Source organism: Sarcophilus harrisii, chromosome 2 (assembly GCF_902635505.1).
Source record: "Sarcophilus harrisii chromosome 2, mSarHar1.11, whole genome shotgun sequence".
NCBI lineage: Eukaryota > Metazoa > Chordata > Mammalia > Dasyuromorphia > Dasyuridae > Sarcophilus > Sarcophilus harrisii.
In genome coordinates this window covers 603,571,367-603,715,545 of record NC_045427.1, presented here as the reverse complement: position 1 = coordinate 603,715,545, position 144,179 = coordinate 603,571,367, and the positions used below count along the sequence as shown (strand labels likewise).

Sequence of the window (144,179 nt, the reverse complement as noted above, 5' to 3'; positions counted from 1 at the left end):
TGTTAAAAGTGAAAACATACCATTATACCATCACAACTTTCTTGATTCAAGAATAGGCTCTTGATAGGTGATAGAGAAGTGGGGGGGGGGCATATACAAAAATACCACACATAAAGCAAAAACTTAAGAATAAAATTCATTTTTTCAAATATTCTAAAATACTGAATACAAAGATAAGCTTCTTTATTGCTCAATAATATGCCAAGGGCTCAGAGGTATCCAGGGCCCTCCAGGCAAAATGGGACCTCCAGGACAACCAGGGCCACAAGGAACTCCAGGACTACAGGGATTGAAAGGAGATAGAGGAGACAGCTCAGGTAAGGTTCTATCTACTTTGTCCTTATCCTGGATGGGAGGAAACTATTCGGGGATTCTGGGATCGGATGCAGAAACAGATGATCATTCTTCCAAATATCCTATTACCAGAGCAGTTAAATGTCCCTTTCCACTTGTATCTTTATTGCCAGAACCTTCTCTATGACTCAATAGCTCTCCCCTCCCCTAATCTTGCTTCATTGCAGAAGAAATTATTACTAGAGAACACTATAGATATTAGACTTTTTAATGCAATGGTTAATTTGGCTCAATCTTTTTTTCTTTTTTTACTTTTCATTATTCTTCATTACAAAGTATATTTCTTTGCAAAGGACAGGAAGGTAGGAAATATAAGAAATTTTAAAATTTTAAGAAAAAAGTTTTCTATGAAAAATGTATTTTTTTAAAAGACCACAGTACATAGGGGAATCATAGTCCCATCACTTTTCAGCAATTATTTTAGAAACATTCTCCAAATACATACAAGCATATATATCCATATACACACTTTTCCTAATACAACATTTTTCATTGTGCTTTAGCTGGAGATCCAATGTCGGCCTTCAGCTTGGTATAGAATTGACTAATTGTGTCTGAAAATAATTATATATGAAATAGTTGGAGTAGTTTGACCCTATTCAAGTAATATTTCTGTAGCTATTGGAATATCAAAGGGCCAAACAGTGAACTGAACCTTAAGACAATTCAGCTAGTGATAAACCTTTAGGAATCATTGATTCAATTCAAAAAAATTAAACCTGAAAAAAAAAGAAACTGAAGGAGGGAAGAGAGAATCCTCAACCTTTCTTAGGAAAATTTTATCCCAAATCATAGAATCTTAGAAATGGAAGGAACTCAGAGATCATCTAATACATCCTTCTTCAGTGTTTTGGACATAGTAATGTATATTAAACACTAGCTCATGTTTTTAGGACACGTCACCTGGATTATTGAGATAACTTCTTAGTAGGTTACCCTGTCTCAAATCTCTTCCCATTCCAATATGTTCTCCATACAACTGGCAAAGTCATTTTCTTAAACTGAAGGTCTGATCATAAAGTTTCCTCTTCAATAAACACCATCAACTCCCTATTACCTGTAGAATCAAATTTAAAATTCTGTTTGACTTTCAAAGATTTTCACAAAGTCTTTGATTTAGCCTCAATCAACTTTTCTAATCTTATTAGATACTATTTCCTTTCCATGCACAGTCAAACTTATGTTTTTGCTGCTTCTCATATATGACTTCTTTTTCTCTCTGTGCCTTTGAATATGTCTGGAATATATTGTCACTTTATTCCTACCTCTTAAAATCCATTTCTTCAAAATTCTGCTCAAATGATCCCTTCTATATGAAATTTTTCCTGATCCCCATTAGCTGCTAGTTTCCTCCTATATGTCATATGTACACATACACATACATAAATATATGTGTGTGTATAAAGAGAGAGAGAGAGAGAGAGAGAGAGATTTACCTTGTGTTATATATGCATGTGTATGTGTTGTTAAAGAAAACTCCTTGGAGGCAGAAAGTGTTTTATTTTTGTCTTGTATTGCTAATGTCCAACATGATGCTTAAAATATATTTGATTCAGTGAGTCTATGAAAGAAGCATTTATTAAGCTCTGCTATGTGCCAGACATGTGCTAAGTTCTGGATTCATAGACAAAATCCACATGCACATCTTTGCTTTCAAAAAATTTCCATGCTAGTGCTGAAGAACCTGCAAACAACTATGAGCATGGCTTTTACAATAGTTTGGGTGAGAGGCAATGAGGAGCTAAATCAAAGTTTTGGGTATATAAAAAGGGTATTTATGTGAGAGGTGTTGTAAAGATAAAAACATCAAGATTTGTCGGTGAATTGATTGGATATGGAGGTGAGTCATGGTGATGACACTGGAATTGAAGGTTTAAGTACATGGGGGAGGAGGATGCTCTTTACAGGGATAGGAAAATTCAGAAGAAGGGAGGACCTAGCAGTGAGATAATAAGTTCTGCTGAGTTTGAAATTTCTATGTGACATTTAATTTGAGATTTATGACTATTAGTTAAGAAGAGTGACTAGATCTAGAGATATAGGTCTGGGAATCATCTGTACAGACATGGTAATTAAATTTGGGAAACAGATGGGATCACAAATAAATTAGTATCATATAAAGCAAGATGAAAAGAGGGAACAGGACAGACCCTGGGGGACTCCAGGTGAAAGAACTGATACATTTTAATATCCAGCAAAAGGAAAAGAAAAAATAATCAAACAGATAGAAGGAAAACCAGAAAAGAGTAACATCACACCAAAAAATATAGAAGCTATTAATTGGCCCTGAGAAATCAGTAGTAACTTTGGAGAGGAAAGTCACCTTTGAGTGATGATGGTGGAAGCAAGCTTGCAAGGGTTTAGAAGAAAATCAAGGAAGAAGTAAATATCTGTGTAATAACATTCTCTTAATTGTTTTCTTTCTAGTTTCTTTGAATAAGCTGTCAGCCTTGGAAAGAAAAATCCAGAATCTTGAAACGCAGCTGGAAAATATCAATGAGTGTAAGCCAACCATTCATGAAAATGGTATTCCTTCTCTCTAGCTTGCTCTTCAGATGACTCTAAGTCAGAGGCAGAGATGTTTAGTGTAAAGAATACTGGGTTTAGATGAATAAGAACTGAGACCTAATATCTATTAGCCAAGTAACCTTAACAGAAGACTCAAATTCTCTGGCATTCTGTTTCCTCATACATATAATGAGAATTATGATGATAATATCATGTTCCTCTTGAGGTTATTGAGACAAAACAACTTTATAATGAGAAAATTATAGAAAATTCATACTATTTTACATGTATTTAAAAAAAGCAGTAGACTTTCAAAAAAAGGTTGAATTTTGGTTTTGCTTCTCACTAGGTATGGAACTAGCTCTCCCTAAGCTTCAGTTTTATAATACGTAAAATAGGGAAAGCAAAATTTATACTTACAAAGTTGAAATAATAGTATATGTGAGAGAGAGCCTCAGAAGCAGAGTGACCTGATCTAACATACTGGCTGTATTATCAAGGCAAATCAATGTAATTTTTCCTTATCTCTCAGTGATTCCAAACTACTCTCTAACTTTATAAATTGCCAAGTGGATGCCAATAACCATTGATAGAGTACATTTAATGAAATCACAGGTAAATTTTTTTAAATCAAAAATGTGTTCCAATTACCAAAATCTGCATTGTAGAATGGGAGGATGCCTAATCTGCTGGAGAAACTTGACATTATTTGAGGAATTCTTCAGCAACTATTGAAGTATTTAGCACCCAGCTTTTGAACTTAATCTCAAGGCATTGATTGGGTCCATGCCAGTTCTGCCCTCTATTGCTTTATAGAAATTTCTATGTTTCATGATAACCATCTTTTATTTCTTTTCTTTCTAGCTTTTCTTAATCTGGTCAAAATCTTAAAAAAATAAATCCAGACCCTTCAAGCTCAAGTGGACAGGAACAAAAAAAGTAAGCTCTTCATAATGGTGGTGTCCTTTCTCACCTATTTATTCTTCAAAGGCTTTGAAATCTGAGGCAGGAATTTTCAAGGAAGGAAAAAACTGGGCTTAGTGAAAAAAGCAAGAGTTGAGCCACAATCTGATATCCAATGGTCAAGTGGCTTTAGGAAAGCCACTTAACTAACCTCTCTTAAGACTCTATGTTCACTGGCAAAAATGGGAACAATAATACCACCTAACTCCTTCAGTTGTTAAGAGAAAATCACTTTGTAAACTGCAAAATTCCCTAGAAATATGTTATTAATAGTGTTTGACAAAAAATAGACAGAGCCCTGAACTCAAAGTGAGACCTGAATAATCAGGAAAGCAAATTTCAAATTTTCAAATCCTAACTCTGATACTTTCTAACAATTTAACTTTAAGGTTGTCATTTAAAGAGACTGAGATTAATTGCAGCCTATGAATGAGGTGACCGCTGAGGTCTTTCAAGGTCTAAATTTATGGTCTGGGTTGTGGTTCTACCATTTTCTAGCCATGTGATTATAGGTAATTCTTCAAACTCCAGGTATATAATCTTTAAAGTACAGACAATAATTAATCTTAGAGCATAAATCGAGCTTCCTAAGAGGCACTCCAGTCCCAAGAAATCAGGGGGTTCTTTCCCCACCTGAATTCCATGAAAAGTAGGTAAAATTTAATACTTTAAAGTTCACAAAAAGCTTCATACATTTTGAGCCTTTCAGTCAATCCTATGAAGTAACTAGCTAAAGGTAATATTATCCTTATTTTATAAATGAGGAAACTGAGGCTCAGAGTGGTTAAGTGATTTGCCCAGAGTCGCAGAACTAATATATGGGATTTAAACCCAGGTCTTGCCTGACTCCCATCCTAACATTCTCCTCACTATACCAACTGCACTGTGATAAGTATTTTATTAACCTGAAAACCTATCTGTGAGCTGTTTTTGCCAGGATCAGGTTATAGGAGAATGAGGGTGGGCTGGCCCGTAAAGGGGGTGAGTCCACATCTGTGATATCATCATTGTGGGGAAATACTGGTGAGAAAGTCCTTTCACTGACAGAGATTAGCAATGGCCACTCCAATTTCCTTATAATGGAGAATTTTAGAGATTCATCTATAATGTTGAGAGCTTAAGTGATTTGTCCAGGCTCACATGACCAGAATGTGTTCAAGATTAAACTGGAATCAAAGTCTTCTTTATTTCCAAGCCATTCTTCTCTCCACTATACTACACTACACTGCCTCTCAATATTTTTATTAAAAGGAAGGAGGGGGATACCAAAAAGCTAAGCATTCTAATTGACTTTGAATCACAATTCCTTCTATGTCCCATTCCAAGACTAGGCAGTCTTCAATTAACTGTAGGAAATCTGCTCACTTCTCTTTAACCTGTCTGTCCAAGGATAGATGTTCCTTGTTGTTGTTATTATTGGTTTATTATATGGTTTATTGTGGTTGTTTATCATGGTTTCATTTCTATGGATAAAGACTCCTTGGACTTGGCCAAAAGTTTACTTTGGTTCACAAACCAAACCCTTCCAACATTTAAATTATGGTTTTCATCCAAATCACACTGTCCCCAAGAAGGTAGGCTCTGGACCTTACTCCATATGTACATATGGAGAACACATATTTTAAGGTAGAAAGAAAAAAATTAAGAATTACCTACTGAATAGGTCCTTTACTGTGGATTGAATGTTAAGCTCCTTCATCTGTGACTTCATATTAATGAAACCAAGAACAAATGCTAGAACTTTGTAAGCTTCAAGTTCAGTTGCCATTTTCTGTGTTGAAGCACCTAATTAAAATACCTAATTTTATGGCTACACCAGGGGTTCTTAACTCACCAATGCCATAGAGAGCCAAAGGGTCTGTGGATAAATTTCAAAGGCTCTGTAATATAGGATGAGAAACAAATTTTCATCTATATTTTTATCTGCCTGAAATTTTGTGTTTTCTTTAATTATTTAAAAATATTGATCGAAGAAGGGATCCATAGGTTTCTTCAGATTGCTAAAGGATCCACAAAACACAAAAAGGGTAAGAGCTTCTGGGCCGAACAAATGTGAATATGTATCTCCTAAGGCAGCCATTTCTAGGAAAGTTTTTTTGTTCTTAGGATGAACTTGTCAACCATATTAATCTCACCTACAGTTCTGACATTCTCTTTGAGCAAAAAGACTGGGAAAAAACTCTTCCTAACAAATGGAGAAAAAGCTACTTTTGACAGAGTGAAAATTCTTTGTGAGCAATTAGGGGCCACCATTGCAACTCCAAAGAATAGAGAAGAGAATCAAGCTATTCAGGATTTGGCCAAAGGTACCCCTGCTTTCCTGGGCATCACAGACAAAGTGTAAGAAGGACAGTTTGCATGCCTGACTGGAGAAAAAGTGATCTACACCAACTGGAAGGAGAATGAACCCAATAATTATAAATCTGAGGAAGACATTGCAGAATGATGGACAATGGAATGATATATCTTGCACAACTTCCCTGCTTACTGTATGTGAATTACCTATTGAATAGGTCCCTTACTGTGGACTGAATGGTAAACTCCTTCATCTGTGACTTCATATTAATAAAACTAAGAACAAATGCTGGAACTTTGTAAGCTTCAAGTTCAGTTGCCATTTTCTGTGTTGAAGCACATAATTAAAATACCTAACTATTGATTTTGTCGTGCAGATTTATCCTAGCAATGATGGATCATTAATATGTACATGTACATATGGAGAACACATATTTTAAGATAGAAAGAAAAAATCAAGAAAATATAATTCCATGATGAAGAGTTTTGTTAATTAAACTAGATTTGTGAGCAATCTGAGTTTATGGTATATTTCAATAAAAGTTGCCTTGAGTCTTACCATCCATTCCCAAAGGCTAATCTCAAACTAGACCTTTAAGTAAGAGTATAAAATACAACCTTAGAATGATAGAGCACTGTCAGGAATCTTAAATTTCCTTTCTTCTATATCATTCGTGTGGTAAATGGGAAAACTGAGAACCCTCATGTCAGCAGGTCAGATCATGTCACCCAACTACTCAATAAACTTCAGTGGCTCCCTATTGCATCTAGGATCAAATACAAAATCCTTTGACTGGCAAACAAAATCGTTCATAATCCAGACCCCTCCTATTTTTCTTTATTGCTTGTCATATAATCTTTGATTGAGTAACATTATTTGCTCATATAACATTTCCTTGATGTTATATGAACAAGACACTCCACCACCCAGCTTCAGGAAATTTCTCTGGCTGTCTCCCATTCTTGGAATGTTCTGTCTTCTCACTTCTGTCCCCTAGATCCAAACAAGTCTCAGTTAAAATCCCACTTGTTATGAAAAGCTTTCTTTTCCTTTTTTCCCCCTTGATTCCAGAGTAGGATTCCTCTGTTGTTCCTCTGAGCAAATTATTTAACCCATCCATAAAATGTGGGGTTGAACTAGGTGATCTCAGATGTCTCTTCCAACCCCAAAATTATGGTCCTATGATTCAAGGATCCATGATCCAATGATCCTGTGAATTGGAAGTCCTAGGCACACGAGCCTGGAAAAATGCAACATGGATATCAAACCAGAAAGGCAGGGACAGTTGTTCCAAATGAAGTTGATGAGAAAAATGTTCTAATCTGGTGCAATGTTCTGCTTTGTGGGATAGCCTTAATATCCTTAATTGATGGAAGAGACTTTACTTAGAGTTCACTCTGTGAGAATCATGTGCTTTTGGGGGCACATTTTATCTGGAAACCCATGTAACTACCTATGTGCTATGATATGAGATACACTAGAAAAGCTTCTATATCCCAAAATACCCCCTGTACCAACCCATCACAGTGCTTGAACTTCTACCATTGGAAAACAGTCTTAAACACAACATTGCCCTCTTTTACCTATATATTCCTTTACTGTCAGTTCCTTTGTGGAATACTTTTGCTGAAATGTTTCCCTCATTTTTTATTCTCTATTATAAAGGATGATTCATTAAATGTGGGACTTGAAAATATTTGAAAAGGAAGGTGATGTAAAAACAAAGGATGCCAAGAAAAATGAAAAGAAAAGAAAATGTACATTTCCCCTTGGAGGTATTAATTGTGAACACTTCAGTGTGACTCAGATCATTAAATCCCTTTCATAGATCTCATAGGGGAAAGCCAAATGAACTTACCATCTTTGGAAAGTGAGAAAGTAAAAGAAAGTAATATGTGATTTGTGAAAGTAATTGTGTGAGGAAAGTGAGAGAAAAAAGAAGCAGGGCAATAGAAGACCAATTCTGTCACCTATAGTAGAGGAGTTCATTTACTAGGTTAGGTTCCACACTTTCTATCATACAACCTATGACCAGAATGAGCAGCTTTGAACTTTTTCCTAAACATAGATTGAGCAATGTGATCAAGGTTTGGAAAGTGTAAGAGAAAAACCAGCCCAGAACAGAAGAGTTCTCACTAACTCATTTATATAGTGCTTTAAAGTTTAAACAGAGCTCCCCTTATTGTTTTTGATGGATCAAATGAGTCAGTTGGTCATCCCGTATCCTACTTGAAGCAACTAGCAAGATATTCTAGCCCTGATACCTTTATCAGATAAAAACATCTCTATTCAATCTTTTAATCAATCAAAGGCATCAAACTAATGTATGCACAATCATAACTTATATGAGTTTTTTTGTATTTTATAGCAAGTTATACCAAGTTTTTAAGCATCTGCTAGCATAGAAGAGAGAAGAATTAAATTCCTGAAAAGGAATCACTTAAGAAGGAAGGGGAAAGAATCTATTGATCCTCCTCACCATATATAGTGAAAGAAGGACCTTTTGGGCTTTACTAGGTCATCTTTGTTTTCACTAACCCTGTCTGAGATTTAACAATTCTTTCAATTATTTAAAAATATTATGAGAAGGGCTTCATCAGCTTCCCCCAACTGCCAAAGGAGTCCATCATACACTCATACATAAAAGATTAAGGACCCTGGATTGGGGACAGATTCCACTTGCTGTCTTTTTCTTTTTGTTTAGAAGTTGTAGAAATGGAAAACCCAAAGAAGGGGAATGATTTTTGCAAAATATACTACAAATTTAATCAAATCAGAACTAGATTTCAGTCTCCCAGGTCCCTTTCCCATTATCATCATGTTGCATCTTTACAACATATTTTCTCTGAAGGATTTTCCATGCCAGTTCTCAATATTTCCAGAAAATGTGTTGATTTGTTGTTCAATCGTTTTCAGTCAAGTCTAACTCTTAATGACCCCATTTGTTTTTGTTTTTTTTTTGAAAGATACTGCAATGGTTTGCCATTTTCTTTTTCAGCTCATTTTATAGATGAAGAAATTGAAGTAAACAGGATTTGCTCAGGGTCAAACTGCTAGTAAATATCTGAGGGCAGATTTGAACTCAGGAAGATGAATATGTTCCTGACTCCAGCCTCCATACTTTCTCCACTGGGTCACCTGGCTGCCCTGTGGACTAGTAAGAGTTAATGATTCTGGTGACAAATGTTGCCAATAGGAGATGGCTCAGGGGTCGAGTTTCAATTATCTTTTTCCAATATCTCTTCAAATATTTCTCTTTCAAAGAAACTTTATGAAACAGACTATTGTATTTTAAGATTAATAGGCCACAGGGACTCCACTTTATGAAATCACTGGATTTCAATACCCTTATAAGGATCTTATGCAGCAAGTTCAAGATGAAGAAAGATCAAATTATACAGATTTTTTCCCAAACTCATTAAAGGAAAAATAAAATTTAAAAATTTGTATTTAATTTTTATAGACAAAGGCCTATTGTGTATAGATTATATATATAATTTATATTAACTAGGTGAAGGACCCAGAGACCTCAATGGAAATTCAGAACCACAAGGACTTCCAGGAAAGTCAGGTCTATCGGGATCTCTAGAAATCAAGGGAGAATCAGGTGGTAAGGAGTTCTATGCCTTCCTTCTATCTTAATGAGATATGAGGGAAGGGATGAAAGATGCTATATGCAGAACAAAGAAGCTTGGAGAGGAAATGGGTAGTAGTTCTCAAGCTTTTTGAGTTTTCAGATCATTCTAATGGGGTTACCTCATAAACTAGGTGAAGGAAAGCCAGAATTATCCCAGAATGAATATGTAATGCCCAAAGAAGGTGCAGGGGTATCCTTTGAGAGAAGGATGCATGGGGTGGAGTGAGGAAGCCCCTGAGTGTCAAGTGTCTTTTAATGTTGGTCCAGCCAAGGTAGCCAGCAGCTCTCATGTGTGCAATTGTTCTACACCCCAGGAGCAGCCAGTTGCTGCCCAGAAGTGCCTTTAAGTCTAACTCCACCCATCCCCCTCCACATTCCCACCTTGGGTCTTGAAACCTTGATTGGTCTTTCTCCCACCCAGTTCAAAACAAAGGGAGATAAATCTATAGTATGAGTGATCTTAAATATATTAACTCGAGCAAGAAGTCTCTAATTGATGTACCCTCACCCAGCATGTACTGTTGGGGGTAGGGAGAGGGATGTTAATGAAAATTTCTTTTTCACATGAGCTTTCCCTTCTGTCAATCCTTTTCCTTTTATCAGTCTCTTTCCAAGCCTTCATAGACAGATGATCTAATAGTAAGTAACTATTTTAATAGCATCTTAATATTACATAGAAAATAAAAAAGGAAAGAGACTAATAAATATGACCTTAAAAATGCTAAGTGCTTCAAGTGGCAACTTAGAAGGAACAAAAATTATTTCTTATCCATAAACTCTCTGTCTTCCTTCCATCCCTCCCCCACAATGGGTCTGAGGAAAAAGCAGAGAAGTGAATGATAAGTAAATAGTCAACTATAAGTAAAAATAGAAAATATGTCTCCACTCTAGAGACAAGGGATAGAAAGTTTCTGTCAGGGTATATTTGCAGGAAAAGAGAGAAAAATCCAGACAGGCTAAGTAACTGTAGTCTGAGCCCTGCTATAATCAGTCAATAAGACTTATTTGGAAACATAACTAACCCATCATACCATGGACAAGTGTGTCACTCACCAATTGTACAAGGCTCTTTTGACCTCGAGGACAGTGTGTCCACGGTAGATAAACTATAACCAGTACACACACAGAGCAAGATTTCTTCCTTAAAGCAAAGGGATCTGTTTACTGAACACAGAGGATTCCTCTAAATATTGATTACTTAAGGAAAACATTAGCTCAAAGGCAAATTTGCAGTTTGATTAAGAGCAGCATTGCCTGGAAATCATACAGAAAAAAAAAACATATACGGGAAAAATGATTCATTCCTTTTTCAGTAATAATAGCTATAATAAGTTTTGTACTGAGTTTTCTATGTGCCAAGCACTGTGTGAGTCTCAGCTTTATAATTATTATTTCATGTAATCCTTAAAACAACTCTGGGAGGAAGGTACTATTTTTATCCTCATTATATAGAGGAGGAAATTAAGGCAAATAGTGATGACTTGTCCAGGATCACAGTAAGTGTCTGAGACAGGATTTGAACTTAGTTCTTTCTGACCCTAGTGTACATCTCCATCAATTGGACCAGTCAGCTGCCCTATTTCTGATGTTTCTTTGAAATTATTAGGGGGAGGATAGAGAGGACAGCTGCTTTCTTAATCCATGTTAATAAGAAAGAAATACACATTCTCATGTCCTTAAGCAATAAAGTTTAATACAGAAACTGAGTGAATCCATAATACATAACAATATGTTTTTGATAACTTTGTTTCAAATATCATCTTAAATGAATGCTTCTTTTCTAAGCCAAAATCCTAGAAAAATCTATTTATTATTACTCCTCCATTTCTTTTCCTTTAACTTCTCAGTTCTTTGAAATATGATTTCCAACTTCTTCATTTAACTGAAAAAGCTGTCTCCAAAGTTAGCAACAATTTTTATTTTTTAATTGTCCAATCAAAAGTCCTTTCTCAGTTCTCCCCTTCTTGATCTTTCTATAGCATAAGACACTACTACTCATTCTTGCCTCCTGGGAACTATCTCTTTTCTGGGATTTCATAACACTGCTCTCTCCTAGCTATCCCTCTACCTGTCTGATGGCAGCCTCTTGACTTTTTTGCTAGATCAGCATTCATATTTTTCCCTTAACCACACACAGAGACCCATAGAAGTAGAAGGCACTGAAAAAGTAGTAAAAACCTAACCAAACCCTGGGTCATATTTTCACTTTACAATTAAATTTCAAGCTTCTGAGAACTCAGAGATATTCTGAAGGGGATATTGGGTGTTCAAAGGACCTACAAGGCACAAAAGGCTTTTGAAACAAGACACTGGGTAGCACTAGGTCAATGTGCAGCTGTGAATTACCACTGTTGCATTTGAAATTCTGGTGCTGGTAATTCAAGAGCCAATTGACAAATGGCAGCCATGTCTCGGAGCTAGTCTTACCCTTAAGTAGAACAACAATAATGATAATGATAATAATAATAATAATGTAGCAGCTAACATTTTATAGTGTTTATTATGTGAGAAGCACTGTACTAAACACTTTAGAGGTTTTTTTTTATCTCATTTGATCTTCACAACAACCCTGAGAGATAAGGGATATTATTATCCCCATTTTACAGATGAGAAAACTGAGACCAACAAAAGTTAAGGCATTTTCACAGGCTCGTAAAGCTAGTAAGTATCTGACATGGGATTTGAACTCAGGTCTTCCTGAATCCAGGCCTGATGCTCTATCCACAACATGAATTTAGAATGACCAGTCATCTGCAAAGTATATACTAGATTAGCGCCCTTTGCTCAAAATGTCTTCCCTCTGAGAGCTAAAATGTTTGCTTTTAAAATATGTCTTTCACTAAAAGCTAAGATTTGACCAGTAGTTATTCATTTCTTTGGATTAGAACTGCCTTCTCCAGACTTCTCTTCACCAGGGAAAGGTGACAAGTAAAGTCTTGATTTTTCTTTGTGGATGAATGTTTCAGTTCTCCTTTCTCCCTGACAGAAGAAATGAGTGAGCTGAAATCACTGACTTCCTGGGAGTGATAAAAATAAGATAGCAAGAGATCATCACTTTGCTTATGTATAAAATGAGGAGGCTAAACTAGATTATTTCTAATGCAGCTTCCAGTTCCAAGTTCTAAGATGCAAAACTATTAATGCAGAAAGTATTAGTAATGGGAATTGTAGGAAAATGATGCTATGTCGGGTCCTAGAAGAGTCCAAATTACTCACAAAATGCCAGTAAAGCTCTAAGGATGTTCTACTTCCCTCAAAAAATAAAGTGAGAAGGGGAAATTAAAAGGGAAAAAAGAAGCAGAAACAATAATAATGAAGAAAATCAAAGAGAAACAATGATAAATTGTGACATTTGCGAGACTTTACTGTAAGGCTGCCAGAATCAGAAAGTAACGATACTATGAGGTAACAAGAAATAGTAAAACAAAATCAAAAAGATGAAAAGTGAGAAGCACGTAAGAAGATTGGACTGATAGAAAAGGTAAGATTATGAAAAGCTTAAAATACCAAACCGAGGACTTTACATTTGATTCTGAGGTTAATTAGCAGCCAATGGAGTTTATTAAATATTCATCAAACTGTACCTTGGGAAAATCACTTTGACAACCAAGTTGAAGATGTCTTGGAAAAGGGACTTGCTCAGGGATTGAGTAGCTTGCTTCATCACTGATAATCTAGAATCTTATTTGGTCATTGCATTGATCAGAATTCATAAATAGTTCAAAGTTATTTATTTTTAGATTGTTGTTGTTATTATATAAATTATTGGCCTCTGGTGTCCTTTCCAGCTGGAGAGCTGTGGTCTTATGATCTAAGTATCAACTTTTCTCTTTGTTATTGACAGTTTCACAAATATTCCCATCCCTCAAACACTATTTCCCCAATTTCCAGGCTGCCACCCTTACCTCTTTTTGCATTTTCTTCTTCTCTAGAAATTTTCCTTTGTCTCTCTATGCTCATTGAACAGAAGGATCATCCATAAAATTATTAATTTAAAAGTTAACTAATATTACAGGATAATAGATTCATGATAGAGATAGAAATTGATATGAAAGTTTAAAGAAAGGAATCCAGAGGGACTGGAGTAATCCAGAATGATTTCACAGAGAATATGGATCTTGATTTGCACTTTGTAGGATGGAATGGGGATTCAAAAAATGGAGAGAAATATGAACTTGGAGGAGGAAGAAGGATAGAATTAATAAATCAAGCCAGCCTAATTCCACATAAGTTATGGGGGAGAGGGTAACTTGTTCAATTACTTTTTCATCTGAAGTTCTTTAGGCTTTAAACTCTGCACAGGCTTTTACCATATTCTACAGAGATTCCTCTCCTTCCATCACATCAATGGAAAAGAAACTAGTTTTGCCAAAATGGCAGACCTAGAAAGAAACTTAATGATCACTGAGTCTGATTTCCTCTGTTTCACAGATAGGGAAATTGAGGTTCAATAAGATAAGAATAATCTTCTTAATCTGTGGTCACTGTCTTTTCTATTGTCCTACACAGTCCTTAATCAATATTAGCTGTTTGATGGGTTAATCTGGGAGTGTGTCTTTGGTGGAATGATGTAAATATTCAGAAGCAAAGTTGAGAAATTTTATGTAAGCTGGAATGAATCTTTGGACAAATACTAGAAATTTGTTTTATCCAAACTCATCCTATTATCCTAGAATCCCAGCTGTGGCTGTACTTTAAATCATTCATAAGTTAAAAAGAAATAAACTGCCAAGCTTCTTGCCTGTTTTTAAAGATATTTCCAGACAGTAAAGTAGGGTAGCAACATTGTAATTATGAGTTCCTTATAAATTTTAATTATGAGTTCTACATACATTTTATGAAAATAATTGACTATAGAACAATTTTTAGAATCAGCCTCAAAACTTCAAAATTTGCCACCAGTGTAAAATACATAGAAATTACTTACAGTGTTCTTTTTTTTCAATGAACTTAAGCCAGAAAAATAATTCTTTGCCTCTTTTAAACTGGGCTACATCAAAATGGTTTGGGAAATGATGAATGCCTTAATTGCTTTTGAAACAGGCACAAGTCTTTGGAGGCCTATATTATGTTCCTTTGCAGATTAATTTTAGTGACAGATCAGGATGAATATTCACAGTCAAAGAACAGACCCATTAGGATTCTGTCAGAAAGACTGATCATTGTAGAAACCTTGCAACCATGGAATATGTTTCTGTGCCAGGCTCACTGATTACAAATTCTGCAAGACCTGTGAGCTTCTAAAAGATTGAATGACACACAGAAAACCTATGGAAAGACTCAGATGCAAGAAATATGATCCCCCTCTCCTACTCAGTAAACTCCAGTGTCTTCCTATTGCCTCCAGTAGCAAAGACAAAAAGCTCTGTTTAGCACTGAAAGCCCTCATAACCTAAGTCCCTCCTACCTTTTCAGCTTCTTATACCTTACTCAGCAAATGTATTCTTCATATTCTGACTGTTCCATGAAAAAGATATTCCATCTTTCAGCTCTGGGGATTCTCTCTGGCTGTCCCTCTTGCCTACAATGATCTCTATTCTCCACTGAGACCACGAGACCTTCCTGATTTCCGTTAAGTCCCAACTAAAATTCCACCTCCAGTAAGCTTTCCCCAACTCCACTTGATTTCAGCACCTTCTACTTTTCCTCTATATATTTTGCTTTGTAAATATCTGTTTTCATGTCCTCTCCCCTATTCGATGGGAAGTTCTGTGAGAGGAAGGAATGTATTTTGCCTCTTTCTTCATTCCCAGGACTTATCACAGTGCCTAGCACAGAGTAGACGCTTAATAAATGTTGATTGATTAATTGCCACTTGAAATACAGAAAATCAGGGTATTTACACAAACTGGCTCCCATAAAAAAAAGATATGTGCCCATTGGTACTAGGCAGGGAGAAAACTTGTCCAAAGAGACATGTAGCCAGTCGGTGGCCAAGACTGGAAAGTCCTTCTAAATTTCAGCCTGCTATGCCATGTTAACACTCCTCTCATCCTTACTAAATAAAACACGAATGGATCCAAGTAACCAAAGCTTGCATATGGCAGCCATTCAGAAATATTTGTTTTTGTTAACGATGATAAACCAATCAATCATCTAAATAGATCAGAAAGCCTGCTAGAGTACAATGTGTGCCAGAACTTCTGGCATAGTGCCTGTGGTCCAGGAGCTTTTGGTCATTTGCTTAGCCCATTCACAAGAAACAGTTAATGCTTACTGTGAGGGAGTTATTCATTATGCTGAGATAAATCAGTATTAGGACTTCTAAGAGCTAAAAAGCTCCAAAGAAGACTTCATGTGGCCAGACATTGGAGGACAAGGACTCCATTCTGGATCCTAAGGGCACTTATCAAGGAATTAAGAGATGATTTCTGCTGGAGGCTGTACTACTAACTCAATGTGTGACCTTTCCTTTATGGGACTCAGTGCACTCATCTGTCACAAAAGTCAGTTAATCAGATGTTGTGAAGTTTCTTCCAGTCCTAACAATCAATGAATCCATGATTTATATAGGGAGAGAGGAAGAGGTTGGAATTGGTGTGGTTGAGATCAGACCACTCACTGGAATGTTTCAGTTTCCATTTGTCTCATGCAGAAGAAAGACAGACAGACAGACAGATAGCAGAGATAGTGACACACAGAGACAGAAAGAAACAGAGAAAGATAGAGACAAAGAGATAGAGACAGAGAAACAGAGAAATAGAAAGACAGAGAGACAGAGACAGAGAGATAGACAGATAGACAAAGACAGACACAGAGAGACAGAGACAAAGAGAGACACAGACACAGACAGAGATCAGACAGAGAAGAGACAGAAACAGACAGAGACAAAGAGAGAGACAGAGACAGAAAAACAGAATAAAGATGAGCTCCAAGGAGAATTTTTTTAAAAATAGATTTCACAACTAGAGTATATATTTTGCCAGAACAGTTGGGGGTTCAAACCATAGAAAGAGAATTGTTATTTATATTAAAACTTTCCAGAACAGAGTAGGTGATTTACTTTAAGCAGTGAGTAAGAAGTTGTTTAGGGGGGCAGGCTGTAATTAGCTTTGGAAACAGGAAGCCGAATGATGCCCCTACTCTGTCATATTATTTCTTTTGCCCTGGTTTGAAAGGAATATTTCCCAAATGGAAAAAAAAAACAAAGAAATAAAAAGGGAGATCATAAAACCCATATAAAGTCAGGGAAGGGGTGTTGGAGGAAGTAAAAACTCTATTCACCGAAGCAACAGGGAATCACCCCACCCACCACTATGGAAACTGGATGATATTTAATACCCATTTATCTCTCTGAGATCCTTTTGTATGCCTAGTTTTGGTATCTGCCTTCCAGACTCCCTTCAAATGCCCATTTCATTCCCATCAATCTTGTCTGTCTTCCACAGACTGTCTGTGTAAGCTACATTCATAATCTGATGGTGTTTGACATATAGGCAAGTTTCAGAGGGTTCTAATCAGCCACCCAGGTATTTACTGAAAATAAGTATTGTGCTGGTTGCTATGGGAATGTAAATCATAATAAGATGAGGTCTCCACACAGGAGGGAAGGTTGGAAGTCTAATGAATATGAAACGATAGCAAACAACAGGAGACAGTATTAGTAATCGTTAAACTGTGCGTGTGACAGAGGCCATGGGCTGATGGGGCTCAGTCCCCCTGCAAGGACTCTGTGACAGCCTGGGCACTCTAATGTGGGCAACACTGAGCATCACCATTTGGAGCTTTGTACTGCTCCAACAAGATAAAGGATGTGCTTAGAGAATGGGCAGCTTTAAAGCATGCTGCTGTGATTAACAAAATACAAACTTATTTACAAACATTCCTGAATTTATAAGAACTTTCTGTTATCATTTCTTGTTCTATCAATAGATACTAATTTTACAATTGCATTCATTCTGGGGTATACACAATTTTTTGATGTTGGAAGAGGGTTCAAAATCTCAGAAAGTTAGGAACCACTGGTGTGTTTGTATATGTGTGTGTGTGTGAGAGAGAGAGAAAGACAGATAGACAAGGAGAGAGAGAGAGAGAGAAAGAGAGAGAGAGAGAGAGAGAGAGAGAGAGAGAGAGAGAGAGAGAGAAGAGGAAAAGGAGGGAGAGAGAAATGAAAGAAGAGAGGGAGAGAGAAAAAGAAAGAGTGAGAGTGAAAGAGAGAGTGTAAGAGAGAATAGACGCAGCAGATACATAGCTAGATAGGTGTGCTCTGTATAGATAAAAAAATTTCAAATTCCCAATAATTCTACAGGTTCCCATACCAGCTCTCTAAAAATCCAAGATCTGAACTCAGATCTTTCTGATGAGAGTCCCTTCCAACTTTAATGTCTGCTCTCATAATCCTGTTGTTTTTTTTTTTTTCTTAAATATTTATTTATTTATTTTAACACATATTGCTTTTATGAATCATGTTGGGAGAGAAAAATCAGAGCAAAAGGGAAAAACCATGGGAGAGGCAAAAAATTTAAAAAAATAAAATAAAAAATAAACAGAAAAAAAGAAGTGAACAGAGCTTGTGTTGATTTGCATTCAATCTCCATAGTTCTTTTTCTGGATGAAGATGGTATTTTCTGCCCAAGGTCTATTGGGATTGCTTTGGATCCCGAACCACTGAGAAGAACTACATCTTTCATAGTTGATCATTGCACTTATTGGAATTTCTCTTTCTATCTCTTGCTGGTGGGCTTTGTCAGTAATATTTAGAAATGCCGATGATATATGTGGGTTTATTTTATATCCTGCCACTTTGCTAAAGCTGTTAATTATTTCCAGTAGGGTTTTGGATGATTTTCTAGAATTCTCTAAGTATATCAACATATCACCAGCAAAGAGTGATAGTTTTTTTTTCTCATTGCCTATTCCAATTCCTTTAATTTCTTGTTCTTTTCTTATTGCTAAAGCTAGCAGTTCTAGTACAATGTTGAATAGTAGTAGTGACAATGGGCATCCTTGTTTCACTCCTGAAATGAGGTGAATGAAAATGCATCAAGCTTCTCTCCATTACAAATATGTAGGTTTACTGTAGGTTTTAGATAGATATTGCTTATTATTTTAAGGAAAGCTCCCTTTATCCCTGTGCTCCCTACTGTTTTTAATAGGAAAAGATGCCATATTTTGTGGAAAGCTTATTCTGCATCTATCGAGATTATCATATGATTTCTATTGGTTTTGTTATTGATATGGTAAATTATAGTAATAATTTTCCTGATATTGAACTAGCCTTGCATTCCTGGTATAAATCTCACTTGATCATAACTGTATTATCCTGCTGATAATTTTCTGTAATCTCTTTGCTAGCATCAATATTCATTAGGGAAACTGATCTGTAATTTTCTTTCTCTGTTTTGATTCTTCCTGGTCTAGGTATTAGTACCATATTTATGTCATAGAAGGTATTTGGCAGGCTCCTTCTTTACCTATTTTTCCAAATAGTTTCCATAATATTGAAATTAATTGTTCTGTAAATTTTTGGTAGAATTAACTTATAAATCCATCTGGCCCTGGAGATTTTTTCTTAGGGAATTCATTAATGATTTGTTCAATTTCTTTTTCTAAAAAGGGGCTATTTAAGTAATTTATTTCCTCTACTGTTAACCTGGGCAATTTATATTTTTTGTAAATATTCATCCATTTCAGTCAGATTGTCAGACTTGCTGCCATATAGTTGGGCAAAATAGTTCTTAATTGTTGCTTTAATTTCTTTTTCATTGGTAATAAGTTTACCTTTTCATTTTTGATGCTGGTGATTTGATTTTTTCCTTTCCTTTTACTGATCAAGTTATCCCTTTTGTTCTGATTTTTCCCTCCCAACATGATTCATAAAGCAATGTGTATTAAATAAATTAATTATTTTTTTAAAGGAAGTAAGTTTTTTGAGAGCAGAAATCACATTTTTGTCTTTATTTGTATCCCTAGAAGTAACTTATGAGTATTGGACTCTTATAAATCAGTTTCAAAAACACACCAGAACCTCCTACCCCTTTGGTGCTTTTATCCAGTACACAGGGCAGTCATTTCCTTGTGGTTATTCAGTCTCTTTTAATCCCTACAATAACCTCATGTGGTAGGTGCTGTCATTATCCTCATTTTACGGATAAGGAAAATGAGTCAGAGACAGGCTGTGACCTGTCCAGGCTCACACAGCCAAGAAGGGTCTAAGGCAGGTTTGAATTTAAACCCTCCTCCTTCAAGTCCAATTTTCTGTCCAATATGTTCCTTAACTGCCTGTAAGCACTTAATAAATACTTGAAAGCTGACTGCATGACTACTTCCCAATAACTCCAAGTTCCCTGCTCCTTCCTTAACTCTCTCTCTGGAGGTAGAAACAACCCTTTATTTGTCAAGGTGCCCTCACTTTCCCGGATTAGTTTTATGGAACTTTCTCATCCCCTTCATAGAATTTCCCCAGTAGGTTTTTGTTCTTTTCTCCCAGCCTCCTTTCTGAAGCTTCATGCTCCAGTGCAATTAAATCAATATCTCCCTGACATAGGGCTTCAGAACTCTTCCTGACCAGTTCTGGCTCCTGCTCAGCACAGGTGGGTGACCAGACCTCAGACCTTGGAGGAGGGGCCCTTGAAGGTATGAACCAGTTGAAACCACCAGAGGTGTAGGAGGGGGCAGTTCTGGAGAGTTTTTGGAAATGATTTATAAGAGTCCAATATTCATCAGCCATCATGACAGATGATAAGATCATGACAAATGGATTTATTTTAAGGGAAAAGAGATCTTTACCCATCAGGATCTTAATTTCATGTAGCTTCCTCCTCAGCCTAGGAAGACAAAATTATTTTTTGGACTGACCGGTGTTGGGTTGCGTGATTTGGAGAGAGCTTACTAAAGACTAGCCTCACCTGGCTTATCCCATTTCAAGCCATCCTGCCTATTTCTGTCAGCCCCAGGGATCGAGAACACTGTACCTGAAGTCAGGAGGACCTGAATTCAAATCTGACCCGGACACTGAGTAGCTGTGTGATCCTGGGCAACTACTTAACTACTCAATTTCTTCATCTGTAAAATGGGGATTATAACAGCTCCTGCTTCACAATGCTGTTGTAAAGATCAAATTCAATGATAATCACAAAGTGTTTAGCACAACTCTGGAACTTAGTAAATTGCTATATGTTAGCCATTATTATTATTATGCAAGTTTTTTTAATCATTTATTTAATCAATCAACAAAAATTGAACACTCTGACCAAAGAATACTTACTATAGAATCACATGACTTAATATCAAATTTCATCTCTGATACTGATTACCTTTGTGACTTATCCTCTCTGAACCTCCACTTCCTCATCTATAAAATGAGGGGATTAGACTACGTACTTTCTCAGGTTATTCGTCTTTGCTCACTGCTGAGCAGAGGACGTGTTTCTTTGGCCTTTCTCTCCTAGAACAGTATTGCAGCTATGAAAGGTCTTACAGCTGCTTTTGGCTCAGCAAATCGACTCTGAGAAAGTACAAAACTAACTTAAACCCTCTGCTCTCCATTAGTTAACTACATTATGAATGAACTACTCCTATATGTGCCTCCTTTTTTGCAAGGAAATATAAGCACCAATGTGTAAGACACTTGTTCAAAGTGGGATTAAGCCTCGTCCATTGACCAAATAAGTGAATATCCACACTTATTCCTCTGCAGTCCACCAGAAAAGACATCAGTGATAAGAAAATATCTCCCACCAACCACACTTCAGGAAATTCTGTCACTAAAGATTCATTTTTTTAGAATTTAGGTGAAGATATTTTCCCAGTGAAATGCTCCCTGAGAAGGGTCACCTTCTCACCATAGCCTGGTATTCTTCGTTACAATGCTATTCCAATGTTTAATTTTGGCATGAAATTAGTTCCAGGTTCTCATTGTCTATGCTAGTGGAAGCCAAGCCCTTGTGTGTCCCCAAGAAGTACAGGCTTCAGATATAGACTCAGCAAATACTGTGTACATGATCTAGATCAATCTAGCTAAGAATGGTGAGACTTAACAAAAAGTTAACCACTAGGTGAATAATTTGGGCCATAGTAATTCTAGTAATTAGGGAAAGATTACAGTGTACACTATGTAGATAACCCATAGCATAGATCTTACGAAGTATGGAAATTTTTTTTAATTCATTTGCCACATCTTTTCAGACATACAACTTATTAGGAAATGTTTTTTAAATGACCTACAGATTTGCTGATAAAGAAATAATATAGGCAAAAAGAGGTCTGAAATTCCCAACCTTATTAGATGGCCTCTTTGTACTCTGTCTTCATCAAAATATATCTGTAATATAGTTAGTTCTGTGAATCACATCTTGGGAAGGATAATGATAACCTGAAGAACACTGGGAGGAGAATAACCAAGATGGTAAAGGAACTAAAGTTCAGGACACAAGAGGAGAAGCTAAAGGACTGAGATTTTTCACCCAAAAGGAAAGACATAAAAAGAATTTGAGGGCTAATGTCAAGCATTTAAAAAGTGGTCATATGGAAAATTGACTAAATTTGTTCTATTTTATCTTAGACATCAGAATTAAGGGAACTAGGTGGAAATTAGAAGGCAAAAGTGGAATAAGTTGTCTTAAGAGATAGAAGATACCAATATACTACCAATATCACTCTCTGCTTCCAACAAAGAGTAGATGACAACTGTGTTAACTAAGTGTAATTGGGGTATCCTTTTCAAGGTATGGAATAGACTCAAGGACTGCTGAGTCCCCCTAAAACTTCAATATTTTATGATTCTGTGATGCAGGTATGAAAGAAAAAAAAAGATTGTAGTACTGCCCAAGAGAAGGCAGATATAGTCTGGGCTATCTAAAGGAAAGAGAGAAGGCACTAGATACAAGAAATAAACAAGAGGGTTAGGACTTGAGAAGAATAACACTATGAAAAGGGAGGAGGGAGCATGTAAAATTAAACTTTGTTAACTTTACAGTTTTTCTGGCCCTGATTTCATTTACTTTCCTGTGGAATTTCATAATAGAATCTAAAGTTAAGGTACTGTCAAGTGCCCTTTAGTGTTTTTCCAGCTACTACTTGTCCTATAAGTGACCTTCTGTTCTCATCTGGAACTTAGAACCTAAATAAGTCTCTTTGTTCTGCAATGTATGCTCCACACAATTGCCAAAGTGATTCTTCTTAGTCATATGAAAATGACATAACCATGTCATTTCCTTATTCAATATATTCTATTGGTTCCCTGTTATCTCCATCATCAAATATAATCTCTTCTGATAAGCCTTCCATAACCTTGTCCCAACTTAACTTTTCACCTTCATAATGTTATTCTCTTCTCCACCTTCTATAGTCCAATCAAATTGGCTTTCTTGCTCTTCTCCATATGTGACACTCCATTACCCATCTTTCTGGCATTCACATCTACTTTGTTCCCCTTTAAGACTCACCCTAAATATCACATTCTACAAAAAAACTTTCCTGGTTCACTCATCTGCTGGTGTGCTCCCTCCCAAAGTTTATCAATAGATAGATACATATATAGTAAACAGATATAGATACATTATATGTTCATAAGTTTATATGTAATATATGTATTATCTATGTATATATCTTACTCCAAAACTCTTTAATGTGTTGTCTTCTCCCTCTAGAATGTATGCTTCCTAAAATCAGGGGCTATCTTACTTGCTGGTTTTTGTATCTCAAACATTAAGCAGTTTCTGGCACATAGTAAGAGCTTAATAAATGTTTTTGTATCTAGCCATTTATATATCTTTCTATCTACCCATTTTTATATCCATTTATCTATTTATATGTATTCATCCATATATCTATTATGTATCCATCTATCCAGCCATCCATCTACCATCCATTCATCCATCTCTCAATATGATTGATCCATCTCTCCTGGACAAAAATGATTCTTCTCTACTTTAGGCTCACATAGCACTTTGTTCTCTCTTATAGCATCCACCATATTTAGCATACAGCCAAAGCAGTATATGCCATATATAAGGCATAGTGGAAGGAATACCATATTATTGGGATTCAGAAAACCTAGGTTTGCATATCTTTCAATCATTACTTTACGTTTATGATTAATCTCTCTGTGTCTCCACATCATCATCTATATTATCAGTATAAAAATAATTATTCTAGCCACTTCACAAAGTGGTACCAAGGAAAGCCCTTATCTTCTCTGAAGGACTTATATGAAAAATTCCATCCATAGCCAGGAAAAGAATTATTTGTGTCTGAATACAGATTGAATCATATTTTTTTTTACTTTATTTTTCTTGTGAGTTTTTTTTGGGAGGGGAATCTATGTTTTCTTTTGCAACTTAACTTTTATGGAAATCTTTTGTATAACTTTAGTTACCAAATGAAATGGGGCATCCTTTTTAAGGTACGTAATAGTCTCAATGGCTTCTAAGTCCCCTTAAAACATCAATATTTTATGAGTGATGCAGATATGAAAGAAAAAAAGATTGTAGCACTGCCCAAGAGAAGGCAAATATGGTCTGGGCTAACCAAAGGATGTGGATGAGGAGGAAAGCAGAAAATCTTCAAGGTTTTAAAAATGAATGAAAAAATTGTTTTACATGTAACTGAGGAAAATTAAATTATTAAATATTAAAAAAGCAAAATCCTTTATAAACCTTAAAAACTTAGAAAAATATAAATTATTTTGATTATTTGTACAAATTATTTTCTCTCTTTAAAAGTCATGGTCAATTATATACTTCAACAATGGTACTGTATGAGGATGTATTCTGATGGAAGAGAATTTCTTCAAAAAAGAGAAGATCTAACTCAGTTTCAATTGATCAAGGATGGACAGAAGCAGCTACACCCAAAGAAAGAACACTGGGAAATGAATGTAAACTGTTTGCATTTTTGTTTTTCTTCCCGGGTTATTTCTACCTTCTGAATCCAATTCTTCCTGTGCAACAAGAGAACTGTTCGCTTCTGCACACATATATTGTATCTAAGATGTACTGTGGCATATTTAACATGTATAGGACTGCTTGCCATCTGGGAGAGGGGGTGGAGGGAGGAAGGGAAAAAGTTGGAACAGAAGTGAGTACAAAGGATAATGCTGTAAAAAAATTACCCAGGCATGGGTTCTGTCAATAAAAAGTTATAATTATTTTTTTTAAAAAAGCTATAATAAAAAGATAAAAAAATAAAAAATAAATAAAAGTCATGGTCAAATTGTTCTATTTGCATTCATCTTCTGCCCCCATTCCTTTAGAAAAGCTGTATATAAAATTGCCTTCCTCATTTCCATCTCAAGCTTCTTTCAAGACTGAGCTCAAGTACACTGCTATAAGAGGTTTTTCCTGCTCCCTGCTCCTAATCTTAGTGTTCTCCTTATTTGTCATTTCTGAAAATACTTTAACTTTAAATATATATATATATATATATATATACACATATACACACGCATATACATATATGTGTGTGTGTGTGTATATACACACATACATTTTCTCTTTCCAAAAGAATATAAGCCCCTTGAGGGAAAGGACTATTAGGGATTTTCCTTTATATCTATAGCATATCACATTGTATCTGGTACATCATTATTTATGCTCACTGAATTGAATTAATATAATAATAACTCACAACACTCAACCACCAAGTTGTTTAAATTAACAAGAATTTAATAAGGGCCTACTGTGTGCCAAGATTTGCACTAAATACTATGAGTCGGGGGAGAGAAGAGAATGAAAGAGAGGATATCACTGCACACACATACATACACATGAACAAAATAACCTAGAAAATACCTCCTCCTCCCCCCCTAAAAAAACCCCACAATATTGTTGTCTTACTGGTGTGTGTTTATTTATGGCTTCAGACAAGATGTGACTGCTCTGTTTTTGCCCATCCAGGATTATGGTACAGTCACTTCCTCATAGTTACCAAGGGACCCGGCCCTTCTCAGTGTCAGATTATCAGGATTGTGAGAACTTTTATAGTTCATTCCAAACTGCACAGTGTTGTCTGAAGCAGATAGGCTCCAATCTTTAAAAAAAAAATCAAAAATGATCCTGACAGAGCAAAATCCAAATAGACAGAAGAGCCTCCCCTGACACATTTAAAATTGAATTCAATTTATTGAAAGTGGAAAAATTATTCATACATAACTTTTTCTAGACCACAGCTGTTTTTGTGTTCAGATATTTCTTGAATGGTTGCTATACAGAAAAGGAAGGCTCTCAAATGAATAAAACCTTTCATAAAATTATAAATGAGTATCGAGACAACGTGGGCAAATGGAGAGAAAATGAGGTAAGAATCAGATCTACAAATTGTCTTATAATAGGCATGAGTAATATCCTCTTTTCCAGGAGGAGGAAATCCTTCCCTCTCATTCATGGGGAACTCCTGGGGCCTCTGTAAAAAAAGGATCTACTTCTATACATAAATGAGAACATGTAGACCTTAAAAGCATACCTACCTCCAGAAACTGGAGAAAAACCTATATATCCACATGAACCCTAAAGGGAACCTCATATAACCCACAGCATCAAGCAATACCAGATAGCCATGATGGAATGGCAAGGAGAGAGTAATACAACTGATAGACTTTACCCTTGCTAGTACTAGAGAAGCTGGCACCTCAAATAGTCACATGTACCAAAAATGATGAAGCAGAGAAGCCCAATTAGGAGAGGCAATGCAGACTTGTCCCTTTTCTGGTACCATGAGTGATGTGACCTGAGGAATAGGGTCCACTAAAGAGAGAAGTTGCCCAATACCCTCTAGAATGGTGAAGAGAATTTTGCTGAGGGTAGGAAGGTTTAGTTATAACCCCTTTCTACATTTTCATGTTGGGCTAAATTAATCCTGTACTATAGTAACTGTCTGATTAACTTGAGTGCTTGTGGAGAACTAAGGGTCCTTTCAGAAAGAGAAAAATGAGTCAAATAATAATGGACTCAGCTTTTGCTTGAGTAGCAGCAGGAGCCAGAGAAATTTTGTGAACAATCTTCCTCCCTGCCAAAATTCTTTTACCTGGATCTTTCATGTCAGAGACCCAGGTGTAATTAACAGACTTTTCAAATGTGAGGTACTAAGATCAAAAGAAACAATTTAATTTTAATTATGAAAAGGAGATTGGGAGGAACAGGGCAATGCAATTCAAAGGAAGTGATAGATTTAATTAAATAGTGCTGGGAAACCACCTATTTGTCCTTCAGTCTTTCTGACATTTTCTGCAAAAATTTCTAACTCATTCACCTTTAGGACTTTCCCATATTAACCAAGATCCTATTGCCTTTTGCCCAAAAGGAAAGCCATAAGTACCTTCTTGAACTCACTTGAATGTTCAGGAGAAGAAATGAAATATGTAAATAAAAAAGTTTGATTGTTTTTTTTTTCCTACCCCTCTACCTAACAATTTCTGGAATCCCTCGTGACCACATTTCTCCTTCAGGGATAGGATATAAATATATATTGCATTACAAACAGTATAAATGGGACCATCAGCTTCCTCTTTCTGACACTATCCACAAGAAGAGAGGTAAGTGTCAGATACTTAAAATTCTGAAATGTTTCTGAGTTTCTCTATATCCAGGTCATTTATCCCATGCCCTCTTAACTGGCTAACACAAGGACTTGGGCAAACAGAAAGGTGATATTGGGGACCAGGTAATAGTATAAACAGTTATGCTGAGCCTCCTTTAGAAAGCAACAATCTGGTGTGATACAGGGGAAACCAGAAAGGTTTCCTTGTACAATAATATCTCCCCATCTATCTGTTACAATTCCTGAAATTTCCACCATTAGATAGCCATTCTTTTGGGCCTACAGAATAATGTCATTCAAAGTATTCAGGAGAACTAAATTATTGAGCTATTATGAACCATAAAACTAATGCCCCTCAGGACCTTTCCATTGTGCCTGTGGACTGAGAAAAGTTCCCTGCAAAAGAAAAAGCATCCAAGGTAAGTTCTGAATAGCAGATATAGTGGGAAAAACCCACATATTGAACACTGAAGTGAGATTCCTTGGGTAGCATATGAGGAATTGACAGGTAAGACAATCAGTGGGAAAGGGAGAGAACTAGGTAGAGATGGAATTGTAGAAATATAATAACAAAGAATAACTTTACATGTATTTTTTCTTTCCCACCACCTACCCAAACTCCCTACAGACATCGTAACCAAAAGTTGAACTCTCCCCATCATTCGCCTATATATTCAGCACTAATAATTAGAAAATTATGGGGATTGGGAAGAAGGATTAGGAACTATCTCAGTGGTGAAGTTAGTTTCAAGTTGCAGTTATTGCCTAGGATTCCAAAGTAACTAGCAACTCATTGATTTGGCCAACTTTCTGATAAAAGATGATGTACATGGTATTTAATATTTCTTCACCTTTAGGAAATACCAAACCCCTCTTATATTTAAATTTTGATGATCCTGTATCTCTACTGGGATCCTAAATTTTAATATTATAGTGATTTTGATTCTGTATATTTCCAAATCTTTTATTATTCTTTACAGTCCTCAACTAGTATAAGGGAATTTATATCCCAGTTTCCTCCTCTGCTGTTTTCAGTCCAAAATGAGGTTCCTCTGGACTGTATGAATTATAAGATAGCTGCAGCTCTAAACCTTATTCAACCCTGTGGAAGTAACATTTTCTTTCCCTTGGATACAAAAGCAGCAAAGTACAATGGCCAAAAAATTGGTTTTGAGATCTGAGGACCTGGTTTTTAACCCTGCCTCTGATACTCATTATCTATATGATCTTGGGCAAGTAACAATTTCTTAGGCTTTAGTTTCCTCATCTATAAAATGAGAGAATTGGGCTAAATGGTTTACAGCACTAAATATATGATCTTAATTTTATACTTGAGGAAACCAAGGCCAAAAGATATTATATAATGCTCCATCCAAATCATAGAGCAAGTTAATAAATGAGCCGAGACAGAATTCAGGTCTCCTTACTATCCAGGATTCTATCTGCTGCTTCCCAGGGATCAAAGTCTGGCATTTAAAGAACATTAAAGAATAATTAGTAAGAAAATCTGTACAAGAGGTTATTTTCACTTCCCAAGTGACCAGTTATCTCCGGTCTTCAAGGAATACTCAGTCCCTTCATGAAGGCAGAATGGTAATGGAGAGTAAGGGCAAACTGATGAGCCAGAGTGGAGCCATAAAATGCAAGTTAAAATTTTAGAAAGGATGGCAGCTTCTTATATAATGACCTATTCTAAGCAAATATTTCTGTTGGTCTCTGCAGGTGAACCTGGAACAATGTTCTCACTGGTCAGAGTCCTGATACTTCTGGTACTTTCCCTGGTCACAGTCAGCATGGAATTGTGTTCTATTAGTGCTGGTATCCCAGGAACTCCTGGGGCTCCAGGTCTACCTGGCAGAGATGGCCGGGATGGTGTCAAAGGAGATCCTGGTCCTCCAGGTACCCAAGAAAGCTCACTGTCTTTTACCTGATTATGTGATGATTATTATTGGAAAGAGAACTAGTAATAGAAAGACATTGAGATATATCAATGAAATAAATTCTAGGTTTAAATTCTGACTCTCAGACTTACTAATTATATGGTGAGAAGATAAGGATTTTCTTTGGTACCATTTTGTTAGGTGGTTAGAATAAGTATTTTTATCTTGATAATATAGATGAGGAAGTGGAGACTCAGAGAGATTAAGTCATAAACATGAAGGTAATGACTGAAAGATACTCAGACCCAGGTTTTCTGACTCCCAATAATATGATGTTCCTTCTACTATTCCTTGTATATGGCATAAACTGCTATATCTGTATGTTTGTGGTGGATGCTGTAATCACCTGATTTCCTGGAAGTTTAGTCTTTTCATCTCTAAAATGAGGATAAAACTTGCACTGTCTACCTGCCTCAGAGAATTTGGTAGGAGGAAAACACTTTGTAAATCTTAAAATACTGAAATAATGTGATTTGCTATTATTATGGGATGTGTGGGGACAGGAATTCCTTACTATACACACTCTCTGGGACTCCTGACATGAGATATCAATGAGGGGAAAGGGTTTGAAATTTGGAGTCAGGGGCCATGGTTTATATCCAATTCTTCCACTTACTACTGATATGATCTTGAGGCAGTCAAGACCTTTTTGGATTTCAATTTCCTCATATATAAAATGAAATGGTTGGACTAGATCCCAGTTTCTTAAATTGTGGTTCAAAATTCCATATGGAGTCTTTATTATCATTAATGTTTGATTTGTATACATAATTTATATATCTACACACCTAGAGTCACACAAAAATTTCTCAGGGCAAAAGAGGTGATAGGTGGAAAAAATTTTTAAAGTCCTAGACTTGATGATTTCCAAAGTCTCTTTCAGCTCTAAAGCTATTATCTTATGATCTGGTGGAATAGTTACTCTCAAACTACATAGAGAAAGGTGGAAGGCTCCAGAAGCACAGGTGAAGTTAATTGTAAAGGACAAGCCGAAATTGGGGCAGATGATGGAATGGTTGCATTAGCTCTAGAACAAGAAGGTCTTAATTTGTGGTCCATAGACATCCCCACCAAGAATTCCATTGAGAGATTTCAGGAGGTCTATGAACTTGGATGGGGAAAAAATTCCATCTTTATTTCATTAACCTTTAAGTAAAATTTTAGTATTTCCTTTAATTGTGACATTTTAAAAAGCATTATTCTGAGAAGGGGTTCTCCAGATTGTCAAAGGAATTCACAGCACCAAAATATTAAGAATTCGTGTTCTAGAACATTCTTGCTTGAGGATGAAGAAAAATTATTTTTATTTCAACTAAATATGCTAATGGCAATACTGTCTCAGGTTATAGATCATGATTAATATAGACTGGAATAATAAGGAGAGGAACAAATAAGGAGCTTTGCCAGAACAGGAATTATGGTAGGGGGAGGAAGTTGTTAAGAATATTTGACTATATTGTAGAACTTGTCCAAGCTGTGTCCGTCAAGCTGTCTGTCTTCTTGTCATTATTCCTATAGGCTAGGGCTCCTATGTTCACCCAATATTGTGGTTCTCTCTCTACAGGTCCCATGGGACCCCCTGGAGGCATGCCAGGGCTCCCTGGAAGGGATGGGCTGACTGGGGCACCTGGGAGTGTGGGAGAACGAGGTGAAAAGGGTGAGCCAGGTGCAATGGGACCTCCAGGTGAGTATGGCTATGTGCTGAAACAAGGGGAAGTCCTCCTCTCCCAATGCCAGTAAATGTCAGGTTTAATTTTCATTTCCCCTGCTCAAGGGTACAAAAAGGAGAAATCTAATTTTGAAAGAGAATACTCTCCTCCCACTCTTCTTAAATTCTCCAGTGACACCCAAAGCTATAAGTAGAGTAGAGAATTTACAAAGTGAGAACCCCGGAGGGGCTATCCCCCCTTGTCCTGCACTCTCTATCCCAAGTTGACCAGGATTTTATCCTAAGGTGCTTCTCTCTTACTTTTTACTTATCATTGGCCACACTGCCCTAAAAGGAATTTTAGCCTAAGTAAGGAGGCAAGACACAGAGAATAATTATATATAAGAATTATTAAACATATAATCGATATATGACATTTCATACATGCTATGTTCACTTCTTTTTTCTGTTTTTTTAATCTTTCCCATGATTTATCCCTTTTGCTCTGTTTTTTCTCTCCCAACATAATTCATAAAACAATGTGTATTAAAAATAAATAAACTAAAAAAAAAGAAAGAAGTGTTAACAATTATAATGAGAGAAGAAAAAATATTGAATAAATCAGAATAGACTATGAAATAATAAAATTATCTCTTTTGCAGACAAAATGATGATAGATTTGAAAATCCTAGATATTCAGCTAACAAATTAGTTGACACAATAACTTAAGCAAAATAGCAAGTTATAAAATAAACCCACATAAATCATTAGCATTTCTATATCACCAACAAAATCCTACAAGAAGAGTGAGTAAGCAGTATCTCATTTAAAAAACTGCAAACTGCAAAAAACATCTGAGAGTAAATCTGCCAAGACAAATCCAGGAACTAGATGAACAAAATTTTATATACATATATATGTGTGTGTGTGTGTGTGTGTGTGTGTAAACATACATATGTACATATGTGTATATACATATATATCTTTTTTATACAAATAACATTAGACTTAAAACAATTGGAGAAATATTCATTGTCTATGGGTAGGCAGAGTCAATATAATAAAAATGATAATTCCATCTCAAAAAAAAGATATATGACATTTTGCAAAGAAGAGACAAGCAATCTATGAGGTAGCAGTGGGAGGAAGAAGTGGGGGAGAGATAACTGTGGGCTGAAGCAGTCAGGGAAAACTTGAGTGAGGATTTGAACTGGGCTGAAGGATGGAGAGGATATGGACAAGTAAAGAGGATGGGGGAAATATTCCTGGTTGATGGGGCCTGGGTGACTCATTAGAATGCTGCTGTAAGGAAGAAACACTTAATATTACTATGTCAATAAATGACAGAACTTGTCCTGTGCTATAAAAGTCCCTGATTTAGCAAGGTGGAGATAATCTGGCCCACTTCCTCACATTCTACAGATGAGAAAACTGAGGCCTGAGAGTTTAAATGACTTACCCAAGATAACACTGTAGAAAAGACAGTTTGAATATAAGCTGACTCCTAGTTATTTTCCTAAACATAGTCTACCCGTAGCTGGTGTTTTAGAACAGCAGGGTTTGCAGGAGGTGAATGAACACTGAGCAATGCCTCGGGAGCTCAATTAGCTGTAAGCTTTGAGACAGACTCCTAAGAGTGATGTCTTCTTTGCAGGGCTGCCAGCTTATTTAGATGAAGATTTACAGTTTGTACTGAAAGACTTCAGACAGCGCATCCTGCAGTCAGTCGGAGGTAAGGGGAACAACTTCTGCCATAGAGTGGGAAGGACAATTTTGTGGACCCTGCAGTGGGGAAGCTGAGGGTCTACTTCATCTCCTCAATCCTTGGGGTCTTAGTGTGGATTAGGGAATTGGTTAAGAGAGAGGGAATTTTTTTTAAAAATTGGTATAGAAAGAGAATGGGCAGAAAAGAAGGGAATCAGATAAAAATTGAGGGAATGAAAAAACAGAGGGATAAAAAACTGGTTTTATTCATGGTTCTGGAATTCTTCCTTTCTTATCTGAATATACTCTCCAAGATAGAAAAGATGTTGACAATTTAGGGGTACAGAGTTACAGACTAGAGTGCAAGAGGGACCTTGAGCTTTAGATTGGCCAAGATTTAAAAGTTCCTGAACAGGATGTAAGTCCAAATAGCTCCTGGTGACAATATATTCAACTTCCAACCCTTCTCACCACAAATACCCTTTTCTGTTAAGGTTCTGGCTGAAAACCTAGTCCATGAGAAGCTAATGCTTTGCTCATAGTCCATGAATTCTCTTTTCTTCTCTTCCTTCTCTGCTTCTGTCTCTCTTTCTGCATGTGTATCTCTCTCTGTCTCTGTCTCTCTCTGTCTCTCTGTGTGTGTCTCTGTCTCTCTGTCTATCTGTCTCTCTGTGTGTGTCTCTCTGTCTCTCTCTCTCTCTTTCTGTGTGTCTCTCTGTGTGTGGTGTGTGTGTGTATGTCTCTCTCTGTCTCTCTCTGTCTCTCTGTCTCTCTCTCTCTCTCTCTCTCTCTCTCTCTCTCTTTTCCCTCTCTTTCTGTACCTCTCTCTCCCTCTCCTCTCTCCCTTCTTCCATTTCTGTCTTCCTCTTTCTCTGCACATAAATTGAAAATCGAGAGCTATATAAAAACACCAAGGACTTGACTTTGTTTCCTTTGCTGTCTAGTTCTCAGCCTGCAAGGCACCATGTTGCAGGTGGGTGAGAAAGTCTTTTCTACAAATGGTCAGTCAATGAATTTCGAGGGTATCAACAAGACCTGTGCCATGGCAGGTGGAGCTATTGCCACCCCAAGAAACGTGGAGGAGAACTCAGCTATCATGGGCCTCGTGCAGAAGTACAACACGTACGCCTACCTGGGCCTGGTGGAAGGGAAGACACCAGGGAAATTCTTCTATCTCAACGGAAGCCCAGTGAACTACACCAACTGGTACCCGGGGGAACCTGCAGGTAAAGGGAGGGAGCCTTGTGTGGAGGTGTATAAAGACGGCACCTGGAATGACAAGAGCTGTCTGCAGTACCGGCTTGTCATCTGTGAGTTCTAAGGCTCTCCTCAGCAACTGGTACCCCAGGCCAGAGGGTGAAGGAGCGCGGCTCATTGGTCATGATCTCTCCTCCGGCCCTTTGGGCCCCTTGTCTGCCTCTTCCAAGAATCTCTTTTTTTTGTTTCATTCCTTGCTTTGGACTAATTACTTCTCCCCAGATTGTTGGCTGCCAAGTTGTCTCTCCCAAACATAGACAGTATAGTGTCTCAAAAAGAACGATGGATGACCTGCAATCAGAAGATCAAGCCAGGCTCTGTTCTGGTTTACTTTGACTTCTAGTAAATCATTGAATCCTAGTCTTGATGCCTTAGTTTTATAAATTGTATGAGAGAGAGGGAGAGACAGAGACAGAGAGAGGGAAAGCAAGACAGACAAAGAGACAGAGAGACACAAAGACATAGAGACACAGAGACAGACAGAGAGATGGAGAGAAACAGACAGAAGATACACAGAGAGACACAGAGAGAGAGACAGAGAGATAGAGAGAGACAGAGACACAGAGAGACAGACATAGAGACACAGGGACACACACAGAGAGAGACAGAAAGAGAGAGAGAATTGAGAGAAAGATGATAGATATAGAGAGACAGGAAGAGATAAAAGAGATATTGGTAGATAGATACATAGATGATAGATGGATGGATAGATAGACCTATATGCAAGAGAGACAGAGAAATAGAGAAAGAGAGGGGGGTTGGGAGGGAGAGAGGAAGAAGGGGGAAGGAAGAGAAGAAAAAAAGGGGGAAAGAGAGAGAAGGAGACAGATGCCTGCATCTGTAATTCATTAGTGTTAATGATCTTGCGTCACAGAAAATCCTTCCCCTGAAAAAGAGGTGGAAATTCATTTGTAAGTAACCTAAAGTACAACTCATTTTTAACTTACAGCCTTAGAGAGTAATCTAAAGATACTGAGAAGTTCAGTGATTTGTCTACAATCCTTCAACTTTGTTAGAAACAAGATTTAATTGAGAACTGAACTACAAAGCTCTGTTCATTCTACCATACTGTCTCTCAGGTGTTATACTGATATCATCTAGTTTTATAAGACCTTTATCTTTCTCAAAATGTTTTCACATTATGGAATGATATGAGTCTCCTGTGATGCAATGTGTTCATTTCCCAAAAAGAAGACTGTGTAGAGAAGGTGATAATCAGTTTGCAGCCACAAGACAAGATTAAGTCACTGTCGGATCCTGTTCCAGGAATACATTTCTCTTGCCATTTTCTTCCATTCACTACAACTCCTTCATGGCTCAGCTTGATTCCCATCCCTCCAAAGCCCTTCTTGACTCTGCAATCTCAAATAATCTTCCCTTTCACTGAACTTGCAAAATACATATGGCTCTGTATCCCTCAAATTCATCCTCATTGCCTAGTAATGTTAATAAATGCTTCTAGTGTATATGTCTGGCATCCTTAATTAGATTGCGAGTTCCCTTATAATCCTCACAGTGCCTGGTACTAGGCTAAGCAATCAGAGGACAATCAGTAAAGACATTCAACGACTGATTGAAAATTAATTATTCTTTATTGATCTTCATTTTTATTCCACCACCTCTGAAAAATTATCCTGGAGCAACTGATCATGATTTCTGATTTCTCTCACAATACCCTTTTGGAGAACTGAAGTTTACTATATGGAATGCCACCCTAGGCAATTAATTCTCCTGTACCTCAGCTTCTTATCTGTAACAGGAAGGCTATAAATCCCATTTGGTAAGACAGATCCTTTTAAGATCCAATCCAAAGTCTACCTTCTTCAGGAATTGTTCAACAAGTATCACAGTTCATCAAACGTATAAACTCATCAAATTTTTTATATGCTAAAGAATTTAGGGATTATTCCATCCATAGCCTTGTTCCATATATGGAACAAATGAGTTAACTGAGGTTCAATGAGATTAATTGATTAGATAGGTAGTGCATCATAGAAGACAGATCATTGAACTTGAAACCAAAAGGTCTAGATTCTAACCTGAGTTTTACCATCAATAACCTTCAAAACTCTAAGCAACTCTCTTCACTTTTCTGAAACTCAGTTTCCTTTTTAAAAACATAGATAATAAATAATATCTGTTCTAAGGCTATCTTAGAATGCTGTTATAATGATCAAAGCAAAATCAGTGGCCACCCTGAATAAACATCCTCTGTATAGCATACCCCACAAGAGATCAATCATCCTTTGCTTGAATACTTCTAGTAGGAAGAAAAGAGTCCAAATCTTCCAAAGCAGCCCAAACCACTTTGAGATGGCTCCAATTGCCCAAATGTCAGGAAGTTTTTTTTATTTTGTTTTATCAACATAAAGCCTAAAATTGCCTCTCTGCAGCCTATATTCTTCACTAGAATTGTATCCTCAGAGACCGAATAGAACAAATCTAATCTCGCTTCCACCTAACATTACATCCCCTCTAATTCTTCTCTTCTCTAGACTAAGTAATCCAGATTCTTCATCTGACTGTCATATACCTTGAACTTGAGGCCTTTAAAATGAGCTAAGAATGTGACAGACAGTATAGTGGGCTGGATATAGGCTATCCATGAAAACAAAATCTCTTTGAAAAGATATATATATATATATATATGTATATACACACATATATGTATATGTGTATGTATGTATGTATACACATACATATAGATCATGTATAGATACAAATGTGTGTATAGATATGGATATAAACATATAGAATATATATAATCTATATTGCTATATACATATATATGTATACATACAATATATACAGATATAATATATCTATATAGCATACATACATATATGTATACAGGATAGCTAGGTGGTGCAGTGGACAAAGTACCAGGCCTGGAGTCAGGAAGATTCATCTTCCCAAGCTCAAATCTGGACTCCAACACTTACTAAATGTTAACTGTTTTCCTCAGTTTCCTCATCTGTAAAATGAGCTGGAGAAGAAGGCCAACCATTCTAATATCTCTGTCAAGAAAACCACAAATATAGTGATGGGCTAGTAAACAACTCAACAACAAAATATACAGCTATATAAATACACATATATGTGTATGCACACACAGAGACGTATATAATATATATAAATATGTATACACAACCCCAGTTATCACAATGAGCCAGCTTTGACTAGAAAGGACAACCCTTTATAGTACATGTCAACTGTTTTGTAATTATAAATCTTGATACAACCATGAGCTTTTATTTTTGTCCAAAATGACGAGGAATCCTGTGTTACATGATCTTTGTTTCACTCCATTCATCTTTCCCTCTTCTGGATTCCCATAAGCACCTAAGCTCTAGACCATATAGCACAGTCCTGAATTGTTCTCTCATTAGTTCATGTGTATAAGTCTTGTTTCTCTAGATATATTATGCATACTTTAAGAGCAGGCATAATACCAAAGGAAAATTCTTACATTATTTCCCCATACTTTAGCCTAAGGTTTTGTCTACATGAGCTTCATCATTGATTAGGACATCATGTGTCAGAACCTGACAACTAGAAGAGAAGAAAAGGAACATTCAAAGTGAGAGTAGCAAGTCTCCTTCCAGAAAGGGAAAAAGAGACAAATTCCAACATGGTATAATGAAAAGAATACTAGACTAAAGTCAGGAGTCTTGGGTCTGCCTCTAATGTAAAATGGTGGCTTTGGATCAAATCACTTCCTCCTTTTGGGCCTCAATTTTCCCCTATATAAAATGATTGGACTAGAATTCTGCAAAGTTTTTAGGACACTTAAGTGTGAGCTACTATTACTCCCCACAAGTTACTTTCAGCAAAGTAAAATAGAAATCGTGTTTTACTAAAAAAAATCATGAGTCCTTGGCAGAACTATAACTGGCAGTTTTGACAGTTGAGTTCACAAAGCTAAAAGATGCATTCAGAGTCAATTACACAACTTAATTCATAATGTGAAAGTCTTTGTTCAATTAGCAGAGATGACAAGATGGGAGCACTTATGTTGGAGGGGCTTCAGGAAGACACACACATGAATGGATTACCAATCAAGTTGTGAATTGGTCCAACAATTGTAGAGAACAATTTGAAATTTGTTTTAACAATGATTAAAATAGGCTCATCTTTTGGCTCAAAGACCCTGCTGTTTCCCAAAAGACATAAGACAGAAATAAAGATCCTATCTATGCCAAAAATAGCAACACTGATTATAGTTTCAAGGAGTTAGAAACATCATTGGATCTTAAACAAAATTTGGTATATAAATGTAATGCAATATTACTGAGTTGTAATAAATTATGAATTTGAAGAATATAAAAATAAGGAAAGATAAAAACTGATGAGAGTAAACAGAACCAGGAAAAATAGATATAATCACATTAGTAACATACATGGAGAGAACAACATAATAGGATAAACATCATGTAGCTATAATGACTGAAACTGGACCTCAAGAAAAGACAAGAATATACTTTTCTCATTTAAGATATGAGGTATGATTAATGTGGAACATTGAATATACTATTGAATTCATCTAATGTGAGCTATGAAAACCTATTCATTCTTTCACTTTTTCTGTTTTTGTTTTTTAGTATAATGAATGAAGGGTGGGAAAGAAAGGGAGGAATTTGTTCAGAAGTGAATGTGCTATAAAAAGAAAAGACATCCAAATTTCAAGTTAAAAAAAATAACAAAAAGAGTTTGGGGATCTTTCTTTTCTGCACCTGTAATTTCAATGGGAAGTGGTATCCCAGGTAAGGGAACTGTATGGATACAGTACAGCTATAAATTATAGTCTTAGAAAGGTGCCTGGGGCAATGAGAGATGAAGTCATGTACCTATAGGCACACAGTTAGTATATGTCAAAGTGAAGACCTGAAGGCAAAGCCTTCTTGACTGTGCTACTTCATGTATTTATAAAGTAATTTAGACAAATTCAATTGAGTTTGAAAATGCATGAGTTATTATAAAAACTATACTTTGCAGCCTCTACGTTTCAATGTCATAGGACAAAGCCACAAATACTCCAACCCACTTCTGGTTCTGCCCAGGCTTTGAGCACTGGTTCTACCATCCATTACCTTGACGGGAAGGATGTTTGCACTTCAAATTTCAAAGGGATGTTGTGGATAAAAGCCCTTGGAAAATTATGAAATGCTATGTAAACATGAACAGTAATGTTTATGCCAAAATCATAAATAGTCCTGTAGATGCCTATGCCATACAGTCACTAGAAACTTCCCTAGATATTCCAGCTGTAGCATTAATTTCTTCAATATTTTCTGTCCATGGGGCAGAAGTAGGTAGTTTACTTTGTCTAAGTTTTAATTATATTTATTCAGGGGTGGGATGGCTCTCCCCTCAAGCCAATGGGTCAGGACATTTTCCAGAGTTAGAACTATTGAAAGAGGAAAGCACTGAATAACTTCAATCAATAGCAAGCATCAAAGTTCTGAACTATTGAGCTGGGAGAGAAGGATATAAAAGGAAGTGAGTAGTAATGAGAGAGAGGGAGAGAGAGAGAGAGAGAGAGAGAGAGAGAGAGAGAGAGAGAAAGCAGATTGGAGAACTTTGAACAGGAGGCCCAGTTCTTGAGGGTTTCACATTTATTGATGGGTGTAACTGAGTTAAACTATAAGGAAGTCTGAGTTTAGTCCATATTGCTTGTGAACACTCAAGTATGGTCCGATTTAATCCATTGCCAAAGTCTTGCGGGTTGGCAAGCAAGAGTCTAATGCTACAGAGTGAATTGAGGCCCTTGAGAATATCCAAAGTCAAGTGATCTCCACTGTGCAACCCAGCACAACTTCACACTTTGCATCAGCTTTTGCAGAAAGGGTCCATAGGATCACAGATTTAGAACTACAAAGGAGCTTAGATGTTATCTAATCATGAATCATAAATTTAAATCTAGAGTCTTAGTGCCCATCAAAGCCACTTTCTCATTTTATAGATGGGGAAAGTAAGGCTAATAGAGAGAATAAGTGATTAATTAGGGTTGTAGCTAGTAATCATCTGAAGCAGAATTTGACCTTGAATTAGTTTCACTGAAACAGTTCCTGAATTGCAGAATAAAATAGTAGTCAGGAAAAGAGGGTAATGGGAGTTCTCTACTGGCCATCTGTTGAGGAGGAAGAGAAGGAGGAGGAGGAGGAGAGGAAGAGGATAGGATGAAGAGAAGAAGAGGAAGAGGAAGAAGAGAAAGAAGAGGAGGAAGAAGAGGAAGAAGAAGAAGAAAAAGAAGAAAGAGGAGGAAGAAGAGGAGACGAAGAAGAGGAAGAATAGGAAGAGGAAAAAGAAGGAAGAAGAGATGGGGGACAAGGAAGAGGAGGAGAAGGAGGAGAAATAACCATGGGAGGAAAAAGAACCAAAAGAGGGAGAAAAACAACAATCACATTGTTAATTCAAGATGCAGAAAACTATAGTGCTGAATGCTTAAACCCCCATACTTCCTCTTTATTGATTCACATCTTCAAATTGAGGGGAAGGTCGGGATAGGCAGAGGGATAAAGAAAGGAAGGAAGGGAGAGAGAGAGAGACAGGAAGAGAGAAATAGAGGAATGCAGGGAGAAAAATATATGTTTTCTCAGAAAATCACAAGGAATGTACCCAAGCAAGACTCAAGTAAGCCTTTTTACAGCTCCTCATACCTTAAAGCTCACTAATAAGAAGCTATCTCTTTAAGAAAGAGATCATAAGGTAGCCTAGATCAACACCTACCTACACACTCCACCCTCAGTTTCACCCTCCCTTAACTAAAGGACAAACTTTCTTCCCACTTAGATTTCTTTCTTCCACTGAAGGTAGGTTGGGGAGATAAAAAGTGGATAAAAATAGATGTTATTTCCTAGTTGACTGGGAAACTTTGTTTTGTTTTGTTTTAAGAAAAAAATGGGATCCAGTACAGGTTGACAAACAAACTTATGATTCCCCTGAAATCCTCTGAATGCATCCCTAATGTCTGGAGAACAAATCCAGGTAAGTTGGGGGAAGAATATGTAAAGAAAATTCAGAATTTTTTCATGGACAAGTTAAGTTAGAATTGAAGGGAAAGTCCCAGTGGAAGAGGTGGGCAAAGAAACTCAGCCAACTGCAACTGGACAACATCACATTAGACACTGGAGCTACTAAACTCATTAAAAATATTAGACTCAGACTCAAAGAATATCAAAACTAAAAGGGTATTTAAACCCATCTTGTTCAAATTCTTCATTTTACACATGTCTCATTGAAAAAGAATAATTTGCCTAAGGCCAAACAGTTAAGTAGTAGCAAAGAAGGGGACAGAACCAAGGTTTTCTGCCTTTAGTCTTGTGCTTTTTTTCCAATACACTGCTCTGCTTCCTATATTTGAGTTGACTCAACTTTATAAAAATAAATATGAATCATTTGGTAATTCTTTCTCCCCCTCCACCCCCATCCCCCACCTCTCTGTATTTCTCTCTTACCTCTTAGCATCTTGGAGCTTTACATATGGAAAAGTTGATTGCATAATTTGTCATAACCACACATATCTAATAAAAAATAAATGAGCCAGACAGCTGTGGTATGGAGTTTCAGAAAGAGATCTGCCTAACAGAAACCTTTATTTGGATTTCAAACAAGTCTCCTGTGATATCTGTAGATAATGTCTTTTGTGCCGTTCTTTTATCTGCAAACATTTGCAAATGTGTCAGATTTGGAGGGAAATTCTGGAAAAAATCTGGAAATTCTATGCCATACACACACACACACACACACACATACACACACACACAAGCAAGCCCTAGATACTTTCTGCTGCTTTAAATCCATTGGTTTCTCTCTGAGCACTTTTAGTTCTCTCTGGAGACTCAGAAATGCCAACTCAGATATAAAGTCAAATCTGCTCAGTTATTCATCATGAACCACCTGCTAGTATTACTCTATGGCACTCAACACTGGCACCCAGGGCTCCTGTTCTTTTTCCAGTAGTGCCACAGGCTGCCCACCTACCTTGGGCTAGAATCTTGCCCTGAATACCTGACATAGCACTAGCTCCACGAATCCATACTTAGAACATAATGACTACTTTCAAAGGTTCTTTCTTTCTAGATAATTCACCTGTTACCCAGGCACAACCAGTGATCCACACTCATTATACCTCCTCCTCCATCTGCTCCAGTCTATCAAAAATAACCATCCCATAATCATCTCCCCATCACAACCATCCAGGAGACCAGCTCATTATATCTACTTTACTACTCAGTACCAGTGGCTAGGAAGACTCTTGATCTCTATTTATAGTCTAGGTTCTTGATTTTTTATTTGCTTTGGTGAGAATAGAATAATCAATCATAGCAAAAAGTGCCATGATTTTCAGATAGCCATCTGTCTCACCTGACTTCCCCTGGAGACCTCAGTGTTAACAAGAGTTTCCTGAAATCAGATTATATACTGTATTGTACATCCAAACTCATTAAAATATATACCATAGCCATCAATGGAATAACCCTGTTACCACAGGTTCTAAGAGGATGTTATGCTCTGAAGGATGCAGCTATGATAAATGTTACACTGTCAATACAAGATACAAATAAGGGAAGTGATGTAATATGGTTATCTAATGAATGGAAAGCACATTGAATTTGACAGCAGAGGACCTGGCTTCAAATAGTGGCTCTCCTGTTTATAAGCTGTGTAACTATATAAATCACTTAATTAATTTGGGCTCTAATTTTCTCATCTAAAAAATAAAAGGGTTAGGTAGATCAGGACCAACTTAATAATCATCAGGGATTCATTCAGCATTACAATTTGACCAAAACAAGCACTCTAAGGATTTGTATGAACTGACAAACCACCACAAACATAAAGAAGGGCATTCAGAAATAGAAGCTTCGGTGGTTTATGGCGATATGTAAGAAGTTTCACTTAATGAAAATAGTCCTAGACTAAGGGTTAAGATTCTAGTTCTAATAATTCCTATCTCCTTGTATAGGCTGTTTTAAGGATCTAATAAGATTATTAAATTTAGGAAAGGGCTTTGAAAAGCATATAGAACAATATAAGTGTAAGGTAACAGTCACTTGTTAAGATGAGAGGGTCAGCCTAGAGGATCCCCAACATCTTTTTTAGCTAAAATTCTCTGTGCTTCCATGATTTCAGGGACTACTTGGTGAAGATCTTGCTTCATAAGGAGTCTCAAACACAAGTGGAAAAGGTAATTTTCCTTTATGTTCTATAAGTGATAAAGTGCCTTTGCTCTGCCTTAATATTATTATTCCCTGTTTTATGAGATCATTCTTCAAAGTTGAAAGTGAAGGGAGCTACTTAGTCTGAAACTTTGAATTTGAAATTTGAAAGCATGACATCCTGGAGGGGCATTTGTTTGTCTGGAGTTCTCTTAAGTAGCTATTTGGAAAGTAAAGGTGAGACTGATAGATGACCTAAAGATATTTGTGTTTCAATAATAGGCTTTACGTTGAATAACATTTAGTCCTTAATGAAAGCATCCTAATCCAATCCAATAAGAATTTATTAAGTGTCTGCTTAAGGCACTACTTGACAAAAAGACAAAATGAAGGAGAATAAATAGTCCCTGCCTCCAAAAAACTTACTCTGGGAAATACTCTGGGAAACAACAAGTGAACTTGTTGTTTATTCTTTCAATCTTGTCTTGTTCCATTTGGATCTGATCCCATTTGGAGTTTTCTTGGCAAAGCTACAGGAGTGTGTTTGTTTGCCATTTCCTTCTCCAGCTTATTTTACAGATGAAGAAATTGAGGCAAAGGGGGTTACGTGACTTGCCCAGAGTCAAAGAACTAGTCAGTGGTCAGATCTGAACTCATGAAAATAAGTCTTCCTGTCTCTAGACCTGGCATTCTATTCACTGTCCCAAATAAGTGAAGGTGATTGAAGAATAAAACATTGGAAATTAAGGGAATCAGAAAAGGTTTCTCCTAAAAGGTGATGTGTGATAAGGGGCTTGAAGAGATTCTAAGAGATGTTGGTAAGACAAGACTAAATTTTAGGCATTCAGAGAGCTACTGTACAAAAGCAGAGACAGATGCTGATATAGCAGGCAGGCCAGTTTCACTGAATATAGAATGAACCAAGTGGTGTCATGTATAATAACTCTGAAAAGAAAGTGGAAGGCAGCCTGTGAACGTCTTTAAATACCAAGTTGAAGAGTTTGAAGACCCTCCTAAGTCTTCTTTCCTTCAACAGTTCTTCAGCTAAGCTTTATATGGCTTCATTTTGACTTTCCTTATCATTCCAGTTGCCATCCATGGACAAATCTGTGGGCCTCAGTTATAAACTAAGGAAATTTGGCCTGACACTCTCCAAGGGGTTATAATCCTACATGGCCTCTAAACATTCTTCCAACTCTAATTCAATGATCGAGTTGTCATCCCTAAAAAGATGGCATTCAAAAGTAAACTCAGTCCTCTACATGTGGTTTACCCAAGGCAGAGCATGCTGGCCCAATATGTTGGGAGGTGTTAGATTCTGAAGTATATACTGATTAACTTCTGCATATGAACTATCTAGATGCTATAATTCCTAACTTCTAAAAACCTATCTTCTAGTTTGAGTAAAAATATACACATGCAATGCATAGAATTGAACCTAAAGGTTACAAGTCAGAGGACTAGCCTATGATTATTTCTTTTTGCTGAGGCAATTGGGGTTAAATGACTTACCCAGGGTCACAAAGCTAGGGAGTATTAAGTGTCTGAGACCAGATTTGAGCTCAGGTCTTCCTGACTTCAGGGCTGATGCTCTATCCACTGTATTGCCCAGCTGCCCCTAGCCTATGATTATTTATCAGTTACAAAGTAAAGGCTTCAAAGATCCAACAAAAAAAGAGGATGGGATTGAAGAAGGGAGGATATTGGCAAGAGAATTAGGGCTAGGTCTAAAGAATGTGAGGGACAATAACTGGCAAAGAGGGAGACGGAAGGGGATATCAGAAAGAAAGAGGAAGTGGGCAATGGGATCTACGGGAAAAGAGAGAAAGGAAGAGGAAAAACTACTTCTTTCAAGATGTTATTCTAAAACCAAAGATGTGAAGTCCAATCCCAACAAAAATCTATCAGGTGCTTACTGAATATCCAAAGAAAGCCAGAAAAACATGGGCTTGTCCCTGGTCTCTTGGGACCATGTCTAATTCTCTAAAGGGAAGAACAACATGCAAAAAAGTATATGTATTAGCCAACCTGTAATGGAAAAAAAAACACTTTTTGGAATCAAAAGAATTTGTCTTTGACACCCCATTATAACACTTTCTAAGGCTTTCAAAGCCTTAGTTAATAAAGTTAACTAGCTCTGTTAATACAGGTAAGTTACTCTATTTGGGTCTCAGTTTCCCTCTCTGTTAAACAGATGATAATGTGTGTGCTGGCTACCTTGTATTTATCAATACTTTGTCAATAAAATTCTCCATAAATGTAGGATGGTATTGTTTGTATTGACATTTTTATGATTAAATATTATTTAGTAGGGGGCATCGATGTAGTACAGCAGATAGAGCCTCTAGCCCTACAGGTAAGAGTAAATGAGTTCATAAAAAATCAAGCCTCATATACTAGATATGTGATCCTGGACAAGTCACTTCACTCTAATTTGCTCCGCCCAAAATAGTATTATTAGGCATGCTTACTATATAGACTGAAATAATGACTTTGGAAATAAGAAGGTGGGAACATAGCCAAAAGATTCTACATTAATTCAGCTTAAGATAGCAGCCACAGCCTTAATGGATAGAGAGCTAACCTCGGAGTCAGGAAGACCTGGATTCAAGACTTATCTCTGATTTTTACTGGCTGTGTGATTCTAAGTAAGTCACTTAATCTCTAAGTGCTCAAAGAAACTCTCTATGATTGTAAGTCATAGAGAAGTTGCTACCTGCATTAATAAAGTCGTTTTTAATTACAGTGAACTCACACATGCTGTTACTACATCCTCCCATATGTGTGTGTGTGTGTGTGTGTGTGTGTGTGTGTGTAATCATGTCTTGTTCACCCCCTTACTGAATAGGTTTCCATATATTTCTATCACAATCTCAGCTGCTCATCTTTAACAATTAGACATTTACAGTTTCATATACCCCAACCATCTTTCCAGACCCACATTCCAAATTCTTCTCTAGACCTTTTCTTTTTTTGCAATTCAGATTGTTAATTTGAGAGTACTATGTTTGGAATGGAAGGCAGTAATGGCTATTTACAAGAGCTGAACTCAACTACAAAGTAATTTTCAAATTTTTCTCTGCAACTATAGAACCCTCAAGCAAAATTTCCCTTTTTATAAAAGTTGGGGTCATTGTGAAGTTCTAAATAATCTAAATTTTCACTTTCTGCTTTTTGAAACAAGTTTCTGTAGGATTAAGTAGGCTGAATTCTGGCCTTCTCCAGGATGCTATCAGCAGTGTCTCAGCTAGGAAATCATAAATATGATAGCAGAAATAGAAATTATGAGTTACAAGCCTTCCCACTCCCCAAATTTTTCCCAGCTAAAATTCAGGTGTCTCACAGTCTAAGGCTCTTTCCACTTAGCAGTAAAAAAAAAATAATAATTAGACAGCAAAGTGGCTGACTGATTTCAAAGACTAAAGTTCAAATACAGCCTCATATAGTTACTAGCTAGGTGAGCTTGCACAAGTCATTCATTGTCCTCATCTGTCTGTTACAGATAATAAGAACCACCAAATTCACAGGACTATTGCTAAGATCAAATGAAATAAAATAGTTTTAATTGTTTAAAAATCTTAACTAATACATAAATGTTAGGTACTTTTACTATATAATTCCTATAACTACCCTACGATGTATTAAAAGCAAGCATTTGTATCTCTATTTAACAAATGGTCTCAGAGAGGTGAACCTATTTGCTCAGGGCCACATAGTTAGTCATTTAGTTTATGTTCACTGGTGGAGCCCTGACAATGTGCTGCCCTGGGTTCCCCTGGTAATGTGTGCCAGTTTGTTGATGATACTGTCCTACAAGAAATGACATTTGAATACTGGGAGTGTCTTGGCTTTCTCCTTCCTTACCCACCTGGCTTTATTTTCCACTCAGCCATCATCCCAAGTACAGCCGGTTCAGCATCAATGGTCTCTTTTCTCCCACTAAACAACAAAGGAATGACCTGCTCAGTCCCAGCCAGAACAATGAACCCATTCCTAAACTAGAATACAGTCAGAAATAACTTATTCATCCATTTGGAACCTTGGAAGGCTGAGGACATTTTTACAACTCAGGTTAGACAGGTAAGAAAAACTCCAAGGCCCCAGTAATGAGAGTCATGAATATTGAGAACAACCCTTCAAAGCTTGGCCCCTTAGAGGCCTTTAAGGGAAGCAGCTGCAGTAGTGGGAAATTGCATCCCTAAACTAGCTTATCACAAAGTGGAGCCCTTTGTTTAAAGCTGTTTAAATGTTTTGAGTAGAAATGAAAAAAGACATTTTGAGTCCTGCATTTAGTAAGAGATGAAAAGGCTTCATGTGGCTGCTTTCTGGGAGCTCTTTCAGGGATAATTGCTGATGATAGCAACAACTCACACTTGACTAATACAGTCTTTCTTTTGGACACAGTCTGAGATGGCATTAAGCAGTTTGGTGAACTAAGTCACCAGCATCTTCTCCAAAGCCCAGCCTCAAGTGTTTCATTGGGGTGTAAAGACGTCCCTCAATTTTCAAAGGCTACAGTAGTAGAAGGAAAAGGAACTACAGATTTTACTATTCCATATAAGTAACAGATGATATCTGCTTTCCAAATGTCCAGTCTAGCAAATTAGGACACATAGGCTTATCTTCATTTGTTTCCAATTAGCGATGAATTCCTTGTTTGTGATAACCATTGAAATAAAGAAAAACAGAAAATGATACATAATGAATGAAGTACAGTCTCCTTTTACTACTATGACAGTAATGAGAGTCAGAATGGCCAAGTGACAGAAAGGGAATCCAAAGGGAATAAGAATTCCAGAGTTTTATGATTATCTAGAAATATGATGAGCAGCTCGATGACACTGTGGATAGAGTGCTAAGACTAAAGTCTGGGATCAGGAAATCTTACCTTCCTGAATTCAAATCCAGTCTCATACTTACTAGCTATGTGGCCCTGGACAAGTCACTTAACCTTGTTCGCCTCAGTTTCCTCATCTGTAAAATGAGCTAGAGAAGGAATGGCAAACCACTCTGGAATCTTTGCCAAGAAATCAATTGGAGTCATGAAGAGTCAGACATAATTGAAAAATAACAAAACAACAACAAAGAGAAACATGAACTTAGATGATAAGATCCCTATCTATTGACTAATAATTAGTCAATATAGTACTCATATGGTAAATATTTAATACATGCTTCTTAATTGGTGGATTAAAAATTGAAATCATGTCAATCTTGAAAGCCGAACAATAAATCAGAAGTTCTTAGCTTTTTCCAAATCATAATTTCCTCAGAACAATTTTTAAAAGTATAAAATCAAATAGAGATTGCAAAGAAAACCAATGATATTGAAATGCAATTTTCAAAATATTAAAAATTCCAAGTTCACAACTGTCCCCTAAAATCTAACCACTTGAGAGACTATGGATGCCAGATTAAGACTCTTTGCTATAAATAAGTGAAAGTAAGAAATAAAAAATAGTTACCCCTAACCAAAACAATGGTTACCAGGTTTTGTCTAGAAAAGTAAATTGTAAAGTTCTGACGTCAATTTTGTTGAATATCTATCGACAACATGAAACATACTTTCATGGGATATCTGATTATTTTATTTGTAATAATCTTAGTAAACATTTACAAAGTAATTAATTTCAATAATTTGAGTTTATGCATTAATATGTATCATGTAAGATGAGCTACAGCAAAGAAATTCTACTAACTTGATGAGACCATTACAATTAATCCTTGGTGACTGATGAAAATATGGGCATAGAGGAGAGATTACTATATAGAAGAGATCACACATCAATCCATGTAACAAAGTTGTTGCACCACTGATTCAGAGTGAGCTTGCTTTACATGGTTATTCAACTAGTTAATATATGTTGGAAAAAGGAAGCCCAAGTCTCTCAATTTCAGGTCCAACAATTTCCACTGTGGGTGAATGATCATACCATTGGCAGAAAGAAGGTAATTGAGAGGAAAGCAGGTTTTAGATGATGAAACTGATTTCTTGAATTTGAGAAGCTCTTGTAATGTCCAAGTGGAGAGAGCTAGAAAGACAACAGTGTTAAAATGGACAGATTGCTGCAATTGGATTGAGGAATCCCTAAATTCAAATTTTGCCTCCAACACTTACTAGCTGTATGGCTCTTGTCAAGTCACTAATTGTTTCCCTCAGCTTCAGTCTCTTCCTCTGTAAAATGAGTATAGGACCTACCTCACAAAATTATTATGAGGATCAAATGAGATAAGATGTAAAGCAGTTTGTGTACCTTAACATACTACATAAGTCCTAGCTATCATTCTCCTCATTATTTGTTACTAGCCTATACTGCCTCTTTTTTTTTTTCTTCACTGGGAAAATGAGATTTCCTTTGATATTTCCTCTAACTACTATGTTCAGATTTTTAATAAAAAACCTGGTTATAATCCGAACAAACAGCCTCCTGTGCAAAGTTTGTCTAGGCAATCATTATGGGGTTTTCCCTTCCAGTTCCCAGATTGTTCCAGAAGAGGAATTGCCTACATTCTCCATCTCACCTGACTAAGTTTCTTGCCATTTCATTAACAATCTGGCCAACCAGAAAGCTAGGGCATGCTGTTTTCTTAACAAACACTTGCCATTGTATTTGTACCAACACCAAATACCATGGGATCCATGTCACACAGTGCACACAACAAACAGTATCAGTAGTTATGATAAGGCTTTACCCATATGATCCTGCCAACAGTCTCATTTCCCAGAATTAGTATGAAATAGACACTTTCACCTTCTTGTTATTAAATAGAAGAAGAAACCAGCAGAAATTTACATTGAAAAGGAAAACTCAAAGCACTGCTCAGAAAGCCCCTCATTTTTGATGGTTCTGATCACTTAAATTGATTCTTTTGATGATAGCTTCCCATTGCCTCATCTGCTTCATCAGGGAAAAGGATTATGATGGCTATATATATGGCACATGGCATCATAGTTTTAGAAATGGATGGAAACAAAGATTTAATCTAGTCCAACACCTCATTTTGCAGAGGGGGAACCTGAAGCTTAAAAAAAGTTGAACTTGAGTTTGCCCAAAGTCATTCAGATGGAAAGTAGCAGAATCCGAATTTGAATGCAGGTACCCTGACTCCTGCTGCTTCACCTCAAATCAGTTAGACCTTGTGACTTTGGACTTATAATCATCACACTCTAAACAACTAAATTAATTCACCTTATCCCATATATTTTTCCCTCTAGGAAATAATAACTGATAAAACTCAGTCAAGCATCTAAATCCTCATCTTTATGTCCAGCACCCTTTAATGCTGCTAGAAACTGACTTGGAGTCAAAAATCTGTACTAGCTGCAAAAAAAAAACTTGGTATTGGGGGAGCTTACAAACAAGAAAAATAAAAATAAGGATAATCATTGACATAGCATTTTTATGTTTCCAAAGCATTTTATTTAAATGATCTCATTTGTTCTTCACAACAACAATCCTAAGATATAGAAACTATTTTCCTTTTTTTTTTTTTTTTTTTTTTTTTTTTTTTTTTTTTTTTTTTTTTTTTTTTTTTTTTTTTTTGCTTTCTTTTCTTAAAAACAAATCAGGACACTGAAGCTCAGAAAGCTAAAGTGACTTACTTTATCAGTAGCTTCCTTAAGTGGCACAAACCAATGATTCTTAGCAGTCTTCATGGCATCCTTCTCCATAACCCATTTCTAGTGATTATTCCTTTGAGGGAATATGTGCCCTGATATATTCTTCACCTACAAAGTGACAGAATGGTTTCAACCATAGACTTAGAAATAGAAAGACCTTAGAGATTACCTTGTTACTCCTGTTCATTTTCCAGAAGAAGAAACAAGCCAGAAAAGGTTACTGCCTACTGAAATTTCAAAGCTGAAATCCCAGCTCAAGCTTTCTGCTTTCATCTCCATCACTATTTTTAAGTAGTCCCAATGACTAGGAACTCACTACTCTATTCCCACTCATGTTAGTGTCTTTTTTGCTTCTCTTACCCTGCTAGCCTTGTAGTCCATTAACATTCTAAGATCTTTCACCAAACTATATGTCTCCATATCTCTCAATCAACAAGGTTTTATTAAGCTTTTGTTATCGTCAGTCATTTCAGTCATATCCAATACTTTATGATCCCATTTAAGGTTTTCTTGGAAAGGATGCTGGAAATGTTTGTTGTTTCCTTCACCAACTCATTTTACAGATGAGAAAACTGAGGCAAATAGGGTTAAGTGATTTGACCAGGGTCTCACAGCTAGTAAGTTTGAGGCCAGATTTGAATTTAGGAAAATGAGCTGTCTTGACTTCAGGCCTGGAATTCTATCCACTGTGCTACCTAAGTATCTACCTATTATTTTCCAGGCACTTTGCTAGGTATTTGATGATATCAACATAAAGAATAAAACAATTCCTACATTCACATATTTGTGCAACTGAGGCTTTACATTTGTTTTAATTGAATGTTGCCTTATTGAATTAAGCCCCATCATCCTAATCTTCTTAGATCTTCTCAGACACTAACTCTATCCTCCAAAGTAATAGCTCTCTCTCACATCTTCACACTATTAGAAATTGTCTAAAGATGGCATATAGAGTTTCATCTGAGTCACTGAAAAAGGTATATAAGAGATATACCATCAAAGAGTGAGAGAGAGTCAGAGACAGAAACAGAGACACAGAGAAATAAACCAGGGATAATATAAAGAGGCATTCCAAAGTGAGGACATAAAAGTAAAAATCTAGATTCTTTTTGATGTCTATGACAACTTAGTCAGAAACAATGTGACTTTCTACATGAAATATGACTTTGCTTTCTACTTGCAGATTTCCAAAAACCAGAATGGAAGGGACAATCCTAGCCCCTTGGGCTATCACTTTGGTGATCGTTGGGGCTGTCCTGATAATGACCTCATTGATGATCCTCCCTCCTGTGGCCCTCCTCATCTGGAGAATTCACCAGATGCCAGAGATCTCATTGGTAGGGATCATATAGATCCAAGCCCTCTCCAGACCTCTGCTGCTTCCAATTTCTTCTTTCTTAGATGTCATTACTAAGATAAAAATGTCTTGGGCCATTTATGAAATTCAGATAACCTTTACCTTCATGTCTCAAACTTTCAATGGCTCTTCTGTGTTAGACAACTGCTTCCCCTTCAAAGAATCACAGAATTTAAAAGCTAGAAGCAACCAAACTCTCCATAGTACATATGAAGAAACTGAAGCCCAGAAGAGGGAAATGATCTGCTTCAAAGCCACATAGCTAGTAAATGGGAGAAAAGACTCAAACCCAGATCTAACTATAGGTCAGAGTATTAGCTCTTTTGTTTCTTTTGCATATGTGTCCAATTGGGGCCATACTTTACTGTGTCCTTCTAGGATCTTGGTGAAGTGGCCTCTTGTTACTACACAAAATGTTCTGACTGCATGCCAGCAGATAGAGAACTAATGGACAAAAAATTTCATCTATGGCATTTCAACCTCAATGTGGCTCTTTGAAGTAGTGAAATCACTTGGTAGAGTGACATTGCAGAATCACAAAAAACAATACCTTGAAAGGACTAGAAATATTCTAGTTCAATCCTCTCATTTTACAGCAAAGAAAGCAGAAAATTCCTAGAGAAGTTATTTGATTGGCCCATGATCACAGGAAGTAAAGAACAGAGGCAAGATGTGAAATCTAACTCTAAATCCAGCAGAATGCCTTGTAAGAATCAGCATAATATCAATTCTTGAGACACTCTTGTTTTATTGTATGTAATAAGGATAAGCTGGAAGCATTCTCACTAAGATCAGGGGTGAAACAAGGATGCCCATTATCACCATTATTATTCACCAAAATTATTCAATTTTTGTCCAATTAGTTCCCTAAGCCTGGTGTGCAGTCAGAGCATTTTGTGTAGTAACAAAAGGCCACTTCACCAATTGTACTAGAAAGAACTAGCTTTAATAATGAGAAGAAAAAGAAATTGAAAGAACTAGAATAAGCAATAAAGAAATAAAACTATCACTCTTTGTAGATGATATGATAGTTAGAAAATCCTTGAGAACAACTAAAAAACTGGTTGAAACAGTTAACAACTAGCAAAGTTGCAGGATATAAAATAAACCCATAATCATCTGCCTTTCTATATATTGACAACAAAGTTCTGCAGCATGAGATAGAGAAATTCCATTAAAAAAAAAAATGTGTATAATAGAAAATATTTGGGAGTCTACCTGCCAAGACAAGCCCAGGAACTATATGAACATAGTTACAAAACACTTTTTGCACAAATAAAAGTCAGATCTAAACAACTAGGAAAATATCGATTGTTCATGGGTAAGCTAAACTAATATAATAAAAATTAGAAATTTACCTAAATTAATCTACATATTCAGTGCCATATCAATCAAAATATCAAATAATAATAATAATATTTTATAAAGCTAGAAAAAAATCACAAAACTCATACAGAAAAATAAAAGGTCAAGAATATCAAGGGAATTAATGTAAAAAATATATATATGAAGGAAGGTGGCCTAGCCATACAACATGTAAAGTTATATTACAAAGCAGCAATCATCAAAAACCATTTGGTGCTGGTTAAGAAATAGAATGGTAGATCAGTATTTAGGTACATAAAACAGTGGCAAATTTCATAAATTCAAAGAGAATATCTTCTGGGATAATAACTCACTTTTTGACAAACTGCTCGGAAAACTGGAAAACAGTATGGGAGAAACTAGGCATCGATCAGCATTTCACACCTTATGCCAAAATAAGGTGGAAATAGGTTCAAGATTTAGATATAAAGGCTGATACTAAAAGTGAATTAGGAAAGCAAAGAATATTTTATCTGTCAGATCTATGGAGAAGGGAGAAATTTATAACCAAACAAAAGATAGAGAACATTATGAAATACAAAATGGATAATTTTAATTACATTAAATTTAAAAGATTTTGCACAAGAAAACCAATACAAGCAAAGCATCATTTCTAAAATATAGAAAGAACTGAGTAAAATTTGCTATTTTTGTGATAGCAAAGAATTAGAAATTGAAGGGCTACCTATCAATTGGGGAATAGCTGAACAAGTTGTGGTATATGAATGTAATGGAATATTATTGTACTATAAAAAATAATGAGCAGGCATATTTCAGAAAAACTGAAAAAGATGATTGAACTGATGCTGTATGAAGTGAGCAGAACCAGAGGAACAATGTACAAAGTAACAACAATATTATGTAATGACCAATTATGATAGATTTAGCTCTTCTCAGCAATACAGTGATCCAAGATGATTTCAAAAGACTTAGGATGGAAAATAACGTCCATTTCCAAAGAAAGAACTATGGAGTCTGAATGCAGATAAAATTTGTTTTTTCTTTCTTTTTTGTGGTTTTCCTTTTTGTTCTCAGTCATTTTTTACAACATGACTGACATGGAAATATGTTTAACATATAGATTTATAGTATATATTTGCTTGATATCTTGGGGAGGGTGGAGGGAAGAGGAAGGGAAAATTTTGCCATTCACAATTAACAAAAATAATGTTGAAAACTATCTTTACATGTAATTGAAAAAAATAAAATGCTATTAAGTGTCTTTTTGTAAGACACTCTTTCTCTGACTTAGATATATACATAAAGCAATGAGAATGTTTTTTCAATCAACCAATTCAATCAATCAACCAATAAGCATTTATTATGCACTTACTATATGCTAGGGATTATTCCAGATGCTGGGGTCACAAATATAAAAGTGAAATGCTTCCTGCCTTTGAGGAGCTTGCAATCTAGAAAAGGGAATCAATATAAATAGGTAGGAATATAGATTGGGAGAGAGAGACAGAGACAGAGAGAGAGGGAGAGAGAACAAAATATATACAAAGTAAGTACAAAGTACAAAGTACAAAGTAAGTATAAGATAACTTAGAGGTAAAAGACACTATTAGTTAAGGACTCAATTTCATGTAAAACAGAGGTGTTTAAGCTCATAACCCACAGGCTACCTATATAACACTACACTTTCAACAATTGCCTAAAACAAGATTAAAATGTAATTGGGAATTATTTTTCAAAATAAATAAAATACAATAAAATATAGATAAGATTACATTTTAAAGCTAAGTCAATGTGTCACCAACAAGCATCCTTATATATGTATTAGTAATTCTTATTTCTACTTGACATCATTAATATAGAAGATGAAATTTGGGAAGGAAATTTGAAGTAAACAAGGTTTATAAGAGGTGATGGTGAAGAGCAACATCCAGCATAGAGGAGATTTCAAGGGAATATTGGGGAAGGGAGACAGTCAGAGAAAAGACAGAAATGAGAAAAGGGGTACTTATATTATAAATTAAGGAGAATAATGAGTAATAAATCTAGGGCAAAAACAGTTATTATGAAGGCTTTCCATTGACAATAAAATAATACGTAGCTATTTATCAAATAGGACAATAACATATTTAGACAAACACTTTAGGAAAATAACTTTTGCGGCAATGTGGAAGATTGTGATGGGGTATGGAAAATAATTAGACTATTTCAATAGTCCAGGTGATGAGGGCCTAAAGGAGATGAAAGAAAGACTACTCACAAAAAATACATATGCTAGGGTCAAATTCTGGAGAGACTTTGGTAGCTCTAACCACTCTGGAGAGATCTTAGGGGCCCAACCCACAGTTTCTAACTTCTCCCAAGAAGACCCACACACCCCAACAGTTTCCAACAGCCTCTATTCCTGGCACACCAGGTAAAGTTAACCCGAGTTCACTTCTATGACTTTATTTCTGTAACTGCTAAACAATCCCCTCAATTTGTCTATGTGCCCAGACCATATGTCCTCCATGATATTCCATAATTGTGTCTAATAAGAATCCGTTCTCCCTTTCCTCCCTGGGCATCTCTGTCTGAACAGAGTAGTGTGCTATCCCAAATTGCAATTCCATGACTTTGAATAAATGACTTGCTTTCTTTGTTGATCATTGAGTTGATCTGAATTTTTCAGCTTGACACTAGAAATGCTGTGGGAAGTAGAAAACAATGATATTTGGGAACTGAAAGGATATGGAGTGAGAATAAAAAATTATGATGACATTAAGCCTACAAATCTAGGTATTTGGAAGGAAGATGGTACCTTTAATAGATAAAGGAAAATTATTTTAATAAAGACAACAGAAGTTCTACATCCAAAAGAGTGTTTTCTTCTGTAGTAGTCACCCTGAAATGTAGCATGCTGTCCCAACAATGCGATGATTGCTCAAATACAAGTTAGGAACTCATCTCCAAAAATGGACTTCTGCTTTTTATGTTTCTTGCTTCTGCAGTTTATGCTTCATGTGAGAACATCAGTCTCATGACTTCTTAAACTCATCTTGTTTTTGAAACAAAACAACGTTATTCAGTTTTTGTGTTTTTGTTTTGCTTTGGCAGTACATAGTCTTTGGCAGTAATTCCAAAAGAATTCAAAAGATACTTCAAAGACAGCATCCCACTATGTAAGATCCTCCACTTAGTAGGCTCCTGTGAAGGGCAAAATATTCATTAGAAGTTTGCGTGTTCCAGTGGATTTGTTAATAGTCCCTTTATAATCAACTTTCATAGTTCACACCCAGGGAATTTTTCTCTCTCAAACTAACATAGGCGAGGACTATAATATATTAATCAACTGCTTTAGAGGCATTGGGGAAAGAAATTATTTAAAAAGAGCCTGTAACAGTATTATGTGCCTAAAATAACAACTGCCTCAATTCTTTAGGCACTGGATCCAAAAAGAAAAGCTAAGCATAAGAAAAAGCAGAAATCCAACTGGTTGGTCCCTGCTCCTTTGTATCTCATTCTGCTAGAGTGAATAGCTTTCTTTTTATTTTGCCCCACGATAGATTAATAATTTAATAAACAGACAGAAAGATGGATGAATGGATGGATAGATGGATGGATAGGTATATTAATATAAAGTTCCAGACATTATATTAAGCAAAAGGGATACAAACATAAGCAATGAATACAGTCCCTGCCTTTAAAAATCTTACATTCCAATTAAGGGAAAAATACCTCATAAGTCAGTTTATTCTATCAAATCCCACTTATATCAAGGTATCACAAAATTCAGGGGGGGAAAACCCTCCAGAAAAAATCACTTTTCCATTCTTTTTTTTTAATCTAAAAGAAATATGTTCTATATACCTTTATTTTTATGGGCTAGAAAGGAGTCATGAAAAATCATCATCACTTGGAACAAATTATAATTTATTTATTAAATGTAACACAATTTTCCAATAAAAATGATTATAGAGAAAATTTCAGAGAAACCTGAAAATTATATATGCATTGATGCAGAATGAAATGAGAAGAATACAAAAAACACTTTGCACTGAAGTATCAACTATATATGTGTATGTATAAACCTCATGTTAAAGACTCTCACATGTTTAGAAAGACCCAAGTATCTTTTTCTTTTTTAAATTTTATTCTAAATTTAATACCCAATAAAATGAGTATTTCCATATACCCCAAAAAAAGGATTATACATGAAACAGTGAATCTCTAGCATGTAGGGTTTGTATTTCCTTTTAAATAGATAATAAATTTAACTTACAACTTTAAAATATATAATATTTATATTCCTATGGGTCTTACTCTGATTCTTTCTGGTAAATTTTTTAAGTTAGATTTTATTTTTCTCATTTATCAGGAGCCTTCCCTCCCCGCCCCCTTCCTCTTCCCACATGCCTTTCCTCTTACCACTGGAAAAAAAAAAAAAAAAGAAAAAGAAAAGAAAGGAAAAACAAAATTCTTGTTAGTGTGTAGAGTATTAGAAGTTAGGTTTTACAAATAATGTCAAAACAGGATGAACGGAAGAGTGAAATATCTTAAGATATTTCCAACCAATCACAGTACGAATCAAGGAACTAGCTGAACAACAAAGTTCCTGACAAAGGGCCCAGGTCTAAACTGACCCATATCAACTAGAGTCAGTGACAGGTAACAAGCCTTTTGACATATGGAATGGGCAGAGATGGTTGTAAATATGACCGATGATAATTTAAATAATAAATCTGATCGATTATTACTCTGACTGCAAGTTCAATCAATTGTAATCAACTCTGATTGTAAATCCAATCAATCCAAACCATTCCTTAGGAGTAAGGAATTGAACTAATAGTACAAAGTTTGCTACTGTTACTGTATTCAGTGTGTTTGTCACCTGTGAGCACACCCATTTCTCATGAGAATTGCTGAATAAAGAATTCTTTGCTCACTCTTAAAGAGAATTGATTATAATACTACTTCTGGACTAGCTTGCAACTGGGAAGGCAATGGGCAGCAGCAGCTTGTCCTGGCCTTACTCCCCCAACCTAGAGTTCCACAGAGAAATTCCCACACTGTCCATGTCCAAAAACATGCTTCATTCTGCCCATTGTTTCTCTGTCAGGATGTAAAAAACATTTTAAGTCTTTCGAATACAGTATTGATGGTTTAGTATAAACTGTTTTCTGTATTCTTCTCATTTCTTTTTGCATCGTTTTATATGTATCTTCCCAAGTTTCTCCAAAAAAACTCTCATCATTTCTTACTGGAAAATTGTGTTACATTTAATAAATAAATTATAATTTGTTCAGCTATTTACCAAGTGATGGATTCTCCCTTTCCCCTAACTTGTTAATACTAAAAAAAAAAAAAAAAAAAAAGTTTGTTGTTCTTGTTGTTTTGTTTTGTTTTGTCTTAATATATGGATCCTTTTCCTGTTTCTTTTATCTCTTGAGAATGGTAGACCTAGTGGTAGTATCAATGCGTTGAAGGGTATGAACATTTCAGTAATGTTTTGGATGTAGTTCCATATTTTTTTTCTAGAATGGCTAGATGTTCATGGCTCCACTAGTATGTGCTTATCTTCCTATATCAAATTCAGACTTTGTCATTTTACTTTTTGTCAATTTTGCCAATCTGATAGGTTTGAGTTGGAACTTCAGGATTGATTTAAGTTTAATTTCTCTGATTAATTATTATTTTCAGCATTTTATAGGACTACATTTACTTTAGAGTTATTTTCTTTACAAATGTCTATTCAATCTTTGACCATTTATCACTTGAAAATATGTCTTATAAAGTTGAATTAGTTCCTTACATATCTTGGATATGAAACTTTATCAGAGAAGCCTGATGCAAAGATTTCACCCTCAGTCATATTCCCTTCTAATATTTCTGAAAAAAAAAAAAAAAGAGAGAAAGCAAGGGAGGAGGGAGGAAGAAGAGAAAGAGAGATAGACAAATAATGATTTGCATTTTATGAATTTCCTTCAGTCCTATTTTCCTATATTTTTCCTTCTTTGCTCTCAACACCTCTTTACATAGAAGAAAGTCATAGAATAAGAATATTCAGTACTAATGTTCTAGGCTTTATGCAAAAATAGCTTCTAAACTATTTCCCTTCCCCTCACCCAGAACTCAATCACAAGTTCTTAGCCTTTCTTTTCTTTTAAATTATTTTTCACAATCTTCCTCTTTTTTCCCCCGAGGGAGTTGGGATTAAGTGACTTGCCCAGGGTCACATAGCTAAGAAGTGTAAAGTGTCTGAGTTCATATTTGAACTCAGGTTCTCCTGACTTCAGGGCAGGTGCTCTATCCACTGCACCACCTAGCAGCAGTATACTTCAACACCATCACTAGCTACAATTCAACAACCAAATTCTGCTGCTACTACTAATTCTAGTTCATCTACAACAGTATCTGTGACTCAAGCCACTTCCCTTAGCCTCCACCCCTATTCCTAAACCTGAACTCAATACCATCTGCAGGGGCTTGGGAACCTAAACCCAGAGGTGTTCCTAAGGAAGAGAACCCAGTCAAACCTCCTATTGATATTAGCCCAACATCATCTGTCAAAAGCTCGGGGGGTCTCTCTTAGGTCAAACTATTTTGAAGATGCAACAAGTGCTCTTGTGATGGGACAATCTTATGAAAATATGGTGATTGAGATCATGTCAATGGATATGAAAGAGAATAAGCTATCATAGTACTGGGAATTGATTTCATCACCCTGGTAGAATGGTGGAACATTTTTAATGGGTATTTAGGGAGATAAAGAGTCAAGCTGTGGTGGATCCCACCCAAGCACCTACCAAGCCTGCCAACACAGGTTAGTTCAGTCTTCAGTAGTGGCAGCAGCTACAGACACAACAGCAACAACTACAACTCCTAATTCTTCAGGACATCCACTTAATTTTTTTATGGAACCAGTCTCAGATCCAGCAAATGAGACAAATTTTTCATCAGAAATTTTCTCTTCTGTCAACCTTGCTACAGCAAATAGGACTAGAAAATCCACAGTTAATTCAGCAATTCAGTCATTCAAGAGCATTTTATTCAAGTGCTAAATTGAACCAGTTCTTTGAAGGAGGTGGAGGTGGTAGTGGAGGAAAATCCAAAGATGAAAGTTGTCTCAAACTACATTCAAGTAACACTTCAGGAAAAAGAAGTTATAGTAAGATTAAAAACACTAAGATTCTCTGAAGACTTTGTGACATAGTCTTATTTTGTAAGAACGAATGAAAATTTGGCTGCCAATTTTCTTCTACAGCAAAACTTTGATGAAGATTGAAAGGAACGTTTTTTAATAACACTTCACATCAGGGCATTACACTTTGTTCACTGGATTATATGGGATGATTTGAATTCCTTTCCATAATACTTTGTAGATGATTGGAGATGGGGTGGGAGGAGATAGAGGAAATAGGGCAGAAATAAATAAAATACATGTCTGTTTTAAATTAGCAGATGTAGAAAATCCACACAATATAAAATATTATACAACCAAAAATCACCTTTTGCAGGTTTTTAACTCCTAATGTAAATTTTCCTAAGTTTTCACTCTTTTTAGTATATTAGATCCAGAAATTTAGTATAATGCCATGACTCTTATTTCTTTTGTCTTAAGGTTGGCTCTGAGAGAATCTTTGTTACCTAGAATCTAGAATCTCTATTTTGTAGCAATACTGGATAATGGCATTATGAAATTCAAAAGATTTTTGGAGCAACCATAAACATAAAGGCCAAATTATAGGTGGTTATTTTTTCTGCTTCAAATATGTATGAAATTCATGTAAGAAAGTTATTCTTTCATGTTATTTGCTAGAAGATAGGAAGAAATCTTTGCTAATGAAAATCATTACTGCTATTTGAAATTCTTTGATCATGGTATGTGAGACCCCCTTCTAACATGATTTAAGAAACTGAATACATTCAGGCAAAGTTGTTTTTCTATCAATGATTTTTTCCTTTTGCTGAAAATATAGTAGAAACCTAATTAGTTTAATTCGATGTTATATATACAGTAAAGGTTTTAAAACAAATATTGCACGTTTGCTTTTGGTGTGAACTGAGCATTTGGGAGACACTTTGGTGAATAATGGAAAAATATAGCGCTAACTTTCCCTTCTGTCTCTCCTATCCTCAGCAGAAATATTTGAGTACGAACTGCTCTCTTTTTTTACTGATTAAAAAGCTGATCCAATATAAAAATTAAAGGAAATATTTCAAAATTAGTTTTCTGATGTGCATACACTTTCTCATAAAGGACTACATGACCAACTCAAGCCACTGACATTGTATTAGTTTCTTTAAAAAAAAAAAAAAAAGTACATCAAACTGTCTCCAGTAGCTTTTCTTCCATTAAGAACAAAAAAGCCAAATACTATTGGGAAGTTTGGGAAATGGAAGCTGGTAAGATATAATACTTTGGAAAATAGATAATCAAGGTAGATTCATAGGACACTTCTCAAGTTGACATCACTCCTTAATAGGTTGACCAATTATGTTTATCCAATCAATTCTAATCCACCTAATTATACTACCTTCTAGTCTATGTAGAATCATAAATCTAGACCTGGAAGGGACTTCATTGACTATATAACCTAACCCCCTCCCTTGATAGGCAAAGTGACTTACCCAAGGTAGGTCACATAGATAGTGAGTAATAGAAGTAAAACTGGTCCCGGTTTCTGTGAGTCCAAAGTCATTAAAAAAGAAATTCTGCCAAATACTCTTCTGAAGGACTATGATAGCAAGATGTGCTATATATATGTAACTGAATAGGGAAGAACTAGAATCAATTGGTAAAGGCTGACTTAGAGATCGGGGAACATATATCAGGGGAAGTGTTTTAAATGTGTTGAATGATCACCTGAGAGGTATTCTTTAGAATGGAACATTATATCAGATATGAAGTTGAATTGGTGATTTCTAAGGTTACTTGTAAGATTCTAGAGAGTCTAAGTTATGGGGAATCACATTTTTGGATAGTAAAAGGATGGAAATACTAATAATTAAAGCCTTGTAGATAGTGAGCTACCTATCAAGCAAAAATTGGAGGACAACTTGTTTAAGATTTAGATTTAGATAGGATTTAGATAGAATTGAAAGGACCTTTTGGACCAGCCTTCCCATTCTGGAGATAAGGATAGCTAAAACTCACATAAGTTAAAAGATACATACTACTATCATCCAGGAATGGCTGCAATAGGTCTTCTACAGTTGCCCCCAACCATGCAGACTATAATTCCTCCAAAATTTAGTAGATTTCGTGTTTTGCTACAGTTCTAAAACTCAAACGGACATTTATAATGCCCCTTTATGGCACAGTTATTTTTTTAAATGTAGAAGATACTTATTCATTGGGCTGAGAAATGAATTAGATCACTTCTTGGGTCAGTCTGAGATTTTATGATTCTGTGAACTGCTTTTATTTCTTTCAGGTCCATAAAAAGGTTGCTACTTGGTTTTGTATGCCTGATATAATCAAATCATGGTCAAATTGAGGGCAGAAATGGCCTATTCAGCAGAGCATTTCTTAGTGCTTTTTGCTTAAGGCACTCAAAGAAACAACTCATCATTGGAGAGTTTTCTGTTCTAAATCAACCTGGTTAACATTAGATTATCCAGAATACCTGGGATCACTTTGCAATAACATTCAGTGTATGGATATGTTCAGCACTTCTATTAAGTATAGACTCACGAAAGTCCAATACAAACACTTATGAACAAATTTACAAGAAATATGTGAATTAATAATGTGAAGAATTTATAGAAACATTTTTCTAATTTAAAAAATATGATGAGGGAAGGGATTATTTGGTTAGTTTGTTGTTGTTGTTGTTGTTGTTGTTGTTGTGTGTTTGTTTGTTTTTTCATCTTGAGGTCTGGGATGTCCCCAACACAAAATAGGCCATGAGAGATGACAGTATTTAAGAAATTCTTGTTAAGGACATCTTTGCTACTTAGGCACATCTTTCTTCTTCCCTCACTGAGAATATTAATTGACTAGTTAAAGAAATTAAATATATAATACCTGACATTTATATAGTGCTTTAAAGTTTTCAAAATGTTTTACATAGTAATATACACCTCACAACATTATCCTGTGAGGTATGTACTATAGGAATTATTATCCTCATTTTTCAGATGGGAAAAAAATGATACTCACAGAGAACCTTTATAAAGATCACATCGTATCAGAAGTAGGATTTGAACTAATGATTTACCAAAGTCTTCTTGACCCCAAGTATCTATCTGTTATATCTTAGTGCTTCCATATACGTCTTCCTAAAGCCCAGGGATTGGGAGAGAAGTAGGTGGGGAAAGGGGAATCCTTTTTAGTAGTGGAAAAATCCTAATCAAATACTATGCACCTGTATGAAAATTCAGTCTCTTCTACCCTCTAGTGGCCAAAATAACTTATGACTAAAAACTTGCTCTAGTTATAAGTTCCTCATTGCCTCAATAATATATTATTTCCCAGATCATCTGATTCACAAATGAACTTTAAAATGTCACTGCAGATTAGAATAAACAACTATAAATTACTGTCTTCACAACCCCAAACTATTTTGCTGCAAAAGGATTAGAGAAGAATAAAAGCTTCTTTAGAGCTTGTTCTAGTATCAAATAAAGGGTGTGTGGGTGTTCAAGAAGAACTAGCACCTCGGGTATAAGGGCTTGCCAGACCCTTTTCAAGGCGGCTCATCCATCTTTGGCATCCACCATCGGTTCTCATTTGTGACTCCTAAAATTTGTAGCAAGAAAGTATCTGAGCTTGGAGAAACAAATATACTGGGGTGCAAGCATCCCCTTCTCTTTACCTCTCAGTGTCAGAATTCAGGTGTTTCATGTCATCCATCCCAAGGGATGTGGTTTTACTATGCATGTGAATGTCTTTAGGCTTGATTCATCTTAAACTTGTAATAACTTTCCTCTTTAAATTGTGAAAATCCTGCAAACAGTGAGAGAAATCTCTTTTTCTAATATTAAAATAGAAGCTCCTCTGTCTGAGGGAAATTGTCACTTTTAGGACACAGCATTCAGAACTCCTCTCAGCTAAAATAAAGAGGAGGGCAGACTGGAATTTACTAAAAGATTTAAGAATTCATTGTTCTCTCTTTATCTCTACAGTACCTCTTTCAAAAGAGTTGAACTCTGTAAACATGACCTTCCTGCTCAAAGTAGGCTAGGTAGAAGCAAATATTAGTTGAGGGGAAAGGGCCCTGAGATTATGTTCAAGGTCTCTACACAACTTCGCTTTCATTTCCTGGCTGACCACAGGTCTAACACTGTCATTCACTTTCCAGTAATGTCAACAAAACTTTGAGGGTACTTCCAGATACTTAGCCTTCCAAAATTATTCCAGTAACAGATGATGACTGCTGGAGATTTATAATCTCTGACCCAGGCATGCCTCAAAGAAGTCAAAGACTTACAGTTTGGGTACAACATAATCATGTAGCCCTCCAGTGCCTTTTGGATCTTCAACCTCAAGCAGTTTCCAGCAAAAGTCTAATATAAGTCTTCTTCAGAAATACATACATACATACACACACACACCAGAACAGCACAATAGCATGGTTGCAACAAATAAGGATTTATTCTTTACTCCAATTAGTAAGACCCATACTTCTTCCATGAAAAGATGTTTAGCTTTCTTGTTCTAACTTGATTTATTATAATACTGCTCTGTAACTGTAGCACAGAGACCTAGCCTCAACACAAGTCAGAAGTCCCAGCTCTCTTAACTTTTATATGCTGTTTACAGGAATTCTCAGTATATGAAGGGAAAAAATATATTCCCTTATTAGGACTATGCCTGTAGTTACCATCTTGGTACTTTGCCACCTCTTGTTTATTTTGTTATTGATCTCTTTTCTATGTTCTGAATTATGTATGCAGAACTGCCATTTCACTCACCATACATCCCAAAGATCCAAGACAGAGAATGAGGAGGTCAAGTTACTAACTTTAGCAATTACATATTAATTCCCATCAGGTCCACTGTAAATCCTGGACCATATAAAGACAATATGGGAAAAATTATCTGCGTCTTTGTTTAACTTTTAGTGTAATTTATGATTCCTGTTTTGTTTAGGTCTTCTTGCTACAGCAATGTTATTGAAGAGAATACTTTATTTTGTCCATTTTTTAAAGATTTGTACTTCTGTCCCAAAAAATTGTAAATTCCAAGAAGGAGCAAAGAGCTAGAGAAAGTCAACTATACACACCAATATGTTCTTAGGTATGTATGGATCAAATAATGGAAAGAATAGATATATACTAGGAGGAAGAATAGAAGGCAAAAATGACTATATGGGAGTGGGGGGTAAATACATACTAGGAGGAAGAATAGAAGGCAAAAATGACTATATGGGAGTGGGGGGTAAATAAAGAACTAAAAATCTATGTTGAAAAATCAAAAGATAGAAAGTCTGGGAGATTGATGACTCCCCTCATTTCAAATAACTCAGCAAAGGAATCTGATCAACTTGTCTTCTAAATCCTTAAAATGGCTTACTACCATCTATAGATGGAGATATCTGTCAGATAAGTGAAGCACCTAGGATTTCTTTTATGTTGGAAGATTAGGAAACGTCAAAAAAAAAAAAAGATTAGGAAACCGTAAAAAAAAAAAATCACAATTTTTCGGACATTCACGTATGTCATATATACCATGTTGACTGCAAATTTATGGGACAGAAATACAAATCTTTAAAAAATGGATCAAAATCAAATATCTCATTCTCTTCAATAACATCACTGAAGCAAGAAGACCTAAACAAAACAAGAATCATAGATTACACTAAAAGTTAAACAAAGACACAAATAAGTTTTCTCATATTGTTTTTATGTGGTCCCGAAATTATACCATGTCCCTCAGCTGTAGCAGGGCCCTATGCAGATGTGCCCCCTCTTTCTTGTGATTTAAGGTGAGTACAAAGTTTTGCCTATACAAACTATCTTACTTACTGGCCTACTCTGCCACCAAGTGCTCACCACTATAGTCACACTTTTCAATTAGCCATCAAAGACACCTACAGTTACCAATGGCCCATGTGCCCCAAATGCACTACTTCCTTTTCACTTCTCTAAATCATTATTTTTCTTCCATCCTCAATTCAGGAACCTCACATGTTAATGTTCTCCTCTCTTCCCCTTCCCTCCATTTAACCTGGTATTTCCTTATCTGGGTATATGATATTCCCTACTCCATCCCACTACAACTTAAACTCTTTGAGGTCAAGAGATGTTTTGCTTTTTGTCTTGGCCTGCCCAACATATTGAGTGTCTTGCACATAGTAGATATTTAATAAGTATTCTGTTGTTATTTTTATTGTAATGGGCTGAGGCTTGAGTTGATGCACTGAGGTCCCAAGCACGTGAGGCTAAATAGTAATTGGACTATACTCTATTAATATACATGCTTGGGTAAAGAATGGCCCCCACCCACTCTCTGTGCAGGTCCTGATGTGTTGTATAGGAAATGACGATTTTGGTGGGTAGAGGTAGGGAGACAGGAAGAGAGGCTGGGAGAGATTGGCCTGGGTTCTATGCTTGTAGCTGCTGGTTGTGTGGCTGCTGGTCTAGCTAGCTTCTTGACTCAGCTGCACACATTGCTATTGCCTATTCTCTTCCACCTCCAATCTTTCTTCACTGAGAATAAAGATTGAAGATTTTCCCCTAACCTGAATTCCTGACTCCGGCTGATTTTAAAATACGCAGTCTTCACATCTTATAACTTTGCCTTCTTTTTCCCTTTCTCTTAGAAGGCCTTTTCTAGGGCTGTGTTTGCCAGTGGACCCTCCGAGAGTGAATGATCTAAAATACAAGTGCTTATTATGTGCAAGGCATTATAATAGGGCTGGAGTTACAGAGATTAAAATGCCATTAATATAGTACTTTAAGGTTTGCTAAGTGCTTTATATATGTTATCTTATTTGATCCTCAGGACAACCCTGGGAGGTAAAGGTTCCATTTTTACAAATAAGGAAATATAAATGACTTAGAGTCTTTCAGCTAGCAAGTGACTAAGGCAGAATTTGACCTTCTTCCCTATGCTCAAAGAATTTAAGTCTAAAGGAGTTGGGGGCAACCCTAAAACATGTAATAAGATGCTAAAACAAATAATAAGATATCTGCCTTATTTCCAGGGACCCTGAGTAAAACAAGCACTGACCTACTAACCACAGGACTATGTTCCTTAATCTTCTCTCATCCCACTCACATGATGATAACTTTCTATCCATTTGTGGTGGAAATTTGGAGAGTCTGGAAATTTCTGACCTATTCTTCCACCTTCCCAGAATATCCCCCTCTAGACCTTCTTTAAAAAACTTCTCAGAAACAATTCTGAATTGCTTCTTATTTGCATTCCCATCCACATACTCATTCTTACAATGACACAGTTGAATACTTCATTCAGTATAGATGAATCATTCCCATTGGGTTAATTCACCAACACTTCAGTTCAACATGAAATGACCACTGTATGCATTCTAGCCCAGATAACTGGCACTCACACTACTCTCAGAGATGTATTAATTGAATCCTCCCAAAAGCCCAGTTGAACAGGGTTGTTATTGTTATCCTCATTTTACAGATGAGGACACTGAAGCTCCAAGAAGTTGCCCAGGATCAGTCAGCTATTAAGCTTATGGTGTGGAATTTGAACACACAAATATGAACTCAGGCTCATCTGGGTACCACTCTACCACTCAGCCCTTCATCGTCTTTTCCCTAGATTATTACAAAAGGCTTCAAATTGGTCTTGCTACTTCCAATCTGTGACAGCTAGGCGGGTCAGTGGATGGATTTCTAAGCCCTGGAATCAGAGAAAACTCATCTCTCTTATTTCATATCTGGCCTCATATACTTACTAGATGTGAGACCCTGGGCAAGTCACTAGAATCTATTTGCTTCAGTTTCCTTATCTGTAAAAGAAGTTAGAGAAGTAAATAACAATATTTTTTGCCAAGAAAACCCCAAATAGGGTCACAAACAATAGTACATGACTGAAATAACTGAACTTCCACAAAAAACTTCAAACCTGACTCTTCTCAAATCTATCCTCCAGACCATACTGACTTAGAAAACAACAAATTAACATTATCTACATTGTACCTATATTTATTTTGTTAAACATTACCCAGTTACATTTTAATCATGTTTGCACACTGGGAACCAGATACTTTTGTTCCATAAAACTTTCAAAGTGTTACTCCTAAATCATAGATCTGACCATGATACTCCCTTGTTAAAGAAATTTTATTACCTTCTTAATCCTCCTAGAATAAGAAAAAAAAAAAAAAAAACAACTGTGTTTTGTTATGTAAAGCCTTTCATTCATTCTGTTTCTCTTTCCAGACTTAATCCACATTATTTGTCTTTCTGTAGCCTACATTCTAGCCAAATTATCCTATTTACTATTCCCCATATACAACATTCCATTTCCTGGCTGTGCATCTGATGTTCCTGTGCCTGAAATACTCTCACTCTTGATCATTCTAGCTCATGTGCCACTTCCCATGCAAGTTCTTCCCTCATTCCCCTTAGTTGATGGTGATCTCTACCCTCAAAACCCTTCATATATACTTTGAATTTTCTTATCTATTTACATATGTCCCTGTCTCTCCTTTGTTCTTGCCTTTTTATATTTGTACCCCTAGCCCTTGACAAAATAGTAAGGGTAGAGATAAAGTTGGGGACTGGACAAATGATTTTCTCAAACAGGGATATTAGATGAGAAAATTCCTCTAAGTACAGGTTAGCACTTTCTCTGAGACTTAAAAAACTTTCATTTTTGGAGCAATTCATGTTAGAGGTAAGACCTCTTTGTTCCTCAGAGGCTAACACTCCATGTACCATCTTGACTCTCTCACTTAATAAACTTTTGTTAAATGAAAATGAGGAAGGATTGCCATTGTATCTGGCAGCTAATAAAGCCACTGATGACATTAAACAGAGAGCTTTCACTATAATTGGGAGGGTGCTGAAACAATGGAAAGAATAAATTTATTCTTTCAAGAATCTGATTAATAAACAAGGGAAGAAAAGAGATAGCAACTCAAACATATGACAAAATTAAGAAAGATTTTATTTCAGGTGATATGTCTATAGTCAGGAGTATAAGAACTAGGTCCCAACCTTAGAGCATTAAACAGAGAGCTTTTAATATATAATTGGGAGGATGTTGAAGCAATGGAAGTGATAAACTTAAATTATTCTCTCAAGAAGGTGATTAATAAAGGAAAGGGAAAGAGAAAAAGATAGCAACTCAAGCATATGGCAAAATTGAGAAAAGGTGGGTTTTAATTTTAAGTGATATTTCTATAAAGAAGAATAAAAGAACTAAGCCCCAATCTTAGGGCCTTGTTCCTAGAACAAAGAATAGGTCCATTCCTGGAATCACAAATTTAAGAAGTTATTCAAGGTTACCATCTCCCTTTCTAAATAGAAAGTCCCCCTCAAAATGTCTTCAAAACGATTCCTTAAAACTTCCTTATCATATGGCATATTGAGCTGAGCACCAAGAAATGCTGAAATGGTATCTGAGAGACCTGAAAAATATTTAGCAATTTTCTCATCAAGGGACATTCATCCTAGTAGAAAAGGAGGTAGGGAGATTCTCATGACTCATTGACATTAGACCTTCTGGAGGAACAGGTTGTACATGTCTCTGTGTGTTCACACCAGACCACTCTTCATCATGCTCTGCAGAAGGCCCTGAGTTTTTGAAGGCTATGAGAGCACCTGGCTTGGTAGTCCCTTCCAAGTTCAAAGAACTTCAAGTACAAGTCTGCCAAATATCAATCTAGAAAACCAAGCAGCTGCCAAGCTAAGTGCACAGTGTGTCAACACAAGGCCATAAAGTGATGAGGTATTTCAGGTGCACTAATTAGTTGCACAACAACTAAATGGGATTGCGGTCTATGTTGGTGAATTTGCACAAACAAATAGTATATCCTTGGAGCTGGAAAAGGAGGAGGGAAGAAAGGGAGGGAGAAGGAGAAAACAGGAAAATGAAAAGAACAAGGAAGAAAGATGGAGAGGATGAAGGAAGAACAAGGAAAAGGGATGAAGAAGGAAAGAGGAGAGGAGAAGGAAGAGGGGAAAATAAAGGAGAGGAAGGACAAGAGAAGAAAGTAGAGGAGAAAAGAGAGAATTTATGATTTTTTTTAATACTTTAAAGTTTATAGAGGATCCCCCTAAAATTTGTGTGTGTGTGTGTGTGTGTGTGTGTATATATATATATATACACACACACACACATATATATATATATATATTTTTGTTTATCCTGTTTTCAAAGGGGACTAATGATATAAGGTGATGTTTGATTCATGTGTGAATCAGATCAGAAGAAGAGTTGCACAAAGTGGTCAGCCTTGTTCTTTCTTCCAAAGTCATCCCAGTCCAGTGGCAGAACAAAATTCAGGACAACTGACAATGACCCAAGATATAGCAGATGAACTTGGTGCCTTCAACATCTGACCAAGCTCTAAGTGCTCCATGGTGCCTGCCTGCTTCAGCAGCCTTCATAGCCATTGAAACAAATTGTTCTCATCTGTCCATTCTACCAGGAGAAGTTTTGGGGTATATATCTCCCTAACAAACTGACAGGCTTGAGACCTATTAGTTATCCTGAGCCTAGTTTAGGCCATCTGCTGAGATGGTTTACCAGGATGTGATTGCTGCATGCTACAGCTCTCTGGACCCACAGTGAGAATTGAGGGCCAGGTGGATGAGAAGTTCTGAAAAGGCTCAGCAAACCCTCATATCAGAGGTGCTGGTTCTCCTTAAATACTCATATATGCCACGTATGTATATATGTGTGTATATGTATATATAAATATATATTCATCCATATTATAAACAAATACAAATCTTTTGGGGGGAAGGAATACAAAAGTCTACTATGAAACAGTATTAGGAAACATAAGAAGTAATATGTATTTACTTGTATTTTTTGTATTTTAGCATTAAAGTTAAAACTGAATGAAAAGCAACGAAGAATTAGTAGCTCAACAAGTTCACTTATTCTCTTTTTGCACATTCTCTCCAATATCCAATTCCTTTAAGCAGTGAATACTGAATAGCCAGTCTGAATATAGTGATATAATGATGGATTTCCTTGTATATTTGGATTTAAATTTGGTTTAGTGCCTTTTTGCAATATTGTAGAATTAATCATTATGACCTGTAAAAGTTGGGGGAAAGTAGAATAGACATGATAGAGTACAGAGAAAATTTTAGGTATCCAGAAGTCTGTCCCTCTGTTTCCATTTCAAAGTACACCCTTGCTTATTATTCTGCTTTTCCCATCTCTTATTTTGGAAGACTTTAAAAAATGGCAAAGACCGAGCCCAAGACTAATACTGTTTGAAATTTTATTTATTATATACAGAACTAGCAGGAGTTGAATATTAAGAAGGAAAGAAGTTAGCTTCATACAAATACCTTTCCTTAAAAAAAAAATAGAAAGAAAGAAAGAAAAACCTTTGATGAGAGGGTAAAAAGTAGAAAATTAATGAATTGCAAATAGGCTCAGTAATGAGCTTGCTCTTTATATTTCTGAAAAGGAAGAGTCAACAAAAATCAGGTCAATTACTCCTTTGGCACTTAACCAGTAAAGCCTGGTCAAGGCCAAATTTGGCTCTAACTGTAAGGTGCTGTTAGAAGCAGAGGGACTTTGGGGTAAAATATAATTAAGTTATAGCGGGATATTTCTGTATCTCATTTTGGCTTGAGGAGTTTGACTTGAGGACATAAATATTCTTTCTGTGGTCAGACAACATATTGCCATGGACGTGGAAAAATAACAACAATAAGTACAGCTGGTGTATCAATGATTAAGATGTGAGGAGAAATTTAAAAGATAGAACATTATTGGTGATCAATGACAAAATGATGCTGGAATTTTTTTGTTTCCTAGGCAGATAAGCAATTGATAAAAAGCAGGTGAGTCCACAGCTGCAAGGGCAATGGGGTATCAGGGAAAGAAATTTGACTTGACTTAAGGAACAGGGAATTAAGTTTGGAGATGATAGACTATTCTCATTCATCATAGTATCCTTGGCTGATATGAGAAGTTTCAGTGGCTGAGTTATTTTTCATCTTCCTTTCAGATAGAAAAAGGGGGGGGGGGGGAGTAAGATCTGAGGTATATTACATCTGCTACTTTTTGTAGCTTAGTGTTTTACATTCAAAAAATCAGCTTGACCTTTACAATGGGCCTGCCTATTAGCTATGGTTTCATGGTAAACTATATTCATTTAATTAAAAAATATCATTTCTCCAATGTATCTTTAGAAAGTACCAGGTAAGAAAATGAAAGTACAATAATAGTTTAGGACCTGGCAGTCCTTCACATGAAAAATACTTATGTGCCTAATAGCTGTGTATTTTTTAGTAAAGAACTTGCTTCATTGCTATTTCCTCTTCAGGGAACACAAGTCTCTTCAAAATGGGTTTTCAGGATTGATCTTCCTAACAGCAGCAGCTCTATGGAAAATTGAGCTCTAGTGCTGGCCCCTGAGTGACACATTCTGATCTGATGGATTTCTTGATAAGTTGGGTTTCCTCTTAGTTTTTTAGATGATGCTTTAGTGTTTCTAGCTTCTCACTGGTTCTTATTCTTCACTCCCTCCGAGAACAACCTCTAAGGTATTCTTGCTAGAACCTTTAGGGTATTCTTACTAGGTAACACTTTGTATGATTTGTATGAAATATTCCTGAGACAGAAATAAATACTTCTTTAGCTTCTCTTTCTGGCCTTGTCTCTTTTATACATTGAATCATGAGGATCACTGATTACCCATAAGCCAGGAAGCACCAGTCCTTTCTCCAGGCAGATGCAAACATATTTCTAGTAAGTTCCTCTAGAAAGTGTCCAATTTGATAAACACTTGGGAAGCTCCTACTATGTAAAAGGCACTGGGCTAGAGTGCCATTAAAAACCTGTTTTCTCTATGAAGTCTGTTTCTTGACAGAAAACAGACCCAGAGCACCAAGAGAGGGGCCAGGAAGGACCCCGAGACCTCAGAATCATGACCCTAAACTGGATTAGACATGGCACTTAGGCTCCTACAATCATAGATTTGGAACTGGAATTTATGGGAGCTGAAGCCCAGAGGAGTTGAGTACTTTGCCTGAGGTCACAGAGATACTAACTGGCAAAGTTAGGATTTAAACCCAGAACTTCTGACTCCAAATCCAAGTATCTCTTAATTGCATCACACTTGCTCCTAGATAAGAACTTTTCAGTGTAACTCAGGTGCTTTTAAATCATTACAGGATATGGTATCTATTTCAGTTAGAGGTTTGTGAAAATAAAGATGTAGGGATTTTTCCCCAGCTAAATTCACAGACCCCCTGAAATCTATTCATGAACTCCCTTGGGGCTCCCAGATAGAAACCTCTTGGCGTAGGGATTATCTCACAAATATAAGGCCCAATCTTTGAGACATTGACCCATATGGGAAATCCTTGTCTTGGCACATGGCCAGTGAAGGAGACGAATGTACCAAGAATGCAGGATTGTCATTGTAAGAAAAATAAATCTGGGTCCTAGAACTCCCCAATTCCAAACTCTATTACCACCACTGGCCCCTGAGTGATAAAGGGATAAAAACTGAAATTAGCATATCTATACTGCTTGGATATATGCCTTTTCTTTGAAATCATATTGTCCTGCATCAGAATCAAGAGATGAGGAAAAATCATCATCAGCTTTTACAAACAGGTCTGATCTAGCAACACTAGAAAGACAAATTCTACCAGGCCTTCTGCTGATGGCAACATGCTAAAAATGGGCATGGTTGCCACTAAGTAGGGGCAGTGGTGAAGAATAGAACCAATTCCCATAGAGATAATATGTAGTCTGTCAGCATTGTTTAGCTCTCTAATCTGGATATAGAGTGGTCAAGGGGAATGCAAATCCGGGGCCATCTTGCAATGAGGAATCCTATTGTGTTCTCTTCAAGAGACTGATTCTTGCCAACATTAAAATTTGAGCTTCTTAGGAATTTCCCAGGGAAATTCACTTCTTCCAAAATGGCCATAGCATGCTGTCTTCTGATAAATTGGCTTCTTCAAATCAAGGTCCCTAAGAATTCAGCAAAAGGAAAAAGAATGTTCTATTATTCTGGAATTGCATTCTATGAATCACATGCATTGTAAACACCAGAGAACCAAAGTAGGGAACATGCTCTTTCTATATATCAGTTGGGAAGAATAATAGCACCTGCCTCACTGGGTTGTTGCAAGGATCAAATAAGTTAATATGGGCAAAATAAATTCTAAACCACTATAAAATACATCTTTACTATTATTATATAAAGTTTGACTTTTAGGATGTCATGAAAATTCTTTGTTAGAGAATTTAGCTATGTTACTACAAGGAAGAATTCATTGGCATTATTATTCCCTATGCCAGGCTCTACCATCTTTTATGACCATATCACCCCATGCTCAAGAATGTTTAATGGTTCTTTATCACCTCTAAGAAAAGCTACAAATTTCCTCAGTTTGTAAAAAAAAAATTTTCACAAATTGGATCCAGCTTCCTTTGCCAGGTTTCCTGCACATTAATCCTATTCACCTTCTTAAAGGGCCGCCTTGAAGTTTCTTGGGCAAGGAAACAGTTATGTCTGGCCCTAGATATTTCCCCTTGCCCAGAATGCACTCCTTGCTCATTCCTATCCAGTTGAATCCTTAGATTCCTTCAAAGCTCAGCTCATGCTTATGGGGGTGAGCTTTTCTACTTTTCTTCTTCCTCCAAAAATCATAATTCCAGAAAGAAGAAATCATTTGTTTTATTTTCTCTTTAGTGAATGAGAAGCAGAGAGGAGATATAAAGTAGACTGGAAAAGTGGAAATGATTATAGCTTCTTTAGAAACATGTCTGTGTCTGTGGGTGCCCACTCATGCAAACTTTGCAACTATCAGAGCATTACCTGACAATGACTCCAGGACGAAGATCAAAATTCTTATTCACCACATCTAATAGCTCTTTCTCAGTCTTTTGGGAGGTCCCATAGGTGAACAGGGAAATTGAGAGAGGTTCAGCCACACCAATAGCATAAGAAACCTTCATAAAGAGATGGGGCACAAGAGACAAATCAACTGTGAGTCTTTTCCATCCCCAAAGCCACAACTAGCAGTTCTGACAGCTAAGGTAAGCAACATGAAAGATGCCCTTAAATCAATTTTTAAAAACAAATTCAATTGAGGTTAAAGTAAAATCAATATCTCAGGGATATACCTCTGACCATAAGGAGACAGACTCTAAGCCACTGCCCATGGGCAGAAATAGGCTGTTTCAAGGGAGATCAGTATAAGTATAAGAAAGTGAGCCACCATTTAGCTTCCTATTTTAACTAATAATAATCATACATAAGTGCTAATCTCAGTTGTTTTTTGGATGAAGTGTAAATTCCATCAGAACCTTTAAATTTTGATACCCTGGGACAAATCATCCATTGTCCCACCCTAATCTTACCTCTATCCATCCCTTATCATAATCTAGGTCTTGATAAAAGCAAGAAATCTAAAGTCTCTATTCCACCACTTTAAGATTATCACTTTGCCACAAATATCACTGAATCTGATATCTTGATGCTGAAATAAGGTCTTTTTTCTTTTAGTCTTCTTCCTTCAGCAATATATAAGGGGAAAGGATAGCTTGGGGTGAAATGGAATTCTGCAAATGAGGGACTGACTAATGGATCGTAAACTTAACTTTAAGCATCTCAAAAATCATAGATTTTAATCAGGAAGTGGACCCTAAAATAGAAAAGGTATTGGGGGAAAGGGGTAGAGAGGATGGAGAAAAGCATCAACATACTTGCACAAGAACTCTCCGACATAGTTTGGCTTTCACTAGGGACTTTGCCACCCAACGGGCTGCATAGGCTGCAGAGCGGTCCACCTTGGTATAGTCCTTCCCAGAGAAAGCTCCACCCCCATGGGCACCCCAGCCTCCATAAGTGTCCACAATGATCTTCCTGCCGGTGACTCCTGCATCCCCCTGTGAGAAGGCAAGAATAAGGGTCATATGAACAGTTTCAGATAGAGGAATAAGCAACAACAGCATCCAGAATCAATCAGTATTTATTGAGTATCTACCATGTTCCAGGCACAGTGCTGAACTCCAGGGATGCAAAAAGAGGTCAGATAACCCTTCCCTTAAGGAACTCACAAGAAGATAATGGCATCGGTCCATTTTCCTATGCTGTGGCCACTGATAGGGCAGAACTTAGGAGAGCAACTGCCTCTGTTGACCTTAGTTAAGTCATATCTCCCCTTTGAACCTCAGTTTCCTCATCTGTAAAGTGAAAGGAGTGGGGGAGGAAGAACAACCAGATGATGGCTAAAGAAATAATTCTCAAAGAGAAAATCAGTCCTTACCAACTGTTAGAATAAAAATTGTCCACTAGATGGTGATATTGGGTCAGCGGTGTTTAGAATTACTCTCCAAAGTCCCTACTTATGTCACTGGATTTCTAATCAGGTCTCCTGAGAAGGTCCAACGCCGGTCAGCAAGTATGATGAACAGGATAATAATAGATGTCTTATGGGTCAAAGTGTCACTGGGCAAGGCCACCTGCTCCCAGACACCAGAGCCATTAATTGCTATTTACCCTTTTATAATCACTCTTTTCTTTGGAACTTTAAGGCTTTTGCAAATGTCATGGAGAATGAGCAGTTACCTGTGCTTAAAACTGAATCAAATAATATTCTAGTTTCCAGTTAACTCCTTCGTAGGAACAATGAGAAATGAGACATAGGATTCTACATCTGGGGGATCTTATCTACACCTGGATAAGATGGTGCAAGAATAAGAATTATAGTGATGATGAGGCAGCTACACAGGAAAGTGGGACAGAGTGCCTGATTTGGAGTCAAATCGACCCAGTTTCAATTCTCTCCTCAAACACTTATTAACTGAGTGATCCCAGACTCATCATTTAACTTCTGTATGGCTTCAGTTTCTCCATATGTAAAATGGGAATACCAATAGCATCCAACCTAAAGTGTTGTTGTAAAGACTAAATGAGATAGTTATGTGAAGCATATGTTCAAAATATACATCTTTGAATATATTTGCATATTACTCCACATATTTGCAAATCTTAAAGTAATATATACATTATATATAAATATATATATATTAGCCATTAATAATTGTTATTGTTGGTATCATCATTGTTAGTATTGTTGTTGTTTATTGTGAAAAAATGTAGTGCAGAAAGAATGGCTCTGGACTCTGAAGATCTGGATTCAAATCTCATCTCTGACATTAACTGCCTTGTGACAATCAGTTTCCTGACTTGCACCATGAAGAGTTAAACTAAATGGCCTCTGGGCTTCCTTCCTAATCCAAATGTATGATCTCACATTCCTGTAGCTAAGAAATCTTCATTCTTGAAAATTCTAGGGCGAATAAAAAAGAGCCTTCCCACTGCCCCAGACTTTGAGGACAAACTGACATTAACAAAAAGGATGCATGATCTAGGTGCTGGGAAGGAGGTGTAGGAGAAGAAAGGAAGAGGAAAAATCATCATATAGCACCTATAGTGTGTCAGGTACTATATGAAACTCTTTGCAGATATTATCTCACTTGACCCTCATAATAACCTGTGAAGTAGACACTGTTATTATCCCTATTTTATAGTTAAGGAAACCGGAGTAAACATAAGTTAAGTGACTTGCTTTAGATCACACAACTAGTAAGTATCTAAGGTAGAAATTTAAATCAAGTCTTCCTGACTTCATCCACAGAAAAGGGAAATGTCAGTGATATATCATAACCCTGTGTGCGGTGGAAAAATAAGAGAATCATCTCAGGAGAACAGGAAAAGGGCAGTCTGTTCCCTCACAATAAGCTTTTCATGATAAGCAGCTGGATGGGCAGGCCATGGATTTCATCCAGCAATGAATATATCTAGGACAAACAGGGAAATTGGACAATGGATAGGCCCTTAAATGGAATAGGCGGAAAAAAAGAGAGCTAATTTGTATTTGAAAAATTGGGTAATATTCCACCCTAAAACAAAGGCCCAGAACAACACTCTCCCACTAGAACTTGATTTGGTCTTCACTGCTTTGCCTAGTTTCAGCTCTACAGAACAAGATGCCCCTTCTAGGACAAGTTCAACACTTCTAAATCCACAACCTTGCTGCTAATTCAAGACTTGATTGACCATCCTCCCTTTACCCTCCTCTTCCCTCTGATAAATCCTCCCAATGCTATCCTTTATAAAAGACAAACTGGACTCCCTCTACTTTGCATATGATGCTCTCCCTGATTTCAGCTCAAAGGAATAAGATGTCGCCTATTTTGTCTGACTCTGTCTTCTCTTCCTGCTCCTTTCTGTATGTTGTCTTCCTTTAGATTATAAACTCCTTGAAGGCTAGAGCTGTCTTTTTTTTTTTTGTATCCTTTAATGCTTAGCAGAGCGCCTAGCACATAGTAGGCACTTGACAAATGTGTTTTTGATTGGATTAGATAGAATTATATGATTAAGAATCACAGAATGTCATAGTCTCTGAAAAACGAAAGGTCACCTCTAAGTAGATATGTATGATGGTAACAAATATAGTGAGTATTTTCTTTTCATCCTGGGTAACTCCTTTCCATGTCAGCCTATAAATCCTCCACAATCTACTTGCTATTCCAAAGGTACCTAACTCTGAATCTCTTAATACTGCCTAGATAGTACTGGGCTATTCGTTTGTTATCCTTCATTCACTCTAGGTTATTGGAATATAATAATAGTTCAAAGAGTAGCTAAAGAAGCACAATTAGTAAATCACAGATCCTGGAGTCAGGAAGACCCAAAGTCCAATCTAGCTAAATGAGCTACTCTCTTTGCACGTAAGTTTCCTCATCTGTAAAATGGGGACATAATAATTCCTACCTTCCAGCGTTGCTATAAGGATTAAACAAAATAATATTTGGAAAGCACTTTGCAAACCTTAAAGCTCTAGATATACATTAGCTGTTATTACTATTAAGTTCATATAGGGATATTTTACTTGGAAAAGGAAAGATTGAGGGTATATGACAGTTGCCTTAAAGGACTTGAAGGCTTCTTATGTGGAAGAAGTGTTAAACTTGTTCCTGAGATTTCAGAAAGTAGAGGTAAAGATAAATTCCAAACTCCACTGTGACACTTCAAATCAACTCCTGTGTCTCCCTGGACATACATGTGGGCATGGAGCAAAAAGATGCCAACCATGATGAAATACACTACCTACCCTCTGACAGAGAGGTGGTTGATGTATTGAGATATATATATATTTTTTATTGTTGTTTGCCCTTCATTCTGAAAGAGAACTATGACATCAGGAAGGTGATCTCATGAAATACAAGTGAATTGGATCTGAGTGAAGAAGGGTTATGCAAGGTCACCTGCCTCACTTTTCCCTTAAGAGCCATCTGGGTTTAGTGGCAAGATACAAATCAAGACAATATAGCCTATTAAAAAGTGTTTTTCTTAAATATGCATATTTGTTTCAAAAAGAGAGGGATTACTTTTTTCTGTTTTCCAAGAGTGAATATGAGAAAATGAATAGATTATCATTCATTACAAAATAGATAATAATAATATCATCTTTTTTAATGATAGAGAGATAGATGATTGGATGGATAGATAGGTGAGTAAGTAGATACATAAATAGATAATTGGATGTATGGATAGAAAAATAAGACAACAGATAAGTAAGTAGACAGATTGATAGATGATAGAAAGATAGATAGGTAATTGGATGTATGGATAGATATATAGTAAAACAGATAAATAGGTAGGTGACAGGATGATAGAAAGATAGATGATAGATAGATGGATAGAGAGATAGATAATTGGATGTATGGGCAGATAAATAAGAAGACAGATAAGTAGACATTGATGATAGATAAATGGGTGGGTGGATAGGTAGATAAAATAGACAGACAGATAGATAATTGGATGTATGGACAGATAAATAAGATGATAGATAAATAGATGGGTATACAGACTGATAAATGACAAAAAAAAGATAGATATATGGGCAATTGGATGTATGGATAGATATATAGTAAAATAGGTAGGTAGACAGATTGATGGATGATAGAGTGATAGAGAGAGAGAGAGATAGATGGATGGATAGAAAAATAGATAATTGGGTGTATGGATAGATAAATAAGAAGATAGATAAGTAGATAGATAAATAGGCTAATAGATAATAGATATATGGATAGATGGATGGATGGAGATAGATAAAATAGACAGATAATTAGATGTATGGATAGATAGATAAATAGTAAGATAGCTAAGTAGATAGGTAGACAGACTGATAGATGATAGAAAGATAGATGAATAGATAGATAATTGGATGGTTGAGTAGATAGATAAGTGGATAAATAGATAAGTATATAAATAACTAAATAGTAAGATTAATGCATAATTATACAGACAGGAATCCATAAAACTAACTGGATACTGAAATGTAAAGAAAAATAAGGCACCTGTGGCCCACCAATAACAAAACGCCCACTGGGCTGCAGGTGGTAAATTGTCTTTTCATCCAGATATTTTGAAGGAACCACAGCTCGGATCACTTGGTCCTTTAAAGCTTGGCGCATATCCTCTAGTGTGATATCCTCATTGTGTTGAACAGAAATCACAATGGTGTGAATACGCACTGGAATGACAGCCCCATTGTCCTGCATATACTGGACAGTGACCTGCATGGAAAAGAAAAACAAGATGGTTACCATTCATGCTCCTTCCATGTTGTGAACAGAGGACCAGGTTATAAATTGGTGCTATAGGGATGAGTAATTGCTATAGTTATGTGCACAAAATCCTTTTCTCTCATGTCTCATGATGTCAGGAAGGTCACCCAGTGTTCTCAAAGGCTGTACAAGAAAAGGATAGGCTCTGTAGGTCCTACCAGGTTGGAAACAACAGAAGACTAAACTGTACTTCTGTCATCCAAGAGTCAGTATAGCTAAATTTAAAATAATATCACCTTACTAACAATAAGAAAATAGTTTGCATTTATATAGTAATTTAAAGTTTACAAATTTATAGTAAATTATACTAAATTATAGTAATTTAAAGTTTACAGATGTCACTATATTAACTATGCAACAATCCTGGTTGGAGGGACTATTATTATCCCCATTTTACAGATGGAGAAAGTGAAGCAGATGACATGAAGTCATACAGTTAGTAAGCAGTTCACTAAGATATGGATGAGTCCTAATCTGTACCATTTAAAGAAGTGACTGACAGATTGGCTAAGATGACAGGAAAAAATAATGATGATTGTTGGAGGGGATGTGGGAAAACTGGGACATTGATGCATTGTTGGTGGAGTTGTGAATGAATCCAACCATTCTGGAGAGTAGTTTGGAACTATGCTCAAAAAGTTATCAACCTGTGCATACCCTTTGATCCAGCAGTGTTACTACTGGGCTTATATCTCAAAGAGATACTAAAGGGAAAGGGACCTGTATGTGCACGAATGTTTGTGGCAGCCCTTTTTGTAGTGGCTAGAAACTGGAAACTGAATGGATGTCCATCAGTTGGAGAATGGCTGAATAAATTGTGGTATATGAATATTATGGAATATTACTGTTCTGTAAGAAATGACCAACAGGATGATTTCAGAAAGGCCTGGAGAGACTTACACGAACTGATGCTGAGTGAAATGAGCAGGACCAAGAGATCATTATATACTTCAACAACAATACTATATGATGACCAGTTCTGATGGACCTGGCCATTCTCAGCAACGAGATCAACCAAATCATTTCCAATGGAGCAGTAATGAACTGAACTAGATATGCCCAGAAAAAGAACTTTGGGAGATAACTAAAAACCATTACATTGAATTCCCAATCCCTATATTTATGCCCACTTGCATTTTTGATTTCCTTCACAAGCTAATTGTACAATATTTCAGAGTCTGATTCTTTTTATACAGCAAAATAATGTTTTGGTCATGTATACTTATTGTGTATCTAATTTATATTTTAATGTATTTAACATCTACTGGTCATCCTGCCATCTAGGGAAGGGGGTGGGGGGTAAGAGGTGAAAAATTGGAACAAGAGGTTTGGCAATTGTTAACGCTGTAAAGTTATCTATGCATATAACCTGTAAATAAAAGGCTATTAAATAAAAAATAAATAAATAAATAAATTTTAAAAAAATAAAGAAGTGACTGAATAAATTCAATTCAATTCAACAAGTCTTTAGCTAGCACTCATCAAATACAAAGCTCTGTGAAATTCTTCATATAATGCAGTGGCACATATAAGAACAAATTTTAATGGTACAATAAAAATAACAAACAAATGCATTTGATAAATATTTAATGACAAATAATTGCTATAGAGTTAAATGTAATTAGCTATAAAGGGCAAGCACTTCACATAAATAACTTGAATTAGTATTATTGTTATTAATTTGTTGTTGCTGTTCCGTCATTTCATTCATGTCTAACTCTTCCTGGCCCCTTTTGGGGTTTTCTTGGCAAAAATGCTGGAGTTATTTGTCATTTCCTTCCCCAGCCCATTTTGCCAATCAGAAGTGTCTGAGGTCAGATTTGATCTCAGGAAAATGAGTTACTGACTCTAGGTCCAGCACTCTAGCCACTATTTACTTAGCTGCCCCCTATCATTATTATTAAACTGGGGGAGGGAAGGGGACTTTTTCCTCCAATTCTGTTAGGCCTCCAGTGACATTCCTTTCTGTCTAAATTATTGAGTCCCAAATTAGATGAAAAAAATACATTTAATAGGTTACAAACTAATTCCAACTCTAATACCAGATATACCCCGCCTTGTACCTTTCATAGTCAAGGACTGAGGTTACTTCTGCCATACCTTTATTCAGGTATCTTACCTGAGAATGCCTAGCTGTACCCTAATATTCAAGTCTAAATATTCTGGATTTACTAGGTACTCTGGGTCATAAAGCTATCTCTATACTGCCCAAAGAGGAAGCATTACTACACAGCTAATATATGATAGAGAACTGGATTACTCAGGGTGAAGGAGTAAAACTATAGAAAAAAAAAATGAATCCTAAATCTCCATCATCTGAGCATCTTTTTTTTTTCCATTTGCAACACGAAAAATTTTTATGCAACCCTGGGTAATTAGGCATATAAAATAAGTATATAAATCAATTATGATAATAAATCTTCATTTTGTAAATCTCCCCATTCAGTTACATGGCCTCATATGAAGTTTGTCCCACAATTTAAGAAGCTCTGCTCTATCCCATCCTTTAATCATCTAAAAGCAATGTCTTGTTTATGATCAGTCATCTATCTAAGCATAGTATTTTTTTTTAATCTAAGCATACCATTATTTCAAGAATCTATCTTATCAAAAAGGGAGATTTCTCCCACCTACACTGATGGTTACACTTTAATTGGACATATTCAATAAATATTCAATTTACAGAACTATCCACGCAAAGGAAAGCAACTTATTGGAAGGGGGATTTATAGTACAAAGTCTGAGGTCATCAAAATGTCGATCAATCAAAGGGTAAGTAGTGAGCATTCAATATGGGTTAAGTTCCATAGGAGACACTGGAAAGGAGACAAAAAGATAAAGCAACCCTTGCTTTCAAAAAACTGGAAAGGTAAGATGAATATGCCTGAAACAAATGCCAAATGACACCATACCAATTATATGGAGTAGAACAGTTTTTATGAAAAGGAGATCAAGAAGAACTGGACAGGTCAAAAGGGCTTCCTGGAGGAGATGGTACCAGATCTAGATCAAGGATGGAAGCAGTTGACTTCATGACTCAGTGAAGACTTCATGGCTCAAAAAATATAACTAAAAAGTTTCTCCGAGTCTGGAAGCTTCCCTCACCCCACCCCAACATCTGCTGATTTAGAAGTATGAACATATTGAAAGAGTGCCAGATTTGGAGGCAGAAGACCTGGGCTTGAATCCTGGCCTGGCAACTTACTATTTGTGTGACATTGGATAAGTCCCTTCAGCATTCTAGACCTCAGTTTCTTCATCTGTAAAATAAGGAGACTGAACTGCATGGCCTTCAAGATATTTAACTATGTGACTAGATGATCTCTTGAATTCCTGTGTGACAAGAGCATAATCTCTAAATCCTAGAACTGGGAAAAGGAGATTTAGAAGTTTTTAGCCTTCAGGTGGAATCATGATTAAAACTCACCAGGTCTGAGTAGACTTGATATAATGGAAAAGTGGACTGGTTCTAATGGATTCAAATCCTATCTCTAATGCTTACTAGCTGTGTGACTTTGGACACATTCCATTATTCCTCTGGACTTCAATATTCTCTAAAATCAGGTGATTGGACTAGAAATTATCTAAAATTCCTTCCAGAGCTAGATCTTTGATTCTAAGAGAATTTTGACATGTCCTTTACACCCCCAGAATTCTCTTAAATCCTTAGTTAGTGGCCACTTCAAAGATAGTTTAAAAATATAAGTGCTACCATTTTATCCCACAAGAAATATGATCTGGAAAAATAAGAGTTTTGGGAGAAAAAATCTGTTTCTCTTTGAATATAAGAGAAGTAGCTAGTTTTAGGACTCTAAGTAGCTTCATGTTAGAGACTTGAAGTACATAGGAATAGAATGGGAAAAGTAAGCAAGGGTAATTAATACTTGTCATTATGAAGAATAACACAAATGCTATACTGATTAGATGAAAAAACTATATACTAATTGGTATAGAGCAGCTATCTTGCACAGTGGGTGTAGTACAGGGTTTGGAATCAAATTGATTCATTTTTCTGAGTACAAATTCAGCCTTCTTTGCTATGTGACTTTGGCAAGTCATTTAACCCTGTAAAATGAACTGGAGAAGGAAATGGCAAACCACTCTAATATCTCTGTCAAGAAAATCCTAAGTAGAATCACAAAAAATTGGACACACTTGAAATGAATCTTGTCATTCTTGCTGCTAGACAATCCATCAATAATAACTAGCAAATCCTTTTTGGAAAAGAGGACTTATCATAAGATCATAGATCTAGAGCTGAAAGGAACCACAGAGATCATAAAGACATTTTCAGATGAGATTAGGAGACTTGCTGAAGGTCCCATAGATAGTAGATATTCTTAGAGATAGGATCTGAATCTTGTCTTCTAGACTTCAGACCTGTGCTATCAAAAAAAACCAAAAATTCTCGATTGAAACTGGAAACTGTTTGGAAATGAGTCCAAAGAAAGAGAATTCAGAGAGTAACCTAGAATAATGGTAGTGAAGTTCCCACTATCAAATGTCTAATCTCCAGATGGAGAAACAGAAATTCCTTTTCAGGCATCTTCAGAGCAATCTATGTTAGCACAAATAATAAATGGTAATTCAGTAGTGTTGCAATTGACTTGCAATTAAACCTTGAAAGACTTGGCCCAAAAAATGTGTACGTGGATCCTGTATGGCCTCAGGGAAGTGTAAATCCAGAAAAACCTTGGCTTTGTGTCAATGTTTGCCATCTCTCTCCTTTTTAGATCCAGGAAAACTCCATTTCTCAGCAGAGGAGAAAAAAAAGTAACTTGTTTTCTTACCCAAGTAAAATGGATAATCCTTTTCCCTATGGTACTGCACCGCAAGTATGTATTTTATTTTCCATCAGCCAAGAAAAAAGAAAAACTCGGGTAGTTCATTTTATTTCCTTACAATTCAATTCCAGGATTTTGTTTTTCTGTGAATTCCATTCTATTTTAATATTTGTACATATAGATAAGATCACACATCTGTTTGTTGATTTTACTTGATTGTTGTTTTTTGTCCTTCATTCTCAAAGAGGACCATGACATCAGGGGTGACTCCATGACATACAAGTGAATTGGATTTAAGTGAGGGAGGATGGTGCAAAGTCAACTGCCTCACTTTCCCTTCCATACCCATCTGGCTCCAGCTGCCAGATATAGCTCAGGGATGATTGAAGATGGCTCTGGATGCAATGGGGGACCTTGGCCTTTTTAAACTAAGGGACTTAAATAGTCATTTAGTAATTAAGGTTAAGTCAAATGTATATATGAATACCTATCATATATTTATTTAATTACATATTTTATCCACCATGTGAGCTCATTGAAGACAGGGCACACCCATGTTTTTGCTTTTCTTTGTATCCTCTGTGCTGAGCCTGGCAAACAGCTGAACAAATGTGCTATGAGAGAGAGAGGGACAGAGAGATAGAGAAAGAGAGAGAAGTAGATTTTAAATTTCTTATGCCAGTCTCTATCCCCATGCTACTTTCCCAAAGGGAAGGCTGTTTAAAATGGCTTTTTTTAAAAAAATCATCATTGTTGATGCAGTCTCTGGCTGAGATTTTGTACAAATAACTAAAAAAACCAAAAGACAGCATCCTACCTGGATTTTTTTTAAACAGAATGTACACTGATATTCACTGTACCAACCAATTCACCCTTAAAATTTCTCCTAGAAGCAAAGCAGCTAAGCTCCTAATGCTGAAGCATAAAACCAAATCCAAAGTATTTATTGAGTAATATAATATATAAAACTTTGACCAAATATTAAGGATGATAAAAAGAAATTTAAAATGACCTTGTCAATCTAGTTGGTGGAAACTTTTTTAATTGCACATAAAGATACCTAAAATGGAAAGCAGCACATAGATAAAAGTCATTTTCATGACAAAGACTTAATAAATGCTGTAACAAGTCAGAAGAGGCAAATATTACTATGGGCTGGTCAGGTCAGAGAAATGAGGACTTAAATTTTCAAGGATGATAGAGACAGGAGAAGGGAAGATGTTTCACAAAGGGAGAATGTTTTGAACACAAAGCTTGTTCAAGAAATAAAGTGGATAGATCAGGTGGAGGAATAGATCATATTTGGAAGATGGATTAGGATTCATTGTCTAAGAACTTGATTGTTTTACTAAATCATGTGTACTTTATTTAATGGGAAAGAGAATTTTTGACCACTAACAATTTTTGATCAGAGGTGTGGAATTATGACTGGATGTAAAATGGACTGAGGGAATCAAAGGATCATAGAAGTGACTTCAGAGATTATTAATTCACAGATGAGAAAAGTGAGGAAGAGTTTAAGGGACTTGCCCAGGGTCACATGACTAGTAAGTGGATGAGGCAAGATTCAAGTTCAGATGTTTCTCATTATATTACTTAACTATATCACCATTCTGTCTGGAAGAATGTGAGAATCTTTATAAAAAATTAGTTAGGAAGCTATTATATCAGTAAAAGCTGAGATCTTAATAGTGACAATGGCAACATAAGGAAAGAAATGAATTTGACACTCATTTCAAGGGGAAATTAGCAATATTTAGTGACTAATTGATTGTAAAGAAAAAGAAATAAAACGGATATCTAATATGACTTCAAAATTTTGAATGTGACTAAAAAAATCACAGAAATTAACTACAATTCTGAAGGAGGGAAGAAAATCAAGGAAGGAGATAGAGTGGTCAGAGATAAGAAAAGGATAGATAGGGTAATGTAAGGGAGACCAAAGAAAGAAAGTTCTAAAAAAAAAAAAAAAGAAGCAGACAATAATATGTACTACAAAGAAGTCAAGGAGATTGAGGATGGAGAAAAGAAAATGGAAACTAATGATTAGGAAGTATCTGATACCAACATCCTAAGACAAAGGAGCCACAATTTATTCCCCAATCAGCCATCCTAGACATTCTTAGTCTTCTGCCAATGCTGGCCCATGAGACAGTGTAGGATTCTTTCCCACCCCCATATGCCTAATTACTTCCTACCTCTTCTCATCTCCTTTGAACTGCCCCAAACCACTATAACAGCAGGGAGCCACTTCTTTTTTATAATCCATCTTGTACCATGAGGATCCTACAATAAGGGATCCCTAACCCTCTCCTGCCCAGCTCCCTGAAGCTCATCCTGGGAGTTGCCCAATGCATTCATACCCAAATAAAGGTATCTACCCATATTTCCAAGCTGCCTGTCCCCCAACTCCTTTGTAAAATGAGGATCCTACCTTTGTCTTAAGTCATCTCTCCCTGCTCCATCTCTCTCCTCCAAATGACTATTTAGGCAACAAGATGGTGTGGTGCATAGAATTCAGGACAATTAAAATCTTCTCTCAGAAATTTACTAGCTCTGTGTCTCTGAGTACATTACTTAACCTCCCTCAGTCTCATCTGTAAAAATGGAATTAAAATAGTATCTATCTATTTTTAGAGATGTTATGAGAATCAAGTAAAATAATATGTAAAATGCTTTGAAGACTGAATAAATGTTAGCTAATAGTAGTAGTTTGACTGAACTCACCATAGTTAAAGGTCCTCTGTAGAATGTCCCATCATTCTATAGCTATTTCTCCTCATCCTCATCCTCTCTAGGGTGGCCTGTTACAACACTGTCTAACTCCTCACTTACCACCTCCAGTCCATCATATGATGCACAAAAGACTACCCCCAATCCACTCTTTTGCATGTTTTATATTCTGAAATGTTTGTCTTTGGGGATAATTGTTAGTTTTATAATGAAAAGAGATTTAAAAAAATGAATCACTGTGCCTTGGAATCTACCGTTTTGAGCTGTCAAGGGACAAAAATTAGGAAGAATTTGAGATTGTTGAGATTTTTGTTGGTCCTTTATATTTGTTGCTTGTTCTTTATTCTCAAAGAGAAACATGACATAAGGAAGGTCTCCCAAGTAAGAGAAGAGTGTGCAAAGTCACTAGCTTTGCTTTTTCTTTCAGAACCATCTAAAGCCAGTGGCCAGAGATAAATGAAGATAACTGGAAATAACCTCAGAAGTAATGGCAGACCATGGCTTTTTTCAGAAAAAATCAAAGGAAGAAGTACCTGAGTTTTAGAATCAGGTCTTAGCCAGGGGAGAACTCCTGTTCGCCTCAGGTCTGCCATCCGGGCATTGAGCTTATGAGCAAGTATAATGGTGAGAGGCATACATTCTTCTGTCTCATCTGTGGCATAGCCAAACATCAAACCCTACAAAGAAAGGGAGAGGAGAAAGAATATTAGTGTCACAACTTGCTATACCCTAGGGTTAATTAATTAACCCTAATTAAATTTCTTATAAACAACATATTGTAATATTGTGGCTCTTAATCCAGTCTGCAATCTGCTTTTGTTTTATGGAAGAGTTCATTCCATTCACAATCACAGTTAAAATGACTTATTCTGTATTTCCTGACATCTTACCCCAAGTTATGCTTTTTTTTTTTCCTTTCCCCCTTTCCCTCTTCCCCAGTATTTTACTTCTGACTATGACTTCCCTCAAACAGTCCTCCCCTTTCTTATATCTTTTCCCTACTACTTCTGTTTTCCCTTGTATTAGCCTCCCCCTTTCTTTTCTCTTTTCCCCTCCCACTTCTCTATAAAATGAGAGAAGTTTCTCAGTGAAACTAAATATGACTGATATTCTCTCTTTGGAGCTTTAAATTTCTACAACTCCTTGCTTCAGCTACTAACTCCTTTAAGATCCTTTAACAAGTTCTGCCAACATGTACCCATTTTCAAATTAAGTAACAAAGAAAGGCATTAAGTTCACTTGATTGTAAAGTGTGATTAATAGGTAGATATAAAAGAAAATAATTGCTGTCTTAACAGATACTATTAATGGAAAGGGGGGGAGGTCTGTCATTTCAAAAGCAGGAATCACTGACTCTCAAGCCCAACAAATTTGAATTTAGAGTCAATTATAAGCACATAGTAAAGATGAAGGCCAAAAAAAAAAAAAATTGCATGGCCTAACATATGAACTCCTTGAACTTGTAATTTTACTCTCAAAGCTAACCTTTGTAAATTCTGAAATTCCATTAGATTTAAGAAATTCTCATATTGTTTCTAATAAAATTACAAAAAGGGTTTTTTTAATTTTGTAAATTAGTGTCCATTATTCATAAGTACAATGAGAAATTGATCAACTTGAAACTCATTAAGTAGACATGGATTAGTTATGAGTCTAAGAAACAAGATTCCAAAGAAGAAACTCAAACCAAGATTGTATACCCTTTACCCAGACCTAAAAGGGATATAGGCTCAGAAATGCAGATCCAGGAAATAATGACCAATTTAGTACCTAAATTCAGCTAGGAATTCACATTCCTTTTGAGAATCTTCTAGCTAACACTTGGAAGCTACTCAATTACATTCCATTTCAATTTAAACTTTCCAAGTCAGACTCACTACCAATTGGGAAGCAGTTTTATCTATGGTATTTTGCTGTGACATTATGTCTCCATCTCTTCTCATTTATGCTTTTAGAACTAAATGTATTATACCAAACATCCAGATTTCAGTCCAAGAATGTACATGGAATGCTTTTTCTTCTTCAGTATCTATCTTTAAAATAGATCTTCACACTTCTATCTCTTCTCTTTTTCACAAACTCCAAGAAAGAAAAACTTTTTATTCTCATTGCCTCCACTTTCTCCTCTCCCAGTCACTTCTCAACACTTTGCAATCTGGTTTCTGATCCAACCATTCTATCAAAGTTGTTCTACAGGATCACAAAAATGATTTATTTGCTCTATCTAATTTCCTTTCTCAGTTCTCCTCTTTCTTATGTTCTCTACAATGCCTGGTATTGCTGATCATTTCTCTTAAAGAGTCTCTCCTTTCTGTATCTTCCCTGGAATTGCTTTCTTCTGGTTCTTCTTCTACCAGCCTTGTCATTTCCGTCACAGCTTCCCAGTAATCCCACAATGATAGATAAGGCAAATGGTATTTTTATTAGGAAATTATTACCACAAGCCATCCCATGTAGTTTTCCTCATAGTTAAGAATGAAGATTTATCACAGAAACTATGTCAAACACATAAGAGTTTGAGATTTGATCTAATTTATGATTCAAAATGAGTTGCTTCTAGTCTCCTCTGAATTAAAGCATTTGCTTTTTGTACAGCTATTCTACAAAAGATAAATGGTCAGATGGAGAAACTCCCTTTAATAATGCAGGCTGGCACCTTTTTTTCAACTTAGAGTCTTAGAGAATTGTTTATAATTCTAAGAATTTAAGTGACTTGCTCAGACTTACATAGGCAAAACTATGAAATCAGATCTGCCTGCAAGTTGACCTTTCTATCTACCATACCATGCTAATTCTCATAATAATAAAAACTTACATTTATATGTGATACAAAATAGATTTAACAAATATTAAAAGGTCAAAATCACCACCAAATTCTCATGTTGTATATAAACTTGATGATTACACATCAAATACAGGCTATAGGAGTATGCTGAAGTCAATACCTACTGGCTCCTAAGAACCAATTGTTAAAATTTCAGTATGAGCATTTATATCTTGAAAATGAGCAAAAGCTACAAATCAGGGCGTGATGTATTTTCTTGTTGATTGATTAATTTTTTAAAAGCTATGGAGAAAATTTTAACAACGCAGTGATATAAGAAACATTTTATAGACATTGTCTCATGTATAACAATCCTATATGATAGGATATGATCTCCTTTTTACAAAGGAGAAAACTGAATTTCAGGATAAGTGATTTTCCCATGATCAACCAGCTAGTAAATACCTAAAGCAGGATTCAAATTTAGGTTTCTATTGACTCCAACATGCATCATATTTTACTAAACTGCCTTTTCTATATAGAGTCACATATATCATATCAGTTTATGAGTTTCTCATGTTCTATAATAAAAAGTATGTGAAAAATATTTAACAACCAGCTCTCTGAAAAAAAAAAGAAAATATATACATGACACATTTTTAGTGTAATCTACATTAACATTTTCTCCATCACTTTTTAAAAATTTTAACCAATCAACAAGAAAATACATTAATCCCTGATCTGTAGCCTTTGCTGATTTCCAAGGTATAAATGCTCACACTGAAAGTTTAACAATTGGTTCTTAGGAGTTAGTAGATGTTGATTTCAGCACATCCCTATCTCTTGTGTTTGACATATGGTAATCAAATCTATATACAATGTGAGACTTTGATGGTATTTTGTGTCACTTATAATCATTATCTCAGAGTTTTCTGTCCATAAGGCCATATTCACATTAATTGCCATCTAACCAACTATAAATACCATATAGCAAATCAGTCCTTCTTTGAGAGAAGATAATTAGAACTGGAAAAGAAAAGAAATAATATTTTCTTATACAAAGCCCAAAGATTCTTCCTAAGTCCTCAGGCAACTTAGAAATTAATGAGAGAACTTCATCTGAGGAGAAATGGGTAAAAGATAAGGAGCAGGAAAAGTTGTAATCCTGTAACATATTGGCTTTGCTCCACAATTTGTAACTAAAAACACAGAAAAAGCAAACACCATGTGATATCAATAGTTAAGAAATTCAAATGATAAAGATATTCTGAAAATAGAGACCATTTCTCTCTGGAATGAACAGACAGAGAAACTGATTAACTGGGACTGAATTATGACTTTGCTAAAGTGAGTAATACTTAGTCACCTGGTCTCCAGCACCAACATCTTCTTCATTTCTGTCTAAATGGACACACTGGGCAATGTCTGGAGACTGTTGTTCCAGGGCTACTAGCACATTGCAGGTCTTGAAGTCAAAGCCTGCAGGGTAAGAAAAGCAAATATGAGCTGATACACATTTCACAGGTGAGCTGGGCGGAGACCTGTTCCCCAGATGCACACATGATGGCCTTATTCAGTTCCTAATCCAGGCTATCCTATGTTTGTTTTTTAATTTTATATTTTTCTCATTATTCTTCTGGGGAAATATCTTCTCTTTGCATCCTTTATCTAAGATAAAGGCAGGCACAACCTAAAACTAACCCAAACCAAAGGACTTGTAACTAATATGGGGTAATAATAGCACCTTCAAATGAGATAATATTTGTAAAATGCTTTGCAATACTGAAAACATTAACTAGTCAGTCAACAAGAATTTATTAAACATCTATCATGTTACAGATACTATGAATGCAAGATAAGGAAAAAAACAGACCTTACTTCAAGAAACTCACAATCTAATGGGGCTGCAACAAATAAACAACTATATACATACAATTGACATGTATACAATATAAATTGGGGATAATCAACAGAGGGAAGACTCTAGCACTGTTGTGGTAGTGGTGGTGGTTGTGGCTGCTATTGGCATGTGAACCCAAGAAAGGAGGGTAAGAGCTTGAAAGAGTCAGTCACAGAATAGAAAATGTAACTTGTATTCAGTTTTGCTAAATAAAGGGATCCCCCTAACAAAAAAAAAAGCCCTTTTTTTATGCAATTGGGGTTAAGTGACTTACTCAGAGTCATATAACTAATAGCTAAGACTGGTACTCTATTTATTATGCCCCCTAGCTGCCCCAATTTTATTTGTTGTTGTTTGATTGATGATATGTCATTCTCTGTGTCCCCATTTGAGGTTTTCTTGGCAAAGACATTGGGATGGTTTTCCATTTGCTTCTGCAGCTCATTTCACAGAAGAAAAATTGAAGCAAACAGGATTAAGTGGCTTTGCCCAGGTTCACATAGCTAGCAAGTGTCTGAGGCTTGATTTGAATCCAAGTCTTCCAAAAAAAAAAACACTAAGTTGGGAGACAGAGGACTTGGGTGCCAGTCCCAAGTCAGCCACAGACTAACTACATAATCTTGGGACAATGTCATTATCTCTGTGAGTCTCACCTTCCTTATTTATGAAGTAAAAGGGATTTGGGAAGGGGAGGAGAAGATTATCTCTACATGGGACAGTAAAAAGACCACTCGTCATTTGATCCTAAAAAGACATCCTAAAAAGATTTCTTTCCTAGAGAAATCTCACTTTGTCCCATGAAACATTTCCATATGTCATGGCTGGAATTCTACAATCAACTAAAAAATGTTATTTCAGAGCCAGAGGCTTATTCCTCTTTGGGTATTCTTATGCTTTGTAACTGAGATGTAGCCCGATGTGAGCAATTCCATAAAAAGCATGGTCCTTCAGGTGCCCTGAGGATACCAACAATGTGAGTAAATAAAAATGAAGGCCAGTAGATACTCTACTCCTTCCCCAATCTCTCCTGGGCTTCTCAAAGTGAATCCCGACAGTCAGAGTCATTTCAGATATTCAATACCAGCCCATGAATTTTGTATGTGCTCAGCGTGCATGATAGACACATGCTCTAAAGGATCTAGCAATTGTACAGATATGACCAGAGAGTTTCATTGCAAAAGTAACCTATAGGGGAAGCCTAGTGAAAAGGATACCTAGGTACTACAATGCTAGAGAACAGATAATGAAATCTGACAATTACTAGCCCAATCCCTTCACTTTACAGTTGAGGAAACTGAAACCTGGAGGGTCAAGCATCTAAGGTAACCCAATGAGTAATTGTCAGAGGGGACAGTTGAATCCAGTTTTTCTGACCCTAAATCATTTCTATTTCCACAGTGTCATGCTAATGGATGGCAGGGAGGCAAAGTTAGATTTCATTATCTGTTCTCTAGGATTGCTTTCAACTTTACAGTTGAGGAAACTGAAAACTGAAGAGTCAGGTGTCCAAGCCCTTCCAACCCAAGATCTATGATCCTCTCTGTCAAAAAGATCACCTTGTCCAGCATCTTTCCTTAAATGTTTTTCTTAGTTATAAGAGAGGGTTCAATTCCTGAAGGATCAGTGTTTCTAGAAATAATGGTGATGTAATAACAAAAAGGCATCAACCATGCTTTTAAAAAAAATGGCACCGGTGGGACAGAAACAGAGCTGCGATGCATGAAAAGAAAGGATAGTGACAAAAAAGACTCTGACCTAAAGTAACAAACATACTGCAGAACAGCAGAATATGGCTTTCTGCCTGACTGCCACAGCCAGAGATTTCTTGAAATATCCACCATGCCAGATGATAATCAAATAGAGACTCTAGCACTTGTGAGCAAGAGTACACAATACTCACACATGCATGCACGCACATATACACACATGGAGAGAATCACAAAGCCAACCAGGTGTCACAGGATGGAAACAAGCATTTATTAAGTACCTAATATGATCCTAGTACTGTGCTAAGATCTTTATAAATATTATTTCATTTAATCCTCACAATAAACCTGGGAGGTGGGTGCCATTATTATCCCCATCTTACAGTTTAGGAAACTAAGGCAGACAAAAGATAAAGGACTTGGTCAGAGTTATCGAGTTAGAAAGTGTCTGTGGCCAAATTTGTGCCCAGTGATCTGTGCTACTTAACAGTCATAAACAACCGTCCATGTGCCATCTGCTACAGTAAGATGGACTCATAAGGAAATAAAATGAACTTTGGAATTACTTCTCACTTTTCTCTCCCTTTACCATTTCTAGGGGAAATCCCTTCTGGGAAATGTCTCTTGTAAAGACAAAGACAAAAAGTCACTCTTAAATAAGCTCTGAATAAATTACAATAGAGTGACTTTCCTAGTAGAATATGTTGACAATTCTGTCTGGCAAAACATACCAACTTGGCATTTCAGGAAGGCTAAATAATTTTGAACATTATGTTCTTTGGAAAGGTGTCATAAAAAAAAAATTCCTAAGAACTAGCAGAGTATACAAAAATATTTACTTTAAACATGTCCCAGCCTTCCTAGGTCTCAGTTTCCTTATCTGTAAAAATAATAAGGTTTAACTAGATGGTCTCTGAGGTCTCTTTCAATTTTAAATCTATGATCTATGATCTACTATTTCAAAGAACTGAGCTCAAATCCTGACTCAGATACTGACTTTTGTGACTTTGACAATCAATTATCCTGTGTTTCCATTTCTTCATCTGTAAAATAAATCCAGTGGTCTCTAAGATCCCTTTCAGTTCTGAATAGATACTCCTATAATTCCATAATCTCTTGCTCATAGCTCTCACAATAATAGCAAAGTATTTGGGGGTTTTGTCTCATTTAAGGATACTCAGGATATAGTTAGAAACTCGAGTGTTTTCTCCTTTCCTCACCCTCACTTCCTTAAGAATAGCCAATGGAGACATTAAGCAACGTAGAAGAATTCTGAAGTTTCCAATGTTGCTCCTGCATTCTTAGATTATTGCCAACTTGACCCAAAGCTATGTTGCCTCATTGTAGAACAAAGTGTTCAAGGGTTCGTTTTACATCCTCAAGCATTCTTATAATCTCCTGTCTACACAGCGTAGAATTTGCTGCTTCCCCTCACCACTACCATTATTATTGGCTAACTGAACTTTCTATTACAATCAAACTCTCAAGAGTAATGCAACCAATAAAATACATTAAAATGTTCTCTGCTTGATCTGATACCAGTTGATAGATGAGCCAATCAATAATATTGGGGAAAGGGGCAGAGGAAAGAAATCAGCAAATTCTGTTTTGGGGGACAGTGTACACATCTGCAAGGAATTTTATCATGAGTAAAATTTTATTAAAATCTCTGTCTCCAGCAAATCAAATCACATATTCTCCTTCACTGACAGATGTAAGTAGTGAGTAAATATGTGGTATGTATATATACTTTTATATATAATTTATATATATAATATATATACATACACATGTGATATGTCTATGAATATGTATGTGTGGATACATACACTCTATATACAGAGACATTATCTATTCTCTGTGGCATGACAAAGATTGCTATTCCCATTTTATAGATAAGGAAACTGAGTCTTAGAAAGGTTAAGTGACTTGACCTTAGTCTCATAAATAGCAAATAGGGAATGTCATTGGTACAGGGAAAACTCCTTCCAGTGAGATCAGCAACTTCTCTGAAACTTCTAAATAATCCAAATTGCCTAAAGCCATGAGAGATGAACTGACTTTCCCAGTGTCTAAGACAGAGCTCAAACCCATGGTTTCTTACTTCCAGTTCTAACACAATATCTACTGTACCAAGTTGCCTCCCAAACTTAAAGGTATTCGATTAGCTGCTCTATGAATTCAAATTAAAGTTATTTCCATACAGGGAAGCCTGGTAACAGAACATAATAATTATATAAAACAATGAGGGAAGTTTTCTTGTTTGTTTTTTTTCCCTGAAAGCAGATGAGCCAGATACTTGGCTCTGTTGTAATGGACTTGATTTCCTCCATGCCCCCTACAATATAGCTATGCTGACCTGCTTTCTATTCCTTAAGCAGGATACTGAATGTCCTATCTCTGCCTTTGCACTGGCTGCCCTCCATGCCTAGAATGTTTAGTCCCTTTACCTTCATCTCTTAATTCCCCTGGCTTTCTGGAAGGCAAGACTCTAATCCCACCTTCTACAGGAGGTCTTTCCCAGTACCTCTACTTACTAATGCCTTCCTCTTAGACACATCTATCTATCTATCTATCGATAAAAGACAGATATTATAGACAAAAAGATGATAGACAGAAGACAGATATGATAGCTAGATAGACATATATGATAGATAGACTGATAGAACACAGATATGATTGACAGACAGATAGATATAATAAAGACATGATAGATATGATAGACTGACAGATGAACAGACAGATGGAACAAATAGATAGAACACAGATAGGATAGAAAGACAGATATGATAGACAGACAGACATATATGATAGATATGAAAGTTATGTCTTTAATATGTCTCCTGTGGATCAAGTCTATAATTCTTCTCTGACCAGATGGTTCTAAGATTTCCTTTCTGTAAAATCTTATGCCATATACATATCTTCATAACATCTCTCAAATATGCCCCCTTCTCTCCTCTAGCACTGTAAGATACTAGTACAGGTCCTTATCACTTCATACCTGAATTATTGCAATAGCCTGCTGATGGGTCTCCCTGCCTCATTTCTCTATTCTTTTCTCCACTCAGCTGTTAAAATGATCTTCCTAAAGTTGTTTGGTTGTTGTCCTTGATTCTTGAAGAAAACCAAAATGGCACCATTGTTTGGGTCAAGATATAGTGTGTCCAACTGTGATTGATGAGAGCCATATGAATTTGGAAAACCCTGCCAGAAGTCAGGTACAAATAATCTATATTCATCCTAAAGTACAGGTCTGAACATGTTAGCACCCTCCCCCACTAGTATTCAGCCAATTCCAGAGGTGCCTTACGATCACCAGGATCAAACATAAAATCCAGTTTATTTCTTAAAGCTCTTTTACCTTTCCCTATTCTACCTTTCCCAAGTGTCTTGTATTATGCTACCATCTGTGATTTGGTGTTACTTCTCTAATGTGACAATTCACTTCTTAATTTATTATGCCCCAAACAATTGTTAGTAATATGTTTCTTTTATCCGACTTACTATATGGCAAACTTCCTACAAGCAAATATTATAGATTACTCATTTTTGCATCTCTCATAGCATTTCATATCATGCCTTCAATACAATAGGTGCTCAATAATTAATTTTGAACAAGTTATTTCTTTACAATATAGAAGAACAATTAGCAAATTCAATAACCTGCAATCTCTCCTACTGTGAAGGATAATTGTCAATGCAAGTAATATTCTGTGCCTTAGGCTAAGTCTTTGTTGTTATTCAGTCATTTCAGTCATTTGGGGTTTTCTTGACAAAGATGCTACAATAGTTTGCTATTTCCTTTTCCAGCTCATTTTAAAGAAGAACTGAGGCAAACAGAGATAAGTGATTTGCCCAGGGTTACACAGCTTATAAGTGCCTAAGGCCAGATTTGAACACAAGAACTTGAATCTTCCTAACTTTATGCCCAGCATTTGATCTACTTAGTTGCCCTTAGACTAAATCTAAATCCCCATTTTAAAAAAATAATAAACTTGAGAAATTCAAAAATATTCAAAATGCTTTTTCAACTTCCAGTCAACAACTATTTGTTTATCTCATCCAAGTTGGGGGTGAGAGAGAATACAAAAATAGTATTAAAAATTATCCCTGCCTTCAAAAAATTGAAAATTCACCTGAGAACTCTGTGAAAACTGTGAAACATTTTAAACAATAATAAACAACAAAATACTACAACTAAGTGTCAAATTTTATGGTATGATAAATAAAAACTGTAAGTACAAAGCTGAGGGCAATCAGTGTAGGTTTCAGTGGTCCAAGAAGTTTTCACTGAGAAGTTGGGACCTGAGGTATGTACTAATGACCTTAATAAAGACAAAATATGACTTAACAACTCTGATCAAAACAGTGATCCAAGATAGTTCCAAAGGACTCATGATGAAAAATGCTATTCACCTCCAAAGAGAGAGCTAATTATAAGCTGAGTGCAAGTTGAAGTATAATTTTCTTATTTTATTTTCCTTTCTTTTTGGTAACATACCTACTATGGAAATATGTTTTGTATGATGTTACATGTATAATTGATATATTGTTTATCTCTTTGGTGGGTGGGGGAAGGTCAATTGGGTGGGAAAGAATTTAGAACTCAAAATGTTTTTAAGAACATTAAGAAATGTTTTTAAGAAAAATAAATAAATTTTAAAATAAAATTATATGAAGAAATAAATACAAAATATCTTAAGCAAATGATTAACTTTAATAATAGAAGTGTAAATGGTATCAATAAATTTTAAATTTTTTCTCTGTTTTGCTCTTTATTAGTAATAATAGTAATAATAAGAGTAAAGTGATAGCTAGCATTTATATATTGTTGTAAAGTCTATAAAACACTTTATATGATTTTATATGATAAAGTGTTTTTATATGATTTTATTTGATCCTTTTAATACCTTATGAGATAGATCTTATTATTATCCCTATGTTACAGATGAAGGCACTGGGACAACAAGAGGTCAAGACTTGATCCGGTTAGCACAGCTGGCAAATGTCAGTGGCAGAATTTGAACTCTGGTCTCCCTGACTCCCAGTGTTGTCAACCTAGGTTTAGCCTAACATGTGGCTATGCTGAAAGCCAAAAGAAAGATAATGAGCCCAATGACAAAATGTCTTTATAATCTCTTTCTGTCATGATAGGACTCAATTATGACGTTTTGTGATTTGGGGGACTCTCCTGGGATTTCATCAATATAGGGAAACAATAAGTAGTAAGTAATAATGGAGAGGCCTTCTCTGCCACATATCATTTTAGAGAGCTTCACAAGGCCAGAGAAATTTCTTGTCCAAACTCAGACAGTTAGTATATGTCAATAGTGAGACTTAAACAAAGGTCTTCCTGACAACCAGCTGTCTTCTATTAGACTGCTTCTAAGTGTTGTTGCACATACACCTCTCCTTCAATTATCTTATTTTTTCCACTTGCTATTTATTTATTTTAAACATTTTTTTTGAGTTCTAAATTCTCTTCCTTCTCTTCCAGCCAACCTCTCCTCCATTGATGGGACAGGCAAGTAAGATCATATCACTGTTCCATGTGTTATTATATCATTCTTATATTAGTTTTCACCATCTGGTTTTGGATGCCTGTGAGAAGCATGTACAAAGCCACACATCATTTGCCACTATTTCAAGAGAGCTACATTGCTCTCATTTTTAGATTTTTCTGCCACTTAGGTACTCAGCCTTATGAAATACCTAATATCAGCTATTCAATTTCAGGCCCTTGATATTTTAATCATGTACCATTTTGTAATTAATCACTTGATTTTCACTCTTTAATATTTATGACAGCAGACTAATCTTGGAAAGCATTTAGAAAGAGTTCAAAGTCCTCAGGAAGAACAACATTCATAGGTGATGTTTGTGCTCCCAAAGATAAGGTTGCTCATTTATTTAAATAAGATTTTGACTTTCAAGGTCATCCACTATTGGAATTAAATGATGATGCCATAATAGACAATCTAAACAGAAATGTGTTTTGTTTAATTTTAATTTTCTATAATAAGCAGGGGTATTTACCTGCAGAGTTTCTCTTTTTAGTGCTTTATTGTCAAAATGGAGAAGAGTGGACATAACTACATGAGCTCATATTAGTCTGAGATGGCCTGTAATTTGTTTCATTCATAAAAGCCTCTTATCAGTCTCTTAATAAATCTATTCTAATCCCAGACCCAGAGACACAGTTAAAACAAACATGCTTTTTGGTCCCAATGTTTTCTTCCCTACCTTTGGCTGAATCATCATAGCCTATGTGTCTAATGGTGTCTCGAACTACACGCTGATAATCCACCATGGCAACTGAAGTAATCTCCCCACAGAGGAGGACCATCCCAGTTTTGCAGACAGTCTCTGTAAAGGAAAGAACAGAAGAAAACTTAGAACATACATTTTAAGGCAGCAAAGACTCCATACTGCCTGACATGGACTTCAGAGAGACATTGAAAAACTATCTAGGACACTGGAGGATAAAATTGTAACTAGAATGGGGTAACTGGGGTTTTGTATAAATAACTGATACAGGGGAAGAGCATGCTTCCTCCCCACAGCAACCATTCCACATGCCATCCTCTAAGTCTGTGCACCTAACCCTCCCTAACAAAAGGCCGGCAGAAACCCATAATCCCTTTCTCAACTTGCAGTATGTGGGATCAGGCTGTCCCATTACACAACTGTACCTCTGGTCAAACTATGCTTTTGTACATGTACTATGAAATTAGCTTTAGTCTAAGGCCAAATGAATCCTGTAACCTTAGAAAAATAACTTAAGAAAACTGACTCAAAAGACTGAGGATGCAGCTCAGATACTAGTTCTCACACTTCTTGTCCTTGTGACTTTAGAAAAAATCATTCAATCTCCCCAAGAGGGCCTTGATGTCCTTTCTAGAAATTTACCTAGCATCTTATGATCTCTCTGGGCTTTAGCTTTCTTACCTATAAAATGATAGAGGCAGACAAGATTGATCTTTAAAACTTTTCCAGCTCAAAAATTCTATAAATCTATCATTATAATACTGAGTCTTATTAAAATCAAAGGAATATGGAAAAAGAGCATTCCCTTAATGTCAAAATGAAGAACCTTGTACCTTATACAGGTCTAAAAAATACTGATAGAGGATGATAATTATGTGAATGAAATTTAGATGGCGCCTCTGATTTAATTAAACAATAATGTACCTTGGTCTTCTACTGGCTTAATAAGAAATCACAAGAGGATATTATGACATATATGGGAGAATGAATTAATCATCACATAATTTTACTTTAACCAACAGACTAGTGCCAAAATAATAATCCCCTCATTATTCTTCTATCAAATGTTACCATGAATTAGAAATTATAAATGAAAAAAAAATTAAACCAGAGAGACATCTGTGTTTATGTCCCATTTTTTGGCACAGTGAAGGCATGATTCACACTTACTTTAAAGTTTTTGCTTGTTCCCAGGAACTACCTTATAACTTCCTGCAGAAGACTTAAAATCTACATTGGTGTTTTCACTGGATGAAAATAACCTGCCTCATTTCAGACAAATTCTCTGGGACTTTCTAATTGTGACCAAGCTCAGAAACAGGGTATATGTAGCATTATTCTCCCAAAGAAGGAAAACTTCTTAGGACCACTAAAACATCAAGCAGACCTTCTATAAAACAAAACAAAATAAAAACATAAAACTAGTAATTGTTCTTTTAGTACAATGATTTTACCTATAGAAATGGAAAAATTTAGGCCATTAAAAGAGAGCAGATTTAGGAGATAGGCTAATTGGATTCTAATCCTGGATCTGATAATAATTTAGCACATAATTTGGAGATACTCGTATCATCTCCAAAACTCAGAAGAGTTCCTCACTTTTAAAATGAAAGGGTTGAACTAGATTATTTCTAAGATCTCTTTTATCTCTAATATTTTAACCTAGCACTTAACACAGAATCTATTTCATAGTAAGCACTTAATAAATGCTTGATGATTTACTGAAACACTATATCCCAAGAGGCACAAAAGCACAACTCACTGCTCATTTGGATATTTAGATTTCTAATACAATAAAATAAAATTTTACATCCCAAGAATAGAATGACCTCTATTACATTTGGAGAATGACACAAAAGTAGAAATGACAGCCATTGATGGATCCCAAAAACTTTGGCAGATTAGAATGTTGGGCTTAATCTAAAAGGATAAAATTGTAAAGGTTTTACACTAAGTTTAAAAAAAAATTCCATAAGTATATAAGATAGGGGAATGTGGGGAAACTGCAGTTCATCTGAAAAATGTGGTAGTGGGAGACAGGGGGTTCCAGTATAATATACTAGGGCGAATATAAGTTGACAATGCAGTGGGACTGCCAAAAAGATCACATTAACATCCCTCATTGAAAGGTACAATTTTGTGTTACACAAAATGTCTTTGTCTTTATTGTACTCTGTCTTTATTGAGCCACATCTGGAAAATGATGTTGTTTCAGGCATAATATTTTGGGAAAGTCAGCAAGTATCCAGGAGAGTATGACCAGGAGAGGTGATGCTTTCATGAATTGAGTTGGGAGGGTTGGGAGAGGAAAACAGGGATGTTTAGCCAAAAATTGGCTTAAGGAGAGAAAAAGATAATTGTCTTGAAGTATTTAAAAAGTTGCCACATATAAGGATTGGGCTTGCTCTACTCTGTCTCCAGATAGTAGTAATAACAAGAACAATAACTAACTATGTAACATATTATGCTAAGCCCTTTGCAATTATTATTTCATTTGATCCGTATAATCTTAGAAGCTAGGGACTACTGTTATTCTCCTCTATATAGATGAGAAAACTGAAGCAAACAGAGGTTAAGTGATTTGCCCAGCTAATAAGTGTCTGATGCTGGATTTGAATCCAGATCTTCCTTAACTTCAGGCCTAGTATTTTATCCACTAAGCCACCTTAACTGCTAATATTAGTAGATGGAAGAACTAAGACCCCCAGGCCAGGACTTTAGAGATATAGATATAGATTTGATTTAAGGAAAAACTTGTGAACAATTAAAGCAATCCAGAAGTGGAATAGACCCTTTGAGAGATAATATGCAGGTATGTGAAAATACATATACACACACACACACACACACACACACACACACACAACTAGAAGTCTTCAAAAAAAGGCTGTATAATATATTGCTGGCTACTTTGTAGAAGGGTAGTTACTGCTCAACTATGGGTTAGACTAGATGGTCTTTGAGATTCCTTCTAATTATAAAATTGTGACAATTTAAAAATTCAGAAAATATAGTCTCTGGGCAATTTGGTCACTTTATGAATAAGGCCAGTATTTTTATTATTAAAAAGATGATCATTTAACTAACTCTCTTAGACCAAAGACCCTTATGGGGATGGGTTCAAGAATAGGTTTGTATGAGGGGTGGTAATCAATTCCAATTAGCTAACAATTGATAAAAGAATGAATATTACAATGAGAGGGTGGACTATATTAAAATGAGGGTCTTTCTGTATGTGACTTGGGTCACCAAATCTTGGTCAAAGAGGCTTATCAATTTCCAATCACCTGTCTGTCAACACGGATGATCCACAATTTCCCAGACTTGTCTGAGCAAACACTAGCAGGAATATATATATCCATTAGCAAAAATTTGGAATTTCTTTTAGTGGCTGATAAGATCTTGCCCTAGGTAAATCATTAAGAGAAATTTCCCACATTGGTTGGTTTTTGATGAGGAAGTAGAAAAAGAAAATATGATAATTATTAAATTCAAGAGAGAAATAATCATTTCTCCCATAATCATATAATTTCGGGATTCTTACCACAAGCAACCTTGGCATTTGGGTCTTGTTTGAGATGGGCATCCAGCACAGCATCACTGATCTGATCACAGATCTTATCTGGAAAAAGAAGGAAACTATGAGTCTAAAATAGCAAATACATAATATATGAATCAACAAATGTGACTATATTGTTAACTGTTAATGAAGAGACTATTAGGTATCTTAAGAAATAAGAATTCATTTCAAATGTTGTTTCCAAGCATCGCTTCTCTCCCAGCTCAACTTTTGGGTCATGTAGAATTTTGTCCTAATCCTGGAATTTCCTGTGAAGAAAAATGCATGCCAAAAATAGTAACTCCAAGACCTCCAGGGTAATTCTCAAACATTTTTCTAATAATATATCTCTTAAATATATCAATATATATCCCCTAATTCCTGAGTGCACATCTGGAAAAGTCTTAGAAGCAAACACTCAAGCACTTACTTCAGTGGTAATGTTAGCATAGTGAAATCTGACTGGGAAAGACAGGGTTTTTGTTTGTTGCTGTGTGTGTGTGTGTGTGTATATATATACATATATATACATATATATATATATATATATATATATATATATTCCATCAAAATATTATACTTTAGCATGTGTAAATTCTAAAACAAAAGTGACCAGGAGAATACTTCTAGATTGGTATATCAATTTAAGTCTTTTCATAAGAAATTCTCTAATCTTCCCAGATGTTTCCTGAATGTCATATGTCTTCATTGTTTTTAATTAAGTGAATAGTTAACTGGAAATCTCTACGATGGATAAAAGAGAGGTCCAATTTATATTTTGGCATGATTCTTTTCATGTAATTTATTTAGGATGTATTCAACATTGAGGATACTTGTAAAAAGGAACTCCAGATTTGCATTTCCCAAACTAATTTGACCTCAGAACACATCAGTATCTGACATCAACCAACAAAATCAAATACTCTGATCAAGGTATATGGAATTGCACTGGTATATAGGGAGGTCAGATAACTTTGGAATTGAGCAAATTAACCTTATTTTTATATCAAAAATACCATATTCCATATATATCTCGTATATACTATTTGATATATAGTATTTTAAAGAAGAAATACAAATTTTCCTTATGGAACATTATGCACATCTTGAAGAGCATCATGTTTGGGGGAAACACCTTCAAAAAAAAATCATTTCACAATTACTTCAGGACAATCTGAGATGCCCATGTTCAAACTTAAATAACAAAAACATACTTTGGGCACACATTCTTGGATTTCAGGTTTAAGTTTCAAATTACCTACAAGTATCAATTCTTTAAATAACTCCTCTGAATAATTATAAGAAGGTCACACAAAATTGTGTGAATACTACTATTAATTAAACCCAGAAACTTCTAAGAATGTAGCCTGGGAACCATCTAAATTGTATCTAAATTGCATTAGGCTCTGGTTGAATAGATATTAAGCAACATGAAACATATTTCTACTGTTGCCTTTTATCAATTTCCTTTATGCTATTTTATACAATATTTGCCTAGCATCACACTCTCCTCATATTTTAGCCTCGTATTACCAGAGGGAGTTTGCTTGTAATATTTTTTGTTTCTATTTTTAAACTATCTATATATACGAGCAGCTTTCAATTATTTACATAAAATAATTCACTCTGGGAACTATGCAACTGAATTTAATTGGAATATAAATCTATTTTAAACAATATATAATGCCATACATCCCCAAATCAAATAGAATTTATCTTAGTATTTTTAATTGTATAAAATAATCCATTAGTATGGAAGTATAAAACTGACTATATACACAAATATTTTCCTGTATAGAAAACTTTTTACATGAAACTAAAAAGGAAACATGTCTAGTATCCTTTCATACTCCAACACTAAATGTGTTATTACACTGTATATCATATATTTTACTGTAAGTGTACCGTTGGAACAAATTTTTAAAACTAAAAAGTTCTGTTTTCCTCTAACAAATTTATGTTATCTTAAAAATCCTTATCTATTCATATTCATCTAAAATAATTCATATTATCTTTTTTTAAAACTTGGAATAAATTCTTCTCACTATGTTCCAACATGAAATTTTGACTATAGTTATCTGGACACATGACTTGTCAAAAAATTCAAAGCAAAAACATTTGGAACTGAGAAGATCATAAAGGTACAGAAAAAGGGATGATTATGTAAGATCAAAGCAGTAGTAAGCAGAGGTATATGCCAAATGGGAAGGGGAGGATTTCAAATCAAGTGTGTTTGAAACTCCTCATCTTGCTTTAACACTCAGAACATCTGAACAGTCTACATCAGGGGTCCTCAAACTTTTTAAATAGGGGACCAGTTCACTGTCCCTCAGACTGTTGGAGGGCCAGACTATAGTAAAAATAAAAACTTTGTTTTGTGGGTCTTTAAATAAAGAAACTTCATAGCCCTGGGTGAGGGGGATAAACGTCCTCAGCTGCTGCATCTGGCCCACGGGCAGTAGTTTGAGGACCCCTCCTACATGGTAGAAACCAGAGAGCCATTTAGGGGCTATGTATCATCCAAATAACAATAGATTATAATGAATAACCTCAATTATAATTTAATGAAACATCATAGTACCCCCTGTCTGTTGTATCTCATTTATATGGGTGGAATAGGAAATAGGAAATAAAATCTCATGTCAAAATACCACAATTGAATATACTTTAGTATATACAGAAGAAGAAGCCAGAACTGCATCTGACTGAAGAAAGGGTGAACTAATTAAATTGAATTCAGCAAACATCTATTAAGTATCTACTATATGTAAGGCATAGTGCTAGATTGGGAAGGGGGGGAGCGCATAAAGACACATTCCTTCCTTTTAAGCAATTTATGTTCTCTTGTCAAATGCTTTGCTCACGTCTGGAGCCTCCACGAATGAGACAATCAATCAACAAACATTTGATCTATACTCACTCTATATACCTAGAAGTATGCTAAGTGCCATGGAGAATATACAGCAATACAAGATAATGAAAAGAAAGCTCAGTTCAGGGCACAGAGACCTTCTCAAAATTGGCCAACATCCTCTAAGTTCTTTACCATATTCAACATTCTCTAAAGACTTATTGAAGCAAGTGAATAGAGAAGCAAAGCCTGCCTCTATTTATGTATGACCATCAGCTGGACAGCCAAAGAAGGAACTTTGCCTTATGAAAACAAGAGTTTGAGAAGTATCAACTTTGTGAGTATGCTGCAGCCAAACTGAAGGATTCAGTTAACTTTATATAAGTATCCAAGTATACACACACACACACACACACGAGTGTGTGTGTTCCAAAAGCAATTTGGAAACAATAATACTTACTTTAGAAGTTTGAAAATATGCAATTTATTAATGTGGTATTCCCTTCACAAGTACAGATTGCAACCCCACTATTACATAGTATTTAGCCTTCAAGAATTGATGAGACTTAAAAAAAAATGTACCACCTGTGGCCAATGAAATAATGTTTTAACTCTCAAAAATTAGCTATTCTAGTCCTCAGACAGCAAATAGATGGCCCATCACTAGGTACATATCAGAGCTTTTCCAGTTGGGTTAAACCCAACAGAACTTCAGCTCTACTGGTATTGATGGGAGGGAATGATGAGGGGGACCCCGAAACTTTCTCTTTGAAAACTCCTTCAAGGAGAAAGTCTCCTTGAATTCTGGTCTCTGTAAAAGACCCCACCCAAGGCAAACAGGACAAACAGCTTCTTTCTGTTATTTAGGTAGGACTAGTTGAGTCTGGAGTTGGAGATTCTAACCCCATTGAATTGGAGATTAGTGAGAAACACTCATTCAAAGTCAAGATTCTCTATTCTTATTCCAGCCCCCATCAAGAGCTGCTAACCTAGGCTTCTATTATGAAAATGAGCCAACATGGGGCTCAGTCCTTGCAGAGGACCTAATATGCCAAGGAATTGCTCTGCCTAGCATAGCAGAAACTCTCTGCCCCCTGAAATGATATTCTCTTTTCAGCATTAGCCTCTCTTTATCTTTCTCAAGTATTTCCCTAACAAGACTTTATACCTCTCTGTTGGGTTTTCTCTGCTAGAAACTTTACTTCTCTGCCAGGACTCTTCCACTAGAAACTACTTCTCTGTCGGGACCTTGCCACCAAGGAATTCAGTCTTTCTGTTCATGCATAGCAAAGGCTGATGCTTTTCCCAGTGTCAATAATAAACTTCTTTAACCAGTCTAGCTTTTTGGTTTGAAAATTCCTTTATGAAGGACCTCTGTGCCACCAGAAGGGGGATACCCACAACTTCCTACCCTGTGCTAAATCCTAGGGGGATTTAGGGGAACCAAATCTCTTCATCTGGTTCCCTGAACCCCGAACCTGCCACTAACCTCATCATTTAACTCCCTGACCACCAGGAACTCTAAACCTCATCACTATGGCTATCAAGAACTCAGAATTCCTTCTACGCTACACTGAGAAATTAAGAATAAGAATTTGTGAATGTTATAGGCTACAACAAAGGTCTGATAGAACACATTTCAATATAATCCCCACTTTAAAATCCTCTAAAAGTATAGGAGTCACCCACTTTACTAAACAGGGCTGACTAAGCTTGAGTGTAGAGGACCAGGAGGTAAGAATCCATTTCAGGTTTTGATAATTATAATAGCTTGGCTCACCAACTTCCCTTTTCTATATACAATTTTAGAGACAGACATTAAATATATTGATAAAGTTTTTCACAACTGAAGCAAAATGCAAACTCAATAGATCAAAGACATACATTTGAATTTAGGACAGGAAAAGCAGTCCACAGTGGAGACTAAAGGTATTTGGGAGAAAGGTACTTGAGGACATTGGTATGATAATTTTATTCTGATGTGCATCACATTTATTTACATCTCTTTTGAACTGGTTAAGACCATGCTTAATCATTTTCATCTCAATATATTGAGCTTGTTAGAAAGGATACAGGAATATCAAAGAGTGGTTTGTATTTTGTATCAACTCTATAAGCATTGGAGATATAGATATATATATATTTGTCTCTCTGATCAATAAATTTAAAAAGATCATAATGAATTCTCTTCACCTGCCTCCTGACAAACATACCCTTATTTCAGTACTGGAGCTGGACTTCAACTAGTAGCGGCTAAAATACCAAACTTCACAATGAACAGAACTTCAGGAGTGACAGAGATTCCAGGGAAGGATGTCCTCTTAGAAGCAAGTGCATATATTAAGGTAAGAAGGGAATTAAATAATAAAAAAATGAGGATAAAGTAGGAAAAAAAGGTGATCACCAACAGGTACTTTAGCACTAGAAATAGTTTATCATCAGGCTGACACAGAGGGAGAATATCAAATATCAGATAATTATAGAACATAAAATATCAGATATCATATAGGAATATATATAATAAGATAAAGTTTATAAAATTGATTATTGTCCAGCTGATATCAATATAATACTCATTGAATTCAAATTAAGGCAAAATCAATCAGCAGGTAGTGAAGATATTATCTGAAACTATTTATTAGATAAAGAAATAGGATTGGAAGATATTCTAATTTCTGTATTCTCTATTTTTGAATATTTCTCCAACTCTCAGAGAATATCTTAAATCCTTAAAGTAAACTCTCTTATTGATACCCTGGAAAAGACTGGAGGGCAAAGACTGAAAAGAGGAGACAAATTAGCACCTCCTCCCCTCCCCAGGCTCCCTGTTCAAATCTTTCTCATTGACATAGACCAGAAAGGAAGTCAAATCTTTATACTTAGGGGGCTAGTTCATCAAAACACTTTAGAGAGCTAAAGAAAGGGAAAGGGATAGTCCTTTCAAAATACAATTAGTCTTTCCAGCTCCTGATCTAAATAATCCATTTCAAATTATAAGATCACAAACCCGTTTTCAATCAGTAAGAGGAGGCAAGTTAAAGCTCCATTGAAACAACCTGTCTTTTAAAATGCTAATACTGATTTTTTAAAAGGCTTTAGATAGGGGAGAATCAACAATACCCTACTTCTCTTCAAACAGCTTCTCTTGATATCATATGGAAGTACAAATAATATAGAATATATTCTTTCCCCACTAAAAACCCACTTGAGTCCACTTCCTTCTGATATGGTAGGCCTTATTTTAGGATGCAGTTTATAAGCATTGCTAAGGTTTAAAGTTGTTTTGAATTTTTGAGAAAATATGTATTCTTTGTTATGTCACTCCTGATTATGGTATTTTTCTTAAACAAATATGGGCAGAAAATAGCACCATATTAATAATACCTTACAAAAATAGGAAAAGCTTTAAAATATTTATATAAAAAAAATTTTAAAAAAGAAATTCAGGGTGGTGAAGGTTTTGGGGAGCACAGGAAAGGAAGTATTCTGGATGCAATCTATCACTGATTTTAGGCCGATTCTAAAGTGGAAATTAGAAGGGATGATTTAGTTACTCCAAATGATTATCACAAAATGGTGAGGGCTATTAATTGGTTGGGACTATATTTGAAATTGGGAACACAAGAATTGGGGGAAATTTTTTTTTAATTTTATGATCAAATTCAAAAAGAAATCTTACCCCCCAAAAAGGTAGGATCATTGCAAGGAATAGAAAGAGCTATGAAAAAACCTTTAAAAAGACTTTTGCAATTAACCAGAGACCTACATATAATTCATCAGCCAAACTCTAAAGATCTTTATTACTTCTGATAACGATTGGCAAGTTCTATTAACTAGGTATTAAGGTCCAATTGATAATATTTTTAGCTAACGATTTTACAATTCTTGACTAAGTAAAATGGGTATTTCCACAATTAACTAACAAAACTTATCTTCTTTGTATATGTATTCCACCTACTAATAGAATCTGTCTGTATCAAATTTGTTGTGTAAGCTAGATTTTGTTGCCTGCAAAGAGTCATAAAGCAACCAGACAGGGAAAAAACCTCTATACTGTAGTTTGTATGGTGGAAATTTTTCCTAAAAAGGCCCAACCTTTTTTCTGTGAATTGAAAACCTCTGGCCAAAAGTTTTAAAAATGCACAGAAAAGGGGGTTAGAAAATAAAATTAAAATGACATCTTACAGATTCTCAAAAGTTTCATGAGCAAAATGCTTTACCAAGTCTCAAAATTTTGAGAAAAATTTAGTCAAAAATAACGATTAGGAAAATAGCAATTTTTACTAAATTTCTTTGAATTCTATCTTGTCTAGAATGGGTTTTTTTTTTTTTTTTTTAGCACTGCAGGTGGGAGTGAGAGTCAGCTCTCATAAAATTGCTAATTAGATTGATATCACCATTTTCTAATTCCTCTCATACACTACAGTATTGTAAGAAAAGCCTCAATAGCAGTAAACTCAAGGATTTGCATAAAATTACTGCTTGGAGGAATGCAATGGGATGGGAGTCAGGCTCCACAATTCATCATTCCCAGAATCTTGTCTCCAGCCACCCGTTTTCATCAAGTTCTGTCCAGAAACTGTTTGAGAAGAATCTGGGTGCCCCTGGCAGCACCCAACATGGCAATGTGGAATCACTCAACCTCTATTTTTTGGTAAATTCACCATTATTTATTTCAATTACAGAAATATGTTAGCTATGTAAGGTTTATAGCAAATTAATTTATATCTGCCCAGTTTTCTGATTTGTAAAGGTAACATATTGATTGTTGCTTAATAAAAAAACAAATGCTATATTTTACTGCTTTATTGGATAAAATTGCTTCATATTTTGATAATTCTCTGGGTTTTTAGATGTGATCAATATATAGTGCTAAAGCTGAGATAAATAATTTTTGGGGTGTGTATAAATTATACTAGGCAAATTCAACAAGACCTCACTAGGCCTAGGAAGATAGTGTATAGAATTCTCTTTCCTCCTCCTTTCCTGCCGTGAAGAAGGGATAAAAGGGAGAGAAAGAAAATATGCATAAAGCAATATAATTTGTTATTTGAGGTATTGATGGTAAAAGTAGTTGTAAAGGACCTTTAATCAAAGCCCATTAAAAGAATGTATAAATTGTAATCTATTTGTGCTAAATTTAGGAAAATAGAAAAGCAGCTCACAGCTACTTAAAAACTGTCAGAAAAATCAGCCTGCTTTTAAGTTATCTAGACCAAACTTCTCAGGAACTAGACACAGAAATTACATCTTAACTTTTTCCTGGCTCACTAAGGAAAAATAATTTGTGTAAAAATGGAAAATATTCAAATGGAAATTTAGTTTGTCTGGAACATTTAATTGATATTTAAGAAATTTCATAACATTAAAAATCTCAAAAATCTGTTTTAGTTCAACAGAAATATATGTATATATGTGTGTACATATATATGCACACATACATATACACATACAGTGTCATCTTCTCTCTAAACAAAAAATAAAATTATTTAAGACAATGGAAATCATCCCTGAGAACTTCTCAGCTCAGCAGTTTGGAGATAGATTTGTCAACTATTAAGAAGATGAAAAGTTTATTTAGCCTTGCTGATTCTATTTCATATTATTTTGTAAATGTAAAGTAAAAAAAAAAAAAAAAAAAAAAAAGGTATGTTTCACTGCACTAGAAAATTAATAGGAAATTACAACAAAAACTATTTGGTTGTTCTCAGGAAAAAATAAAAAATTGTTAACCAAGTTATTTGGAGCTCTTGTTATCATATTATACCTAAATCTGATAGTTACTGTATAAAGCATAGTCCATCAAAACACTATGAATGAGGGGTAGGTAGGTGCAGTGAATAGAGCACCAGCCCTGAAGTCTGGAGGACCTGAGTTCAAAGCTGACTTCACTTAACCTCAATTACCTCAGCAAAAACCAAAACAAAACAAAACAAAAAAACTGTGAATGGTAGAGGTTGGGCAACACCAGTTCAGCTCCTTCCCTGGGGCCACTGTCCAACCTTTTAATTTTAAGCTTATCAGTTTTTTTAAACTTTCAGGATAGGTAAGCCCTAAGAGAGGAGCCTGTTTAAGAGATATACTAATATGTATATACAAAAATTTTATAAGTTCATTTAATGATTAATCCTTTGCATCAGGATGAGTTTTAACATACAAAACAAGTTAAACAATCTTTTGTGTGTCTAAGTTTTAAAAGAGATAATTTATCTAGCCTTAAATTGTAATTAGTAGAATTTGATATTGGAGATGAATCCTTTTGGGACTGTAACTGATATATTATTTTTGAGTTTTGAATTTGATTACCTGATCATTAATTCAGTAACCCAGCACTTGAGAGAACTTTCATAAACTACTCAGAGAAATGTGACCCAGCACAGATAAAGGTCTGTAATAGGATAAGAGTTGGGAACTTTTGTTCAAAATTAAATCCTTCTGACTCAGATATAGATATAAAATGTTTGGTGAAATAAATTCTTTATAGGTTTTCAAAATAATGAACATTATTATCTGTAAGAATGAACTGTTATTTTATTCTTCATTTGAAACATCTTATATATATACATATATATATATATATATATACACATATATATATATTCTATGTTCTATGATACAAATATATTTCATTACCTGAAAATTACTGCCCAATCTACGTTAGTCTCTTTACATCTTATAGAAGTCCTTATAATCCTCACCTCTATTTGTTAGATTTGTTTTCTATTTTAGATTTTGATTACACTTGCAGCTGCATTGACAAGGAACTAAATCAATTATTGGATACTTCAATAAGAACCAGCTTGCCACCCTCTTCCATAAAAAGATGGGACTCTGCAAGTGACTCAAATCTATGCCTATTCTCAGCAGGAAGCAGTTTCAGAAGATGAGTTTCTCCCCTGCTTCCAAAAGACTTTGAGCCCCATTTGTTTAAAGAGGGGGAACTGGAACTGATTAATGAATGGACCCCCAAATTATCCAGTCTCTAAATGGGTCTCTTGTTACAATGTATTTGGGACTTAGAATGGCACAAATTTTCACATCTCAGATATGGGAATCCATGATGTTTTCAAGCCCTTTAGAGATATACTGTACAGCATGTTTAAAAATAACTGTAGATATTTTTAAATACAATATTGTTAACTGCAGATATTGTTTTAAGGAATGGCACCAGAATGCAACTAACTCATGAATGTGTTAGAAGATATATTGTAGAATGTTTTATCCCAATGTCTTGCTTTTACTCAAATGTTTTCAAATTCACTACCTTTGGTTGTTATTATGGAATATCTATCCTACATAATAATGTCTGATAAGATTAATCACAATTGATACAGGTCAGCAGATGAACGAGTTTGAGATATCATCAAGGAAAATTAGTAAATAGTAACAGGAAAAAGATTTATTGGATTATTTCCTGTTGGAATTCCAGCAGCTATATCTATTTTTTATATCACTTGCTGTTTCAGTTATAGCTCTTAATAAATCTGTTCAGACTACTCAATTCACAGATAAATAAGCAAAAATTATATCACAAGCTTTTTAAAACAAATTAATATAGATAATGAATTAAAACAAGAATTAGACTTTGTGGAACACTCATTAATATGATTAAAGAATCATGTAAACAATTTGTAATCTCGATTACAGCTAACTTTTTAGCAAAAAACATGGCAAGAAGTAGTGTCCATGGAATTGATTCTGAAAGCGAGTGGTTAAAAAAGATAAATCCTGTAAAAATCTGACTTCTATACTTTTGCATTTTGTTCTTCTCACATGATTTACTTTGTTACCGACTGGTTTAACCTCTTGTGCTTTCAAGTATGTTTTGCAATCATTCTTAACTTTGGGAACTGAAGTCCATAGACTTCATTTTTAATTTAAAAAGGAAGGAGTTGTAGAGGGCCAGGAGGTAAGAGTCCATTTCAGGTTTTAATAATCACAGTAGCTTGGCTCACCAACTTCCCTTTTCTATATACAGTTGCAGAGACAGATATTAAATGCATTGATAAAATTTCTCACAACTGAAACAAAATGCAAATTCAATAGCTCAAAGACATACATTTTAATTTAGTACAGGAAAAGCAGCCCATAATGGAGACTAAAGGTATTTGGAAGAAAGGTACTTGAGGACATTGGTATGATAATTTTACTCTGATGTGTATCACAACTATTTACATCTCTGTTGAATTGGCCAAGATCCAACCTTCATCATTTGCATATCAATAGATTGATCTTGTTAGAAAGGATACAAGAATTCAAAGACTATATTTTGTATCAACTCTATAAGCATTGAAGATATATATATGTGTTTTTCTGATCAATAAATTTGAAGAATTCCTAACAAATTCTCTTTGCCTGGCCCTTACTAACACACCCTTATTTCACTACTGGAGTTGGACTTAAACACTTGATGAGAGTTAATTGAGTATGTTCATAAAGAAAGTACAAGTGTTAGTTTTCTGAGGATAGAGTTTTGGTCCTGGAATCAGGTGTACCTGAGTTCAAATCCATTCTCAAATGAGCTGTGTGACACTAGGCAAATCATTTAACCTATTTACCTCAGTTTCATTACTTCTAAAATGATGTTAATAATAGCATCTACTTCCCAAAGTGGTGAAAATGAGAAATAGCACAAAGCACTTTACAAACCTTAAATAGTGAAAATGCTAGCTGTTATTATTAATTGTGATTATTGGTATAGAGTAAGCTACATTAAAGAATGGTAATAGTCCTTTCTATGTTCTTTTTCTCTAAAAGTATTAACAATCAGCATGCCAAAAGAGGTACAATGTTGTAATATTGACCATATTTGGACTTGGGTTCATGAGACATATGTTTGAATCCCCCCTCAAAGACTTGCTAACTTTGTGACTCTGGAAAAGCCACTTAACTTCTAAAATCCTCACCTTTCTCATTTTTTAAATGGGCATGATAATGGTTTTGCTACCTAATTCACAGGCCTGCTCAATAAATGTGAGTAGTTTTTATCCTCATATAATTTTGAATGAAGTTCTCTCAATACATGAATTAGTTCATATTATAATTGTGTATATGCTTTTATCATTTTATACTGATGCTCCTTCCACAAAGAAATGACTAATTCCTTTTCCACATTGCTTTTAAAGCAAATGAGTTTCCAGCTGTTACTATTGCAACCATCTTTTATGGATGGTTTACAATGTGCTAAACCCTATCCAGGAGTCTTTCAGAGACATATAAATCTTGTGGCATGCCTCCTATGGAGGTCCAAATAAGCAGTAGATTCCATTCCTGAGAGGTAACATCTTTTTTTCAGTACTTAAGAATGATCATTCTTTCGATATAAGTTAAGGGAAGGTACAGGATAAGTTAACGTGTTTTTAAGTTCCTATTATGAACAAGATATAATTGCTATATTGAAGTATTTTATAATCTATCTGAGGAGATTGAATATATGCATTTTAAAAGTGCCAAATCAGTGGCACAACATAGTAAAGACTGGAAAATTTTAATCGAATCTTGAGTACAATCTAATGAAAGGGGCAAAAGGGATGTGCATTCTGTTTATGTTTATTTTTATTGGTATCGTTAAATAGCATAGAAATTATTCCATTGTTATAATCTGAAGCTTCATGTAAATGCTGTAGTTTAAATTTCTTTCTGATGCCAAGGATAGAGTAAAATAAAACTGTTTATATTATCCAAAAAATTTTTCATTTTGAAATAAATTCAAATTCTAACTTTTTCAGTTATTCAGTTATTAATCTTTCTATGATACATGACGTTCTCTCGATACATGAATTACTCATTTGCATGAATATTCATTTTAACTATTAATAGTCAATATATCCATATTTGCTGATCTCGTGCTACTCTTGTCCAGAGGGTCTATCCACCATGTAAAGTGTCTTCTTCCAGATCTCTTATGGATATGGATGCCAATGGAGCATGTGGACTGTCTTCCATTGAGAACAAAAGCTTTCAGGATATGATCATCCTATTTCCTTTTCTAGGCATACATCTCTTCAATAAAATCATTTACAACACTTTTATGCATGATTCTTTATTAGTAATATATAGTTGTATTCTCCTCTCTGCTGCTTTTAGGTATTAAATAATTCAAAACTATCTTACTTTAAATATGGCATATGTTGAAGTTTCCCCAGACTTGATGACCTACAACTATTCTCATACAATGGAAAGATTGATTATATCATCAACTTATTGAATTTGGAGTGAAGAGAAATGATGGATAGGAATTCATCTAAATGATGGTACTTGGTAATCAAAATCATCCATCAATTAACTAAGTTTTTCATTTTCCAACTCCTCAACACATTAGTATTATATCATCTTGGGTTCTTTGAAGGCCCAAACTGGTCACTAGAAGTCTAAGGTTCCAAATTTTTCTCCAGTCTCTAATTGTCAGTATTTCATAAGCACTTGAAGTTCTCTAGAATGCATTAGGCAAAGCATATACTGGAAAATAAATGCTGTCACAAGCCCAGATACCAAATTTCAAAAAAGACCAAAAAAATTAAAATAGGAAATAGGAGATTATAAACATAATAACATTCAACTGCTCTACAGAAGGTGGGGAAGGAACTAATGAAGCAGAAGAAAATGTCAGACATAAAAAAAAAGAAGAAATAAGAGACTGGAAGATAGGAATGCTAATAAATATTTACTGGGTTGAGTTTGTTTGAGTGAGTAAACATGTTATGTTGCAATACATTTCAAATTATCAACAGAGCCTCTAAGTAGTACAAAAGCACATGATGGAACTGCGTTTGAGGGTTAACACAATGTCATATGTTTTTTAAAAAAAAATTATGCATAGTTCCAAAATACACCTGAACTTTCTGATATTCCTGTATCTATACATTTGTACAAGAATAACGTCAGAGAGCAACAACAAATGAAAAAAAAACAAAAACTGTTAATGCTGAGGCAATTGAGTTAAGTTACTTGCCCAGGATCCAACAGCTGGGAAATGTTAAGTGTCTGAGGCCAGATTTGAACTCAGATCCTCCTGACTTCAGGGCTGGTACACTATTCACTGCACCAACTAGTTGCCTCAACAAATGAAATTTCAATAATTAGTAGCAACAATTAGAATTTTTAATAGTGCCTTCAGGTTAGCAATAGACATTTCATATGAAATTATTGATAGTCCTGTAAGATAACTACTATAGGTATTATAGAAAAGATTTTGCAGATAAGAAAAATGAGGCTCCCAGAAGGTTAGTGAATTGCCTTTGATCACACAACTAATAAGTATTAGGGGCAAAATTTGAACCCAGTTCTTAATTCCAGGTCCAACACTCAATCCATAATGCTATTTTGTGTCTTTGGGAGAGTATGGTATAAAGTCAAAAGAAGAATTTTAGTCAGAGACTGGGTGTGAATATAGCTTTTGTTGGACAGATTGTGTGTTATTGAGAAAATTATATCTCTTTCTGAGCCTTAGTCTTCTCATCTGTAAAATGGGGAGGTTGAACTAGATGACCTCCAACTTCCCTTCTAAGTCAAAGTCTATAATTCTGATTTCAAAGGTCTCTTTGCTTCTAAATCTTTGATTCTGTGAATTTGATCAAGGTTACAACTACTCAAAATGATGGTTTCTCTTCATACATTAGTAATTGTTCATATTCCTTTGCAGGAGCAGGAGGGCAAATAATTATCTTTTCAGCCAATGGTTTTTTCCCTTCACATTTCCTAAAATAACAGACATTTGATACCATCTTTTTCTTTCTAAAGTACATTCACTTAACATGGAAAACTCAATAACCCTTGTCCTTGTTCAAGGGAACATTTTCTGTTGACTCAAGCTGCATAGTGGTGGCAGATGAGCATTCAATTTTTTCAAAAATACACATAATTTTAAGTGTTATGACTATATGTATAGATATTTAGCTGATTAACTTTGCATTATCAATTCAAGCATATTTCCTTATTAAAAAATATAAGATGCTAGTGGGATTAAAATTATTGCATATGTACTTCTGTTTTATAACCTGTTGTTTTATGCTTCCTATCTGACAGCTGAAAGTTCAACCTTTCTATGAAAATATGTTTTTTAGACTTCAAGAATATGAAGCCCAAACCCAATCCATTCATATTAATGACAAGATTATTGTTATTATTGTTTGGATTAATAATAATAACAGTTTTATATAGTACTTTAAGGGGGATAAAATGTTTTACATATACTTTCATTTTATCTTCACAACAATCCAGAGAAGTTGATGCTAATATATTATTCTTATTCTACAGATGAGAAAGTAAAATAATAAATGATTTGTCCAGAGTCATACAACTGATGTCTAAGGTAGGATTCAAATTCAGATCTTCCTAACTCGTGATCCAGGGTCCTATCTACAGCATGATCTAACTGTTCTGTTTTGTTTCTTTTCAGAGAATTAATCACAAAAGTAATATAGGCTAATACAACCTTCCCACTTCCATGCCATTGTCGATAATAACTGTATTTTTCTTTGGACGACCACCCACCTCTTCCATCCCATGTCACTAGTTGCTAGTGCTTTAACTTTGTGAAGCAGCTCCCAGGCAAGCTAACTTACCAGGATGCCCTTCTCCTACAGATTCCGAAGTGAACATGAAAGCCCCTTCTTCACTCAGAGAATGGTCACACAAGCCGTCCACAGGTCCATTCATGTTGCAACAGTTTCCCTGTAAGTTTCTTCAAAGGAACAGCTTGAGAACTCTGATTGATTGCACCTTGGTTTCCTTTGGGAGCCAAAAGGAATTCCCCCCCCCCCCCCCAGCAGAGCTGTTTCTATCTAAGAGACTGCTTCTGCCTGCAGAGCTTTGAACAAGTGTGAGTAGAACAAGAATGTATGAGAAAGTGAATGAGTGAACTGAATGAGCATGTGCCTCTTCCCCCTATCGGTGTCTCTGGTTGAATGGATTTTTAGTTCCAGTTGCTCCTATATATGGAAAAGTGAAAGTGCCTGAATAATCATGTGAGAAAATTGGAGGAGTTCATTTGCTAGGAGGAGAGGGGAGCCTTCTTTCTTTGGGGAAATTTCAATGAACTCTGATTCCCCACAGCACAAAATTCAGCACTGAACACCACATAAGCCCCGTGGATTTTGCTAAAGTTAAGAATCTATGGAGTCCTTGATTGGCTCTATTAAAAATTTATGAATTACTCCCTTTTAACATCCCCTTTGAATGGATAGGAATGTTTTCACATGTGTACTGTTGTTGCATGAAAATAGAAAAAATGTGGGATCAAACTATTCTAGAGAAATGTGTTGGAGTAGTGGGAAAGACAGTGGTGTTACTAATCTTTGTTGTGAAGTGTTTCTCCCTTGTTTCTTTTTGGTATTTCTTTTTTTCTTCTTTCTTTATTTTAATTTGTTTCTTGTTCTATATGGACTTCTCTTTTTGCATGGTTTTCCTCGAGCTTATCACTAAAAGAAAGCCAAAGCTAAATTCTGTTTTTGGCTTGCATCTTAGAAGGAAAGTGTACGTCTTGTTTGGTTTCAGGTCTTCTTTGCCCACGTTAATTATTGTAAAAGTATTTCTGCCACTATAAAGTTGTTACATAACAACCAGATGAATTATTACTATATCAAGTTTCCCAGGTTACAGTAGAGAAAATGGACTTTTTTTCAGAAAAAGGTTTTGAAAGTAAAAATAAATAAATAAATCATCAGGCATTTCAGTTATGGAAGAATATGATTTTCTAGAGCCTTTAGGATAGAGATAAAATATTTATTTGTATAGTAGCCTATCTCTAATAACTTCTAAGGAATATCTGTTCACACTGATCCTAAAATCTTCTATTATGGTTTAAAAATTAATTAGCCATATTAGATATATAAGTAGATAATACATTCCTAATAACAACACCCTCTAATTTATCATTACATACCAATATGTTTACATTCCTCTGTAATTTGAGGCAATAAAAATTGAAAGTAATCAGATTGAAAGAAAAATTGGGATGAACAGAAAAACAAATTTCTACTATAAAAGAACAAAAGATGACCCCTAAACTAATGTCAGACACTTCAAAATTAGCATAATATGAAAATCATGATTAGGAACCATAATAACTAATTTCTACATATCTACCATATATGATTTTTTTTTAATTTAAGAAAAGTCACCATATTTTGGGGCGTGAATTCAAGTCTCTGAAGCAACAATCAGGACATTTATAGTTTTGTTAATTGCTCAGTAACTACAGCCACATGTAAATACTACTGCCAATGAAACAAAACCAAAGCTCCCTAGAGGTTAAGGAATGGAACCTTGTGTATTTATTCAGCAATATTTAACAAGGAGAAAGCTTTTGGTGGAGAGGTGGAAATGAGTAAAAGGAGAAGAAAAGGCCAATGGCAGGAACCAGATACTAAAGAAGAATCACATTAGGACATGGGATAACCTTTGATACCATCAGTATATTGGGATTCACATTGTTTGCACCTAAAATGTTTCATCATCAATGTGCTTGGCAAATTTCTTCTGCATATATTTGTTTCAAATCAGGAGAGCTAATGTTTAATTTGGACTGTAGACCCATGTTCTTCCCTCAATCAGTTGTTTTGTTTAGTGGGTTGAATTTTTTTTTTCATATCTACCAAAGATAGGCCAAAGTTGAAGTATCAAACAAATATAAACAAGTTTTCATTTTGGAGTCAGAATGAAGTGAAATAGTGTTTTCATTGTCCTCTCTACTGCAAGGGTAACACTAGCAGTAGAATCATTAATACGTCCCTTTCCCACCTTTTTTTTTTAATAATTTAAATAGCATTAAGAGGCAACAACCACTTATACAAAGGAGGGAAAAAATTCATTTCACCCTATGTAACCCCTTTCAAAAGAATCACAGTTTTTTCACATTGTAAAACGAGAGGGTTAGATTAAATCATGTTAAATTGTTTAACGTCAGGTCTTCTTTGCCCACTCTGATTTTCTTGGCAAAAAATACTGGAGAGGCTTGCCCTATTCTTCTCTAGATTATTTTGCAGATAAGGAAGTTGAGGCAAACAGGGTTAAATGACTTGCCCAGGGTCATGTAGCTAGTAAGTGTCTGAGGTCAGATTTGACCTTTCTTCATCCTAAATCCAGCATTCTCTCCACTGAACCATCTCACTGCTTATTTTGTCTTTTAAAAACCCATTTGGCAGTCTGCTGAATGTTACAGAGTGCCTCTGAGAATCATGTTTTGAAATATATAAAATAAAATACACAGAGTTACAAAGGAATGAAAGACTAATGAGAAAAAAGATGCTCATATCCCCTGAAATCTCTCCAGTAAAGAACCCCTGGACATAATAATTGATTTCTCAGGCCCCTTCTTGTAATGTTGATTTTTCTGTAGATCTTTGGACCAGCCTTTGCTTTAGCAGAATAATTACCATGGGAATAGGTGTTAAAGTCCAAAAGTCTTTATTGTCTCCTTCACAGTCTGTTTCCTTGCCTGGGGCTTGGGATAGCTTTCTGGAAGTTCTCCAAAATGTGTCTTGGTTTCTGTTGGGGAGGCAGGAGGACCATCGCAATGGTCTCTGTCTTGAAGTTTCCCTGAGTCTGGGAACTTGTGCTCCCCAGCCTCCAGTCCTCTGTCTTCCCCGAGTCTGTTCCAGTCCCTCAGGAGAGCCACCAGGAGACTAACCAAAGATGGAATGTCTCTCCTCCAGTCCTTGTTGGCTGTTATATACTCTATTATAATTACATCATTGTAGGTGTGAGTCGTGTAGAATAGGTGTGAATCTTGTAGAATTATATTTAGTACTAGGAACATATACTGAACTAGAGAACAATTAATCACCATGCTAAACTAGATAACCATTGTCTTATCAATTCCACTGAGTTAACATCTTTCTCCAGAATTCTGGCCTATTACACCTTCTACCTCAAGATGATTACCATAACTGTCATTTTATGAAGACTTACAAATGCTTTATATACAGTCTCATTTGAGTCTTCTGACAATTCTGAGAAGCTGGTTAATATTTCTGGACTATTGCCTCTATTGTAAAGTATCAGCTGAATAGAACTGGTCTCCAAACTGTGGCCAAAGCCAAACAAAGCAGACTAGACACAGATCAGTCAGAAATCAAATAGAAGTTTAATTTGAAAGTGAAAGAAATGGCTTACAAGCAAGGACATCTATGTTGGAGCTCACCTCTAGCATGGGGGACCCATTTAGTGTGTAGAGATCTACACAGTGAGCTGTAGCCCTGACAGGGAGGGGCAACAGAAATAATGCAACAAGATCAATTCATAGCAGGGTTTCATTACCAGAAACAATTCTGGGATTTTATTGTGGTTGAGATGATTCCAGGGGTGAACGCAAAGAATTGTTGTTATACCAAGCTCAGAGAATGACTTGCTTGCTAAACCTTAACTGTGGAAAACTAGCATCTCCTAATATTTTGAAATTTCTCCCTTTGGACCAAAGGGAGAAGGTCTGAAAGAACCTCTTCTCTTCTGGCTAATAAAGAGAAGGCAGAAATATGCCAAAATGCCAGGAGAGACCAGTTGGACCAGGACAAGTGTTTTTTTACCAAGAGATCAGTTTCTTGAGTGGACCTAGTAGGTAGAAAGTGTGTCCCAGATATCATTGCTAGACATTGTTTACTGGCGATCTGAAAATAGTCGGGGCAAGAGGGAAATGGTCAAGAATGTAGGGGAGAAAATGCCAACACATGCTAGAATTAGAGCCTGGTAATTGGGCATATAATAAAAGAGGAGAGGAGAAAAACTAGTAAAAAAAAATTAGCTCTCCTCCAGAATCTCGGGACAATTGTCTCATCTGGATGTCTACTACTTCTGGGTCCATACCAGATGAACCTTGAGATCCATGGAGGGTTCTGCCACTCATTCAGGAGCAGGGGTTTTCTTCAGGAATTCACACGCACAAATTGACAACTGTGTTAGAAAGAACTGGAAGGGGCACCTTAGAGAAAATTCCTTGGATCAGTCTTTGAATCTGAGTTTCTGATCAAAATAACATAGATCCTTAGCTAAGAGCCTCTAATCAATACAACAACATCTACTTAACCAACACATTCTGAGTCCCCAAAATTCTCATGTCATTATCTGGTCCCTAGATATCTTTTCTTAAACAATAGATATTATTCTCAGGATAGCTGTAAAAAGGGCTCTGCTTCTCTGGTTCTAAATCTAGAAGTTCCTAGATAATTCTGATGATATAATTTAGTACAATCACTTAAATTTGGTTCTTCAATCTTGAAATTTTAGAGAATTTCAGTTGGTATACCATTTGCTACTTCTTGCCCTCACCTAAAATCTGTGCCTGATATAAAAATCTTTTAGAAATTTGTGATGGTCTAACAGCAACATGAATTCTTCTGCATCTTAAAATTATCAGACAGATACTTTAAAATAATTTTGATTTTTTTGAGCAATATAATTTATTGTAAAATTCAATTTTGAGAACTTATTACCAAAATTCATTTGACAGAAAATTCTGGAAGCCAATCATAGACATATGTATATAGTTCTTAGAGAAAACAGTATATTCCTGTTGCTTTTCTCAAAACTTTCACATTATATCTTTTTCTTATTACTTTGTTTAATTATTTCCCTCCTACAAGGATATCATCTCTATATTATAATTTGATGACTCATATTGGCTAAAATGTTTATGCTCATATCTTCTTATAATAACTCAGAAGTGTTCCAGTATCAATGTTTTATTAATAGATTTAGCAATGTACTTACAAAACTACTATAGAAATTTGTTATAAAATGAGAAAGAAGAACATACTTATAACAATGTTAGAGAGGAAAACTCCTTTAAATCTGTTTAATTCTAGGCATGGTTCATATCTGACAGATAATCTTATAGTCATGGAGGCTCAGAATTAACCAGGCAGGGAAATTTTGTTTTCATAAAGAACATAGCACAATTAGGAAATAGAGTTAGGAAGAATTCTACCTAGGGTATGCCTAAATCTTCCCAAAAACTTTTCCCAAGCACAGATACCCCTTTAGCAGTTTTCAGACTGAAGCACATGCTATTTTCCATTAATTTCATAATTCAGACAACTATATCTATAATTAAAGCTCAAAACAATAATAAATTACAGTCCTAGGATTTTTATCTTAAATAGCAAATTTTCACTAACCACAACTTAGGGCTTGAATATCGTTCCTGATATTTTTTAAACAACTAATATTTCATTCATCCTTTACTTTTAAATTTAAAACCCGCATATTCTTGGACTTCAGACATACAACAAATATCTGAAACTTGATTCATCATTAATATATTGAAGCTATATCTTTAAACCACGCTATGCACTCTCATAATAGCCACGAACTTCAAGTAAAAATTTACTATTATATAGTAGTATTATCTACTTTATAACAAAATATGCCTCATTAAAATATTTAACAGTTTTTAAATATCTGTTCTTATATTTTTTAAAAGCTTAATTCATGTGTAACAGCATTCAGATTAAAAAGTTTTTTATCTAATATTATTTGTTACAATGAGCTCTCAAATTTTACAATATAACAGAATTTAGAAATACAATAATAATACAAACAATAAATTTCAGGTGGCATCAGTTGCAGCTCCAAATTATCCCATATAAAAATTCTTGATCTCATTGAGAATTTAGAAATACAATAATAATAGTATGAACAATAAACTTCAAGTGGCATCAATTGCAGTTTCAAATTATCTCATATAAAAATCCTTGATCTCATTACCTCTGGAATTTAAAAAATCATTTTAGTTATCAGTATGAAACAATTACATTCAATTAAGAAATTATAATAATATAATGCTCAGCATATACCAGTCAGTGTGTTAAGCACTTTACTATCATTATATCTTTTTGACCCTCACAATAAGTCTGAAAGGTCGATGCCAACATTATTTTTCTTTTTATGGAAAAACTAGGATTTCCAAAGATTACATAGCTAATAAATTTCTGCAATCAGAATCACAATGGGCAGAAACTGACTGCCCTCTCCATCTCATACTGCCATTCTAAACGCTGCTGGGGCACCAGAACCTTTTCAAACAGCATCTATGTAGGGCTTGCTGAAGGTTAGCCCTATACTGGAGACTGACTGGGCTTTGAGTGTGTGGCAAGGGCACTAGCTGAATCTCAGGAACTAGAGTAATGGGTGCTAGGATTTTACTATTGGTAGTAGCTCTTGGTGGCAGGAAAAAAGCTGGTGTTGGCCATGGGTCTTGATCTTCCCCCACAGCTACAGCTTGGGAGCAATATAATGTACTGTACCTGGGTGATTTCCCTAGGTCCCAATACCAGTGGGTCCCTACAGCTGTTGCTGCCTTACCTCCTCCACCAAGTGGGCCCTGGGAAATGAACTCCATGGTTAGAAGGGCAGAATGTAATTCAAGTTTCCCTACATTTTTCCAAGATTTTTTTTCAACATCTGTATTTGGGAATCTGATCTGGGACAAGAGAGAATAATAAAAGAGGGTCTCTCGACCTGGGGAAGTCACGTGAGTCTCTTTTGTTTAAGCAATCTTTTTTTTTTTTTTTTTTTTTTTGGTGGTCAGAAATGTCAAGGAAGGGTTAACAAATGATTAGTAGAAGATGCAAACCATTTATCTTTTTTTTTCTTTCTTCACTCTGAAATTACTTCTGAACTAGCTACCTTCTTTTCTTTCATTGCTCTAGAAACAATGAAGGTATTAATCTTGCCATTTACTTTCAAAACTTTTATAAAATTTAATCATTATTTTTTTCTTAAAACAAATTCTACAGAGCGGTAACACAAAACTTACTAAGATATTTTATGAGGGAGTGAATTCATCAAATTATCACTCAAAGTCTCAGGAGTTTTCCCCTATATTCTTAAAATGATTAATTTTCAAACCTCCAAAATCTAGTAAGATGTTTTCAATAGTTCTATGATTACCTGAATTTATTTCTATAATTCCAATACAGCCAAAGCTGAAATAGCAGGTGGAAAATGTCTTACAGGTTTTTTTTTCCTTTTTTCACATAATCTAATTTCCAGAAAGCCTAAAATGGGAGTTAGTCCAATTTACTAGTTCAATTGTTTCAACTACAAAAGTTCATTCATATTTCCCAGTGTTTTAAATTCTCTGGCCCCAGTCCTCAGAAATTTGTCTGACTGGCTGCATTTTAAGTCCTTCAAAGTAAAAGAATCTAGCTCACAACATAAATACAACACAGATATTTTGCATTTTATAAAAACAGGCAAAACAACAAGACAGATACAAACAGACACAATTTTAACACAGCATGCAATTAAAATTCTAATTTTAATCAGTTGAGCTGAGTTACACAGTACCAAGACATGCACACAATTACAAATTTTATAGGACCATGCAGTAAAGGAGCATGCAGAGAGGTTAATTAATAAGAAGTGTGCAGTTAACAAAGAACATGCTTCTCAGAATGATCTGGGATGAATTAGATCCAGGGAGGAATTCTGGAATTTTATTCACAAAGAATGATAAGTTCAACCAAAGCTCAAGCCTGAGATTAAAGCTAGGAAACAGTAGCATACTCATTAAATTTAAAGGAGATGAGAATGTAGGATGCAGGAGAAATCTACAATGATGCCTAGTTCATTCCTACTGGTACTGGAAAGTGCACCTGGCCAAGTGCCATCCAATCCCACTTCTGACACCGATTAACATCAACCAGATGGAACCAATCGCTAACCTGAGAGTGGCTACAGCCAAACAAAGCAGATTAGAGATGAGAAGAATCAGGAATCAAAGAGAAGTTTAATTTCAAAGTTAGGGAAATGGCTTGCAAGTTAGAACACATGTGCTGGATTCCCACCTTTAGCTACGGGGACCCATTTAGTATTCAGAGATCTCACTACATACCAATGACTGCATAGTGAATTATAACCCTGACAGTGAGGGTTAACAGCAACAACATGACAAATTTGATTTATAGCAGGGCTTCATAACAAAAACAATTCTGAAATTTTATTATGACTGAGATCTGTTAGGATTCTTACAAGGTGCCAAGTCAGTAGAATTGATGAGATAATGATTCTAATTTACATGTACTTAGTACTTACTATAATTCCACAAGATTCACAGCTTTAAGAAAGCATATATAAGGAGGAGCTCTCAGGGCCAAAGAAGAGAAGCCCACTACAAGATCTCAGAGGAGGAGACAGATTCATTCCATCTTCCACCTTTGTGCTGGCTGGAGACATTTGGAGGGAGCTAGAGGCAGAAGCTGGCAGAGGCAAAGGACTAGCGGCAGGAGCTCTTGGAATCAAGGAGAGAGATAGGCCTTTATTAAAGCTAACCAGGCCCCAGGAAAAGAGACAAGACTTTGAAGGAAACAATAAAGGAATTGGACTTTAATCCCTGGCTGCACTTGTGGTGATTACTGGCTGCCTCCAGAAGCTAAACCTGCTCCCAGAGAAGATTATATTTTAGAGAAGAATATTACAGAGATCATTTAAGGGGTGAAAGCAATGGATTGTTGTTATTCCAAGCTCAGGGCATGGCTTGCCTGCTGGGTTTTAACTTTGGAAAACAGGGTGTTTCCTAATATCATGACAAAAGGTAAGTAACCTGCAACTCAATTAACAACTTGACCATATTCATATAACTAACAAGTGCCAGGAACTAAATTTGAATCCAAGTTTTCTAAATTCCAAATCCAGTACTTCACTCACTGGGCCATGCCATTTCTCTGAATCCTAAGATCCTTTGACACTAAAGGCATAGAGAAGTGATCTCTTAGAAAGCAGTGCAAGCTGTTGGTGAAATTGTGAATTGATTCAAACATTCTGGAGAAAAATTGTGAATAATGTCTAACGGGCTATAACACTGTAAATACCTTTGATCCAGTAACACCACAAGGAACTATTTGTACTAAAATATTTATAGCAGCCCTTTTTGTGGTGGTTAAAAATTGGAAATTGAGAAGATGCTTATCAACTGGGGAACAACTGCTGTGGTATATGATTGTGATGGAAAATGTGCTAGAAAAGCAGAATCACTTCAGAAAAAAAAACATGGAAAGACTTAAGTGAACTGATGCAAAATGAAATGAGTAGAACCAGGAGAATGTTGTATACAATAATTACAATATTGTACAATAAGGAATTATGGGTGACAACTATTCTTTTTATTTTTTTATTTTTTTTAGGGCCCACTGATTTTCTTTTCTTTTTTTTCTTTTTTTTTTTTTAATAATTATAACTTTTTATTGACAGAACCCATGCCTGGGTAATTTTTTACAACATTATCCCTTGCACTCAATTCTGTTCTGACTTTTCCCCTCCCTCTATCTACCCCCTCCCCCAGATGGCAAGCAGTGTTATACATGTTAAATATGTTACAGTATAATCTAGATACAATCTATGTGTGCAGAACGGAACAGTTCTCTTGTTGCACAGGAAGAATTGGATTCAGGAGATAAAAATAGTCTGGGAAGAAAAACAAAAATGCAAACAGTTTGCATTCATTTCCCAGTATTCTTTCTTAGGGTGTAGCTGCTTCTGTCCATCACTGATCAATTGAAACTGAGTTAGATCTTCTCTTTGTGGAAGAAATCCACTTCCATCAGAATACATCCTCATTCAGTATTGTTGTTGAAGTGTATAATGATTTCCTGGTTCTGCTCATTTCACTTTCATCAGTTCATGTAAGTCTCTCCAAGTCTCTCTGTATTCATCCTGCCAGGGTGACAACTATTCTTAGCAACACAATGATCCAAAACAATTCCAAATGATTTACAATGAAGCATGTTATCTGCCTACAGAGAAAGAACTGATACTGCCTAAATACAGAATGAAATAAGTTATTTTCTTCTTCCCTATTTCTTTCCTTCCTTCCTTTATTATTCAAGTCTTCTTGTGCCAAATGACTAATATGGAAATGTTTTATATGATTGCACATATATAACCTATATTGAATGGTTTACCATTTCAGGGAAGGGGAGGAAAGGAAGGGAGGAAGAGATAGAACTTGTAATTCAAAACTTTAAAAAGTTTTTTAAATTGTTTTAATATGGAGAAAAAATATTAAATAAGTAAAAAAAAAAAAAAAGAAATGCAAAGCTCTTTCACCCTCTACTAGAACATCATTGAGGAACTATAATCATCCCAGGCATGGAAGAGTAGTCCCAGGGTATCAGATCCCCTAACCCAGTGTTTCTCAAACTTTTGTTCTCAGTATCTTCATGTTATTAAAAAAAACTATCGAGGATCTGTTCAAAGAGTTTTTGTTTACATGGGTTATATTTATAGCTATTTACTATATTAGAAATAAAAAATGATTTTGAATTTGTAGACCCTCTGAAAGGGTTTCAGAGACTCCAACAATTCTTTGGACTACACTTTGAGGACCACTGTACCTAACCCTAGTTATAATCTCAGGTTTCATGCTCTCTCCTAGAGACGTGTGTAGGAAAGGCCACAGAAAATGGGGGAAAGAAGTGTTTCTTAAGAAATTCAGATTTTTTAATAGTTGAGATGATAAACTCAATGGAAATTACTATCTAGTGAGTTTACTTTTTTAAATTCTCTATTCATTTCCAAACATTTACTAGCTGTGAGAACCTGGGCAAATTGCTTAATTCACTTTGCCTCATTTCCTCATCTGTAAAGGGAATTGGAGAAGGAAATAGCAAAGCACCCTAGTATCTTTTCCCAAAAAAAAAAACAAAAGGAGTCATGAAGAATAAGACACAACTGAAAACAACTAAACCATAACAACCAATTCCTGAAACCATTTTGTTTTGTTTTGGATGCCCTAGTATGATAGGTCAGATTTAGAATTTTTTACTCAAAACCTACAACTGATACATGCTATTACACTAAATAAAATCGACAGTCTGATTTTTAAAGAAATAACCTATGTCCTTAAGATTCCTAAATGTTCCAGCCTTTGTTTGCAATGATGTTATTAACAATGTATCTAAATAAGGAATGTACTTTTGACTTTCTTGCAGCAGTAGGGACAAGTTGCACTGAACCATTCACACTCCATTCCCTCATTCTCATTCCAAGCAACAATACAAGTAAAAGGGAGTGCAAATCTACAGCAAAAGTACAATTGGTAGAAGTCCAAAAATTCAGTATTTTTATATTTTACTGAATAATATTTGCCATGCAGGGTTATTATTGAATGTAATAGGATGAGTGTTTAATATATTCTACATTTTCTACCCCAAATTCCAATTGAAGAAGAGGTTTTGAATGTCGTTAGTCTACTCCCGGTACTGATTCTATTCCAGCTGAGATTTACAAAGCAGGAGATTCACTTTTCATACAAAAACTGATTGAAATTTTCTGGATTACATGGCAAGAGAAGATTATCTTCCAAGAGTTCAAGGATGTCTCCATTGTCCAACTCTATAAAGGAAAAGGAAATATTGTCTCTTGATAATCATAGTGGTGGTGGTGGGTGTCTCTTTCTTAGCCATGGCTGGAAAGATGCTTTTCCAGAGACCTCCTTAATAGACTGACCCTTCCCATGAAAGATGGTTATCAATCAGAAAGCCAGAGTGACTTCAAAAATGATTAAGAAATAGTCCATATGGTGTTTGCTGCCCAACAACCTCAGAATGGCCATTTGCAGAACAGAGGTCTATTTACATTTACATTTACATCTAATTAAAGTCTTTTGATAGTGCTTGTAAATGACCATAGCAAAATTTGGTTGCCTGGAGAAGTTCATCAGTATTGTACTTCAGTTTCATGAGGACATGCTTGCACAGGTTCTGGATAATGGATGATGTTCTTATACTTTCCCAGTCACCAATTAAAGTAGCACTGTGACAGTGTCTCTCGTGCCTCATAATCACTTTCAAAGTTCTTCACAGAGATTTTCAGAAGTGATGCAAGAACACTTTCAAAGCCTCTGCAAAGAACTTTAAAAGTGATTTATGAGACATGAGAGGCACTGTCACAGGGCCACCCAACATAGTATGCCCCCATCAAAGAAGGTGCTGTGCTCCATGAACAAAGCAGAATTGCAGTAGCTTAAAAGAAACATGAGATGCACAAATTTAGATACATTCCCATTCCAAATGTTCATATGAACTATTTGGGCCCAATCTGTGGTAGAGTTTTCCGACTTCAAATTATTCTAACCAGCCACAGTCAGGTATACTGTACCCTGACTCCAAGATAGTGATGTCATTTTTTAATCTTCTTTGGAAGCAGAGTACAACCAATCAGCCATTTCTTCATGATTGCCCATGAGTCCTTTGAAATTTTTGTATTTTCTAGAATAGAAAAAAAAAAGCTGTCCCATATTTGATGTTCATACTTGGGGGGAAAGAAGAATGAGCTATTATCCATATAAGGAAACTCCTATTTTCCCTATGTTATCTCAGCTTAGTTTTAGATATTTCCTTGGAATTTTCCTCCAGGATGGGACAAAGGCAGAGATACTGACTTTCTTGAGGATTTTGAGGTGAGAGAGAAAAAAAGTTTAAGTCTCTAAGATGAATCTGGTGTTTGTGAGTTCTAGGGTTCCTTGGAGGAATCCCAAAGCCATGTAGAACATGTATTCTGTTCCTCCTCTGCACCAAATACAATGTAAGATCTTTGAGAGAAAGAACTGATTAATTTTTGTCTTTTAATTCCTGGGGTGAACATAGCAAGCATTTAATAAATGTTTGTTGAATTGAATCTGAGTTTGTCTTAATGTCAATACTTCCTCCATGAATGCAGATTGCAACCCCATTAATACTTCTTACACTGTGCACTTCATATCCCTGACTTTCTTTTAAGTTTTATGCAGAGGATCCATCAATGTTAGGGAAGCTTTACTCTGGTTATTCAATATTTGTGTTGTCCATCTCTTGTTTTCTGTTCTAATAACCATGACCTTGATTATATTGTTTAGGTCATTCTTTCTATAAGAATCATTATTAGCTACATGGAAGTATGATATTTGTAACTCATTTGAACATTCTTATTATTATGGCAGTTAGAAGAAGTATATACAGACAGAGGGCATGGGCGTGTTTTGAATATGAAGGGATAATATCTTTTTTTAATGATGAAATTAAGCCATGAGAGAGGAATATAATAGGATAAAGGGAAAGAGAGAAGTGGAATGGTACAAATTATCTGACATAAAAAGAGGCAAGAAAAAGCTTTTACAGTGGAGGGGAACAGAGGGAGGAGAAGAGCAGTGAGTGAACCTTACTCTCAAAAGAATTTGTTTAAACAGGAAATAACATACATACTCAATAGGAATATAGAAATCTATCTCATCCTGAAAAAAATAGGAGGGGAATAGAATATGGGAAGGGGGGGAAGGTGATAAAATAGAGGGTATAATTGGGAGATAGAGTGGACAGTAGCAAAATACTTTTGAGGAGGGACAAAGCAAAAGGAGAGAAAATAAATTAGGGGAAATACAATTAGCAATAGTCATTGTAAAAAAAATTTTGAAGCAAGTTTCTCTAATAGAATATTATTCTCTGGAAAATGATGAGCAGGATGCTCTCAGGGAAAAAAAAACCTGAAAAGTCCTACATGAACTAAATGAAATACACTGTATACAAAGTAATAGCAATGTTCTTGGATGACCAGTTGTAAATGACATTTTTCTCATTAATATAATCATCCACAACTACTTTGAAGAACTTATAATGAAAAGTTATATCCTATCCACACACAGAAAAGAAACTGATCAAGTCTAAATGTAAATTGAAGGATTCTCTATTACTCTCTCTATTTTTAGCTTAATTTTTCTTTTTTTTTTTATTATTACAGCTTTTTTATTTACAAGATATATTCATGGGTAATTTTTCAGCATTGACAACTGCAAAACCTTTTGTCCAATTTTTCTCCTCCTTCCCCCCACCCCCTCCCCCAGATGGCAGGATGACCAATAATGTTAAATATGTTAAAGTGTAAGTTAAATACAATATATGTATACATGTTCATACAACTTTTTGCTGTACAAAAAGAATCTGACTTTGAAATAATATAATTAACCTGTGAAGGAAATCAAAAATGCAGGCGAACAAAAATAGGGGGATTGGGAATTCTATATAGTGGTTCATACTCATTTCCCAGAGGTCTTTAGCTGGGCGTAGCTGTTTCAATTCATTACTGCTCTATTGGAACTTATTTGGTTTATCTCATTGTTGAAGAGGACCACGTCCATCAGAATTGATCATCATATAGTATTGTTGTTGAAGTATAGAATGATCTCCTGGTCCTGCTCATTTCACTCAGCATCAGTTCATGTAAGTCTCTCCAGGCTTTTTGAAATCATCCTGATGGTCATTTCTTACAGAACAATAATATTCCATAATATTCATATACCACAATTTATTCAGCCATTCTCCAATTGATGGGCATCCACTCAATTTCCAGTTTCTGGCCATTACAAAGAGGGCTGCCACAAACATTCTTGCACATACAGGTCCCTTTCCCTTCTTTAATATCTCTTTGGGATATATAGCTTAATTTTTCTTAAGCGTTTTTATTTTCATTAGAATAGGAGAGCTATTTTCTTTCACAACTTGACTTATATGGAAATTTTTTGCATAACTTCACAAGGGGCTTCTTATTTGTGAGTAGGGATAAGGGAGAGAACCTAGAACTCAAAAATCTTTAAAACAAAATTTTTAAAAATTAATATGAATATAACTGGGGGAAAATATTAAATAAATAAATTTGTAAAAAAGAAAATAATATGTGAATAATAAAAAGCTATTAAAAATTATTAGTAAAAATTAAAAATTCATTATTAGTACAATTCAGCCCATCACATACATTATGGTTAGTCACATACAAGCACTACAATGCTGGTGCTAAAGAAGCAAGCCTTTGTTGTCATTCAGAATGATTAAAAGATTGAATATACTATAGTTTCCCAAATATCATCCAACCTCATGCCCTATCCTGCTTAGTTGTTACCCCCGTTCATTGCCCATGTGTAATATCTATTCACTGGCATGTATGTATGTGAGTATGTGTGTGTATGTGAGTATGTGTACACACATATAAAAAGAAAGAAAAATGAAAAGGTATATATATATATATATATACATACATACATATATATGGGGAGAGATAGAGAGACAGATAGAGAGAGAGAATGAGAATGGCTGCTCATCCAGCTGAATATCAGAGATTTGTTAATATGCATTTTTCATCCATTTAGTGTTTTTTGTTAATGTGGGTGATTTAAATAATTTTCACATAGTTGTGGATTTCACTGAAGAGACACTATAGCTTTGGGTCTAATAGCCTATTTCAATTTCATCTGAATAGGAGCATCTAATGCATTTCGTTATCAAGATTTTTTGTTAAAATTCTGTATATGTTTTCCATGGCAGTCTGTACTTTCTGTTAAGGAAGGACTAGTATTCTCTGGTATGAGGGTTTGCCAAGTTCTTTTCAGTGCTGTTCAACCACCTATATATCTTGGTCATTTACCTGTCACCAATCCACTTGTGGCTCCAAGAAGCTATAGCATACACAGCAACCACACCCTAGGAAAACTGTCAAGAGGGTAACCAGTGGCTTCAAACCTGCTAGTGAGCTGGGGGATTTCTACTCCAATCATGTGAAGAATATTTTGTTCCAGATGTTATGAAGGCACCTGAAGCAAGCAATGAAGATCACTTAGAACTTGGTCAGCCATAAGAAGTCAAGATCATCCACTATATCTCAGGCCATCACCAGTCATTCTGGCTTTTATCTTGCCACTGGACTTAAATGACTGGAAGAGTGAGGTCAATGACTCTGCAACACTGTGCAACTCTGCTTCACTTAAATCATGAGCAAGTCAAAATAATATCCTGTGATGTCATTGGTCCTTGTCAAAAACAAAGGACAAACAATATATACATATTCACATATGTCTATATAGTCCATCTTCAATATTCCTGTACATTTAACTTTTGCAACATCAAACATTCATGTGATTTTATTACTAACTTCATTTTTGTTTTTGGATTGGTAACATCACACATATTCATGGCTATGCTTAGTAGAGACAGCATGTCTCACAGTCACTGATCTTCTGAGCAAATGGAGAAGATATTTGACTGCCTCCTTGGCTTCTCCTAGCTCAGTCTGGTGACATACTCTTCTGCATTCAGGGAAGGGAAGCAGGGAAGAAACATAGCTCCATGGTCTGAGGTGCTTAGCTAGGGAGGAGAGAAGGGGGCACTTTTCCCTGGGAGCTCTTGGAAAGCACTGGCTCTGCTCCCAGAGATATTGGGTGCTTAAGGTGCAAAACATGGAACTGACCAAGATGAAGTGTTGACTAATTGGACTAAAGTTCCAACATCTTTCCCTTTGTAGAAAACCAAGGATGGCTAAGATAGAGAAGTTTATATCAATAAAGTATATAGTATAACAGCTTCAACCACCATCCGACAAAGTAGAAGGCAAGATTCAGATTAAAAAATGTTTCAGTTTTAAGAGTTTTAATTTCTGTACCATATTTGGTACAGAATTGGGACACAGTAAATTTCATGTATTATAAAATTTAAAGTCTGAAATTAATGTATGTGTTTTTTTAATTGATATGTTAACACAAAAGTTACAAAATTCTCGGGAATTCATAGGAAGAAAATATGTTTTGAATATTCCCATTTTATATTTTGTACTGTATTTTCTGGGTTAGTTCATGGTTACTATGTTAGAAAGGTACATATTGTCAGAATTAACATTTTGTTATAAAGAATTGTATATATTAACATGTATTTTCTGCAATCAATAGGGAAAATTTAGTTTTTAGTGGTGATGGGAATCTTTTTATTTCCCATAAATTCAATGTATCAGTATTTTAGCATTTTACTTTCATGACATTTTCTAGGAATATTACCCTCACAAAGTGAAAATTGGCTGTATATAAAAATCAAAAATATTTTAATGTATATACAAACCATCCTCATTTTTAAAAAAAAACTTGTATAAATAAAAAAACAAGCAAAGTATTTACTTGTGTTTTTTCATCAATTGGAGAGAAGAGGTGGGAGTAAAACACCAATTGGGACCTTTTCTTTTATCATTTTTTTTGAAGTGCCATGAAAAATGGGTGTTTTTGTACTTATCAACTCAAATATCATCCAAGATATAACCAATTTCCCATCTTAATTCTCCTTTTTATTTGCCATATTAATTCCTCCCATGTTATAATTTTACATAAATACAACAAAGCCTAAAAGAGATGAGTCCACTATTCTCAAATAAAAATTGATCATATAAAAAATTGGCAAATCTGTTTTATTTCTTGTCTTTTGAAATCTTTCTGATTTTATAATCTATAAATGTTTTCATGCCAAGCTCTATGTACGCTTACTTTCTCCTCAGCCATTTTCACTGTCTTGTAAGGTCACACTGCTCATAGTCTTCTATGGTGTCTTCCAAACAAGTTTGTATATTAAACTGGTGTTTTCTTTGGCTGCTATATGTCTCCATTGAGGACAATGATTAAGTATTTGCTGACTAAAGCAATTTCTTGGCTCTTTTGGCCTCTTAATTGTGACTATTTTGCATCAGTTAAAGTTTGCTAATAAATCCTGATATTTGTTATGAGAGCTTTATTTTGCTTGGAGCAGGAAGTGGGAGGCAGTAGTGGTTAGGACAGGGTGTCCTATCCTCTGTCACTCTTTACCCAATCCCTCACCCCCAACAAAAAAGAAAGAAAACAGAAAAAAAAAAAAAAGGTCAGGAGTAATCATAGACAAACAGGATAACTTTAAAAGTTACATGAATATAGTACTTTAAAAAAAAAAAAAAAAGGATGTGCTACATAGTGGAAAATCATAGTTTTGTATACAATTCTCTATTTCTATATTTAAATTATATACCAGACAGCTTTAGGGGTAAAAATACAAAAAGCAAGACTGTACTTTCCTTAATGAGCTTTCATTCTAATATGCAAGGGCAATTAGAGAGAGAATGATGGCCAGGAAGGCAAGATTTGTTCTGAAAAGTCATAGATATAACAGACCCAGAGAGCTATTGATTGACTTGTCTTTCCTGATTCTAAGGCAGAAAGTGTGAAGATGAAGCAAAGCAACATGGCATGAAGATAGCCAGAAGTCATGCAATGTTAACCACCCATATTTCCTCTCCCCTCCTAAAGGAAGAAGGTGTATTCTTTCATCCTCTTGGAGTTAAACTGGTCCTTATAATTACACAGTACTCAGGGGTTTTTATTGTTTCTGTTTATGTTACTATTATGTAAATTTGTTTCTTATTTTTTCCTTTTCTCATCTTTCCATTTTTCTTTTAATTCTTTGTTATTTCTTGAAGCATGTAATATTCCATTATATGTATGTGTCATAATTGATTTAGCCATCCCCTGATCAAATGGCATCAGCTTTAATATAACCTTCTTTAATAAATGATTCAAAGAGGATTTTCTCCAGGATCAGTTCTTTAATAAGCTCTCTCCAATCACTGCACTTTCTCTGTTTTAAAAGCACACTGGTAGGTTTAGTGACTTTCTCAAGATCCCTTGACCAATATGTGTCTGAAGCACGTCTTCTCAGTTTCAAACTGAAAAACTGCTTCTGGAACAGTACTAAATAAATTAGTATATCCAAGATGTCTAGAGTAGATGTAAGATAAAATTAGAAGAGAAGGGTCTAGCAACTGGGGCACTAGCCACTCTTATAGGCATTAAGGATACAAATGCAAAATTAAAACAGAGCCCTCAAAGAGCTTATATTCTATTGGGGGGGAACAAGGTAAACTCATGCAAATATATATATATATATATGTAAAGTAAATACAATTTAATTTTGATGGAGAATACAGTGAAACAATATCACTGTGAAGCAAGAGTTAGGCCCTATTGACTGTGGATATAAAGTTTCAGGGCAGATATTAATTGGTATTACATTGGTATTAATAATGTTGATCGACTGATTGATCTGACAGATATCTCCATTGGGAAAACAACTCAATGACAACCACTGAAAAATTTTCCTCAGTCTTTATGGATCTATTGCCCAATTGCAAATATTTATTGACCTCCAACCTCCAGAAACTTATTCTGAGGACGGTGGGGGAGCTTGTTTGATAGCAGCAAAGTTCCTGTCTATGATGAACCCTTCTTGACATGCAACTACTTTGCTAATAAGTTCCTAACATTTCCAATAGGAATCATGGGAGATTTTCAAAAACCCTTCTTATACTGAAACCACCAACTAACAGATCTGTCAGTTTCTGAAGGAAAGAAGGTATTCATTATGAAACCTACTATCAGCTTTTGGGTGTTGCTCCCAGGACCACTTTGATTGGTCCCCAGGAAATTGATGGTCTTTGGTTGGTCAATTTATCAAGGGCATAATAATATTGGTCTGGCATCAATTATGAAGACCTGGGCCTACAGACACAGTTCCAGGGTTCATTAGGTAATATACCTGAATCAACACAAATTCAATGCCTACTTAAATCAACATGGTATATAGAATAGAGTTCTGCACTTGAAATCGGGAAGATATATTCAAATATTGCCTCAGGCACTTAACTTTGTAACCTCAGCAAATCCCTTAACCTAGTTCCTCATCTGTAAATGAAAATGGGTAGAGATGATAATTGAGCCCATGACAATTGACCTGCAAGGTCCTTTTCGATTCTAAATCAATGATCCCATAAGTCCCCTCAAAGACTTTATACACATCTTCCCCATGTATTGCCCCACGCATCTATTGCAACAAAAGAACCCAGCAATATGGAAAAGCACATCCAAAGTGAAGTTGCCAACCAGGGATAGTGCAGTATGGAAGGATCATTACCCTGAAGAATGACTGGCATAACGGATATATTGCTGAAGCTGACATCAAAAAATCTTGATTTAGATTCCACTTCTGATAATAACTACATGTCCATAGGCAAATAATTTTTTAACATCAATCTGTGTGAGTTTCTATACCAAGAATTCCCATCAAGAGAGTTGAAGAATCTTCTAAATGAATTTTGTTAATTTTTTGACTAGTTATTTAAAATATCCCTTTGGTAATTTGATTAATGGTCAGCTAAATGGCACAAGGGATAGAATGCTGGGGCTGAAATTAGTAGGCCTCATCTTCCTGAGTTCAAATCTGGCCTCAGACATTTACTAGCTAGATGAGTCTGGATAAGTCATTTAACCACATTATACCTCAGTTTCCTCATCTGTAAAATGAGTTGGAAAGATAAATGGCAAACCACTACAGTATTTTGGGAAGAAAACCTTAAATGGAATCACAAAGAGTCTAAAGTGACTGAAAAATTACTCAACAACCACAACAAATTTGATTGATATATCATTAAATCTACAGAGTGATTTCAGTACTATCATTATTCTTAGTGCATTGACATACCTTAAAAATGAGCATTAATTGTTTATCTAATTATTTAGGTCTCCTTTTATTTCAGTTAAAAATGCTTTTACATTTTTATTTATGTAAATCCTATGTGTGTTTGGATAGGTTAATTCCCAGATACTTAATGCATTTTCTTCTTGTCTTAAATTGAATTTCTCTGTCTAAATCTTGCTTTTAGATTTTTCAAAAACAAAACAGAATTCCTGTTACTTCTTCTTGGATTTTCTAACTCTTCCTTTTGAATTTTCCCCCTAATCAATTCCTTACATGATCTCCCTACCACTACCAACAACAACCATCCTGTTAGTTAAGTATAGTTCCTGAAAATTAGACCAAAATGTCTCCTCCTTTGATTGCTTTTCCCAGCACATTGTTCAGAATTTCACTCAGTTCCCTGAAAGCTCCAAAAGAGGGAGGGGACCATGAAAAGGACCCTGCCACAACAAATCCCAAAGACCCTGAAAAATCTTATGAGATAGAAAGCACTGTTTTCGTATATAATAAAAATACAAACATGTATATACATAGCTAAAGATAAATTTATTGAATTTGTTATCCCAGTGGGAGAAGGAAATAGATCAAGAATATAAATAGCTTGAAAATGTTTTGCATAATTCATTGTTAATTGACAAATTATGGAAGATTCAGGTTTTATTTGTGTCACAGGGCTCACTTTCATCCAATGCAGAAACCTGTAGAAGTCATTTTACTGGGTATTTCAAATTCACACACACACACAAAATCATACCTTTGCCTCCTTCAGGAAGGTACAGGCAGACCTTGCTCAGGAAATCGGAATGTTACTTTGGGATGTGAACCAAAGGCATTCTATCCCCATATTTGATTTTAACAAATATAAACAACTCTCCCTTACGTATGAGTTGTTCCACTATCCCTCAGTGATTACCTAAGTACAACCCAATGTCAAAAGATTGCAATAAATTTTATTTCTATAGAGCAGCCTTCAACTTTTTGCCATCCCATTTATGACTCATGGGATAACCTTCACTTTAAGAGTAAAGCATACATCATTGATAATCCTTCATCTGTAACTTTATTGCAAAATCTCATCCTACAGTCGGGGTTCTTAACATTTTTTTTCTGCCATTGTCTGCCATTCTGGTGGACTCCTCAGAATAATATTTACAGGATTGCAGAAACAAAAACAAAAAATCCAATTATATTGAAATAAAATTAACAAAACACTTTTAAAGCAAGATCACCAATCTCAGGTATAAAGTCCTCCTCCCTCCTAAAAGTACATACTTACTTTCTTGAATTAGAAATAAAATTTAAATGTCAAAAACTTAAATGCAAAGTGAAGCTCATTAAGTGACATACAGCTAAGTGAATACCACTCAGGTGTTCCTGATTCCAATTCCAGGATACCATCCACTCTGTTATATAGTCTCCTTAGTGATCAATTAATTGATATCCTGCAGGGTAGTAATGAAAAAAATAAATCAATTCCTCTTATGTCTCCTTATTGAAGTTTGAGATTCTCTTGCAAGAATGCATTCCTTGATAGGTTTAACTCCTAGATTAAAAAAAAAAGTTAATAGGGATAAAACCTATGTTTTGGCATCTATTTTTTTAATAATGTATAAATTTTCCTTATTTTTAGGAACATTTAGTTAATTTCATCTTGATGAAATGAACAGATTAATTCTTGTGGTAATACCTGAGCCATACTGTGAGACTTTGTTTTTAAAAAGGCAAAAGAGAGATGGAAAAATCCAAAGTCAAGAGACACATGAAGAAGAGAGGATCTACATAGACTCAGATTCCCCTATAAGGAACACCATGGCTTTACAAACAGACATTAGAATAATCATGTTATATCTGTGAGATACCATTTTGCATGTGTGAGGTAAGTATTATGGGTACTACTGTCCCCATTTTGTAGAGGAGGAAAATGAGATTCAGGATGGTTATGAAGAAAACATTTTATAACTTAGGAAAATATGCTAAAGATGAGGGTTTTTTCATTATACCCTTTTAATCAAAAGTTTTAACTCTTCCTAACTTAACATTTACTTTTTTTTCATTAAAACCTTAGGATTAGGTTCATGTCTAGAATTTTTTCCAAAAGGGAAAGGAGAATGTTGCTGAAAATATTTATATGAATCAGGGTAGAATAATTATTTATTTCCTACGCAGAAACAAATGCTAAACATAAAATGCTCACCTTTGGCAAAAAAAAAAAAAAAAAAAAAAAAGATTTAGTAACAACTTATAAACTTAAAATTATTGTTAAACTCTACTGGATAACTAATCCTTGAACCCCATCAGCACATAAAGCAATTTGTCCAATCACTGATTAGACATTACATTTCACGTCATATCTGCACTGTCCCAACAAGTCCCACTACATATCTGCTGATCAAACAGTGAAGCTTGAGACAGTCCTATTGTTGATGGTTATTTTCTTCAGTTCAGAAACTTCCCCTCTTCCAGTTTTGTAACATGCTGAAATAGATACCATTCTGCCTTCATATGCTAAATTGGATTAAAATTACTAGGCAATATGGAACTGCAAGGGACTAAGTAAGATGGATAGAATTGAGAAATAAAATTATCTATGAATTGTGACCATAGATCTTGAGAAGAAAAGATGGAAAGAAAAATAGTTTCACAGAGAGAAATACTTACCTGAAAAGGTAATCTGAAGAATTCAAATCAAATGGGACTTAGAGAATTCATCACTATCACATTTTACAACTGTGAAACCCCAGAAACAGAACACCAAAGCCCCCAAACTTAAATTTAACTACTAATAAGTGATATGTTTGCATTTCCATCTGGGACAGAATTAATTCTCTAGTAGGTAGGTAAGTATAAATATACATAGTATACTTTCCTTTATTTCTTTTTTCTTTCTTTCTTTCTCTTTCTTTCCTCCCCTTCTTTCTTCTTTCTTTTCTTTCTTTTACCTATCTTTCTTTCTTCTTGGTCAAACAGTAGAGAACTTGGAATCCTTTCAAAATCTCAGGGTCAGTACAATATATCAATATCCTTTGGTCTTTTAAAAGTGGATTTCATATAAGTAAAACATTAATGTTTTATGTCAACAATGTGCTATGACTTTCCAGTTAACCCAAAAGGCTTTTTTGTTGCTCATTCTGTTGGATTTCTTGGCATTTAATCATTACTTCCCTAAAGAGCTATCCTTCACTTCAGAATTCAACCTATTTTGGGAGTTAAAAGAGGCATAGCAGAAGGGCAACTAAGTAGGGTAGTAGATAGAGGGGCAGACCTGAACTAGGAAGATCTGGGTTCAAGCACTTCTGCCACAAGCTAAACGCATGACCTCTGACAAATCTTAACCTC

The 144,179-nt window shown here is 35.6% G+C and overlaps 2 protein-coding genes, 2 long non-coding RNA genes and 1 pseudogene across 4 annotated transcripts; 3 read left to right on the top strand and 2 right to left on the bottom strand.

The window, feature by feature from the left end:
* The window catches only part of LOC116421938, an 8,572-nt pseudogene extending 2,142 nt beyond the window's left edge, over positions 1 to 6,430 (top strand).
* Positions 5,344 to 6,888, bottom strand: LOC116421939. The gene is made up of 2 exons (XR_004232533.1): positions 6,461 to 6,888; positions 5,344 to 5,610 (listed from the first exon to the last, which is right to left on the bottom strand). It is a non-coding gene; the product is annotated as an uncharacterized LOC116421939 (long non-coding RNA).
* A 20,180-nt stretch (positions 6,889 to 27,068) lies between these two features.
* Positions 27,069 to 34,234, top strand: LOC100923918 (pulmonary surfactant-associated protein A-like). The gene is made up of 5 exons (XM_031956371.1): positions 27,069 to 27,228; positions 28,956 to 29,132; positions 30,738 to 30,857; positions 32,476 to 32,553; positions 33,470 to 34,234. Exons 2-5 carry the CDS (start codon positions 28,970 to 28,972, stop codon positions 33,844 to 33,846), a joined length of 738 nt encoding a protein of 245 aa, XP_031812231.1. The 5' UTR covers positions 27,069 to 27,228; positions 28,956 to 28,969; the 3' UTR covers positions 33,847 to 34,234.
* Positions 34,235 to 40,521: 6,287 nt separating this feature from the next.
* Positions 40,522 to 53,108, top strand: LOC116421937. Its single transcript, XR_004232532.1, has 3 exons — positions 40,522 to 40,769; positions 42,918 to 42,972; positions 51,748 to 53,108. It is a non-coding gene; the product is annotated as an uncharacterized LOC116421937 (long non-coding RNA).
* An 18,490-nt stretch (positions 53,109 to 71,598) lies between these two features.
* Positions 71,599 to 120,485, bottom strand: MAT1A (methionine adenosyltransferase 1A). Its single transcript, XM_003758847.4, has 9 exons — positions 120,135 to 120,485; positions 104,706 to 104,783; positions 101,138 to 101,260; positions 92,652 to 92,764; positions 89,055 to 89,198; positions 80,735 to 80,953; positions 76,070 to 76,252; positions 75,180 to 75,313; positions 71,599 to 74,329 (listed from the first exon to the last, which is right to left on the bottom strand). Exons 1-9 carry the CDS (start codon positions 120,226 to 120,228, stop codon positions 74,227 to 74,229), a joined length of 1,191 nt encoding a protein of 396 aa, XP_003758895.1. The 5' UTR covers positions 120,229 to 120,485; the 3' UTR covers positions 71,599 to 74,226.
* Positions 120,486 to 144,179: the final 23,694 nt, after the last annotated feature.

What these genes read in the sequence shown, in the direction of transcription:
- MAT1A (XM_003758847.4), bottom strand. Translation starts at nt 120,228, where the DNA reads ATGAATGGACCTGTGGACGGCTTGTGTGACCATTCTCTGAGTGAAGAA. An exon ending in CTATGATGATTCAGCCAAAG is followed by an intron (nt 92,765 to 101,137) that starts GTAGGGAAGAAA and finishes CTTACCCTGCAG; the next exon opens with GCTTTGACTTCAAGACCTGC. An exon ending in GACCTGATTCTAAAACTCAG is followed by an intron (nt 80,954 to 89,054) that starts GTACTTCTTCCT and finishes TTTTCCATGCAG; the next exon opens with GTCACTGTCCAGTATATGCA.
- LOC100923918 (XM_031956371.1), top strand. Translation starts at nt 28,970, where the DNA reads ATGTTCTCACTGGTCAGAGTCCTGATACTTCTGGTACTTTCCCTGGTC. An exon ending in AGGAGATCCTGGTCCTCCAG is followed by an intron (nt 29,133 to 30,737) that starts GTACCCAAGAAA and finishes CTCTCTCTACAG; the next exon opens with GTCCCATGGGACCCCCTGGA. An exon ending in AGGTGCAATGGGACCTCCAG is followed by an intron (nt 30,858 to 32,475) that starts GTGAGTATGGCT and finishes TCTTCTTTGCAG; the next exon opens with GGCTGCCAGCTTATTTAGAT.